General features: G+C 50.5%; 3 protein-coding genes and 1 non-coding gene across 4 annotated transcripts; all 4 read left to right on the top strand.

Annotated features, from left to right (window-relative positions):
- Positions 1-31,899: 31,899 nt before the first annotated feature.
- Positions 31,900-42,394, top strand: Cbx6 (chromobox 6). The gene is made up of 5 exons (XM_012949288.2): positions 31,900-32,053; positions 32,302-32,345; positions 32,501-32,566; positions 32,720-32,786; positions 37,026-42,394. Exons 1-5 carry the CDS (start codon positions 31,985-31,987, stop codon positions 38,034-38,036), a joined length of 1,257 nt encoding a protein of 418 aa, XP_012804742.1. The 5' UTR covers positions 31,900-31,984; the 3' UTR covers positions 38,037-42,394.
- Positions 42,395-68,582: 26,188 nt separating this feature from the next.
- Nptxr (neuronal pentraxin receptor) lies at positions 68,583-92,883 on the top strand (the record flags this gene model as incomplete). Its single annotated transcript, XM_012948731.2, has 5 exons — positions 68,583-69,248; positions 82,567-82,786; positions 85,139-85,386; positions 88,577-88,756; positions 89,178-92,883. Coding segments are annotated over 5 exons (1,539 nt in total), but the record flags the coding sequence as incomplete, so codon positions are not given.
- LOC123461783 lies at positions 75,009-75,115 on the top strand. The gene has a single exon (XR_006637848.1). It is a non-coding gene; the product is annotated as a U6 spliceosomal RNA (small nuclear RNA).
- An 11,980-nt stretch (positions 92,884-104,863) lies between the features above and the next one.
- Positions 104,864-116,791, top strand: Dnal4 (dynein axonemal light chain 4). The gene is made up of 4 exons (XM_004650318.2): positions 104,864-104,969; positions 112,867-113,074; positions 114,426-114,509; positions 115,710-116,791. Exons 2-4 carry the CDS (start codon positions 113,006-113,008, stop codon positions 115,872-115,874), a joined length of 318 nt encoding a protein of 105 aa, XP_004650375.1. The 5' UTR covers positions 104,864-104,969; positions 112,867-113,005; the 3' UTR covers positions 115,875-116,791.
- Positions 116,792-132,272: the final 15,481 nt, after the last annotated feature.

Below are 132,272 nucleotides of genomic sequence, written 5' to 3'. Positions count from 1 at the left end.
AGCCTAAGGACCCATGTTTGACTCTCCAGATCCCACATAAGCCAAATGCACAAAGGTGAGGCAAGCTCAAGGCCGCACATGCCTGCTAGGTGGCATAAGTGTCTGGAGTTTGATTTCAGTGGTTGAGGTCTTGACATGTCAATTCTCTCTCTCTCACACTCTCTCTCTAAAATAAAATAAAATAAAAACTTTAAAAAGAAATAAAGCAATGGGGCTGGAGAGATGACTCAGTGGCTAAAGGTGCTTGCTTGTTAAAGGTGCATGCTGACCGGGTGTGGGAAGCCATGCTGGCTTCGTCAGGCTTTGCCATGTCAGCTTGTTTACTGCTTTTGTATCCTAATTGTCTGCGCATGAGCACATGATGTTATTCTTATGTGGTTGCTCACCCATCCCGATTGGGTGATACAAAATCATCTGATGAGACTTAAGCCAATCAGACGACGCTATACAATCACATGACCATAAGTATATAAGCTTGGCGCTCCGTAGGGTCGGGGTCCTTCTCTCTTTCAGCTTGGAGCTCCCAATAAAGTGTGCTTGAGAAGAATCCTGTTGTTGTCGTTCTTCCTGCTGGCGGGAGGGGCGCAACAACCGGGGTTCAATTTCCAAGTACCCATCTATAGCCAGATGCACAAAGTGGTGCATCCATCTGAGTTCGTAGTGGCACAAAGCCCTGGTGTGTTTCTCAGATGCACCAGGGGCCCCACGTGTCTGGAGTTCATTTGCAGTGGCTGGAGGCCCTGGCGTGCCCATTCTCTTTCTCTCTTTCTCCCTCTTTCTCTCTCAAATAAATAAAATAATTTTTTTAAAGTGTTACGGAACAGGTTGGTGTTGTGAAAGAACTAACAAGTGTGTGTGGGGGGGGAGATACCCCGCAGGTAAGCAGATCTGACTTTTAGAAGCTGCCGCTAAAATACTACACCAGAGACTGATGTCCAATGAAGGAGCGGAGAGGGACAAACAAAAATCACAAGGCAAGGCCCGCGTGGTGGCACACCCCTTTAATCCTAGCACTTGGTAGGCAGAGGTAGGAGGACTGCTGTGAGTTCAAGGCCATCCTGAGACTACATAGTGAATTCCAGGTCAGCCTGGGCTAGACTGAAACCCTACTTCAAAAAAAAAAAAAAATCACAAAGGAAGAAGATTCTAATAAAACAAAAAACACGTGGGCTGAGAGATATCTCAGTCCTTTCTTGTAAAGCTTGACAGCCTAGGTTTCAATTCCCCAGCACCTCACACAAAGCCAGATGCAAAGTGGTTTCTGAGCCTGGAGTTCCTTTGCAGAGGCTAGAGGCCCTGCTGTGCCCATTCTCACTCTATCTCACTAAACTTTTTTTTTTTAGTAAAATGCACTTGACTTTTGTCGTGTTTGAGTGTATGTAGTCCAAATTTACTTTGAACTTGCGATCCTCCGGCCTCAGTCTCCGGACCTCCTAAGTGCTGCTATTACAGGCATGCGCGACCATGTCCAGAAGCGCGCGCGCGTACACACACACACACAGACACATACACACAGACAGACAGACAGACACACACACACACACACACACACACACACTCGCTAGGGTTCTCACTTGCAAGGCCAGTCCGCTTCCTCTCTGGCTGGAACCGTCCAAGTCTCAGTCCCTGGCCACGTGTGTGTGTGTGTGTGTGTGTGGGGGGGGGGTTCTGCGCTGAATTGTCGTGCGGCGCAGGGCATGAATGCCACAGCCTCTCCCTTGCTGAGCAGCTCGGAGACGGGACCCACCAGCGCCTGCCTTCGCGCTTCCAGGCTTCATCTGTTTTTCCCCTGGCTGGCTCTCCCCGCCAAGCCTCTTTCCGTCTTCCCGGGATTCCCGGACGGTCTTACCGCGAGCTGCCGCCAGACGGCAGCACCGAGCCACCACCGCCGCCGCCGCCGCTCGGACCGCCGCCTGCAGGTGGCGCCCGCGGGCGCGGCTCTCCCCGCCCTGCCCGCAGCCGGCCCGAGCCAGCGGCGCGCGCGGGCGCCACTCCGCGGCCGGGTGCTGGCGCCGCGGCCTCGCTTGCGCACGGCTGCGCTTGGGCACCGCAGATCCCTGGGCAGTCCGCATTTTATCACTTGGGCCTTGGGCCCAGCGCTACCTCTAGTTTTAAAAGACTGCTTCTGAGCGTAGTCTTGCCTGCTGAAAATAGAAATAACCGAGAATATTCCCAGTTTCCGGTGTTATTGGCAAGGAGAAACCGGAAGGCTGGCAAGGAAATAAAGGAAGACCCAGCGCTGCAGCGGCTCGGAAAGGGCCGGGGCGGGGGCTCGGGGCGGGGGGGGGGGTCGCGGAGCAGCGAGAGGGGCTGTCGGTATCCGGATGCAGGCTTTGGGGGAAGCTGTCTGATAAATCTGGATTTGTCGTCCACTTGTCAGGGCCAGAAAGGGTTAGGATATGCTGCATGAGCAAAACACCCCGAAAACTCAGGGGTTTGAATAAGTCAGCGATGCTCCTTAACTGCTTGCTCATGGAAAACATCCATGGGGGCGAGGAGAGGAGTTTCGAACAGGACACAGCAAGTCACACTGTCACAACGAACTCCAAAGATGTAGGGAAATGAAACTCCTCCCTGTGTCCAAAGACAGGAATCTGGGGTGTGGGCGCCATCTTTCCACCCCCTCAGTGGTCTTCCGGCCACACACTTCATTGAGGGTTTTTGTTGTTTTGAATAAATTTTTAAACTATTTTATTTATTTGAAAGAGAGAAGTGGGTGGGAGGAATGGGCACACAAAGGCCTGGCAGCCGCTGCAAACGAGCTCCAGACGCATGCACCACCTTGCAGCTGGCTTATGTGGGTACTGGGGAATCGAACCTGGGTCCTTAGGCTTCGCAGGTAAGCTCCTTAACCACTAAGCTATCTCTCCAGCCCTTCATTGAGTTTTGTGTGAACATCTAAACCAATAAATAGAACAAGATAAAGGGAAGAAATGGATGCTGGGAAGAAGCTATATGCGTCGTTGTTTCTAGGGTACTTTTCTATTCGGCCCTAATTTAAGGGGCACATACTGGTAGAAGTTAGCCTCTGGGTCCCGGCTGAGGCACCAACGACGCAATTGCCAAGTGTCCTCCTCACCTGTCCCCTCCCACCCTGGTACCACTGCCACCTCCTGCTCCAGGAAAAACGAGGTGCTTCACAGAGTTGAGAACCAAGGGGTCACCTCTGAAGACCAAGTATTCGTGGCTAGAAAACCTGGTAAGAGTTTTCCAGCCTGCAGAAGAGGTGACAGAAAAAAAAATTGTATATACTCTATCTATCTATCTATCTATCTATCTATCTATCTATCTATCTAACTATCTGCGCGCGCACACACGCACACACTAAAGAGGACTGCTTTGCAATAGTGTCTTCTAGACACGAAGTTTGTTGTATTCATGGCCTCACAGCGGCTGATGCTATCTACAGAACACCTGCTGAACGGGATGACATCAAACCAGAAGACAGACTAGTTGGAAAGAAGGGAGTCAGTGGATGGGGGATTGGGGAGGAAGAAATGAAGAGTAGTGGGAGAGAATTATGACCATGGTATAGAAAGGGAGGGTGGTAGGAGGGAATTATGATCATGGTATATTGTGTATACATACAAAGATGGTCAATAAAGAGTTAAAAAAAATTTTTTTTTTCCGAGTTTAACCAGCTGAGCCGAGCCCATTGTGCCCCAAGGCTGGAACAAGCTTCATTCTCGGTGTAGGTGAGATAGAAAACCATCAGCAAAGAGGAGCTTCTCTTTTCAGATGGCAATGACCACCGGACCCAAACCTCTGAGAAGTGCTGAGAAGTGACAGTGGAGTGCTCAGCCCTGAGACATCTCTGTCACATCCTCCAAGGCTCAAGGCGGTAGAAAGAATGTGAGAGCCAAAGGAAGGGGAAGAGTGCTTACAATACTGTCTCCCAGACACAAAGTGGCCACGATCTTCATGACTACACAGTGGCTGACTACCACACCAGACCTGCATAACAGGAGGGAAAAATGATGGCATCACAATAGAGGTGAGACTAGTGAGGAAAAGGGATTCAGTGGAGGAGGTAAGAGGGAAGGGGGAAAGGGAGGATTGTGGGAGGGGATTATGTTCATGGAATAATGTGTATATATATATATATATATATATATATATATATATATATGTATGTATGGAATAATGTATATGTATTCATGGAATAGTGTATATGTATAATTTATGTGTATGGAAGTTGTCAATAAAAAGTTTTGTTGTTGTTGTTGTTGTTTTTTATTTTTTTGGTTTTTTTGAGGTAGGGTCTCACTCTAGCCCAGGCTGACCTGGAATTCACTATGTAGTCTCAGGGTGGCCTCGAACTCACGGTGATCCTCCTACCTCTGCCTCCCAAGTGCTGGGATTAAAGGCATGCGCCACCACGCCCAGCTTGTTGTTGTTTTTTTAAATGCTGGACATGGTGATGCATGCCTTTAATCCTAACCATTGCGAGGCTGAGGTAAGAAAATTGCCATGGGCTATCATCAAGGCCAGCTTGAGCTACAGAGTTCCAGATTAGCCTAGGTTAGAGTGATACCCTGACTTCAAAAGAAACAACGGCAACAAAAATAAGTCGGAAAAAAAAAAAAAAAGTTTCCAGGGCTGGAAAGATTTTTAGTGGTTAAGACACTCGCCTGCAAAGCCTAAGGATCCAGGTTCAACTCCCCAGGACTCATGTAAGCCAGATGCACAAGGTGGCGGCGCATGTGTCTGGAGCTCGTTTGCAGTGGCTGGAGGCCCTGATGCGCCCATTCTCTCTCTATCTGTCTCTCTCTCTCTCAAAGTAAACTAATAATAATAAAAAGTTTCCAAGGACTGCCGGCTTTTGCTATCTGCTTCTACCTCTGCCCTCATCCAGGCACACAAACACACCTAAACATACTTTAGAATTTCAGAAATAAAAATAAAGCCTTAGGAGCTCAGAAGAGATTTATTGCCTAGAAACGAGCAAAAAATCTAATTGACCCAGGATTTCTCCCTTGCATGTTATCACTTGTGCTTTATTATCGAATGGGCATGGTTCCTATTATGTTACATTATAGCTCGAATTTACACAAATGATAATATTGTCAAAGAGATTCTTTGAGATATAATTATGAAAATGGCAGAACAAGCCCTCGGACGAGCACTGTGGACATAATGAGGAAATTGTCCTAAGACTAACAAATCCTTGATAATGATTTTACACATGCAGCCTTGAGACAACATGGTAAGTTTGATGAGGGTTACTTGAAAATTTCCTTTCCTGGACCAGCAATCCATTGACTCCTACTTAGAATTAAAACTGAGGGGGGGGGGGGCTGGAGGGGTGACTTAGCAGCTAAGGTGCTGGCCTGAAAAGCCCAAGAATCCAGGTTCAACTCCCCAGTACCCATTTAAAGCCAGATGAACAAAGTGGTGCATGCGTCTGGAGTTCATTTGCAGGGGCTAGAGGCCCTGGCGTGCCCATTCTCTCTTTCTCTCTCTCATAAATAAATAAATATTTTTAAAATCCTGAAAAAAAGAAAAGAAAAAATGGGATGGGGCTGGGAATATGGCTCAGCAGTTAAGGGTGCTTGCTTACAAAGCCGGTTGGCCCACGTTCAATTCCCAAGCCACTTACATAAGCTGGAAAATGCCAAAAGTGGTGGCCCTCACCTGATACTTGTGTGCAGCAGCAAGAGGCCCCGGCATGCCCGCCCCCCCTCCACAAGTGCAAATAAGTAAATATCAAAGAAAAGAAAGTCCTGAAGAATGGAAGTCTGAAGCCACAGATGTATTTCCTATTGTGTGTATGGGCATGCATGTGCAACAGGGTGACCGTGGAGGCCGGAGGACAACTTTTGGGGTGTCATCCCTCATCATCCAGTGCAGTGCCTCTGGTTGCTCATTGCTCTATGTGCCGGGCTGCTGGCCACAAGACTCTAGGAAACTCTCTTTTTTTTTTTTTCTCTTAAATATTTTTATTTTTATCTATTTGAGAAGACAGAGAAAGAGCGTGAGAAGGGGTGCTCAAGGGACTCCAGCCACTGCAAACAGACTCCAGACGCATGCTCCATTTGGTGATTCTGGCCTTATGTGGGAAATGGGGAGTCGAACTCGGGTCGTTAGGCTCTGCAGGCACGTGCCTTCACCACTGAGCCATCTCTTCAGCCCCCGGGAAACTCTTTTTTTTTTTTTTTTTGAGGTAGGGTCTCACTCTGGCTCAGGCTGACCTGGAATTCACTATGTAGTCTCAGGATGGCCTTGAACTCTTGGCGATCCTCCTACCTCTGCCTCCCGAGTGCTGGGATTAAAGGCGTGCGCCACCACGCCCGGCTTCGGGAAACTCTTGTGTCTGCCTCCTATCTCACCTTGGGTGATGATGAGATGGGAACTCACCTTTGGTGTGCTGGGTTTATAGAAGCCCACTATGCCTGCAGCTTTCTCTTTGCTTTCATACTTGTGTCCCTTTTGTTTATACACTATTTTATTGCTCTAGCGAGACTTCAAGGACCATGGTGGATAGGGGTGGGGAGAGAGTGGCCACCTTTGTCTTTCTCCCGATCGTCATGGGAATGCTTTGAATTTTTCTCCATTTAGCATGGCATGGGCCGGCCATACACAGCTCTTATTAAGCTGAGATTTCTTCCTTCCCTATTTTCTCCGAGACTTTTTTTCTTTTTTTAGGAACAACCTTGCCTTATCAAAACTATATTGAGGGCTAGAGAGATGGCTTAGCGGTTAAGCGCTTGCATGCGAAGCCTAAGGACCCCAGTTCAAGGCTTGATTCCCCAGGACCCACGTTAGCCAGATGCACAAGGGAGCGCACGTGTCTGGAGTTCGTTTGCTGAGGCCTTGGCGCCCCATTCTATTTCTCTCTATCTGCCTCTTTCTCTGTCAAATAAATAAATAAAAATTTAAAAAAATATACAAGATTGAGGGCTGAAGAGTTAAGCAATTACCTGTGATGCCTAAGGACCCTGGTTCGAGGCTTGATTCTCCAGGACCTACTGTAAGCCAGATGCACAAGGTGGCACATGCGTCTGGAATTCGTTTGCAGTGGCTGGAGGCCCTGACGCACCCATTCTCTCTCTCTTTCTCTTCCTCCTTCTCTGAAATAAACAAACAAACAAACAAACAAACAAACAAATAAATAAATAAATAAAAAAGTCAGCCACCTTGTTACCTAGATGCTTGCAAACCAGCTGCAAGGAGGATGACAAGACTCTCCGGGGAAGAGAAGAAAGGCCATGGACATGCCTCCTTTCCAGAGAGCGCGGGGCGAGGGGGGGGGGGCACACCGCGGGATGCCAGGGCACAGGGTGGGAAAGCAATTAGTGCGTCCGCGCGCGCGCGCCACCGCCACTCATGCGCAAAGCGCGAAGTGGCCCTTGGCACCCGTGGGGTTTCAAACATGAAGGGAAAATGCTGCCTGGCTCACCGCCTTGTTTTTCCTGCCAAGCTATGATAAGAGGCTTTTCACTTATAGATTATTTACTGTGTGAGTCACAGGCTAGAAATGGGGCTTTGGCACTGGAGCCAGAGTTGAAATGGGCAGAGCCAGGACTCTGCGCTGCAAACAAAAGCTCCCTTCCTCCTGCGGCTGCGCGCACAGAAAGGAGTTAATGGTCAACAACATGCAGCTGGACCTTGATTCAGGGTTAAAGGAAGTGGTCAGTTCTTGAAAAAAGAAACGAGCGTCGGCTAATCCCGGCTGGGTCCCGCGTCTCTCGTTTCCGCGATCTATGAGAAAACACGCAGGGAGCGTGTGTTCGGGGCCGACCGGAACCCGAGGGTGAGCGGATTAAATGGTGAACGGAGCTAATGAGGGCATCTGTGACGTCAGGGCGCTGGCTCCTGCCAGCCGCAGGTGTGTCCTGGCTCTGGGCGCTTTGTGTTGGCTTCTTTGCAGACCAGCCTCTTTTGTGATAGGAAACCAGTTACACCAACAAGCCTCACAGGGCGCCCCCACCCCCTCGCTGCCCCACCTCCAGACCAAGGAGAGTTAACTGGGTCCCAGAATTCCTAGGAAAAAAAAAAATTCCAAGCTTCATAGTGATTGGACCAACATAGGGCATGTGTCCACTTGGTGAGCCAATCATAGTGTGCCTGAGAGTGGCACCCACAAATTGCTCCACTACTGAGGGACAGAAAGAAGGAGGCAGAGAGGGAGGAAAAAAAGAAAGAGAGAGAGAGAGAGAGAGAGAGAGAGAGAGAGAGAGAGAGAGAGAGAGAGAGGAAGATCTCACTGGTCTGAAATGATTACTAATGTTTAAAATGATTTCATTCTCTAGCCCCAAACTGGCCTCGAACTCATGATCCCGCTGCCTCAGCATCCTGAATGCTGGGATTACAGACACGTACCACCATATCTAACTCTTGTTTCATCATTTGTTTGTTTATTTATTTAGAAGCAGAATCTCATTCTAGCCTAGGCTGACCTGGAACTCCACAACTCTAGGCTGGCCTTGAACTCACAGAGACCCTACCTCAGCTTCATGAATGCTGGGACTAAAGGCATGGGCCATCATGCCAGGCTATCTTTTATTTTTTAAATTGTGTACGTGAGGGGACATGTGTGGGTGAGTGTGGGCACACGTGTCCCGTGGCGTGCACGTGGAGGTCAGAGGACATCTTCCGGGTCAGTCCTGGCCTGCCACGGTTCTTGCTGTACCGTCCCCTCCCTGAGCTCCCTGGAAATTCTCCTTTCCCTGCCTGTCACCTTGCCGTCAGCGATACTAGCATGCTGCAATTACAGAAGCCCACCATGGCTTCGGTTGTTTTTTGTTTGTTTTTGTTTTGTTTTTTCTTTTAATGGCTTCTGGGTTTTTTTTGTTTGTTTGTTTGTTTGTTTTTACCAGGGGCCTAGGGAATTGACCTTGGATCCTCAGGCTTGAGCAGCGAGTACTTTATCCACTGAGCCATCTCCTCAGCCCCTGCTCCATCTTTTAATTCAAAATCATTACTGGGGTTCTACTTTGTTTGTATTTATTTAAGACAGGGCCTTATGCAGTCCGGGCTAGCCTCAAACTTGATATGTAGCTAAAGATGACCTTGAACTCCTATTTCTCCTGCCTTAGAAATCACTTCAAAATGGGCTGGAGAGATGGCTGAGTGGTTAAGGCACTTGCCTGCAAAGCCTAAGGACTCAGCTTCAATTCCCCAGGACCCATGTAAGCCAGATGCACAAAGTGGCGCACGCGTCTGGAGTTCATTTCCTGGCACGGCCATTCTTTCTCTCTTTATCTGCCTCTTTCTCTCTCTCTCTCTCTGTCAAATAAATAGATAAATAAATTTTTTAAAAGACTCTGTGCAGCGTGCATCAGGGGCCAACTAGTGTGGATAGGCATGACTGACACCCTGGCTCGGTAAATACTTTTGTGCCTGTACAAATCCACTGGAAGGCGTTCTCTGTGCGTATGCTGGCCGCACCTCTAGGTCCTGACTAGAGGCTGGGTGCGTGCCAAGCTGATTCATCTAAGGACTGAAGGAAACTGCCTGCCTGTGGCCTCCTAGCACTGCACCTGAGCCGCTTCTTGTCTCCTTGCCAGAGCTGTTACATCTTTATCGGCTTCCTTAATGACTTCTGTTGTTGGAAGTCATTCATTGCCTTTGCCGTCTGAAACTTGACGGGTGAACAAGGCATCGAGACAGGGAAGGATTCTGGGGCCTGGCTAAAGCCTAAGCCCACCTTCTTTCCCCTCCCCCAGACCTTGACTTAAGCTCTGGGCTCAACACCGTGATCGGCAATAATGACTGCCTGAGTAATCCTCTTCCTGACCTTTTGAGGTGACCTCCACACATTACTGGAGATGCTTAGGAGGGCTGCAAATCCCTTTTGTGGCACAGGGAGCAGGTGTTTAGGGAGGTGTTGAGGAACACATGGCCTTTGGGATCAGGGAGACCTGGATCTGGGAGGCTGATTTTTTTTTTTTTTTTTTTTTTTATTTATTGCTGTTGTGGGGTTTTTGTTTCTTTGTTAGTTTATTTATTTATTTATTTTTTTGGTCTCCTTCTAGCCCAGGCTGACCTAGAATCCACTATGTAGTCTTAGGCTGGCCTTGAGCTCACAGTGATCTTCCTACCTCAACCTCTAGAGTGCTGCGATTAAAGGCATGTGCTATCATGCCCAGCAGAGAGAGAGAGAGAGAAGGAGAGAATGGGCATGCCAGGACCTCTAGCCACTGCAAACGAACTCCAGATGCATGCTCCACTTTGTGCATCTGGCTTACGTGGATCCTGGGGAAGTGAACTCCCAGTCGTTAGGCTTTATGGACAAGCATTTTAACTGCTGAGAAATCTCTCCAGACTTCTTTGTTAATTTTGAGATATCCTAGAAGGCCTAGAACTCAATATGTAGCAGTGGCTGACCTTGAATTCCTGACTGCCTTGCCTCTACCTCCCAAGGGCTGAGATTACAGTCATGAGCTACCATGCCTAGTTCAAGCTTGATTTTTGTTTAATTTATTTATTTGTTTGACAGAGAAAGGGAGGGAGAGAGAGAAAGAGAATGGGTGTGCCAGGGCCTCCAGCCACTGCAGACACTCCAGATGTGTGTGCCCCCTTGTGCATCTGGCTAACGTGGGTCCTAGGAAATCGAACCTGGGTCCTTAGGCTTTGTAGGCAAGTGGGTTAACTGCTAAGCCATCCCTCCAGCCCAAGCTTGATTTTTCAAAAATTTTGATTTGATTTGATTTGTTTGAGAGAGAGAGAGAGAGAGAGAGAGAGAGAGAGAGAATATGGGTGTGCCAGGGCCTGCAGCCATGGCAAACGAACTCAAGACGCATGCACCACCTTGTGCATCTGGCCCACGTGGATATTGGGGAATTGAACCTGGGTCCTTAGGCTTTGCAGGCAAGTGACTTAACTCTAATTCATCTCTCCAGCCCAAGCTTGATTCTTTTTTTTAAAAAAATTATTTATTTATTTATTTGAGAGCGACAGACGCAGAGAGAAAGACAGATAGAGGGAGAGAGAGAGAATGGGAGCGCCAGGGCTTCCAGCCTCTGCAAACGAACTCCAGACTCGTGCGCCCCCTTGTGCATCTGGCTAACGTGGGACCTGGGGAACCGAGCCTCGAACAGGGGTCCTTAGGCTTCACAGGCAAGAGCTTAACCGCTAAGCCATCTGTCCAGCCCCCAACCTTGATTCTTTATTGGAAAATTTGTGATACATCTCCCGTGAGGATTAAATCGAAGAACCTGGAAGCAAATTCCTGACAATAGACTTCCCACGTGGGCCCTTCTGCCCTTTGCAGAGGCAGGGGTGGAAGGGAAGCTTTCCGGGAGGCCTTGGTGCAGGCACCTCCTCCCTCACCCAGCACCCATCCATTCGGCCAACACGCGTGGTGCCAGAGGACTCCCACGTGGACCCCGGCGAGCAGGCATTCGTGGTCCTGGGTCTCCGACCTGTCCACGCATCTGGGAACTTAGCCAGAGGGAAGTGGTATGGCAGGCCCAAGTGCTGCCCAACACTTCAGGTCTTGGCAACTGTAAAACTTTGTAAGTGGAGACCACAACAAAATAGTCCTATTTTCTTCTCCCTGGAAATGTCTGGGCAGCAGGATTCTCCAAAAGATATAGTTTGGTTCCCCTCTTTTCTCTACTTCCCACATCCTTTAAAAAAATTTATTGGGCTGGAGAGATGGCTTAGTGGTTAAGGCACTTGCCTGTGAAGCCTAAGGACCCAGGTTCGATTCCCCAGTACCCACATAAACCAGATACACATGGTGGCACATGCATCTGGAGTTAGTTTGCAATGGCTAGAGGCCCTGGTGTGACCATTCTCTCTCTCTCCCTCTCTCTGTCTGCCTCTCTCTCACTCAAATAAATAATATTTTTAAAAAATTATTAAATTATTAATATATTTATTTGAGAGATAGATATAGAAATGATAGATAGATAGATAGATAGATAGAGAAGGGGTATGCTAGGGTCTTCAGCCACTGCAAATGAACTACAGACACATGCACCACCTTTACATCTGGCTTATGTGGGTACTGGAGAATTGAACCTGGGTCCTTTAGCTTTGCTAGTAAGTGCCTTGACCATTAAGCCATCTTTTCTGCCCCACACATCTTTGCTCACTTGACTTCTAATTCCTGCAGGAGGCTGGATGACAGTTCCTCCTTCCTCAGTGGAAGGTTGAATGGTGAAGCCCGAAGACCACGTGTGTTCAGGACCATGAGCAGAACCAGCGAGACCCACCTGGCTGGCCCTCCAAACAGTGGATTCTCCAGCCCAGGGTCTTTCAGCCCCTGCCCAAGAGTCAGTCGGAGGCAGAGGCCCCAATCTCTCACAGGCTTGACTGCTGCCAGAGTGACTGGATTTCCCCAGACCTCATGTTGTGAACTGCTCAGCCTCCTCCACCCTTTGCCCTGGGATGCAAAGTGGGATGTGAGAACCTAAAATATCCAGAAACGTGTTCCATTTTAACCTCCAAGCAAAGAACAGAGAGATCTGACTGCTGCCTTCTGGGTGAGCAAATCCATAAGGATTGAGACATGATGACTTGCCTTTGAGGGACATCTTTATCTTTCTTGGCAATTCCACACATGTGAACAATGCATTTTGGTCACATCACACCCACTGCCTTCTCTTATCCCTTCCCCCTCCTACTGAACCACATCTTCCCAAATACTCCCTTTCTATGTTCATGACTGTTTAAAAACCCACTACATTTTGTTAGGGTTTCTTGCGTAAGCATTTAAAAATACTTTATATTTATTTATTCATTTATTTGACAGAGAAAAAAGAGAGAGAAAGAGAGAGAATGGGTGTGCCAGGGCCTCCAGCCATTACAAACGGACTCCAGACGTGTGTGCCCCCTTGTGCATCTGTCTAATGTGGTCCTGGGCAATCAAACTTGGGTCCTTTGGCTTTGCAGGCAAAACCTTAACCATTGAGCAACCCTTCCAGCCCTTGCATAAGCATTTACAACTGGAAAGGGGGTTGGAGAGATGGCTCAGTGGCTATAACTCAGTGGCTGCCATGCAAGCTTGAGACTACATAGTGAATTCCAGATCAGCCTGAGCTAGAGAGAGACCTTACCTCAAAAAAATCTTAGGAGGCAGGAGAGATGGCCTAGTGGTCAAGGCACTTGCCAGCAAAGCCAAAGGACCCAGGTTCAATTCCCCAGGACCCACGTAAGCCAGATGCACAAGGTGGCACATGCATCTGGAGTTTGTTGCAATGGCTAAAAGTTCTGGCATACCCATTCTCTCTCTCTCTCTGTATCTGTCTCTTTCTCTCTCCCTAATAAATAAAACAAAACAAAACAAAATGAAAGATATATTTGTATCAGTGGATTGGGTTTAAAAAAAATTAGGGGGCTGGAGAGATGGCTTGGTGGTTAAGTGCTTGCCTGTGAAGCCTAAGGACCCCGGTTCGAGGCTCGATTCCCTAGGACCCACGTTAGCCAGATGTACAAGGTGGCACATGCATCTGGAGTTCACTTGCAATGGCTGGAAGCCCTGGCGTGCCCATTCTCTCCCTCCCTTTCTCCCTCTCTCTCTCTCTCTCTGTCACTCTCAAATAAATAAATAAAAATGAACAAAAAAATTTTTAAAAACCCAAAAATAAAAAGATGTCCATATTATTAAAAAAAATTAGGGCTGGAAAGATGGCTTAGCAGTGAAGGTACTTGCCTGTGAAGCTCAAGAACCCAGGTTTGATTCCCCAGGACCCATGTAAGCCAGACGCACTAGGTGGCACATGTGTTTGGAGTTCATTTGCAATGGCTAGAGGCCCTGATGCACCCATTCCCTCTATCTGCTTCTCTCTCTCTCAAATAAATAAATAAATAAAATATTTTAAAAAGAGGTGGTGGAATGCCCAAGAGACAACACCCAAGGTTGTCCTCTGACCTCCACATGCACATGTGTGCACACCCACACACATTCATGTACCCGCACACATACAAACGTGTGTGCACACCACACACACACACACACACACACACACACACATACACACATACACACGGCACAAAAGAGCTGGAAAGGATGGATCTGTTGCACACTAGGCCATTTACATTTTGGTGAGATATTGACCAGTGATACTTTCTCCCCGTCCCCAGGACATGTGAGTCCAGGAATTCAGGCCTGAAGGGTGAGGCTCCTTGAACTATGGCACCGACCTCCTCCTTGCAAGGTGTTAATCCATGGTCTCAGATACTGGCGCTGCCTGTGAGCACAAAATGTCAATGTGCTGTGTGACTGAGTTTATTAAAAATATTCCAAGCCGATAAATCCACAGGACTGAAAATAGATCTTCAGTTGCAGCAGCCAGTTTTTATTTGTTTGTTTGTTGTTGTTTTTGAGGTAGGGTCTCGCTCTAGCCTAGGCTGACCTGGAATTCACTGTGTAGTCTCAGGCTGGCTCCCACCTCTGCCTCCCGAGTGCTTAGATTAAAGGCGTGCTCCAACATGCCCATTGCTTTTTTTTTCTTTCACTTTTTTTTCAAGGTAGGGCTCTGCCAGTTTTTATTTGTCTTTTTACAACATCAGAACTTGGCTCTGTTTAGTCATTTATTTTATGCTTAGTTTCCATTTATTTCTGCTCTTATCTTCACTTCCTTTTTCCTGGGTTCTTAGAGTTTACTCAGCTGCTCTCTGGCTGACTTCTTGTGTCATTCTTACTGACTTGGGTCCTTTTTTTTTTTTTTTTTCACTAAGCCTCTCATACATTCTGACAGGAGATTTTCACCACTGTTTACTTCTATCCTAGCATGCCTTCTCTCTTTCATCTTGTGTGTGTCCTTGCGTGTGTCCTTGCCTGTGCACACAAATGTAGAGATCAGATGACACATTTGGGTGTCATCCTCCACCTCGTCCGTGTTCACCAGGCTGGCTGCCCTGAACGCTTCCCCTTCTTCGGTCTCCACCTGCTTTTGTGATAGGCCTGATGTGATTAGAAACATGCTACTGAACACCTGGCTGGGGATTTGAACTCTAAAAGCAGCTCCTTTGTGTGCTGAGCCATCTCCCAGGCCAGGGGATTGGAACTCTGGTCCTCACACTTGTGTGGCCATCGCTGATCCATTGAGCCATTTCAACACCCACCCTCCATGCTCTCTCTCTCTCTCTCTCTCTCTTTTTTTCAAGGTAGGGTCTCACTCTAGTCCAGGCTGACCTGGAATTCACTATGTAGTCTCAGGGTGGCCTTGAACTCGGTGATCTTCCTACAAGTGCTGGTATTAAAAGCATGCGGCACCATACCCGGCAGTAACACTTTTTAGTGCACAAGAATCAAAAGTACAGCCATTTTGCAATGTAGGAAAATTTAATACATACTATATAAACAACATTATTTACATCAGAAATCACTAGGACAGTGGTATGTTTCACAAATATAAATTAATTACTGTTTAGTCAACAGGTTTCAAAAGTCCACAATTTTATAATAAAGGAAACCCATCTATCCCTAAACGAGTGAGCACAGATGGACTAAAGCAGCCTGGACCCTTGGCATGGATCTTTGCACCCACTTCAGCTAGCCTCAAGTGATGCTCTCTCTTTTTAACTTATAAGTTACTTAAGGAGCTTTTGTTTATTTAATCATTATTTTATTTATTTATCTCTATCCATACTTTTTTGTTTTTGAATTGGTTATTGAAGTACATGTAGTCAGAATTTTTATTTTTATTTTTATTTATTTTTGGTTTTTCAAGGTAGGGTCTCACTTTAGCTCCAGGCTAACCTGGAATTCTCTATGGAGTCTCAGGGTGGCCTTGAACTCACGGTGATCCTTCTACCTCTGCCTCCCAAGCGCTGGGATTAAAGGCGTGCACCACCATGCCTGGCTTAGAATTTTTATTTTTATTTATTTATTTATTTTTGGTTTTGCATGGTTGAGTTTCACTCTAGCCCAGGCTGACCTGAATTCACTATGTAGTCTCAGGGTGGCCTCGAACTAATGGCAATCCTCCTACCTCTGCCTCTCGAGTGCTGGGATTAAAGGTGTGAGGTGTGCACCACCACGCCTGGCTTCTTCTTCTTTTTTTTTGGTCTTTTTTTGAGGCAAGATCTCACTCTAGCCCAGGCTGACCTGGAGTTTACTCTGTAGCCCTGGCTGGTCTCAAACTCATGGTGATCTTCTTGCCTCAGCCTCCAGAGTTCTGGGATTAAAAGTATGCACCAACAGGGTTTAGAAAGTGGATTTTGTTATTCACTCTAGCCTTTTGTTTGTTTTGCTTTTTTTGTATTTTTCTTTCTGTGACATGCATGTAGAGGTCAGAGGACTACTTCGTTGTTGGTCCTCACCTTCCCCATTATTTGAGGCAGGGTCCCTTGTTGTTGGCCTCTGCATGCAGCCTGCCTAGCCTGTGAGCTTCCAGGGATTCCCCCGGCTCTGCTCCCGTCTCCATAGACATGAGATCACAGGTAAATGAGCTTCCACCTCTGTTCTTTGTAGCCCTGGGGATCTAAACTAAAGTTGTTACACTCATGCAGGGAGCACTATGACCCAAAGACATCTTCCCAGCCCTGATTTAGTTTTTTTCTTTTTCTTAAAGTGACTTTAAAAAATGTTTTTAGGGCTGGAGAGATGGCTTAGCGGTTAAGCGCTTGCCTGTGAAGCCTAAGGACCCCGTCGGTTCCAGGCTCGATTCCCCAGGACCCACGTTAGCCAGATGCACAAGGGGGCGCACGCGTCTGGAGTACGTTTGCAGTGGCTGGAGGCCCTGGTGCACCCATTCTCTCTACATATCTGCCTCTTTCTCTCTCTGTCGCTTTCAAATAAATAAATAAAAATAAACAAAAAATTTTTAAAAATGTTTTTATTGCTGGGCAAGGTGGCGCATGTCTTTAATAATCCCAGCACTCAGATGGCACAGGTAAGAGGATTGCCATGAGTTTGAGGCCAGCCTGAGACTACATAGTGAATTCCAGGTCAGCCTGCACTAGAACGAAACCCTACATTCAAAAACAAATGAAAAATGTTTTTATTTATTTATCTGAGAAATAGAGAGTGTATGTATGGGTAAACCAGGGTCTCTTGCCTCTGCAAATGAACTCTAGACACATGTGCCACTTTGTGCATCTGATTCTACATGGGTACTGGGGAATCAAACCTGGACTATAAGGTCTTACAAACAAGTCCCTTTAACCTCTCTGAGCCATCTCTCCAGCCCATTTTTTAAGTGATTTTTAAAAATGTTTTTGGGCTGGAGAGATGGCTTAGTGGTTAAGGCACTTGCCTGTGAAGCCTAGGAATTCAGGTTTGATTCCCCAGTACCCGCATAAGCCACATGCATAAGATGGTGCAAACATTTACACACACAAACACCCACACAATAAAATAAGAACTGAAGCTGTGTGTGGTAGCGCATGCCTTTAATTCCAGCACTTGGGGAGCAGAGGTAGGAGGATCTCCATGAGTTCGAGGCCAGCCTGAGAATACAGAATAAATTCCAGGTCAGCTTGGAGCCTGGGCTAGAGTGAGGCCCTACCTCAAAAAACAAGAAAACAAAAAAAGAAACAAAGAGGGATGAAGAGATGGCTCAGTGGTAAAAGCACTTGCTTATTCTCCAGGATCTATATGAGCCAAATATACAAGGTGGCACATGCATCTGGAGTTTGTTTGTAGTGGCTAGAGGCCCTGGCTCTCCTATTCTCTCTCTCTCTCTCTCCTCTCTGTCTCTATCTATCTCCCTGCCTCTTTCTCAAATACATAAAAATCTTTTTTTTTAAAGAATGTGATGCATACTAGTACTTGGGGAAAATGTTCTAGTAATTTCCAGTAAGTGGGCAGGTGGCATGACCGAGTGGTCTAAGGCACCGGATTTAGAAATTCCCAGTAATTGAAGCTTAGAATTCCACCGTTCTCATTTTCTTGAACCTCACTGTCTGTGAGCTGCTTGCTTCACTTGCATTTTGGAGCAAGGTATGTCTGGAACAGGAAAGATGGGGACAAAAGGACCAGCTGTGTTCAGGGCAGAAGGTAGAACATTCTATGGGACCGTCGCTTCATCCCTGATTCGTGTTGGGACCCAGGCTGTGGGAATGAAGAGGGTTGCCAATGGAAGTAGACTGGATCTTGTATCCTGACCTAGAGCAGCCAGATGTAAGGGACACCGGGAGAAAGTTATTTGTGCCCCTTGGCTGGCCCATGACCATCTCAGTGCCATCTCCCCCGCCCCTCTGCCCTGATAGCCAGTGTTCCACTCACTCCTTCCGAGGAAGCCGGCCTGGCTGGCATCGCCGCCTATTCCAGCGCTGATAACTTCCTACGATAACAGCTGTGAATCCCCAGCACCCAGAGTGGCTCCCAAATGGCAGCACTGAAAACCTCTGTTTTGAGGGGGGCCTACTGCAGAAGGCGGCTCATGTCATCTGCTCGGGAAGCCGAAGTGGGAGGATCACAGCTTCAAGGGCTGTCTAGGTGACAGAGTGACTTCAAGGCCAGCCTGGGAACTCTGTGAGACACTGTATCAAAATTAAAAAATTAAAAAAGGGGGGGGGATATAGCGCAGTGGCAGGGCGCTTTCCTAGCATGCACGAGGCTCTGAGTGCAACCCGCAGTACCCACAAAGCAAAACCAGGTTTTGGGTGACGTAGGTGACTCGTTGCAGTTCCCTGCGACCCTGTATGGTCCCAAAACACCCAAGGCGAGCCGATCAACACCCTCGTAGGGCTCAGGGTCCGTTTCTGGATCCTAGGGGCTGCACCTGGCCTTCCCAGCCTTGCTGGATAAGACTATCCAGCCATCATACCGTCTTTATCCAGGATGAGCCTTTGTGGGTTGTTCGCAAAATCCTGGGCCCAGGTCCCTCTACCTCCTTCGCCTCCTTTGGGAAGAACAGAAGCCTGGGAATAGAATTGCAGATAGCGTGCGTTGCGCAGGCTGAGCCCAGACCGGTTCCTCCTGTGCTGTGCTGAGCATGGAACCCAGGGCCTCGCCCAAACCAGGCAAGTGCTCTTTATCTGAGTACAGAGATTCCTATGGCCAAACTCTCTACAACGTTCACCCACATCGGGCAATTCCAGGGCTTGGAAATTCCCTAGCTGAGGAGCGTCAAGGGCTCTGCTCTAGCCCGGTTAGCTGCTGGGGGAGGGGAGGAGGGCGGATGACTGCATTTCAGCCTGCTATCTGGGGGAGCTGGAGTGCTCCTGGGCTCGCAAAGAATCTATGGCTAGATGGCATCTGGTGGCAGTTTGCCTCGCCATCCCTAGTGCTTGCAGTGTTTTCGTCAACTCTGCCCAGTAAATGCCCTCTACAAGGACCAAGCGAGTGTACGCAGTCACAGACAAGCGCATGAAGACGTGCCCTCGGGGATTTTCCTCTGAGCCTATGGGTGATTTCAAAAGCAGAAGTAAACCCTTTAGGATTGCATAGATGAGTTAGGGTAATCCATTCAGTGGGCTCCTCTGTGGCTGCTAAAGGGATGGCAGAGATCTGTATCTATTGCCATGGAGATAGATGATAGATAGATAGATAGATAGATAGATGATAAATGCATAGATAGATTAGAAACGAATGATGACAGGAGAAAGATAAAGTAGAAATAGATAGGCTGGAGAGATGGCTTAGTGGTTAAGTGCTTGCCTGTGAAACCTAAGGTCCCTGGTTCGATGCTCCATTACCCAAGACCCACATTAGTCAGATGCACAAGGGGGCGCATGTGTCGGGAGTTCGTTTGCAGTGGCTGGAGGCCCTGGCGCGCCCATTCTCTCTATCTGCTTCTTTCTGTCTGTAGCTCTCAAATAAATAAATACAAATAAAAAATATTTTAAAAAAAGAAATAGATAAAGCTAGAAAGATGATAAATAGGGGTGGAGAGGTGGCTTAGTGGTTAAGGCACTTGCCTGCGATGCCAAAGGTCCCAGGTTCTATTCCACAGTACCTATGTAAGCCAGATGCACAGGTGGTGCATGTGTCTGGAGTTTGTTTGCAGTGGTTAGGAGGCCCTGGTGCACACATTCTCTCTCTCTGCCTCTCTCTCTGCCTCTCTCAAATAAATAAATAAACTAAAAAAGAGAAAAGAGAGACGGTAAGTAGATGGATGATAATGGATAGGGGCTGGGGCAGTGGCTCAGGGGGTAAAGCACAGTCCTGAGGACCTGAGTTTGGATCCTCAGCACCCAGGTAAATGCTTGGCATGATGGTGCATGCCTATTAGCCAGGGCTGTGGAGGCAGAGACTGGGAATCTCCAGGGCTTGCTAAGCTATCTCTCCAGCCCTTGAAAAATTTTAAAAGAAGTTATTTATTTGTGTGTGTGTGTGTGTGTGTGTGTGTGTGTGTGTGTTTGTGGATGTGCCACTGTCTCTTGCTGCTGCAAATGAACACCCATCCAGCTTTCTGCGGGTGACTGGGAAATTGAACCCAGGCTGGCAGGCTTTGCAAAGCAAGCACCTTTAAACGCTGAGCCATCTCCCCAGCCCTTGGACTTGGGATTTAGTCCTTTACATTGTACTGAACAGCTAATCAGACTTCAAGTTCATCACATGAGTCAGCCAGATGCGTTAGGTTTATAAGAACTACTTGAGCAGGTGAGAAGGCTTGTTAGCCAATTACCCCCAGGGAGTTAAGCAAAGCTATGGGCTGGATCTTGCCAGATGAAATGCTTAAAGGAGTTTAAGTTTGCAAATGAGACCGAATTAATCAAAGCCTCTTTAAAAGTAATTACTAAAAATAAGTGATTGCTGAAAATTTCTAGACTTACAATTAAAATAATAAGTTTGATATGCTGAAATTAAACACTAAAGAATAAACTAAATTTCCCCTCCTGTGTTTAACTTTAATAAATTGAGTCTTAATTTTTAAAACCTAAGCAAACCACTGAATAATTCTTTTCTGCACACAAAAACCACTTTCGAGGGCTTCAGAAAACTTCATAATAATGTGTCTATGTGCTTATGGGGTTGAAGTTATTTGAGAAAGCCTTGTCATTTTTATTTCTCCTCATGTGCGGATAGCAGTAGACAGAAGCCTAGCAGTCCCCTTAAATTCACTGGAGAAGTGGCCTATACACAGATCATAAGCTACAGCTCATACTGGACGCAGAGGACAGTGACCCCAGCCCATGTAGAGCGGAAGTCGTGGCTCAGTCTTGCCTGAAGATGCACCAACCGGGGCTGTGGCTGCGGTGGACCAGGCTCCTCTGCAACGCTGAGCCCGGGAACACCACAATCCTGCTCCCTTGGGCAAAGTCTTAAGGGCCGCTTGTCCCAGTGAAGATCAGCCCTGGATACACAGGAACACTTCTGGCATGGAGAAGCTGCCTCCTTAAGGAGTCCCCAGTTGAAGAATCCTGTGACAGGGCTGAAGACATGGCTTAGTGATGACGGCACTTGCCTACAAAGCCAAAAGACCCAGGTTCCATTCCCCAGGACCCACGTAAGCCAGACACACAAGGTTGCGCATGCTGCTGGGGATCATTTGCAACAGCTGGAGGCCCTGGTGCACCTATTCTCTCTCTCACACACACACACAAATAATAAATAAATAAATAAATAAATAAATAAATAAATAGGGGCTGAAGAGATGCCTTAGTGGTTAAGGCATTTGCCTGCAAAGCCAAAGGACCTCAGTTCAATTCCCCAGGACCCACAGAAACCAGCTGTACAAGGGGTCGCACACATCTGGAGTTTGTTTGCAACAGCCAGATGCCCTGGTGTGCCCATTCTTTCTCCCTTAAATAAATACATTTTAAAATAAAAAAATATACATATATATTAAGATAAATAAATATAAGAATCCTGTGGCCGATCAGTTATGACACTAGAAATGTGGCATTGCAGGGGCCGCGCCATTGCTGTTGCTTCTAAACTGACCACATGACTGGGCGGGCCCGGTGTCTGGCCCTCTGTTTCTGATTTTGGTGCTCACCAGAGCAGGGCACACCCCTCCGGAGTCCCCTCTTGAAACACTCAGCTGTGCGCCCAAGCTTAGGGTCTGGCCTTCCCTGGGCTTCTCTGCAGGCGGTGTACTCAGTAGGTACACCTCAAGATTCTCTTTTCGCACGGCCTCAGAAGCTAGGTGTGCGGCAGGGTGATTGTTTAGTGTGCACAGGGCCCTGGGTTCAGTCCCCAGCCCTACACAAACCAGGCGTGGTGGTACATGCCTGTAATCCCAGTACTCAAGTGGCAGAGGCTGGAAGGTCGGAAGCTCAAGGTCATCCTTGGCTATACAGCAAGTCCCAGGCCAACTTGGGCTACATAAGACCCTGTCTCAAAAAAAAAGAAGGAAGAGGGCTGGAGAGATGGCTTAGCCATTAAGCGCCTGCCTGTGAAGCCTAAGGACCCTGGTTTGAGGCTCAATTCCCCAGGACCCATGTAAGTCAGATGTGCAAGGTGGCGCATGCATCTGGAGTTCATTTGCAGTGACTGGAGGCCCTGGAGCGCCCATTCTCTCCTCTCTCTCTCTCTCTCTCTCTCTCTCTGCCTCTTTCTCTCTCTGTCACTCTCAAATACATTTAAAAAAAACATAAAAAAATTATTTAAAAAGGAGGAAGAGGAGAGTGGGGAAGAGGAACAAGGGCTCTCTCAGATGGTATTTATTTTTCTTTTTATTTATTATTTGTGAGGAAAGAGTGTGCAGATACGCCAGCACCACTCTGTGCATCAGGATGTACATGGGTACTGCAGAATCAAACCCAGACCTCCAGGTCTTGCAAGCAAATACCCTTTTTTTTTTTTTTTTTTTTTTGAGGCAAGGTCTTACTCTAGCTCAGACTGACCTGGAATTCACTGTATATTCTCAGGAAGGCCTCCAACTCGCGGTGATCCTCCTACTTCTGTTTCCCGAGTGTTGGGACTAAAGGCATGCGCCACCACATCCGGCTGTGCAAGCAAATACCTTTAACCGCTGAAACTCCTTAACTGCTAAGCCATCTCTTCAGCCTCCCAGCTGGTGTTTCTTTCTTTATTTTATTTTATTTATTTGAGACAGAGAGAGAAAATGGGCATGCCAGGGTCTTCAGCCGCTGTAAATGATCTCCATAGGCATGTGCCACCTTGTACATCTGGCTTACGTGCGCCCTGGGGAATGGAACTGGGGTCCTTTGGCTTTACAGACAAATGCCTTAACTGCTAAGCCATCTCTCCTGACGACCCCTATTCTGGCCCCAGCTGGTATTTCTTATGAGTACGCCTTGATGGGATCATTCCAATGGGGCCCCTACAGACCCCAGGAAAGAACCAAAGAGGTAGAGGAACGTTCCCATGACCCACGGTGGCAGGTTTTTCTCCTCTTCTGGCCCGGGGGCATGGTCCCAGCTGGGTGCAGAAGCACCAGGATGCTGGGTAGAGATGAGGCCAGCGCCATGGGGCAGCAGCCAGCTTCCCAGACTGTGCTGGTCCCCCAAACCAGGGTGGGGCCCCCACTGCTTAGCAGACCTGCAGGCAGAGGCCAAGGGTGCACCATCCTCGCAGCGGCCTCTTGGAACGCTGCCTAGCCTTTCCTCGAGGTGAAAGAGAATCTGGACAAACCAGCATTTCCCCCAAACCACTGAAAGAAAAGTTCCCCAGTGAAACCAGGAGAGCAAGAGGAGGGCAAGTTCATGCAGAGCTGCAGATGCAAGCGCAGAGGAGAACATCATGCTTCTTCTCATCTGTTTCCCATTCTCTGGAGAGAGGGCCAGTGCATGGGGGCGAGGGGCCCAGGAACCAGGGCCCGCCCTGGAGTTCATCTGTCATGGCCTCGGTGGTATGCTCCCAATGATGTTTTTTATTTTTAATTATTTTTATTTTTATTTTTTGGACTTTTTCTTTTTTTATTAATTTTTAATTTTTATTAACATTTTCCATGATTATAAAAAAAAATCCCATGGTAATTCCTTCCCTCCCCACCGGATACTTTCCCCTTTGAAAATTTTTTTAAATTTTTTTGTTTATTTTTATTTATTTGAGAGCAACAGACAGAGAGAGTAAGAGGCAGATAGAGAGACAGAGAGAGACTGGGCGCGCCAGGGCCTCCAGCCACTGCAAACGAACTCCAGACGCGTGTGCCCCCTTGTGCATCTGGCTAACGTGGGACCTGGAGAACCGAGCCTCGAACCGGGGTCCTTAGGCTTCACAGGCAAGCGCTTAACCGCTAAGCCATCTCTCCAGCCCCCAGTGATGTTTTTTGAGAGTCCCCACCTGTGCCCTGCTGGGAGCCACCAGCTTCCAGAGAGAGACTCCCATGGAAGAGAAAAAAATCTTTAACCCAACGTAAATGCTTGGGATGTTTTAGCATGGAAATTTCACATCGGCCCTAATGGCAGGCCGAGGAAAACAGATTCCTCCCTCCTGGCTTGCCTCCCAGCTTGGAGTCTCTAGCAGCTGTTCCCACTGTCACACGTCCCCTGCCTGCTGTCTCCCAGAATACATGCGAGGCCAGGCGACAGCAGATGTGACAAGCTCCCCCAGCCACAGAGAACGTCAGCAGCAACTCCGGACTGTGCTCTGCACGGAGCTTCGAGCTCGCTGCGGCAGGGCCCTCTTTCCTGCGGTTCTCCTCCAGAGCCTCCACATTGCCTGCGTGCAAAGCCCAGGCTCTCCCCCGCAGCCCGCAAGGCTCTGCACACAGGACCCCTGCCTCCCCCACTCCCCTCGCTCTCCCTGCCACGCGCTGCAGCCTCGCTGGCTGCCTTGGAGCCAGAAACTGCCAAGCGGGCCAAGTGTGTGTGCCCCTGCCTCAGGGCTTTCGCTCTTGCTCTCCCTCTGTTTGGAAAGTTCTCATCCAGGCCTCTGCAGCTGCCTCCTCTTCCTCTCCAGTCTCAGCTGAGATGTGGCTCCTCCAGAGGCCCACCTGACCGCCCTGCGTGAGTGTGCCTGGCATACACTCCGGCTCCCTTCACAACACGTGACCAGCCTGCACCTTTCTCCACCCTTGCCTTTCTCCTACTTCATGAGACTCTAAGCTGCTCAATGGCTGGGACTGCCTGTCTTGTGCCAACCATGTCCCCAGGACCTATGATTGTGCCAAGTACGTAGCTTGAGCCTCCCCCCCCCCCTTCCGCGGTTCACAAATACAAGTGGCCTGGCTACCCAGTGTCAGGCTCTGTCCAGGGAACTGGGGGCCTGACCAGACACAACTACCAGTACCCAAATGGGGCAGAGACGGCTCCCAGCTCCATCTGGGAGGACTAGGTATGGCTTCCTATGTAGGGCGCCCCCAGAACCAGGGGCTGGGAGATGCCCCACACTGGTAGTCAGGGAAGCCTTGGGGATCCCACCCAGGCCAAGAGCCATGGGGAGGAAGCAGGCAACTGCTGAGCAGTAAATGAAAAGGCCCCAGGCACAAGCCGCAGGTGGCCCAGTGAGAGGCAAGGAATGGAAGACGCAGAGCGAGGAGCCCTCTGGCTTGCTCAAGAGCCACGAACTACTGGGAGAGTTTTTGCCAGAGTTGATATTTTGGCTCCATCAATCTTGAAGAGTCTTAAACTAAGGAATGACTTGGTTCAAACTGAATTTCCAAAGGATCCCTCTGCCAAAATTGGTGTTTCCCATGTCCCTTGCCCAATTATGACCATATTCAGGCATATTTCCAAACAGCTTCACTGCTCTCTTTCTAAAAATAGCTGGTCCCCCCCCCCCATTGCGCATCATTTCACAGCATGGTATTGCACTGGGCAGGACATGTTTCAACTCTTTTCGTTTTCTTTTTTCAAAGCAGTGTCTCGCTGTAGCCCAGGCTGACCTGGAATTCACTGTGTAGTCTCAGGCTGGCCTCAAACTCACAGCAATCCTCCTACCTCTGCCTCCTGAGTGCTGGGATTAAAGGCGTGTGCTACCACACCTGACACATTTCAACTCTTCATAACTCTCCTCCATTATCAGAATGTTCTATCTTTAGTTCTTTAAAATATAGTTATATTTAACTTATTCGAGAGAGAGAAAGAAACAGATATATATAGAGAAAATTGGCATGCCAGGGCCTCAGCCACTGCAAAGGAACTCCAAATGCATGCCTCACCTTGTGCATCTGGCTTATGTGGGTACTGGGCAATCAAACCTGGGTCCTTAGGCTTTGCAGGCAAGCGCATTAACCGTTAAGCCATCTCTCCAGCCCCAGCTTTTTTTTTTTTTTTTTTTTTTTTTTTGTCCATGGTTGTGTAGATAAAGTTATATTCTAGGGCAGGGCATATCACATGGGGAGGCAATGAAGGGCCCCCAAAAGACATAGAACTCAGTGGCTGAACACAACACCCATTTATTACTTCAATATCTGCAGGTCAACAAAACGGAGCCTCTTCCAGTCTGCCAAGCTCCCGTCAAGGTGCACCAGGGCTGCGCTCTCGTCTGAAAGCTCGGGGTCCTACTCCACGTCCTGGAGCTGCCAGCGCACGTCAGGCCCCTGCGATTGTACGTGAGGTCTTCAGCCTCTACACGCCACACCCTGCTCCTGCTTCTGGCGCTTTCTGCGGGTGGCGGCTTGCTTCTTCAAGGCCAACAGGAGAGCAATTCTGCTGCTCCGTATCTCTCCTCATGGGAAAGGCTCTTTCCTGGTGTTCTTCTGCCAGCTGGACCATGGTAAACTCACTTCTGAGCAAGTTAAAGTCAGTCCATCACACCTGCAAAATCTCTCTACTCTTCCCATCTAAGCCAATCGTGGAAGTTCAGTTCTAGCAAATGTTCCATAATTCCCCTAGGTGTGCACTGGGCAAAGCTAGGCCAGGGACCTTGGGAACCTTGAATTCTGCTGACCATACCTGGTGACTTTTTTTTTTTTTCTAGGTAGGGTCTCATTCTAGCACTCTAGTACCAGGCTAGGTTCAAACTCACAGTGACCTTTGCCTCCTGAGTGCTGGAATTAAAGGTGTGTAACACCATGCCCAGAAAGACTTGCTTTAAAAAAATATATTGTGTGGCTGGCTGGAGAGATGGCTTAGAGGTTAAGGCACTTGGCTACAAAGCCAAAGGACCCAGGTTCACTTCCCCAAAACCCACGTAAGCCAGATATACAAGATGGCACATGCATCTGGAGCTTGCTTGCAGTGGCTGGACGCCCTAGCATACCCATTCTCTCTATATATCTGCCCCCCCCCTCTCTCTGAAATAAATAAAAATATTTTTTAAAATTGTGTACATATGTGTGGCTGTGTATGATGTGTGTGTGTGTGTGTGTATAAGGGCACATGTACCATGTTGCACACTTAGAAGACTGAGGGCAACTGTATGGCGTTTGTCCTTTCTTTCTACCTTTTGCTTAAGATGAGGCCTCCCTTGTTTCTGCAAGTTTGTGTATGCCAGTCTAGCTGGTCCATGAGCTTCTAGATTATCTTGGCTCTATAGTTCAGATTTTTATTGTTTTTATTTATTTGTTTATTTAAGAGAGAGAGAGAGAGAGAGAGAGAGAGAGAGAGCGAGCATGGGCACACCAGGGTCTCTAGCCAATGTAAACAAACTCCGGATGCATGCACCACTATGTGCATCTGGCTTACGTGGGTATTGGGGAACCAAACCTGGGTCCTTAGGCTTCAAAGACAAGTGACATAAGTGCTAAGCCATCTCTCCAGCCCCAGATTTTTAAAAATTTACTTATTTTTATTTATTTACACACACACACGTGTGTGTGTGTGTGTATGGGCCAGGGTCTCTTGCCAGTGCAAATATACACCAGATGCTTGCTTTAATTCTTGCATCTAGCTTTATATGAGTGCTAAAGAAATCAACCCCGGGGTCTGGAAGGTTTGCTTAGTGGTTAGGGTGTTTGCCTGCAAAGCCAAAGGACCCAGGTTCAATTCCCCAGGACCCACATTAGCCAGATGTACAAGGGCTGCATGCATCTGGAGTTTGTTTGTAGTGGCTGGAGACCCTGGAGTGGCCATTCTCTCTCTCTTTCTCTATCTCTCTCTCCTTCTTTCTCTGTCAAATAAATAAATAAGTAAATAAGAAAGAAATGAATCCCAGTCTGGCAGGCATTGCAAGCAAGCACCTTTAACCATCTCCCCAGCTTTTTCTGCTGGCTGTGTAGACGCTTTGGGATAACAGATGTATGCACCCCTTTCTTTGTACCTGGTTCTAGGCAGTTGTCAGGGGTTTTATGCTGCAGGTAAATGGGATGCTGCCCTTTACCTAGCAGCTCACAGGGGTGAGAGATCCATTTTCTCTGTGGCCATGAACCATACATCAGAACAGCCTGTGAGACATGGCAGGGACTTTCCCCATACAACAGAGATGGTTTTCTTCAGGGAGATGGGCGTCTGTTACCGCCCTGGCAGGAACAAAGATATCCGAAGAGACACTTGTGCCCTCCCTTTGGCTATAAGACTATTGAAACAATAGTCCCTCATGAAGTTGGAATTTCCCCAGGAATCTTAGGCTAGGACGAGAATAGCCTGAAACCTGGTACCAGTCAGAATGGAAGCTTGTCTCCCAGGAAGAGATTTCACACAGTTCTGACAATCTGTCAGGCTACCTTCCGAGGAGACTGGAGCTGAGACAATGATGAGTCAGTGATGGCAGGACCACACCTTGGCTGCTCGGTCATGCACACCTAAACTTCATGCTGCAACCTAAGGTGGACTGGGGAGAGTGTCCACTGGACATCTTTTTCTCCTCTCCCCAATGTGGCTGCATCGCACAAATCTTTCTCATTACTTTTTTTCTTTAATTGGTCTATAGATATTGGGTGGCTGAGGCCCACTTCTTGGGGCTGTCAGAGCCAAGACTCTGACCCTAAGAACTTTGGTAACACTTCTCTCAAGATTTCTGAGTAAACTGAGCCACTTAGCAATTCTCAGAATACTCATTGTTCAAAAAGTGTTATGAGCCACTAAAATAAAAAAGTTGAAAAACTAAGACTCAGAGAGGGCGAATTGGGTTTTCACAGCATCACACCACTGCACAAAGAAGAGACCTGAGCCTGTGTCCACAGTCCCACGCCTCCTTTCCTTCGCCCTCCTGGGCTGAAGAGTCTCTGATGGCTGTACTGTATGGGACTTGAGGTCCTCCCCACATAAGCAAATCGAGGCCCATCCTCCCATGCTGTTTTTAGCTGTGTCCCCCAATCCAAGCCAGAGCAGACTGCATCAGTCCCCAAGTTCATTCTCTGTGACCCCTTTGCCTGGAATGTTTTCCTGTCTGTCAGTAGCATGTAAAATCTAATCCCAAGTCAAGTGTCCTCACTTGTTTTTGGTGTGTGTGTGGTATGTGTGTTGTATGCACACATGTGCAGATGCATGCACCCTCTGAGCACACATGCACAGGCCAAAGGAAGGCTATTCTATTACTCTTCCACCTTATTATTTTTTTTGAGGTAAGTCCAACAGACTGGCCTTTTAATTAATTAATTTATTTATTTAATTCGAGAGAGCAAGAATGAGAGAGTTCCTCTGCAATTGAACTCTAAATCTGTGCACCCCCTTGTGTGCATGGTACAACCTTACGAGCTTGTGACACTTTGTGCGTCTGGCTTACATGGGACCTGAAGAGATGAACATGAGTCCTTAGGCTTCACAGGCAAGCACCTTAATGGCTAAGCCATCTCCTCCAGTCCCTTTTCATTTTTTTTGAGACAGAATCCCTCAGTGAACTTGAAGCTTGTGCCATTTTCTGTTAGACCGGCTGAGCAGGCACCCCCAGTGATCCTTGTCTCTCCCCATCACCCAGGACTGCGGTTACAAGTGTATGCTTTTTCGAGGGTGCTGGGGATTGAACTCAGGTCCTCATGCTTACACAGCAAGGGCTGTTACTAGTGAGCCATCTCCCCTGCCCCAAAGGTCCCCATTTCTGAAAATCCCTTCCATTTTCTCCTCTTCCTGGGCTGTCCATACAGACCTTTTGTGGTGGGTTTCATGGCGACACCATGTTCAACGCCCCCCCCCGAACCTGTGAATATGGCACTTTCCATGCCGCCTCTCTAGCCTATGGAAGAAGGGAGTTTGAGAACATGATCAGATTAAGGCTGTTGCAACTGAGAGATTAACCCAGTTATTTCAGCGGACCCAGCGCAGGCCTTATGACCAGGCAGGAGTTCATCAGCAGGAGGCGGGGTGGTGCTGGGAGTGGAGAGTCAAGTGACAAAGCCACACTCCCGAGAAGTGACAGCAGCTTCTATAGACGGGACAAGGCCAGGAGCCAGTTCTCTGCTCAAACTCCCTCCGCCTGGACTTCAGCTCAGTGACTTGGGACTTTTTTTTTTTTTTTTTGAGGTAGGGTCTTGCTCTAGCCCAACTGACCTGGCTTTCTTCTTCCTTAAATCCACCTTGGGCTTACCAGCCTGCCAGCTATAGCTGTTTCTCAATAACGTAAAGATTTTGGTTAGTGGTTTCTGCAATTCCTGCTATAGGGGTACAGGGAGGAAACTCTGGGATTTTGTTGTGGTTTATAAGAAACTGTAAGAATTAGTGCTACAGCAGAGAAGCGCAAAAACACTCTTTTCTAATAAGCAAGTGTTGTGCCTTACAAATCCCTGTGCCTCAAGCTGGGTGTGGTGGCTCCAGCACTCTGGAGGCCTAGCTTTGAGGATAGCTATGAGTTAGAGGCCAGCCTCTGCCACAGGGTGAATTCCAGGTCAGAATGGGCTCAAACAACAAACAACAAAAACAAAATAAACAAAACAACAAAACACCTCTGCCCCATCCCAGCTCCTCACCCCAACAAGTGCAGAGTGCAAAATCTGTTTAATGTCCAATCAATATCATTAAGGGAGAAAAGCCATTCCAGAACAGTGTAAATAGTGACTCTATTTTGTTAAACATTAAATACATATAATGTATGTATACCTGCTGTGTGTGTGTGTGTGTGTGTGTGTGTGTGTGTGTGTGTGTATTCACACAGGCATGTGTTCAGGCATTGACTAGGGCTAGAAGATCGTGATGATGTTAATGGTTTTATGGAGATTACTAATACTTGACTTTTCCCCCTTATCTGTAGGTTTTGATTTATCTATATGTTATATTGCAACATATATTTACATATACATAGCAAAGAACAAGACCATTGGCGTAATGGAAATTGAGCTTAAGCAGTTTCAAAACAAAAGGAATGGAAGATTTCGCATGGAGGGGCTACGTTGTGTCCCAGGGGACTGCTCCAGAACCCATAGCCCCTCCCCAGATGGGAAGTGGGGTCTGATCTCCCCACGAGCAATGGCGGAGCCATCAGCGGAACTACGCACCGCAGGCCAGTGACGTGGCCAGAGGCCTGGGAATCAGAAAACATAGATTTGACCAAGAGGGCGGATTCTGCCGAGTGACCCAAAGATGACCCTCTTGGACCAAGTCTGAGGTGCAGTGCTGCTCTGGTCACGGCCTTCGGGTCTTCCCGGTTCTGACCCCACGGCCCTTGCGCGGTCTCCATCGGGTCCCCTCGGGGCGCGCAGGTGCTGCCCACGACCGCGGTCGGAAACCCGAAGCCTCTGATCACCTCGGACCCCACCCGCCTTTCCTGCTGTGGCATTTTTGTTTTAACTCATCTGAACCGGTTACAAAACCACACTCCCACGAATACATAAATAATGGATGGCGGTGATGTTTTAGAGAAATCCCCGCAAGGCCTGGCAAAACAACAGCGAATGCATTTCTGCTCTATCACATTTAACTGTTTGCAAACTTGTACAGAAGGTTGCACGGCGCCTGCACACTCCGGGGCTCCTCGCCACCTCCCTCGTCCACGGCCCTGGCAAGACTCTGCATCTGGGGTTACAACACGGGGGGGGGGGGCGGGGGGAGAAGGTGACGGCGATCGGTGGGGGCGTCGGGAAGTTGAAGGGAGGCTCTATACGAATGCAACTGTCCCCTGGCGGAGGCCTCGGCATCAGCCAAGCACCCACCGGTCTCCCGCCCAAGACTGACGCCGCCTGGGGAGAGAGGTCCCTTTAAGAGCCAGCGCGCGCCCCCGCCCCGGCGAGCGCACACTTTCCCTAGCAACCGCCCCCGGGGGAGGAGTGGGGGGGGGGGGGAAGGAAGGAGGGGGAGGTCCTAGCAACGGCGCGCTGGCCCGGGAGGGTCACGTGACGGCCCGCAGCTGGAGCGCGAGCGCGAGAGCCCCGCCGCGCGCCCGCCCGCGGGGGCCTGAGCGCTGCGGCGCGTGCGCGAGCGGTGCAGCACCGGCCGCGGGAGCAGGGAGTATTATGGGCTGTGGGTGCCGCTGAGCAAGATGGAGCTGTCTGCAGTGGGCGAGCGGGTCTTCGCGGCCGAATCCATCATCAAACGGCGGATCCGCAAGGTGAGCCCTTTGCCCCCCGGGAAGGTCGCTGCTCCCCGGTGGTCGGGTCGGAGCCCGAGGACCCTGGGGGCGAAGCGGTCCCGTTAACCCGTCTCACCCTCGGCCACCCCCGCGCCGCCGCCGCCGCCGCCGCCGCCGCCGCCCGCCTCTTCCTCGCTCGCGTCCCCGCATCCTCCCCACCCCCATTCCTGGCCCCATCCCCATCCCCCCCCCTTTTTTTTTTCTTCTTTTCCTTTCTGTTTCTTCAGGGACGCATCGAGTACCTTGTGAAATGGAAGGGGTGGGCGATCAAGTGAGTGTCGCAGGGACCAGGGCGTGGGGAACAGGGGGAGGCAGCGGGCAGCCGGGCTTTGGGTTTGGGCTTGGGGGTGGTGGTGGTGGTGGTGCGTGTTGGCTCCCTCGCCGTGGGGTGTTCATTTTTGATGTGATGCATGCGTGACTCGGCAGGTACAGCACTTGGGAGCCCGAGGAGAACATCCTGGACTCGCGGCTCATCGCAGCCTTCGAGCAGAAGTGAGTTAGGGGTGGAGGGCGGGGGGGGGGGGTGCGGAAAGCAGGCATGGCGCGGCGGGGCGCCCCGCGGGGAAGCGGGAGAGGCGGGGAGGACCCAGGAGTGGGGCCCCGGGAAAGGGGCTCTCTTTAACCTTTGGCATTCCTTGGCCGCAGGGAAAGAGAACGTGAGCTGTACGGGCCTAAGAAGAGGGGACCCAAACCCAAAACTTTTCTCCTGAAGGTAACCTGGCCCAGCCCCAGCAACCCCCTCTCTCGGGCCCCCAGCCAGGGCGCAGCACGGGGCCTGCAAGGGAGGGACAGATCCCCAGGCTGGCGGGCTTTTCCAGAGGGGCCCCAGCTGGGCAGGGGATGGTTGTGAGCCCTTGACAAGCCCTGGCAGCAGGCCGCAGCCAGCTTCAGCAAGTGGGGCCTGGGATAGGTTAATCTTCCAAGATGAAACCAGGAACTTGGGGCGGGGGCAGCGCAGTTACCGGCGTCCTGGAAGGGGGTGAGTGAGGCAGGTGGGGGATACCCACTGGACGGGGTGGCTGAGAGGCTCTTCCTGTTAGTGAATCCCCCCCCCATCTTCTCCAGCATTGACTTCTCGCCTATATTGAGGCTTGGAGCCTTGGGGCTAGTGAGTGTGGGCCCACCTCCTGACAAGCTACCTGCCTCCCTGCCCCCCCCCCCGTTGCCCACCTCACTTAAGATACATTCTGTAACCCACCCCTCTTCACTTGAGGGCCCAATTTCAATTTGACCTTACATCACTTCAGTTTGAGTTTAGTCCCTTAAGCTGACCATCGACCTCAGTTTACCCCCAATACTGATATTTCTGGGGGTTCTATCGAGGAGAGGGTGGGGCATGGTAACGATCAGGCCTGTTTTCATTGGAAGGGAGGGAAAACTTCCAAAGGAAGCCATCTTGAGCAGTTGGGTTATTTATTTAATTTGGTGAGGAAGAGCAGAGTCTGGAAAGAGGAAAGCAAGACCGCCCGTGTAGTCCACCTGACGCAGGTGCGACTCACTGGACCACCTTAGTCTCCCTAAGGGGCTAAGGATGTCTCAGGGCTCTGTCCCCCTCAAAAGCCAGTGATTTTGTGGCCATTGGCATCAGAAAAAGAGATTAGATTGCTTGCTGCAGAACCTCAGAATCTCCGGTTGGTCTAAAAGGCTCCAAGCTCAGTGGGGGCGGGGTGGACCTGTCCCACTGGCTTGCGCTCTCACCCAGTCAGAGGGCCGAACATGGAGGTTTGCTTTGGACTTAAAGCAGAAGTGGGGGGAATTTGGCTTCTAGAATTCCTTATTTCTGTGACAACCTCTCCCTCCCAGCTCTCAATCTTCTTAAGGGATCCACCAGCAACCTTAACCCCGATGCTTACTGCTTACGTATAGGGAGGGGTGGGCAGAGCAGCTGGAAGGCTGGTGGGCTGTGACAGCCTTTCTGCGCAGCTGGAGCGCCCTCTCGCGGCAATGGGACTAGTAGCCATGAGCATTGATTCACAAAATGCCCTTTTCTTAAAAAACTTCTAGATCCTGAGCCCTCTGCAGACTTTTCTCTTTTTTAAAAAATTTATTTCAATTTTTATCTATGTGAGAGAGAAAGAGGCAGACAGAGAGAGAATGGGCACACCAGGGCCTCCAGCTGCTGCAAACGAACTCTAGATGCATGTGCCACCTTGTGCGTCTGGCTTACGTGGGTCCTGGGGAATTGAGCCTGGGTCCTTTTGCTTTGCAGGCAAGCACCTTAACTGTTAAGCCGTATCTCCGGCCGAGACTTCACTTTTAATTTTATCCACAATCCCATGAAGTAGGGAATATCCAAATCTCACAAATTAAGAGGGAATCGCCTTACTTGAGGTCCTGTCTCAGAACCTATCTTTCTGGCTTCATTCCTTTACTTTTTCTCCATTTCCTCCTTGTGGGGGGGGGCACATGTCAGGAGGCTAAGAAGGAGTTGGGCACACGAAAACATGAACAGGGAATAAGGAGGCTGAAGAGTTGGTGGGGAAAGGGATGGAGTTATAGGCAATAGCACCTTACTCCGGAATGTGTGGCACAGTGTGGCAGTGGCAAGGCTGTTTGGAGGGGCAGTGGAGGTGGCCCGGGCTGGACCCATTGCTCCGTGGTTCCCTGAGAGGCAGCAGGGCAAAGCCAGAAAATCGCACTGGGCACTTTCTGCTGGGCACTGCTCCAAACAGAATGGGAGCTGGGAGGTACGGAGCCCACTGTGCCCATTTCACACCTAGAAAAAGAGCCCAGAGAGGCCCATGGTGACACAGAGCCAACCTCACAGTCGTACATGCCACCTGGAGTACACACCAAACCCTTGAGTCCCATGTCACCCTGCCAGGGTGCAAATAAGTGTGTTTCAGCTAATTGTTAATTTACCAGGAAGTCCCAGGTCCTACCTTGAAAGAACGCTGAACTTGGGCAGAATTATATGCCTTACAACAGTGATATTTAGAAAGCATCAAGTAAGAGACTGTCTTATAGACTCCGTGTAAGCATGCTTTAGCAGCAGCTAAACCCACGGGTAGATGTAGCTTGCAGTACTGGCTGCCTCCAGTCCTGTGAACAGCAAATGCCCTTCAAGTCTAATCGCAGGAGCGCCTTCGGGTAGGCCCCATTCGACCCAGAGACTGTCATCCTGTTTCTGCCATTTGGACAATGCTCTGTCCAGGGACCATCTGTGACCACTGGACTTCTGTAGCAAGCAAGCACCTAGCTCAGTCAGGGAGCTGTGGCAAGATGCAGAGGGAGCAACCCACTGACTCTTTCTGAAGAGTGGTGATCCCCTAAGCTTCCCTCCATGAAGATGTACTTGCAGGCAGGCCCAACTTGCTGACCCAAAGAAAGCTGGGCATTTCGTTGCGTCAGTAGAGAAGGGGTGTGAGGGACTGTCCCTGAGGAGCTCAGCTGTCTGGAGAGCCCTGGGAGCTGACAGTGCTGGCCTGTGTGCTGCCACCTAGCGGCCAGTTGGATTGTTGACAAGCAGCCCCAGCCTGGTGCAAAGCAGGCCCCATTGCTAAAAAAGACTTCAGTCAGTGCTCAGTAAGTCAGATGACACCTGAGGGGTGTGTGGCATTGTCTCTCCTGTCAGAGGGTATACAGACACTTCCTGGATTTGTTAGACACCCAGTGTGGGGGGGCAAGAGGTGGAGAGTCCTGAAACCAAAGGTACCACCAGGGCCCCTAACATACCAGACGGTGGGAGTGGGTCCCTTCACTCTGCCCCAGTCTGTCAAGTTGATGGAAGCAGTCACCACTGAGCGAGCTCCTTGCCCCACTTGAGCCAGGGTATCTGTTAACCTCAGGACCCTGTTTTTCCATTCTATCACCAGTGCTAATTATTTTCCCCCAGCACTCTGCCTCTGCACCCTTCCATAGTACTGAAGCATGCCCTGTGGGGGTCTCTCTGCCCTCAGCCCTTGACCCAGGCCACTCTGGCCACTCCACATTTGGGGTCTGGGCTCCTCTCAGAGAAAGCAGCACTCTTACAGAGGGCCTGTGGCTCACAGTGTAGACATGAGCATCTGGGCTTGACTCCTGCGTATCTTTTTGGTGAAGGAAGGTCATAGACACAGCGTATAGTGCCTGGGAGTCCCTGCCTGTTCTCTATTCTGAGTCCTCTGGCAAAGGCTGGGCTGGAACCTGAGCTGTCTTCAGGTCTCCATCAGACCCTCATCTCTCATGAGGTGACACCTGAGCTGTGCAGAACTGTGGGGCTTTCAAGAGATCTCACCTGTCCCTCTTCCATTGCCCTATCCGCAAACCATCACTGCAGAGAAAGCACATGGGCTGGTAGATTCCCTGCTGGAGCCCTGTTCCCTCCAAAGTCCTGTCAGCTAGGTTGCATGCCCTGACTTCAAGGTGCAGGTTTTAGAGTCTTTGGGCAGGGATTTATCCTGAGCCAGGATGAAGGCAGACAGGTGATGCCGACCCGAGGTGCTAGAGGTGGAGAGGAGGGGCTCAGGGGACAAGGAACTTTCTAGTGGCAATTGTCACCTGGGGAGGCTGGTTCGATGGAGCTGGAGATCTGTCAAATCAGAGGCAAGAGATTGTGGGGTACTGCAAGTTGGCAGATGGGGGGTTGGTTTGAGAGCAACAAGAACACAGCCCTCCATTCTGTTACCAAGAATTGGTCCACAGAAGAGTCCTGGGCTTGGCTGTAAGCCTTCATAGAAGAGGTACTGGGCACAGCTCAGCAAGGGCTGCTTACCAGGTATCCACTAACACTGAACCAGGAAGGGCCTTCAGGGAGCTGTGTTTCCCCTGACAAGGTAATAAAAAAGACCACGCCACAATAATTGGGCCTGGCTCCAACCTTAGGCAAGTTCCATCAAGGTTGCATCGCCTCCCTGGGCCCATTTCTTTCGCTACATGGGGGATGAGAGGCAGAATTTTGGGCGGGCTGGCTCCAGGGTGCCCAGGGGTAGCGGGAAGCCCTGAGGTCCCACCCACGCCCCTTTGCCTGCAGGCCCGGGCCCAGGCGGAGGCCCTCCGCATCAGCGATGTGCATTTCTCTGTCAAGCCGAGCGCCAGCGCCTCCTCGCCCAAGCTGCACTCCAGCGCCGCGGTGCACCGGCTCAAGAAAGACATCCGCCGCTGCCACCGCATGTCTCGCCGTCCCCTGCCCCGACCCGACCCTCAGGGGGGCAGCCCAGGACTGCGCCCGCCCATCTCCCCCTTCTCGGAGACGGTGCGCATCATCAACCGCAAGGTGAAGCCCCGAGAGCCCAAGCGGAACCGCATCATCCTGAACCTGAAGGTGATCGACAAGGGCCCCGGCGGAGGCGGCGCAGCGCAGGGCGCCGGGGCGCTCGCCCGCCCCAAAGTCCCCTCGCGCAACCGCGTCATCGGCAAGAGCAAGAAGTTCAGCGAGAGCATCCTGCGCACCCAGATCCGACACATGAAGTTCGGCGCCTTTGCGCTCTACAAGCCCCCGCCTGCCCCGCTGTCGTCCCCGCCCACCGCCAAGGCCGACGTGGCCGCCCCGGGCCCCGGGCTGCTCCGGGCTGCAGCCGCCGCGCCCTACGACGCGCGCAGCTCCAGCTCCTCCGGCTGCCCGTCGCCCACGCCCCAGTCCTCCGACCCGGACGACGCCGCGCCGCCCAAGATACTCCCCGAGAGCGCGAGCCCGTCGGCCTCCTCCGACTGGCGCGAGCCCGAGGTGCTCGATCTGTCCCTCCCGCCCGAGGCCGCGACCACTGGCAAGCGGTCGCCCTCCGATGTCACTGCTGCTGCGGGCCAGGCACCGCCCCCCGGGGCCGGGGCCGTGGAGACCACCGGTGCCTCCTCGTCTGAGCCCGAGGCTGGGGACTGGCGCCCTGAAATGTCACCCTGCTCCAATGTGGTCGTCACCGATGTCACCAGCAACCTCCTGACCGTCACCATCAAGGAATTCTGCAACCCTGAGGATTTCGAGAAGGTGGCCACGGGGGTGGCAGGTGTTGCCGGGGGTGGCGGCGGCAGTGGGGCGAGCAAGTGAGGGGCTTCCCCACCCCCCACGGAGGGGGGCTGTGGGAGGGCCCTCCTGCCTGAGGTCACACTCGTGCTCCCACTCAGCCCTGCCCTCAGACCCGTCTGCCTGTGCTTTGCTTGGCCCAAATGGCTCCGTGTTGACCCAGGGATGGGACCGGGCAGCCCTGGATTCGGTTAGGCTCGGGGTGGGGCACAGGAACCAAGAAATGCTTCCTGTTGTCCTGTGCCGCTGTCCCTGCCTGTGCGGAGGGCCGGGCGCGCCTGCCCTGTTCCCATCCCTCCCTGTTTCCCCAGCTTGCTTCTCGCTCACTTGTGCAGCATCTGATCTCGGTGCTATGTCAGCAGCTGTGGGGCCCCCGGAGACCCCCCCCCACCTAGGGTGGGCACAGTCCCAGATGCCACCTGGGGTACAGGGAAGGATGAGGCCAAGACGGGCCCCTCCCTCCACACCAGCGAGGGCGGCAGCTGCTGGACCAGAGGTCGGCAACCCTGCCTGCCTATTTGGGGACTAGGCCCAAGCAGATCCCCTGCGTCCTCTCCTCCCATCCTGTCTCTTTCCAAATCCCCGTTTGAAGGTGGAGAAGCTGGCAGACTTGGCACCCTGCCGCAGCCTCCGGCCATCCAGGAGCCCCTTCAGGTCTCTACCAAAGGTGCTACAGGAGCCTGCTGTGCAAACTTCTGGCTGTGCATGTGTGTCTGCTCCCTTGGGGTGCTTGTACACGGTTCCATGTGTATGCGGGGCGCAAGGTCCTGCAATACACATGGCCGCTCCTCAGAACAGGGTCACTGAAGGCCTGGCCTCCCCTCGCCTTAGCTGGGCCTCCTGTCAGATCCGTGCAGCTTGCTGTGGAGCCGCAGACCCTCGCGGAGTGATCAGCCTTCACTGCAGGTGTGGCATGGTGCGGAGGGTGGTAGAGAGGGGCGGCCCAGCGCCAGCCTCCCCTTCCTCCCAGGTGTTTGGGGAGGAAGGAGAAGGTCTGGAGACCTGCCAGCAGTCTCCAGTTCCTCCTACCCCCGCCCCCTCCTTGCTTCTGACCACTGAGGCTTCCTTACAGCCTAGTCTATTTTAAGCAGCTGGAGGCTTTGGTGCCCTGGGCAGCTTCTGTTGCCCTCTGCTGCCAGGGAGCCAGAGCATCTATGCCAGTGGCAGAGACCAAAGCCCAGTTACAGGCCAGGCACTGGGAGAGTAGGCAGGCCAAAGGGAAGAGACCACAGAGGGACCTGTGTTCAAGAGAGGGAGGGTGTTGGTCCCAGGAGAGGACTGGGGTGGGGGGATCCTCTGGCCTGTCCTCAGCTACTGCCTGGGATGCACTTGGACCTTCAGGTGGCATGTTCCCGCACGGGCCTGGGTCAGCTTCCACTGCGTGTGGCTCTTGGTACCTCGTTCAAAAACATGGCAAAAGGCAGGTGGAGGCGGAACCGGAATCCAGCAGATCAGAGAACCAGCACCTTGCTCCTTTGGGAAGGGTGCTCGTTCTCAGATCTCCCTGCAGCAGCTGGAGTATGGCCCCAGCCCTCCTTGCCCCAGGGTACAGAACAGGGGCCCTCACAGGGTTTGGGGGACCACAGTCCTGGTCCCACTCCACCCTTTGTGTTGGCTCTGAGACCGTCCAAGTGCCAATTGGCTTTTCCCCCAAATAAGGGCTGGTATTTCTCCTCTGTCTCCAGAGGTGATTTCCCCCTACCCCCTTCCCAGGTGAGCCACTACCTGGGCGCCAGTTACAGGTGTTTTCAGAGACCATAGAAATGTGTTTTCCTGAGAGTCCGTGTCATTTGTGACTTTTTTTGTAAAGAAGTTGTGTTTTCAGAGGTGATTTTATGACAGGAAAGTGAAAGAATTAGTTTTGCAAAAAAAAAAAAAAATTTTTTTTTGAAAAAAGCAAAAAAAAAAAAAAAAAACCAACCAAAAACAGAAAAAAAATATTGTGGGGTTGCTAGGGGTGGGGTGGGGAGAAAGATATTTAAAGAGAACATAGTACCGCAGCGATTGCACAGGCGAGGTGGCGATGTTAGGATGGGGTGGAGGCCTGGGCCAGCTGGTAGGTGCCCTGGGCTTAAGGTCACTGGCCACCCTCCTTCCTTAGCCTCAGGCAGGGTGTGTCCTCCCTGCTGACTTGGGCCCAACCTTCCACTACATTCCTTGCTCAAAGGGAAGGACAATATCCAGTCCGAAGGGAGCTAGCCAGAAGCGCAGAGGGGCAGGGACTTGGGGGTGGTGAGGTTCCTTGGGGACCAAGGCTCACTGTTGATTTCTTACAGAAAAGATCGCGGGTAGGTAATTTGACTTCTTGCTCATGGGTATTTCTCTGCCAGCTTGTTGGGCTCTTTGATGTCCACTACCACCTTCCTATGGGGGACAACTTTTCCAGTTACCCCTGAGCCCTTGGTCACTGCCGAGTTTACCTGGCTGGGAAAGGGATGCAGTCTTCTGCAAGAAACTGCAGGCCATGGGAGACTCTTGGGGGGGGGCTGGGGGCTGGGGGCCTTCCCACTGGGGTTTGCTCTCTAGCTTGTGCACGTAGCCTCGAGGCAGTTGGCTCCCAGGGAGGCGTGGGATTGCTCAGGAGCGGAACCCTTCCCTCTCCCCCGTGACTTTGACTCGTCGTGAGACCCACGACCCCTGACCTTCACACACCCCCCAGTGGATCAGCCTCCTGCGGCCCCTCCTCCACCCTTGCTGCTTTTCATTTTTGCCTAATTACCAAGCTGAAGTTGCAATCTGGTTTGCTTTATTTTTGTATGTGAAATGACCCCCCAGGGCATAGTCCTCCCAAGTTGGATATTGATTGGGTTGGCATTGGCCATGTCCCTTACACGTACCCCTTCCACCCACATCAGGGAACAGACGAGGCCTGGCGTCTTTTGTTTGTGATGGAAAATTGGGACCCGCCCCCGTCTCATTGCCACCTCCGACCTCAGTCTGCCTCTCTGTGGAAAGGCCATGTGGGATAGGCAGGCCTTGGCCGAAGCATTCTGGGGCCTTCAGTCACCCACAATCTCGGCAAGGTCAACACAAGCCGCCGCCTTCCTTGGGTCTGGGAAGAGGCGATGGGCAACTCCCTGGTGTCAGTGGGAGGAGGCGTGGAGTGGGAGGCATCTCCTCATTTCAGAGGAGGTAAAGCTGCTTCTCTGGGGTTATGGGGCAGGAGGACAGCCCGAGCTGCCCTGGCCTCTAGTGGGAGAAAGGAGGGGACTCTGGGACCGTCAGAAGTCCTGGGAGCTCATCCATGACTGGGCAGCCCTGGGTGACTGCCTGGCCAGTAGACCTGCCCAAGGCTGAGAGTCAACCCCAGGGGACACTGGGTCAGTGGACTTAAGCCAGCCTTTTTCCTGGCCGTTGGAGACCCAAGAGGATACCCCCTTCCCCCACTTTTCTGGTGTGTTTTTTTGTTGTTGTTGCACTTGCTGGATGGTGGGACCCTTCTAAGTCAGCTCCACACTCGGGCTCCCATGCACTAGCTCTAGGCAGCCTGTCTGGGGCTTGTTTGATTCAAGGAATCACTTTTTAAAAGGAAAAAGGAAGTTTAAGGGTTTTAGTTTCTTCTATGTCTGCATCTCTTCTCGGATTCAGAAAGAGGGGTCAGGGAGCCCTTCTTGCTGACAGCCACCAGGAGGCGGAAGTAGAAAACTGGTTAGATGGGGACTAAGGGCTCCCCCCAGTCTACACGGCTCTCCACACTCCAAGGAGTCAGGACTCCAGCCCAGCGGTGACCGCCAGCTGTGTGCAGAGCATCAGCCAGGCATCGGGGCCCGAGGGGCTAAAGCGTCCGCGTAGGAGGAGCGGAGTGTTGGGCGCTTCTGCGCCGAGGAGCGATGCAGACTTCTTTTTGTTGGTTTTAATTTAAGAAACACAAAGGCCTAAAGAAATATGTATCTTATAATTTTTTTTAATTTTTGAAAATCTCATTTAATGAATTGTGCACGAATGGATTCTATATATATAAAATATACGTATATAGCTCTATATTTGGGGAGGGGCACTGTCTCTTTTTTCACTGGCGTTTTTAAAATGAAGTGTTCTGTTGCCTTTGTCAGTGGTTCAAGCATCCAGTTCCCAGCTGGCTAAACTTTGCCTCCAGTGGTTAAAGGGGAGCACGGTAGAGCTGGCAGGAGGCGGACGAAGGGGTGCAGTCCTCAGTCCCCCCTGCCCCTCTAGGGGAGGAATTTGAGGTGGAAGACAGCTTACTTTGGATGTGGGCTCTGTTCTGCTGTTCCAGGTTTGGTGGGTTCTGGGCCAGGGGAGGGCGGGCTCGTGCTGATTACTCTGTCTTGTACGTTTTGTTCTGCTGCTCTTCAATATTGTATCGATGCCAGGAAAGGGGAGTGAAAGCTCTTTCACCCCCAAATAAATTGTCACATTCCGAAGCTGAGTCCCAGCCCCTGGGGTGGGATGTGTGTGCCTCATTTCTTTCATCTCCCACTGTAGTTTTCGTCTGTGATGGATGCACGTGTATGCACATGCGTGTGTGCGGGTCTCCTCTTGGCCTTTGGACTTATCTCCTTGGGGCGGAGGGACCTCACTGCTTTGCAGTTAGACTGGCTGAGCAGGAGCCTCCGCGATCCTCTGTCTTAGCAGTAAGTAGGGTTGGTTAAAAGAGTTTTTTATTTTTATTTTTTATTTATTTGAGAGAGAAAAAATGGGCGCACCAGGGCCTCCAAACACTGCAGACGAACTCCAGGCACATGCGCCATCTTATGCTGGCTTCTGTGGGTCCTGGAAGAGTCGAACCCAGATCCTTTGGCTTTGCGGACAAATGCCTTAACTACTAAGCCATCTCTCCAGCGCCACATCTGGCTTTTCACGTGGGCGCTGGGGATTTAACTCAGGTCCTGAGCTTGCACAGCAAGAGCTCTTACCCACTGAGTCATCTCACCAGCTTCCGGTTTGTTTGTTTTCTCGACGTAGGGTCTCGCTGTAGCCCAGGCTGACCTGGAATTCACTGTGTAGTCTCAGGGTGGCCTCGAACTCACAGCGATCCTCCTACCTCTGCCTCCCGAGTGCTGGGATTAAAGGCGTGCGCCACCACGCCTGGCAACTACTTGATTATTTTGAAAAGGGACTTTGCTGTGCCTTCAGTCTTCATGAGGTTTGTTGGAGCGGAGGGTGGTCAGAGGAGCTCCTCCCAGGCCACGTGTGGAGCTGATGAGCCTTCCCTGGTCCAGTTGCTGGCTTGTGAGAGGACACACATCAAAAGGCCTGGTCGTCCGCTGAGACTAGGCTCAAGACCACCTCTGCCACAGCAGTGGGGTGAAAAGGAAGGCAGCGGGGAAGGTTGGCCCACAGACACCGAGCATCTGTGAGGGAAGCTGTGTACCCTGGAGAGTCTTAGGGCACTCCAGGGTAGACTTAAAATGACCCTTGTGAGGATGATGAGGGCTGGACACCCTCTAAGGCAGTGGGATGACAGGAAGTGACCAGAGTCAGCGATGAGTGGACTATTTGGCATTTGGTGATTGTAGTACCTTTAGAGCTTTCTAGAAAGTCTTTGAAAACAGCTGGGTGCTTTAGGTATAGGCAAGGAGTGGAAGTTGGCACTACCCCTAGGAATCTGACAAGGAGGGAGGTGGCTGGGGCAGCAGGCATAGCCATCTTGGGCTACCTGGGCAGTGAATGGAGCCCATGGCCCAGGAATTTTTTTTTTTTTTTTTTTTTGAGGTAGGGTCTCACTGTAGCCTAGGCTGACCTGGGATTCACTATGTAGTCTCAGGGTGGCCTTGAACTCTCGGCGATCCTCCTACCTCTGCCTCCCGAGTGCTGGGATGAAAGGCCCAGCCCAGGATGTATTTGTAACAGATAGATTTAAGGTTCAGAGTCGGTTCCTGCCCACCCAGATACTACTGGAGAGAGCTGCTGAATCTGTGATGAACCAGTCGCTGGCTATCCTGGAAGGATGGCTAGAGACTTAGTGCTTAGTTCTAGAAGCCACCAGGAAATGCAAGGGGCCAGTGTCAGCCCCTGGCCTCACACCCCTCCCTCCTGCCTTTTATCACAGTGAACAACAGATGGGTAAAGTGGACAATTAACCACATCAGGCAGGCGAGGAAGCGGGGGAGGGGCGGCAAAACCTGCAGAGAGCAGAACCCAGGGCTGGGGCATAGAGTCGTTCTTCAGCAAAGTCCCAGACTCGGGACATCTGGGCCATAGTGTCATGCTGTTACAGACACTGGACAAGATGTGAAAGACAGCCTCTTAAGCACCTGAGTTTCCAAGAGAGTTAAAAAGAAAGCAAAAATGGGGTCTGGAGAGATGGCTTAGCGGTTAAGGGGCTTGCCTGGGAAGCCTAAGGACCCAGGTTCTATTCCCCAGTACCCATGTAAACCAGATGCATATGATGGCACATGTGTCTGGAGTTTGCTGTGGCTAGAGGCCCTTGTATGCCCATCCCCTCCCTCTCTGTCTGCCTCGTTCTCTTTCCTAAATGAATAAATAAATAAAATATTTTTTAAAAAAAAGAAAGCAAAAATGTAGTGCTGGAGAGATGGCTCAGCAGTTAAGGTGCTTGCACCTGCAAAGCCTAAGGACCTGGGTTTGATTCTCCAGTATTCATGTAAAGCCGATGCATGTGTCTGGAGTTTGTTTGCAATGGCTAGAGGCCCTGGTATGCCCATTCTCTCTACTTTGATCTGCCTCTTTCTCTCCCCCTCTTTCCCCTTCTGTCTGTAAATAAAAATAGTCCATAGGAACCAAAAACAGAGAAATCAAACATGAGAGGAACAGGCAGATGCTATCTTTTGGGCACCCTGAAGGGTCACTCAGGGGTGTGGGAACAGAGTAAAGCAGGGGTTTTGCTGATCTTGCTAATTAAAGAGCTTGAATTGTGTCTTTAAGGAGGGATGGGACCCTGGCAAGCAGAAATTGTGTGCCCAGGTGCCTGGATAGAGCTGGACTGGAGTTAGGGAAATCACCCTTTTAGAAGGGGCAACCAGTGTCAGGGGAGTTGTCTGTCTCATTTCTGGCTCTGTTGGGCACATAAATAAGACTTCTCTCCTGAGATAAACTCTAGACCTTTCCTGGTACAATTCTGAAGTGTGAATTTGTATTTCTCACATGGTCCCAGAACTCTCAAATTGAGAGATTGATATTAAAAAAAAAAAAAAAAAACACCTAGGGCAGATAACGCCACAAAGCATATGGGAATTGCCAACAAGAGCCTCCCTGGAGGGGATACCCACCACACAGGCCACGTGGGATTCTCATGGATAAAGCCCCAGGAAACGTGCTTACAACCCTAATTACAACATACACAACGAACAGAATTCCAAAACAAACAGCAAAACAACAAACAGTGGAGAGGATTCTGTACCCTGCAGTTTTTGTGTGGTGTGTTTGGGCACAGGAGAGAGAACTCGGAGCCTCACACATGCCAAGGAGACACTCTCTCTGCCGCTGAACTACATCAGAAGCCCCTTTAAAAACTGTATGTGTGTGTACATGTATGTGTGCATGTTTGGGGATAAACTTGAGTAGAGGACAGAGGACACCATCAGGTGCCATCCTCAAGAATACTACCCAGAAGCCGGGCATGGTGGCGCACGCCTTTAATCCCAGCACTCGGGAGGCAGAGGTAGGTGGATTGCTGTGAGTTCGAGGCCACCCTGAGACTCCATAGTGAATTCCAGGTCAGCCTAGGCCAGAGTGAGACCCTTCCTTGAAAAAGAAATAAAAAAAAAAAAAAAGAAGAAGAAGAAGAAAGAAAGAAAGAAAAGAAAAAGAAAGAATGCTATCCAGGGCTGGAGAGATGGTGTGTTGCAGTCCGGTTCACATTGCTGGTAGAAATCACCCAACCAAGAGCAGCTTCTGGGAAAAAGAGATTTATTTAGGCATATAGGCTCAAGGGGAAGCTCCACAATGGCAGGGGAAAACGATGGCATGAGCAGAGGGTGGACATCACACCCTGGCCAACATAAGGTGACCACAGCAACAGGAGGGTGTGCCAAACACTGGCATGGGGAAACTGGCTATAAAGCCCATAAGCCCGCCCCCAACAATACACTCCCTCCAGGAGGCATTAATTCCCAAATCTCCATCAGCTGGGAACCTAGCACTCAGAACACCTAAGTTTATGGGGGACACCTGAATCAAATCACCACAGATGGCTTAATGGTTAAGGTGCTTGCCTGCAAAGCCTAAAACCCAGGTTTGATTCTCCAGCACCCATGTAAGCCAGATGCACAAGGTGGTACATGTGTTCAGAATTTGTTTGCAGTGGCTGGAGGCCCTGGCATGCCCATTCTCTATCTGCCTCTTCCTGTCTCTCAAACAAACAAACAAACAAATAAATAAATAAATTATATTTTTTAGAAGAATGATATGGGCTGGAGAGATGACTTAGTGGTTGAGGCACTTGCCTGCAAAGCCAAAGGATCTTGGTTTGGTTCCCCAGGACCCACGTAAGCCGGATGCACAAGAGGGCACATACGTCTGGAGTTTATTTGCAGTGGCTACAGGTTCTGGTTAACCTATTCTCTCTCTCTCAAATAAACAAATAAAAATGAAAATCTTAAAAGAATGTTATGGGGGCTGGACAGCTGGATTAGTAGTTAAGGCATTTGCCTGCAAAGCCAAAGGATCCCGAACCGGGGTTTGATTCTCCAGGACCCACGTAAGCCAGATGCACAAGGGAGTGCATGCGTCTGGAGTTTGTTGGTAGTGGCTGGAGGCCCTGACGTGCCTATTCTCTTTCTCTCTCTCTCTCTCTCTCTCTCTCTCTCTCTCTCTGCCTCTTTCTCTGTATCAAATAAGTAAATAAAATATATTTTTACAAAGAATGTTATGCATTATTTTGAGGATGGTCTATCATCCTGGAGACCACCCGTTGGGCTACTTTAGCTTGCAAACAAGCCCCAGGGACATGCTTGTCTCCTACTCCCCCGTTACTGGGATTACAGGCACATGCCAACATGCCCAAGCATTTTCACTTGGGTTCTAGGGATCAAAGTTAGGTCCTCATGTTTGCATAGACCTCTCCCCAGTTCCCTCCCATCCAGCTCTCTTTTTTTTAATTTTAACACAGGGTATCACTAAGTTACCCAGACTGGCCTAGGCCTTGAACTCACTCTATAGCCCAGGCAGACCTTTAATGTTTAAAAATATTTTTAATTTTTTTATTTATTAGACAGAGAAAAAAAAATGGGCACTCCAGGGTCTCTAGCCACTGCAAAAGGGAGGGATGGGAGCAGAGCAAGGAAAGATCTTACCAAAGGAAAATCAAAACCCCGCAGGATGAACCTTAAATCCAGCAGCTCCAAGTCTGGCATCTCAGGCTTGTGATGGAGTCATCTGAGCTCCAAAAGGCTTGGGTAGCGCTGATGCTCTCCAGCAATATAGCCTCTCTCTTGGGCCAGCTCCACTCCCTGCTCACAGCTTCCTCGGCAGATATCCCGTGGTCCTGACGACTCTAACATCCTGGGGTCTCCACTGCAACCTTGGCCTCACATTCACAACTTCCCACAATGGCCTCTGAGGGGCTCCCCGCAGGGACCCTGACCCTGCCACGTGCCGCGTAACCTCAGCAGATCTCTAGAAGCTGAACACTCCACGACTTCCATAATCTTTTATCTTTCATGACTGCAAAACCAGTTCACGTAGATGGTGCTGCCAAGTTCTGCTGCCAGCTTGAGAGATAGCCTGGCTTCCCTGGACCACAGTTGTATTGGCCTCCATGTTCCTTCCAGAATGACCCTGCAGAGACACATTCCTTGGTGTGTGACTTTAAGCATGGAACCCCTTCAGTGGCATTCTCAATTTAGGTTCTCTCCTTTAGAGTATATTTGGATTTTCACTAGATAAGATCTTGACAGGTGGAGTCTGGCCCTTAGGGCACCTTTCCTATCATTCCCAGTGCCTAGTTGGGTGCTAATCCCTTTAACATTTATAGCTGCATTCAAATATGCTTCGTCTGCACACTTAAATTCAATCATGCTGCTTTCTTTGCCTAGCTGTGCACTTTTCATCTTTTTTCTCCCTTGTCTCTCTCTCATTCTAGACCTGGGTAACGGCAGTAAGAAGTAACCATGGCACAGCCTCAATGCTGTCCTGTCTGGAGCTTTCTGTTGTCAAAATGAATTTGTACATTATATTTGAACTTGGTTTCACTGAAGTTCTCAGGACATGGATAGAACACACCCAGATTCTTTGCCAGAATAGCCTATGAATGACATCTAACTTAGTTCCTAACATGTCCTCATTCCCCTCTGAAATCTCATCAGCTGGGCCTTCACTGTCTACGTTTCTGTCAGCATTCTGGGTTTTTTGTTTGTTTATTTGTTTTGTTTTTTTCTTTAATTTTTTTTTATTGACAGCTTCAATAACTGTAGATAATAAGCCATGATAATTCCCTCCCCACCCTCACTTTCCACAAATCCACCCTCCATCATATCCCCTCTCCCTTTCAATTAATCTCTTTTATTTTTATGTCATCACTTTTTCCTACTATAATGAAGATATGTTTTTGTTGTTTTCAAAGTAGGCTCTCACTCTAGCCTAGGATGACCTGGAACTCACTCTGTAGTCCCAGGCTGGCCTCAAACTCACAGTGATCCTCCTACCTCTGCCTCCCAAGTACTGGGATTAAAGATGCATGTTACCATGCCCAGCTAAATTGTGTGTTTTTTTTTTTAAATTTAAGACATTAGGGCTGATGCACAAGAATTAAGTCCAAATGGATTAAAGACCTTAACATCAGACCGGAAACTCTGAAAGTGCTAGAGGAAAAAGTAGGGGAAACCCTTCAACATATTGGTCTTGGCAAAGACTTTCTGAATACAACCCCAATTGCTCAGGCAATAAAACCACAGATTAACCACTGGGACCTAATGAAATTACAAAGATTTTGCACCGCAAAGGACACAGTGAAAAAAGCAAAGAGGCAACCTACAGAATGGGAAAAAATCTTCGCCAGCTACATATCTGATAAAGGATTAATATCTAGGATATACAAAGAACTCAAAAAGTTAAATAATAAGGAATCAAACAAGCCAATCAAAAAATGGGCTATGGAGCTAAATAGAGAGTTCTCAAAGGAAGAAATACGAATGGCATATAAGCATCTAAAAAAATGTTCTACGTCACTAGTCATCAGGGAAATGCAGATTAAAACTACATTGAGATTCCATCTCACTCCTGTCAGATTGGCCACCATCATGAAAACAAATGATCATAAATGTTGGCGGCGATGTGGAAAAAAAGGACCCCTTCTGCACTGCTGGTGGGAATGCAATCTGGTCCAGCCATTGTGGAAAACAGTGTGGAGGTTCCTAAAACAGCTAGATCTACCATATGACCCAGCTATAGCACTCATAGGCATATATCCAAAAGACTCATCACATTTCCTTAGAAGTACGTGCTCAACCATGTTTATTGCTGCTCAATTTATAATAGCTGGGAAATGGAACCAGCCTAGATGTCCCTCAACAGATGAGTGGATAATGAAGATGTGGCACATTTATACAATGGAGTTCTACTCAGCGGTAAAGAAAAATGAAGTTATGAAATTTGCAGAGAAATGGATGGACCTGGAAAGTATTATACTAAGTGAGGTAACCCAGACCCAGAAAGCCAAGCGCCACATGTTCTCTCTCATATGTGGATCCTAGCTACAGATGACTGGGCTTCTGCGTGAGAATGAAAATACTTAGTAGCAGAGGCCAGTAAGTTAAAAAGGAGACATAAAGGGTAGAGAAAGGAAGAGGGGAGGCTACTTAATAGGTTGATATTGTATATATGTAATTACAATGATTGTAATGGGGAGGTAATATGATGGAGAATGGAATTTCAAATGGGAAAGTGTGGGGGTGGGGAGGGAGGGAATTACCATGGGATATATTTTATAATCATGGAAAATGTTAATAAAAATTAAAAAAAAAAAAAGAAATTAGGGCTGGAGAGATGGCTTAGCGGTTAAGTGCTTGCCTGTGAAGCCTAAGACCCCAGTTCAAGACTCAATTCCCCAGGACCCATGTTAGCCAGATGCATGCATCTGGAGTTCATTTGTAGTGGCTGGAGGCCCTGGTGTGCCCATTCTCTCTCTCTCTCCCTCTCTCTCTGCCTCTTTCTCTGTCTGTCCCTCTCAAATAAATAAATAATAAATACAAAAAAATTTTAAAAAGAAATTATTTGAGAGAGAGAGAGAGAGAGAGGGAGTGAATGGGCACACCAGGGCCTCAGCCACTGCAATTGAACTCCAGACGCTTAAGCCACCTAGTGGGCATGTGCGACCTTGCACTTGCCTCACCTCTGTGCATCTGGCTTATGTAGAATCTGGGGAGTCAAACTTGGGTCCTTAGGCTTCATAGGCAAGCACCTTAACCATTAAGCCATCTCTCCAGTTCCCGATTGCTTTTTGTTTGTTTGTTTGTTTTTCTTTTTGGAGGTAGGATCTCACTCTAGTCCAGGCTGAACTGGAATTTGCCATGTAGTCTCAGGGTGGCCTCAAGCTCACAGTGATCTTCCTACCTCTGCTGAGTGCTGGGATTAAAGGCATGTGCCACCATACCTGGCTGCATTCTGTTTTGTTTTTTTTTTTTTAATATGTATTTATTTATTTGTGAGAGAAAAAAGGGGAGAGAGAAAGGGGGAGAGAGAGGGAGGGAGAGAAAATGGGTGCACCAGGGTTACTAGCCACTGCAATGAACTCCAGAGGCATGTGCCACCTTGTGCAACTGGCTTACACGGGTACTGGGGAATTGAACCTGGGTCCTTAGGCTTCAAAGATGAATGCCTTAACTGATAAGCCATCTCTCCAGCCCTGCATTCTGGTTTCTTACACTCCCACAAGAATGACCCATTAAGCTCTGTTCACAGCATCCTTGGGTTTTTCTAGCCTAAAGTTTCAAACTCTTCTACAATCCTCTCACAAATGAATTCCAAAGGCCTATTTACCACACAGGTTTATCACATCATTGGCTCCACTTCTTGGTAGCAACTGACTGTATTAGTTACCTTTTTTATTTATTTATTTATTTATTTTTTGCTGTGATATACACCCCAACAAAAGTAACTTAAGAGAGGAAGTGTTTATTTTGGCTTAAAGAATGAGAAGAGGGCTGAAGGGATGACTTAGCAGTTAAAGCCCTAGCCTGCAAAGCCAAAGGACCCAGGTTCAGTTCCCCAGGACCCACGTAAGCCAGATGCACAAGGTGGCACATGCTTCTGGAGTTCATCTGCAGCGGCTGAAGGCCCTGGTGCACCCATTCTCTCTAATCACCTTTTTCTCTTTAATAAATAAACAAATAATTTTTTTAAAAAGAATGAGAAGATATGCTGGGTATGGTGGCACATGCCTTTAATCCCAGCACTTGGGAGGCAGAGGTAGGAGGACTGCCGTGAGTTTGAGGCCACCCTGAGACTACATAGTGAATTCCAGGTCAGCCTGAGTTAGAGCGAGACCCTACCTTGAAAACAACAGCAAGAATGAGGGTCCGGTCCACCATGATGACAAAGGCCATGGCAGCAGGAGCGTGATGCAGCTGGTCACATTGCACAGTCAGGAAGCGCAGAGGGGTGACTGAAGGGTGGTGCCCAGCTAGCTGTCTCCTTTTTCTCCACTGGGCACCCCAGCTCATGGAATGACGCTGCCCACGTTAAGGGTGGATCTTCCCTTTAAAAACCCTTCCCTTCTACTAACCTAATCTAGAAGCTTCCTCACAGACATGCCCAAAAATCTGTCTCAGAGGTGATTGGCAAATTGAGAATCAAGATGAGCCATCACGCTGCTGAGGAGAGCTGCCGGCCCCAATGAAGTTTCCTAGGACTGTGAGTGCCTAGCTGGAGGGGCGGAATTGGAATGCCAGAGACTTGTTGCTGGTTAGAATTATTGGACTTGAAGATTTGTCACTGGCTAGAGTTGTTGGTCTTGAAGTTACAGAATTTGATGTTTGCCCTTGTTGTTTTAAATCTTGTATTGGTTGAATATTTCTTTGCTATACCCAATGCCATGTTTTGCAGTGTGAATGTTTATTCTGTGCCATTATGGGGTTTGGGGGGGATTTTTTTTTTTTTTTTTTTTGGTATTATGGTTCAGTTAAAAGATGTTGGAGGCTGAAGAGATGGCTTAGTGATTAAGCACTTGCCTGTGAAGCCTAAGGACCCCAGTTCAAGGCTTGATTCTCCAGGACCCACATAAGCCAGCTGCACAGGGGGGTGCACGCATCTGGAGTTCGTTTGCAGTGGCTGGAGGCCCTGGCGTGCCTATTCTCTCTCTCTCTCTCTCTGTCTGCCTCTTTCTCTGTTGCTCTTCAATTTAAAAAAAAAAGATTTTGTACTATGGGGATGTATGAACATCATTGGAATTGATAAAAATTATGGGAACTTTTAAAATTGGACTGAATACATTGTATTTTACATCATGTATCAATATCAGTTTATAGGGGCCAGGGGCGGAATGTGGTGGTTTGATTCAGGTGTTCCCCATAAACTTAAGTGTTTTGGAGGTTAGGTTCCCCAGCTGATGACAATTGGAAATTAATGCCTCCTGGTGGAGTGTATTGTAGGGGCGGGCTTATGGGAGTTATAGCCAGTTTCCCCTTGCCACTGTTTGGCATACTCTCCTGTTGCTATGGTCCATCTTATGTTGGCCAGGGGGTGATGTCCACCCTCTGCTCATGTCATTGTTTTCCCTGCCATCGTGGAGCTTCCCCCCTCAAGCCTATAAGCCAAAATAAACCTCTTTTTCCCATAAAAAAAAAAAAGATGAGCCATCACGAAAAGAAAACTAAATTGGTGAAACAAGCAAGGGTGCTGTTTTCCTGATGAACTGGATACCAGCACAAAGGGGAAGGAGACCAACACAGAGAAAAATCAACTCCTACCAAATCAGAGAGCCAGAGCCTCAGAGGCCCCCAACACCTCATCACTGAAGCAGACCAAAAATGAACCCAACATGGCTCAGGGAAATTTTGTGGAAGAGGGGGCGGAAAGAATGTCAGAGCCACATGTTGGGTCATGATATGCAGAGACTTTATTTATTTATTTATTTGAGAGCGACAGACACAGAGAGAAAGACAGATAGAGGGAGAGAGAGAATGGGCACGCCAGGGCTTCCAGCCTCTGCAAACGAACTCCAGACGCGTGCGCCCCCTTGTGCATCTGGCTAACGTGGGACCTGGGGAACCGAGCCTCGAACCGGGGTCTTTAGGCTTCACAGGCAAGCGCTTAACCACTAAGCCATCTCTCCAGCCCTGCAGAGACATTTATCATACCAAGAACTGTGGGCTAACTCCACAATGCACGACCCATTTACATCAACAAGGAGGGTTCATTGGGAGGGGGTAGATCATGGATGAGCCTAAACAATGGTACCAAACTGCCTGTATTTGCTGAAAAGAAAACAAATAAATTAAATTAAAAAAAAAAAAGATGAGCCATCACATATGAGACACTTATGGTAGCCAAAATGATAGGAACGGTAGGACAGGGGCTGTGGGGTACAGACAGCAGGACAAGAAGTCAGCATTTGGTGGGTGCAGAGCTTCTGTTTCCTAAGATGAAGAGTTCTGGAGATGGGTGGTGATGGTGGCATCACGTGCCTAGAATCCCACTGCACTCAGCACGTGGATTCAAAAGGATCCGAAGTTTGAGGCTAGCCTGACTTACTAAAATGCTGGTCTCAAAAAACAAAAAAAAACCCAAACCAAAAAGCAAACAAAACAAAAATTACAAAGTCACATAGTCCTGTAGATTTTAAAATAGTTGAGATGGCCAATTTCATCCTGGGCGTTATGATACAATAAGACATTAGGGGACAAATCAATGGGAAGAAGGTAGTTCAAAAGCATGAATTTCTATATTCTGATGGTTACAAGCGCTCCATTCTTCTGCCTCTTGCTGTGTCCTCAAACTTCTGACGTGTGTGAGATCTGAGGACAGACGTGACAATGCTTAATAGAAGACAGCCGCTCAGAAAGTTCACAGCCAATTTCAGTTGGAAATGGTGGGGACCAGTTCTCCTCTGATCCCCCTTGGCAGGATGGGATCTTCATTAGAGCAAATTGGGACCAAAGTCTTTTCTGCCATTTCCAAAGCTGAGTGAGCTCAGAGAATGACAAAGGTCTGTGTCTTCATTTAAATGACAGACATGACGGCAGCCAGCCTTTCTGAGTAAGAGAGTCTGGGGAACGTCCATGCAGAGCGGTACAGGGCTGACGGAATTGGAACGGCAGAGTGGCAGGGGCTCTGGGTTCTGTGAGGTAATGAAGGCCCCTGCCAATTTCTCCCGTGGTTCTTGCTTCACAGTTTGAAATGCCACCATGAGTAACAGGCCTTCCTGGTGGATTCAGAGGTCCTGGGCGTTGTCTGTCACAGCTCAGAGGCTCCCAGTTGGGAGCAAGAAACCAGCATGTGCTTTGGAAAAGGCAAACATGGGCTCTGTCCCCTGGGGCCTCACGAGCATGATCCTTACCTTCCTGGCTCTCTGGCCATCCCTCAACACTCAGGCTTCCTCTTGGGGCAATGGTACCCTAGTAGCTGACTCGCTGCTCTGTCACTTGAGTCCTTTCTGGAGCTCATCCCTGTCTGCCTTTAAAACTCATGTGCCATATAAACCCTTGTCCAGAACTCAAGTGATCTAACAGGATCCCACTGGGTCACTTCTCTCCAGACCTCAGTGCTCCTCAGCCAAAAAGGAGAAAAGGACACCCTGCCTAGCTGGGGTATCAGGAAGATAGAAAGAGCTGGAGGATAAGAAAACACACTTCCCAGATTCATGTGCAGATGTGACTGCTCCTGACTTTCTTCTGGCTTGTGTTCTAGCTGCTTGGGCACAAAATTTATACATATATGTGTGTGTGTGTGTGTGTGTAATATTAATAATTATAATAAATGATAATAAATACATAAAATTAATATAGAATAATATATAATGTAATAATTATTAATTATATATAGTATTTAAATATTTATTTGCAAGCAGAGTTATACACAGAGAGAGAAACAAAGAGAGAGAGCATGGGCCTGCCAGGGCCCTCTAGCCACTGCAAACGAACTCCAGATGCATGCACCTTTGTGCATCTGGCTTTACGAGAGTACTATGGAATCAAACCTGGGTCATTAGGCTTTGCAGGCAAGTGCCTTAACCACTGAGCAATCTTGCTCTCCCTTCTCACTCTAAGAGCACCAGGATTCCAGACCTCAGTACTGCCTGTGTGGGTTTTGGGCATCCAAACTGAGTTCATCAGGCGTGCACAGCAAGTACTTTTACCCACTAAGCCATCTGTCGAGCCCCTTGTTCACCAATTCTTTATTTTAATATTTTATTTATTTATGTGAAAGGGAGAGAGAGAGAGAGAAAAAGACAACAGAGAGACCAGGCTTTCCTGCCACTGCTAAAAAATTCCAGACACATATGCCACTTAGTGCATCTGGCTTTACATGGTACTAGGGAACTGAACCTAGGCCATCAGGCTTTGTAAGCAAGTGCCTTTAACTTTTGAACCACTTCTCCAGCCCTTTTGCACCAATTTTTAATGAGCACTCTTGTATTAAATAGCTTGAAGAGGGCTGGAGAGATGGCTTAGTGGTTAAGCACTTGCCTGTGAAGCCTAAGGACCCCAGTTTGAGGCTCGGTTCCCCAGGACCCACGTTAGCCAGATGCACAAGGGGGTGCACGTGTCTGTAGTTCGTTTGCAGTGGCTGGAGGCTTTGGCGCGCCCATTCTTTTTTTCTCTATCTGCCCCTTTCTGTCTCTGTCTGTCACTCTCAAATAAATAAATAAAAATGCACCAAAAAATAAAAATAAATAAATAGCTTGAACATTGGAAAACAGTGGCTGGATTCTCAGTTATGCCTGCTGTGTGACCTTGGGCTGGCCATGCAGACTAGATGTCCATATCTTCATCTGGAAATGGGGAGGGGCTTCCTCCGACACGCTAAGGATAGTGAGCATGTGCAGAATGGGCTTTACAGGGCTGAAGAGCTGGTTCAGTGGTTAAAAGTGCTTGCTTGCAAAGCTTGACTGCCTGGGTTCAATTCCCCAGTACACACATAAAGCCAGATGCACAAAGTAGAGTATGTGTCTGGAGTTTGCTTGCAGTGGCAGGAGGCCCTGGCACACCCATACTCACTCTCTCTGTGTCTACCTCTTTCTCTCTGTCTTCATCTCTCACTCAAATAAATAAATAAAAAACCTGGGCATGGTGGTGCACGCCTTTAATCCCAGCACTCAGGAGCCAGAGGTAGGAGGATCACCGTGAGTTCAAGGCCAACCTGAGATTACATAGTGAATTCCAGGTCAGCCTGGGCTAATGTGAGACCCTACCTCAAAAACCCAAAATAAATAAATAAAATATTTTTAAAAAGAATGGGCTTTACAAGGATTAACTCTATAAATCCTACCACCTAGGGAACACAGCCCCTTCAGTACCTAGAGGAGGAGACAGACTTGGCAAGATGGAGCCCCTGCAGATTCCTGAGAGGTAGCACTGGGACTTGGCCCCACAGACTACAACACTAAACACACACAGCAGGTGGTTCAGGTCACAGTCATTGGAGCCAGATGGCAGACCCTAGTGCTGCGGGAAACCATTCCCCTGGGGAGACCTGGACACACGTTTTCACCCCAAGTAGGGCTCAGATGACAGACCAAAGTACCATTATACCAATACCAATTTGGTGAACCAATGAGTTTATTGGGGGGTCACTTACAGAGCACATAGGAACATGGGGCCCCCAAAGTGGCCACTTTGATGGGGATTCCTGTGTTCAAATTACTCCTTGGGAGCTCCTCCCTCAGCCTCGGGGTGAGGGCTTCCTTACAGAGCATCGGACCCCAGGGCAGCCGCACCATGGGTAAATCTCACTCCACCCTGAATGACAGCTTCCCGGTAGCCGCTTTTAGAAGCTCCTTGTACGTGTCCAAGAGTATGAGACCCCAGAGCAACCCTCCAGTGGGGCTCCCTGCATTGGGGTTTCCCCTGCAGATGCTCCTCCCTCAGCCTGGGGGTGAGGGCTTCCTTCCAGAGCGTGGAGACTCCAGAGACATCAACCCAATGGAGCACATCGTTTGTTGATCTTTTTCTCTCCATCTCCCCTCTGAGGTCACGAGATCGTGTGCATTATTGTATACAGCTGGCCCAGAGGGTGCCTAGATCTCAGGTGGGGGGTCTGCTGGCCGTCCCCACATCTTCCCTTGTGAGGTGACTCAGCCACTTTTGATAAAGCTGGCAACAGCTGTTTACACCTTTCAATAAGGACCTACACCAAGGCACATCATTCACTCGCTCTGTGCTTTGGTCTCCCCATCTACAGAACAGGAAGGGGGAGTAGGCGCCCCCTCCTTCACCTCATGGGTTTCAGGGAGCCAGCCTCTCATTGCACATTAGTGGCTCTTTCAGGGATCCCCACGGAGCAGCCAGAGAAGCTGGAGAGGTTGAGTCACCTGCCCCTGGTGACACCATTACTAAGTGTTACAGCTGGAATGGTGGCCCAAATGCCTCATTCAAAGTCCTCACTTTAGAGCACCCTGCTCTGTCTCAATGTGACCCCACAAACTTCACATTCAAAGCCCACCTCCTGACCGCACGCTGTCCCCCCGCCCCAGGCTGCCTGAGTCAACCCTTTTCCTAGGGAGTCTAAACCCTGAGCCCGTCTGTGACTCATTCTTTTCTGGTTGGCCACCAGTGTCGGTGACTAACTGACCCCCTGCATGGAAATGTCCCCCTGAGCCATCACTTCCTCGTCCACGTGCTGGCCCCCTCCAGTGGACAACATGTGCCACCTCAAAGCGTGGACTCACACAGGGACGGCGCCAAATGTTCTCCTGGCCCCTCAACCTGCAGGACCACAGGGCTAAGCAGCCAAGTGTGAGGTGCAAGGCTGCAGAGAGAGGTCTGCCTGGGGACAGCTGGCGACATGGCTCTTCCAACCCCCGCACTGGCCCTGGGGTCAAGACACCTCACGACAAGTGAGAACCACTTGGCATATGGCATGTGTCCATAAGGACTTTGGAGGTGAGACAGTGAGGGACAAAACCGAGGGGCTGGCGAGAGTGGGCTGTCCCATGAAGTGCAGACCGGACCCTTTGGGCTCAGCCTACACTCCCAGTCTTTGGAGTCAGGACGGAACATGCTTCCTGTGGCCCCAGAGCAGACCTTGGGGACCATGGTTGGTTAAAAGCTATTTTGAAATTTAATCCACCCTGGCTGATTCAGGTTGAGGGGACATTGAAGGGACACATGGTTCTATTGGAGTAGCTAAAGTTACCCAACTTGAACCTCCACTTTGGCCCCCAGAAGACAGGTGATGAAGAGGTGTCTGGGGAAGACAGCCAAAGAAGACTTTGCTCAGTAGGAACTGTTCCTGAAGACCCTACAAAAGTAAGTGTCCTCATAAGAAGGAGCCAGGGAGCTGGTCGACATGGTGAACCCCTTTAGTCCCAGCACTCGGCAAGCTGAAGTAGGAAGGCCGCTGCGAGTTCGAGGCCAGCCTGAGACTGCATAGTGAGTTCCAGGTCGGCCTAGGCTAGAGCGAGACCCTACCTCAAAAAACCAGCATTTGGCGCACTCTCCTTGTTGCTGTTGTCCATCTGATGTTGCCCAAGAGGTGATGTCCACCCTCTGCTCATGCCATCTTTTCCCCCTGCCATCGTGGAGCTTCCCCCTAAAGGCTGTAAGCCAAAATAAACTTTTTTTCCCCCACAACCTGCTCTTGGTCGGGTGTTTTCTGGCAGCAATGAAAAGCTGACTGCAACAGGGCCCTTGAGCCACATCCTGCAATCCCACCCCACACTCTGAACTCGGGTCTGTTAGATGGGGCTTCCCTATGTCGGGCTTTTGTCTGGAGAGACACTGTATCATGGTAGTGTGAACTTTAGCATCTCATGTTTGGAGTTCCAGCTCCTCGACTTAGGCACTGAGCGGCTGGAATGATTGGCTTAACCTCTGTGGGCTTCAGCGCCGTTCCCCGAAGCATAGGAACGAGGAGAACGACACAGCTTCTTCGGAGCTTCCTGAGGCTTCAGGGAGAGCCTTTACATGTAACCTGCTCCCCGTGACCTGGAACGTCAGGGCCATGCCGGTGGGAGCTGTCCTCACTGTCACATGCCTCCTCCTTGCTGTCCATCCTACCAATGCCCCTTTTCTCCACGCTTCCTGCTTTTCCTGGAAGAAAAGTGTCACGTGGGTAGTTTCTGGTGGCTGCAGCTGTGGTCCACAGCAGGCCAACTTCAGAGAGGAAAGACCTGACTATGGAACCACCAAAGGTAGGCTTGAGGGCTGGCAAGCCGGCTTGGAGGCAGGAGCCAGAGAGGCCTGGCTCAAAGGGCTCCCCCAAACTTCTTGCCCAGGTGATAGAGTCTCTCCAATGTTCACTGCTACTTCTAGGCTCACCCCAGGTATAGCCAGATGGCATTCAGAGTCACTGCCAGGCACACACAGATGGCCATCCAGGCAGGGTCCCAGGACCCTACCTAGCCACAAGCAGCTCAGGGCACTATAGACCCACATTACAGACAAGAAAGGAAGGTCTTCTGTCTAAGAACAGCATTTGAAGAACCCCAGAAGACCCCTAACGGGCCTGGAGACACATCCACCAGCCCCTAGATCCCTTTGTGCTTGAAGCACAAGCACCTGGCCATATGTGGGGTCCACTGACCTGCACATCCAGAAACGAGGTGCCAGGCCTCAGAAAAACATGCAAGCTGCAGATGAGTGTAAGAGAACTTGGCAGAGGGCACTGGGTGGGTGGGGGAGGGCCTTCGTGGCTGATGGGCCTCCAAGGATTTTGTAGATAATAGGAGCACTTCCCAGAACATCTATGACTATTGCCGTGTGGGGGGATGAGGCTACCTCTGCGCAGGTGGTGTGGACTGACTCAAGGGAGAAGAACAGGTAGACTTTGACACACAGGTGGTAGGTGCTCAAAGTGGTGCATGAGGCTGGGCGTGGTGGCACGTGCCTTTAATCCCAGCACTCAGGAGGTCTAGGTAGGAGGATCTCTGTGAGTTCGAGGCCAGCCTGAGACTCCATAGTGAATTCCAGGTCAGCCTGAGCTAGAGTGAGACCTTACCTTGAAAACCAAAAAAAAAAAAAAAAGGTGGTGCACGCGTCTGGACTTCGTTTGCACGGGCTAGCTGCAAATGCAAGGGGCCCCTGGGACAAACTCTGAGCCTGAGAGCTTCAGCTTCATGAGGTGTGCACCAGAGACCCTGTAGCACCCAACTCCTGTGCAGCCAGAGGTAAGACCCCGCAGTGAAAGACTCGGGAGGAGAAAGCCTGGCCCCTGGTGGCTGCAGCAGCCCTTGGGACAGGGATGTCCCCAGGCTGGCCTGCGCTGAAGGCTGCCTTGCTGGCCTCACTCCCGTTGGCCTTCCTTCACCAGGCCTGGACTCATACACTCTCCAGCCAATACCCCCCTCAGCAGGACACACGCTCCCTCCTGAGCCTACAGGAGCAGATGTCCACTTCCTGCCCTAGCCTGTGGCTGGGTTGGCTCCCTTGCCGCTACCAGGAGGCAGAGTCAGGGGAGAAATATCTGGTTTTCCACAGGGAGGCACGTTCTTGCGCCCCTGGCTTCTGCCCTCCGGGCCACTAACCAGGCTCCTGATCCAGTGTCCACTGCAAATACGCAAATATGTCTGGAGCCCAACAGGGCCCTGCTGCTTCCCTTCTGGAGGGCTGGAGTTTATTGAGCAGCGTCTGTGAGTTCCCGACTTGGTCAGAAAGCATTTGGGAGGTAAAGGTAGGAAGATCACTGTGAGTTCGAGGCCAGCTTGAGACTACATAATAAATTCCAGTTCAACCTGAACAACAGCTAGACCCTACCTCAAAAAAAAAAAAAAAAAAAAAAAAAAGAAGACGATGAAGAAGAAGAAGAAAGGAAGAGTAGGATAAACCAGATAGGTGGAATACACCTGCAATTACAGCACTTGGAAGATGGACGCAGGAGTTCAAGGCCAGTCTCAACTACAGAGTAAGTTCAAGGCCAGCTTGGGCTACATGCAACTCTGTCAAAAAAGCAGGGTGGGGGGTGGTTCAGCAGCTAAGACCTACAAAGCCTTATGACCAGAGTTCAATTCCCCAGTACCCATGTGAATTAAGATGCACAAAGTGGTACATGAATCTTGAGTTTGTCTGAAGGGGCCAGAGGCCCTAGCATGCCCATTCTCTGTCTGTCTCTGTGTCTGTATTAATAAATAAATTTAAATTATTTATTTTTTTATTTTAGAGAGCACAAGAGACAGACAGAGAGAGAGAGAGAGAGGAGAGACAGAGAATTGGTGTTCCAGGGCCTCAGCCACTGTAATCAAACTCCAGATGCTTTCACCACCTAGTGGGCATGTGCGACCTTGCGCTTGCCTCACCTTTGTGTGTCTGGCTAACATGGGATCTAGAGAGTAGAACATGGGTCCTTAGGCTTCACAGGCAAGCACCTTAACCACTAAGCCATCTCTCTAGCCCAATAAATAAATTTTAAAAATAATTACTTATAGTAACACAATTCTCTTATATTTATTTAAGAAAAAAAACAAACAAACCAGGCACAACAGGGCCTCTAGCCAGTGCAAATGAACTCTAGACGCATGTGCCACCATGTGCATCTGGCTTATGTGGGTTCTGGGGAATGGAACCTGGGTCCTTAGGCTTCACAGGCAAGTGCCTTACCCACCCCTCCCTCCCCATGTGTAATAAATAAATAAAAATTTAAGAAAAAAGAAAAAGGCAGGGCTGGATGACTACAGAGGAAGGCACAGTAGCCACCTAGGGAATTAAAGGCAGAGGAGAGAAGGAAGAAAATCATCTCCTGGCTGAGCACCTTGGACAGGCTTAGGAATACATGAGGAAGCAGGCAGCATGTGTTGGCACTGTGATGCATATGTACTGAAAATACAAAGCTGCGTGGTAAGAAATGGCACCTGCACTTGACCTCTGGCGGAGATGCCACAGGATGTCTCCCCTGGCCTTACTTATATCTCGTCACTTGCTGCGGAGTTGGGCATCAGTGACTCCAGTTTCCAGATGAGATGAGGCAGCTCCCACCCGAGTTCTGAGCTTGGGCACAGACTTGGACCTTCCAGCTGGAGAGGCCCGCTGCCCCACCTCCTGGGAGGAAGAGGTCATTTTGCTCACGGCCCCCTCCCCGGCCCCACCCCAACCCAGGGAAACATGGCTCCAGTCACTGGAAGCATGAGTGTGCGTTTCCTCCCAGGACAAACCCGGGAGATGAGGCTGTGGCTGGTCCCAGCCTGCAAGCGGAAGGGAGCTGGTGGCGACAAAAAGGTGGGCAGCCCAGGGCCGGGGGAGGAGAGGCACACGGCCGGGACAGGATAGTAGCATGACAAGGCTTTGGGGATCACCAGGGTAGCCCACGGTCACAGGGCTCAGAGGTTTCCCCGTCTGCAGGACACGCAGTCTAAACTGGGAAAGAACCCAGACCATCTGCCACAAGTTGGTCATCCTGAAACCCCACCTTCAAATCTGGTTCTGCCTTGTGCCAGTGGCTCAGACTGCCAGCTCCCTAACTGGCACCAACCTCCCATCTTTCAGAAGAGACTTGATTGTATTTCCTGCAGAAATTCCACCGTCTTCCTCCCCTGCTTTAAATTAATCTCAGTTCAACAACCAGAGTGAAAGAGTGCCCTCCCCTCCCCCACCAGCAGGGGGAGGCAGATGGTGGATGCCTCATGTCCCCAGTCGCTGCAGACCTCCCCAGTCGTAAGTGTCCCCTTCACAGACAGGCACCATGGAATGCTGGGGGAGCCGCACCCTGACCTGTGGATATGATGTGCAAGGGATGGGCTCTGGCAGCCATGGAGGGCCAATTTCATTCTCCCTTCAGGGATGAACCTTCTGCTCAGCTCTACCGGTGCTACTGGCAGCCGCTCTCTAGCTTCATGATCCACCCTGGCTGGGGTTGATGCCATGAGCTTCCGGGTAGCTCCCAGCCAAGGATGGACCTGGCTCAGCAGCTCCCTACTGGCTTGGCCTAGATTTTGCCAGATCAGCATTGAAGTCTAAGGGTTCCCTGCCCAGTTCTGCCTTCTTCCCCCTAACTCTCACAGCCGGTGTGTCTCTGGTAATGAGAGGCAGAACCAGGAGAATACAGAGGCTTGTGGGGTAGCTAGACTGACCTGCCCAGCGACAAAACAAGAGAGGACCACTCTCAAAAGAAAATGGAAGGAGGGCTGGAAAGGTAGCTCAGTGGTTAAAGGTACTTGCTTGCAAAACCTGACAACCCAGGTTCAATTCCCCAGCACCCATATAAAGCCAGCCAAAGTGGCACATGCATCTAGAGTTTGTCTGCAGTAGCAGGAGTCTCTGGCATAGCCATTCTCTGTGTGTGTGTGTCTCTCTCTCTCACTGCTTGCAAATAAATAAAAATGTTATATATAAAAAAGGAGACAGATATGGGGTTGCACCAGGGTTAGACACCATTCCAGGACACCTGCCTGGGGGGGGGGGAACAAACCCTGTCTTCCAGGGCCCAGGACAAATTGCAGAGGAAGCAGTGACATGAATACTGCTCTTACTGCTAGCCTGACAACCAGCTCCAGGGAGATGGCGACAGACATGGTGATCAATCAAAACCCATCAAAGCAGAAATCCAGAGCCTAGACAGAACCCAACACAAAATCAGGCTGCCAACAGGCCTGGCATGGCTCAGGGAGCACTATGTAAGGCCACAGAGTGGGTAGGAATACCCTGAGGCATGATCCCCCCACTATCCCACATGGACTGAATGAGGCCTTCATGACCCTACAGTGAATACCATAACCCCACTGAGGAGGGCCCCAGAGAAACAGGAATAGGAACAAGGGGATAAAATAGTATAACCTTTTATTATATATTATATATTATATATATTATATATTATACATATATTATATATATATAATACATATATTATATATGTCAAGAAATAGAAGAAGAAAGAAGAAATGAACTGACATCTCAAGGTTGTCCTCTAAGCTCCACCCATGTCCTAGACACACAGGCATACAGACACACTTACACACAGAGACAAAAACAAAATTTAAAGGCCAGGCATGGTGGTGCATATCTTTAATTCCAGCACTTGGGAGGCAGAGGTAGGAAGAGCGTCTTGAATTCAAGGCCACCTGAGACTACATAGTGAATTCCAGGCCAGCCTGAGCCTATGCACCATTTGATGTTGCTGGGGGCATCTGGGGATGGGGGACAAGGCTGGAAGAGCAAGCCATGGTCAGATACCCACATCTTTTAAAATATTTAAATATTTTATTCATTCATTTATTTATTTGAGGAGAGAGAAAGAGGCAGATAGAGAGAGAATGGGCATACCAGGACCTCCAGCCACTGCAAATGAACTCCAGACATATGCTACCTTGTGCATCTGGTTTTATGTGGGCACTGGAGAATCGAACCTGGGTCCTTAGGTCTTGCAGGTAAGTGCCTTAACTGCTACACTATCTTTCCAGACCTAAATATCTTATTTATTTGCAAGCAAACAGAGAGAGAGAAAGAAAGAAAGAAAGAGAGAATGGGTACACCAGGGCCTGTAGCCACTGCAAACGAACTCCAGATGCATGTACCACTTTGTGCATCCAGCTTTACATGGGTGCTGGGAAATTGAACCTGGGTTGTTAGGCTTTGCAGGCAAGTGCCTTAACCAATGAGCCATCTCTCCAGCCCCAATATTATTTAAATTATTTATTTATTTATTTATTTACAAGGAGAGAGAAATATGGGCACACACCAGAATAAACTCCAGACATATGCGCCATTATGCATGTGGCTTTACGTGGGTATGTGGGAATTGAACTTGGGCTAAAAGGCTTTGCAAGCAAGTGCCTTTAACCACTGAGCCAGTTCTCCAGGTCCTCAACATTTTTTGAGGCTCTCTATATGTACTGAGGCTGGCCTTGAACTCCTGATCCTCCTGCCTCTACCTCCCAAATTCTGGGATTACAGGCATGCACCATGTTTGACAGATTGCCAACACTCTTGCAAGTCAGAGGAGCTAGAATAAAAGACCCGACATGTACTGATGCTTTGCACACATTCTCATTATCCCCTGCTTTATATGAACCCTAATACTGAACCACAGAGGTATCAAAAACTGTGAAAAGGGACTGGGGAGACTGATTGCCCAATGGGTAAAAACATTTGCTGTGCAAGCATGAAGACTTGAGTTGGATCTCAGAACCCATGTAAAAGGATGGGCGTGGGCTTAGTGGTTAGGGCACTTGCCTGCAAAGCCAAGGGACACATGTTCAATTCCCCAAGACCCACATAAGTCAGATGCACAAGGTGGCACATGTGTCTAGAGTTTGTTTGCAGTGGCTGGAGACCCTGGCACGTCTATTCTCATTCTCTCTCACACTCTGCCTCTCTCAAATAAATAAATGAAAATAAAAAAAATTAGGGTTGGAGAGATGGCTTAGCGGTTAAGGCACCTGACTGCGAAGCCTAAGGACCCAGGTTCAATTCTCCAGGTCCCATGTAAGCCAGCTGCACAAGATGGCACATGTGTCTGGAGTTCATTTGCAGTGGTTAGAGGCCCTGATACACCCACTCTCTCTCTCAAGTCAAAATAAAAAAATAAATACTTTTTTAAAAAATTAAAAAGATAGGTGTGGCCATGTATGCCTGTAACCCAAGAACTGATGGGAAGGGATGTAGAAAGAGAATCACTTAGGGGGCTGAAGAGATGGCTTAGCAGTACAGCACTTGCCTGTGACGCCTAAGGACCCCGGTTCAAGGCTCGATTCCCCAGTACCCATGTAAGCCAGATGCACAAGGTGGTGTATGCATCTGGAGCTCGTTTGCAATGGCTGGAGGCTCTAGTGCCCCCATTCTCTCTCTCTCTCTGCCTCTTTCTCTCTGTCAGTCTGTTGTTCTCAGATAAATAAAAAATAAAAATAAAAACAATAATTTTAAAAGAGAGAGAGAATCATTTGGGCACACTGGTCAGCCAGTCTGACTGCAGTTTCAGTGAGAGGTTCTATCTGAGAAAATAATGCAGAAGCAAGACAGAGGAGAATACTTGCTCTCCTCTGGCCTCTGCATGCCTGTATCTGCACATACATGTACATACATCACACACACTACAGTTCTACACACACAAAAAAAAAAGAGAAAGAGAAAATAAAATATAAAGAGGAGAAATGTTTTGAGATTCTACTTGCAAACTGGCAAGTTAACCTACAACAGTGGTTGAATGTAAAATGTCCCCTAAAGCTTCAAGTGTTCCTGATGAAGCCTCCTATTTAGTTCCAAGCTGGTGGAGCCTCTGCGGGAGGCGTGTCACTGGGGGTGGGCCTTGAGGTTTATGAGTCCAGACCACTGGGTGTTCAGAGCTAGCTCACTCAGACTTCCTCCTTCCGGCTGCTGTGACAAGAGGCGATGCTCCGGCTGCCTGCTCTTCCCTGCTTTCTCCACCAAGCTCCCCATGGAAACCATAAGCCCCGACAAACTCTTTCTTCCCACAGGCTGCTTCCGGTTGGGTGTTTTACCCCAGCAACAAGAGAGGAGCTGCTACGCCTACCAGGACTTCAGGATACTTCCAGAAGACTAAAGACCCCCGGATCAGAGAGAAAGACTTTATGACCCACAGCACCAATGGATGTTGGCAATAGCTCCCCACAATTTAGGATGCAGTGTGGGAGACCTAGGTGGACAGCACACACACAGTAGGCATGCCGGTCAGCCGCTGAGTCCTGAGCTAAGGCGTCCAGCCTTTCCTGATGGGCTGCAGGCTGACCCCACTTCAGCCCGAGACATGAACTTTTTCTTCTGATCACCAAACAGATCCGCTCTCTGCTTTCTAAGGCTGTCTATCATACAGACATCCCTGGTTGAAAAGACAGTGCTGGATGAGGGGCGGGGTGCCATGGACAGGTGTATTAGGTTGGGGTGACATGTTCATATCACAGCTTAAAAGACACGCCATAAACAAAAGAAGAGTTTAAATCAGATTCAAGTTCTGCCCCCTGGACTCATTTACAGCTTTCACTGAACAATGAATGGAAAGGTGGCACTTTTTGATGCCCAGGACATGATGGCTCTCTGTCGCTCTTGACAATGGCTTCCTCATGTCCTTCCCTGGATCTCTGTTACCTGCATCTCTGTTTTCACAGATGCATTAGATGCAGCTGCAGAACTGATGCCTCACACGGTCCCAAGGCTTCAGCTGGGGCACTGTCTGCCTTTTATCCAGGGAGCAGCTCTCCGTTGGTGAACACTTCCCCTGAGCGGAGCTTCCTCCCTGGGTTAGGTTTTCAGGTCACTGCTTCAGCGAGTACTAATTCCAGTCCAGAGCACACCTAGCTCTGGGGGTTCACTGTAAAGCTTCGCTGGGCTCCTGTTACAACACAGACCTGGATGGAAATGAGAGGTGGGGTGAGCGAGCGGATGTGATCCCCGTGGGCGTGGAGCACGTTACTAGTGGACCACTGAACAGGTTACCAGAAGCCACACAGGGACCCTCAAGGCCCTGCCTGACCTGAGGCTAGTGCCTCAGGAAGGTTCTGGTCCCTTCCTGCACACACTATGTGGAGACCACTCAAATCTACAGGGGCAGTTGGGGTAGCCTGCAGACTTGGCATGGACCTTCCCTTCAGGTCAAGGCTTGGACTTACCAGGCGGAATTCCCTGGCCACAGGCTACAGCAGAAACCTGCACAGCCTCCCAGCCCCAGAATCCGCACTTGCCAGGGAAGGCCTGTGGAAAGGTAGGCTGTGGCTGGACTGGAAAGGGTGGTAGGATTTTTAAAATTTTTTTAAATTACTGTTGATTTTCAACAGAATATATAGAGAAACTTTTGACAGGATAACACACACACACACACACACACACACACACACACACACACACACACAGAGAGAGGGGGGGGGGGAGGGAGGGAGAGAGCCCACCTGTGTCTCCTCTAGACCGTAGAGGATTTACAGGAGGATTTCTGCTATCCCCTAAGATCACAGGGGCAGAAGGGAAGCGATTCCACTTCTTTAGGCGGTTTGAGGTAGCAGATGACACACAGGTGGTCCTAGCATAAACAAGTTAGGTCAAATCCCTTCCCCACCCTCATCTCTCTTTTCCCTCCCCAGCTCCATCACCAGTAGTCTGGCCCAGTCCGAGGTGCCAGGGCTCAAATGCCACTGGACCTCAGTTTCCCCCTTTGGATTGTAACCGTGTTCACGCTGATGCTTACTCGCACGGTCAACGCAGAACCCCTAGCAGAGGGTAAATTCTCCGCAAAGCAGCTGTTGGCATCCGGGGACTGGGAAGGGAGGTTGGGGAGGTCGCCCGGGAACCCCGCCACGCAGTGACCATCGGAGCAGCAACTCTCCGGGCGCACTAAACTCTCGGCGAGATAAAGTCCTGGGCGTGGCCTGAGCTCCCTGCCGCATCCCCGCATCCAGCGCGGGCACCGGGGCGCCCGGCACAGAACGGGTGCGGGGCTGGGCGAGGGCCGGCCGGGGCGGGGGGAGGAGGGAGCGAGTGGGGCGGGGCCGCCGCGCCCGCCGCCTTCTCCTCCTCCCGCCGCCGGGGCTCAGAGCGGCGGCAGCAGCGGCCGCGGCGACAGCTCGGGTTCCGGCTCCAGCTCCGCGCACCGGGCGCACCCCGCGCCCCGACCCCGCCGCCGCGCCTTCCGGGGGGCCTCGGGCACCCCTTCGCCCGCCTCACGCTGAAGTTCCTGGCCGTGCTGCTGGCCGCGGGCATGCTGGCGTTCCTCGGTGCCGTCATCTGCATCATCGCCAGCGTGCCCCTGGCGGCCAGCCCGGCGCGGGCGCTGCCCGGCGGCGGTACCGACAACGTCTCGACCGCCTCGGGAGCCTCGGGCGCCGCCGCCGCATCCCCGGGCCCGCAGCGCAGCCTGAGCGCTCTGCACGGGGCGGGCGGTTCGGCCGGGCCCTCCGCGGCACCCGGGGTACCGGCGGCCAGCGCGTACCCGCTGCCTCCCGGGCCGCTCTTCAGCCGCTTCCTGTGCACGCCGCTGGCCGCCGCCTGCCCGTCGGGGGCCGAAGCCGGGGACGCGGCGGGCGAGCGCGCCGAGCTGCTGCTGCTGCAGAGCACCGCCGAGCAGCTGCGCCAGACGGCGCTGCAGCAGGAGGCGCGCATCCGCGCCGACCAGGACACCATCCGCGAGCTCACCGGCAAGCTGGGCCGCTGCGAGAGCGGCCTGCCTCGGGGCCTCCAGGACGCCGGGCCCCGGCGCGACACCATGGCCGACGGCGCCTGGGACTCGCCGACGCTCATCCTGGAGCTGGAGGACGCGGTGCGAGCCCTCCGGGACCGCATCGACCGCATCGAGGTGAGCGCCGTCGGGGCCGCCGCGGGGGGTGGGATGGGAGGGGCCACCGAGAGAGGACGCCCCCCCCCACACACACTGCCCCCTACCCCACCCCCGATCCCGAACGCACGCGGGCCGGTACCGGGCGGGGAACTGAGGCACCCGGGGAGGCTCGTGCCCCACCCCTTCCTCGCCGCCGCAGCCCCGGGTGCCCGGGCTGTGTGTGAATGAGCAGCTCGTAGTGGAAATTGACTGGAATGCAGGCGCGTATGGAAATGCGTGGCACGTACCGGGCTCTCCTTAAATGTCCATCGCGTTTCCTTCTTCCGGAACCCACCGAAGCCCCTGCCCCACACTCGCTCTCGGTGGTCCGGAGGCAGGGCGCGTTGACTGAGGGATTCGGGGCTCCTAGGGGGGGGGGCGGTTGTTGGATATAGAGTGCCCCATTAAGATAAACCTGGGTACCCTTCTCACCATCGCTCCCACCCTCCACCGGGACCCGACCGCGGGCGCTCAGATGCCACGCCCAGCCTCACGTACCTGCAGCCCGGAGCGCTTGGGTTAGCCACGGGTACCGAGTGGGACTCTACTCTCGGTCCCGCTTCCTCCGGGCTCGCCTTTCCCAGGCTATCCCCTGGAGCGAGGCCAGGAAGAGCCCGGCTCTTGCTTCTGTGTGATACTGAGCCACTCATTTCACTTTCGGAGTCCTGTGGCCACCTTCCTGCCTGAAACAACAAAATTGGGATCCCGGGAAATTACAGGTTAGACAATCAGACTGGGTGGGACCGTTAGGAGACAGACCCTGGCCATGGACTTGGTTTCAGATCACAAGGAAGTGGATGGGTTAGATCTGTGGAAGGAGCTGGAAAGATGGGCGAAAAGTGCCATGCCCCCTGAAATCTCCCTTCGACTTTGTCCAGGCAAGGCCATGAGAGAGCCCAAAGGAAATAAATGCAGGGAGGGCCCCCATAGCTCCTTGAATTTCAATCCGCGGGCATGCAGCCCAGGAGAGGCCCGTGTGGAAGGTTGCAGGCCCCGTGGCAGCGGCCCTTCACACACAGGATGTCAGAGCTGCATGCACCCCCACACACACCCACCGTGGCAGTTCACCCTTCCAGCCCAGAGCCGGGTCCCCTAGAGCTCAGAGCCAGGAAATGAGCACGGGAAAGCGCAGAGTCTGCAGGAAAGCAGAGCCTCAGTTTCCTGCACAGTGGGCATCGTAACAGCGCACGTCCCACAAGGCACCCGAGGGTTGGATGGAGGGAGTCGGCTGTGTCCAGGGCCCAGGACAGAGTCATCCGTGCTCCATCCATGTCAGTGGTCACTATTTTTATCCTTGGTGCTATGACGTTTCTAATTTTAAACATGCAACTAAATATACAAGGGGAAACAAATTCTCCCTTTAGGAAATGGGTTTTATTAATGTAAAAATAGTTTAGTTTTCAACCTGCCTTAGCCCTGCCCCCGCTCCAGATGGCACAGGTGGCTCTTTCCATGTCTGGGGTTGGCAGAGCTTTGCTGGTCCTGGCCTTGTTCCCCAGTGCACATGGCTCTTGGCCCGATGGGTTTTCCCTCGGGTGGGCCTGAGAGCCTAGGGGATCCTGACAGCTGGGAGCAGGGTGACTTCCCAGAGTGGGGGAGCCCTGGAGCCCAAAACTCACCTTCTCAAAGTGTTTTCTGAGCATAGTGGTCTTGGAAAAAGAAAAGCAGGGAGCTGCCTAGCCACCAGGTTGGGCTTCTGAGGCTGGCAGCTGCCAGAGCCGGGATCCTATACACCTGTGGAAGGGGCTGGGGTCTCATTGCAGCTCTCAGCTGGAGCCCACTTAGGCCACTTCCGGTTTCCTCCCTTCTCTTCAGGTCTGTTATTGGCAAAAGCTCCCACATGTTCAGGGTCTACCACCTCTGCCACCATTGCCACCTTGTTCGTGTTTCCATACATAACAAACCGCAGGGGGCTTTCCTGTCCTTGTCTTGCCGACCCTCTCAGATATCTGACTGGCCCTCTCCTTCCCTGCCACGGATTTTCCCTTCCTGGACTTCTAGACTCCCTTGCCGCCTGCTGGACCAAGGCATCTTTATTTGGAGGTTCCACCTCCCCCAAGGCGTTTTTTGTTTGTTTGTTTTGTTTTGTTTTGCTTTTGGTTTTTGAGGTAGGGTCTCACTCTAGTCCAGGCTGACCTGGAATAATTCACTATGGAGTCTCAGGGTGGCCTTGAACTCATGATGATCCTCCTACCTCTGCCTCCCAAGTGCTGGGATTAAAAGTGTGTGCACCACACCCGGCTTCCTCCAGGTTTTTTTCTTTCTTTCTGTCTTTCTTTTTTTTGGGGTTTTTTTTTTTTTCTTTTTTTGGTTTTTCAAGGTAGGGTCTCACTGTAGCCCAGACTGGACCTGGACTTTACTGTGTAGTCTCAGGCTGGCCTTGAACTCACAAGGATCCCCCACCTCTGGCCCCTCCCGAGGGCTGGGATTTTTTTTTAATTTAAGTTAAATTTTTAAATTTAAGTTAAAGGTGTGCACCACGGCACCAGGCTCCTCCGGGTTTTTGTCTTTCCTGACTCTCTACTCTGGTCCCCTGGGCGAGCCTAGCTGCACCCAGTGGCTTTCACCACCCACTCCCTGTGGCGGCCTCAGACCCATCTTTGTGCATATTCCTTGCTGTCTTCGTGCTCTCACTCCTCCAGACACACTCCAGAAGCCCACCCAAGGCTCCCCGAGGGGGCCACACTCCTCAGACAACACTCTGGCTGCTGTCTTGAATCTTGCCTGACACCCCAGCCTCATCTCTTGGGTTTCTCCTGCTTCTGTGTGGATCTCCAACGACAGTCTGTCCCTGCTGACCATGTAAGAGCCTGCTCTGCTGCCCCTTCTCCCAGATGCCTTCCTGTCACACTGTCCCTCCCTGCCCCGGCTCCTACAATCCTCACGATTGCTGCCCATGACCACCCACACATCTCTGAGTCACCCCACCCCTTCCAGCCAGACATAACTCCAAAAGATGGCGGAGGTCGTCAGGCTGGCCTCTTCCCCCTGGTGCCCACCTCAGGTGGGAGTCATGCTTGAGGGCTTCAGAGAAATTGTCAGTCTTTGTTTTGTTTTTATTTATTTTCATTGCTCACTGATAAAAGTCGCAATGTTTTTGGGGAAAACATTACACTTAATCCCACTATTTTGTCCCCTTTGCAGTCCCCTCTGCGTCCTGATTCATCATCAGGCATTGTTTGAGAGTATGTTGGAATTGCCATTTTAATGACTTCTTGTATCCTGGCTCTGTGGTCCATCAGCTGCCCGGTGACTGGGGATGGACACAGGTCCTTTCTGATTATTTTCTTCTAGATGCTCACAGCAGGATCAATTTCATGCAGTTATTTGTTTTCTTCTTGAGTTTGTTGAATGATGCCTTGAGCTGAATACTCAAGAGTGCTGTTACTGGGTCAGGATATATTGACTTCTTCTGGCTGCGGCCAAGAACCACTTTCCAAGGGAGCTGGGCCACTTAGTGGCATCAGGCCATGGCGTGTGTTCTAGAGTTCCATTTTTATGCTAATTTATGTATGCAGTGAAATTTTCTTTCCTTTTCTTTTCTTTCTTTCTTTCTTTCTTTCTTTCTTTTTCTTTCTTTTCTTTTTTTTTTTTTTTTTGGATGTAGAGTCTCACTCTAGCCCAGGCTGACCTGGAATTCACTATGTAGTCTCAAGGTGACCTTGAACTCATAATGATCTTCCTACATCTGCCTCCCGAGTGCTGGAATCAAAGGTGTGCGCCACCACACCCAGCTAGACAAAATTTCTTTGATATGAACTGTCCTTAACCCAACCTGGAAAGCTGATCATCCCTCCCCCGCCCCAAACCTGGAGTGGAGCCGTGATAAAGAATATCCTAGTGTTGATCCCAGTGGTTGCTGGATTCAGGAGGTCACTGTTTCTGCTATCATGGCAATGGTAGCATATATTACCATTTACCATGCACCAGGCGCTGTGATATCTCACTTAAACCTGCTTAGTCTCCACCAGGAGGTACTACGCTAGACCCCTTTTACGTGGAGATAAGGTTCAGAGTGGTTAAGAAAATGACCCCAGATCGCCCAGCAGTGGAGTCTGGGTTTGACTTATCAGTGTCTGGCTCCAGGACTCTTGTTCCTGACTTGTTTTCAGGGTCATCCCCTACCTTTAAGATAGTGAGAAAGGGCTGGAGAGATGGCTTAGCAGTTAAGGCACTTGTCAGCCAAGCCAGAGGACCCAGGTTCAATTCCCCAGTCCTCACATAAGCCAGATACACAGGTGGCTCATGCGTCTGGAGTTCAATTCTTCAGGTCCCACATAAGCCAGATGCACAAGGTGGTACATGCATCTGGAGTTTGTTTGTAGTAGCTAGAAGTCCTGGCACATCCATTCTCTCACATTCTCTCTTTCTTTCTCTCTCTCTCTCCCTCGACTGTAATAAATAAATAAAAATAAAATCTTGAAAAAAAAATAAGGAAACTTGTCTTCAAAAACAAAAAAGATAGTGAGAGAACCAGGCATAGTGGTGCACGCCTTTACTCCCAGCATTAGGAAGGCAGAGGTAGGAGGATCGCTGTGAGTTCAAGGCCAGCCTGAAATCATATAGCAAATTCCAGGTTGGGCTAGAGTGAGACCCTACCTTAAATAAAAAGAAAAGAGGGCTGGAGAGATGGCTTAGCAGTTAAGTGCTTGCCTGTGAAGCCTGAGGACCCTGGTTCGAGGCTTGATTCCCCAGGACCCACGTTAGCCAGATGCACAAGGGGGCGCACGCGTCTGGAGTTCGTTTGCAGTGGCTGGAGGTCCTGGCGCGCCCATTCTCTCTGTCTCCCTCTTTCTCTCTTTGTCTGTCGCTCTCAAATAAATAAATAAAAATAATTAAAAAGAAAAGAAAAAAAGACCAGGAAGTGTTCATTGCTGGCCACTGCCTCAGACACTGGGGTCTTTGAGCCCCCAGAGCGACAGTGGTGTGAGCCAGGTCTCAGATGCTTGTTCTGATGGTGCCCAGGGGCTGCCGTGGACCTTTGCTGCCACGCTGATGGCAGTAAGCCCTTGGTGGGTATACTGTTACACACCAGCTTTCCAAATCTCCGGCCTGTGAAATAGGCTGTGTGCATTTCTGTCTCACACAGGGGAACCTGGAGGCTCAGTACAGAGAGACAGCACCAGACAAACCCTGTCCCTTGTCCCTCAGTGCTCCCCTCTATCAAACCCTGTGGCAAGGAGCTCAGTGAGTAGAGCACCGGTCTACCATGTACAAGGCCCTGGGTTCCATCCCAGCACTGAGTAAAACTGGGCATGGTAGTGGACGCCTGAAAGCTCAGGGTTGGGAGACAGAGGCATCGAATTCCAGGTCAACCTGGGCTACAAAAGACCTTGTCTCAAAAATGAGACAAAAGCAAATACCCTGTAGCTGGCCAGGTGTTTCCTAGACAACAGCCTCGGAAGCTGGAAGGCTGGGAGCATCACACTCACGCCTTGCTTGTGACACTCTCTGACCAGGCCTCAATTAAAAAAAAAAAAAAAAGGCTGGAGAGATGGCTTAGCAGTTAAGCACTTGCCTGTGAAGCCTAAAGACCCCAGTTCAAGGCTCGATTCCCCAGGACCCACATTAGCCAGATGCACAAGGGGGCACACACATCTGGAGTTCGTTTGCATTGGCTGGAAGCCCTGGCACGCCCATTTCTCTCTGTCTCTCTTTCTCTCTCTCTCTCTCCCTCTTTGTCTGTCACTCTCAAATAAATAATAAAAACAAAAAAATTTTTTAAAAAACACCACTTTTGTGCTCACTTTGGCAGCACATATACTAAAATTGGAACGATACAGAGAAGATTAGCATGGCCCCTGCGCAAGGATGACACGCAAATTCGTGAAGCGTTCCATATTTTTTCAATCCTTCAAAAAATAAAAAATGTTTAAAAAAAACACCACTTTTATTTATTTTTATTGGAGAGAGAGAGAGAGGCAGCTAGAAAGAATGGGCACACCAGGGCCTCCAGCCACTGCAAATGAACTCCAGATGCACGTGCCACCTTGTCCATCTGGCTTATGTGGGTCCTAGGGATGCAAACCTGGGTTCTTATTCTTCGCAGGCAAGCAAGTTAACCACTATGCCATCTCTCCAGCCCTATTTTTTTTTTAATCTGTAATGTGATTCGGCCGGATGGATAAGACCACACTGCTCCCACTCGTGACAAGCCTTCCTTGTAACAAGAGCCTGGATTTTAAAACTTGGCTGTGCCACCCCTGTGCTGCGTGACCTCAGAGTCCCCATATGTCATCCTGTGTCTTTGTGTGTGTGGCAGAGCTTTATTGGATAAAAAAGAAAGAAGCACCAGGTCAGCATATCCTGTGTCCTTTTAGTCTTCCTCTCTCTATGAGGGAAGATCTTTCCCAGCTGTACCCAGCGGGCAGGAGCCACTTGGCGGAGGTGCGCCCTTTCTTGAGCAATGTTTTATTTCTTGAAGCCTGCCTCATGTCCTCGGCTCACTTCCCAGGAGACCTGTGTGGCTTCACTCAGGAGAGTGCACCCAGAGCAAGAATCCGACATGGCTCGCTCCCCAGGGCTCCCTGTGACCCCCAAAGTCAGTGCTTTCTGGAGGTCGCCCCTGTTCTGTCCTTGGTTGCCGATTGTCAGTTTTGAACTTTGGGCAGCTGTCCTTCTTTGCCACTGTGCCATGGGGTCAGGTGGCTGCGCCAGTGGCTTGTCATCTGTCACTGCACAGACACACATCCGTCTGCTAACCCGTTCTCCTGTGGACAGACTTTTCATGTCCTGTCTGATCTCGGGAGCGAGGCCGCTGTGCACAGCCCTGTGATATCTTTGAGAGCTGTCAGCCCTCATTTCTGCTGGCTCTGTCCCCAGCAGTGGGATGCCTGGGTGGCAGGAGGGGCATATATTTAGCATCAGTAGGTATTGTCACCCATTTTCCCAAAGTGGCTGTAAGAGTTTCCACACCCACCTGCACGCAGACCTCGCCCACCCAGACCTGGCCATTTGCAAGCAGTTCCCTGTGCTGGTGGGTGGCAAGGACTCAGGGTTAAACTTTGCATTGTTCTGCCCATGCATGATGCCAAGCACAGTTTTCTTAACCTACTGCCCCTTGGGAAGTCCTTGCCTGTAGGAGGTGGAACAAGAGAAAAGGTCAGACTGCTCCCCAAGGGAACCCCAGGACAGTCTTGGTTTCATCATCCCCGTGGAACTCTGCGGGGACACAGATTGAATTGCTCCCCATAACCCTCCTTTTCCAGGTGGAAATGGAAGCTCAGAGAACCTGAGGACTTGCCTAAGGCCACGCAGCATGGCAGGGGCTGAGCCAGGACTGCCACCAGGATTTCTGAGTGAAGTGGGCTGAGAGAGTCGTGTCTTTGTCAGGGATTTTTCCCAGCTGAGGACACCAAGTGACACTCTCAAAGCCATCAGAAACATGCCCCGGATGGCTCAGGAGGCCATCTTTTCTTTTTTCTTTTTCTTTTCTTTTTTCTTTTTCTTTTTTGAGACAGGTTCTCATATGTTCCAGGCTGGCCTTGAACTCTGTGTAGCTGAGGACAACCTTGAGCTCCTGATCTTCCTGCCTCCCCCTTCCAAATGCTGGGATTACAGGTGTGCGCCACCATGGTTATGTAGCACGAGGGATAAAGTCCAGGCAAGCCCCTCTACCTACTGTGCTACAGCCCCAGCCTGTCAGATGGCATCTTTAAAAAAAATTTATTTTTGTTTATTTTTATTTATTTATTTGAGAGCAACAGACAGAGAGAGAAAGAGGCAGAGAGAGAGAGAGAGAGAGAGAGAGAGAGAGAGAGAGAGAAGGGGCGCGCCAGGGCCTCCAGCCACTGCAACTCCAGACGTGTGTGTCCCCTTGTGCATCTGGCTAACGAGGGTCCTGGGGAATCGAGCCTTGAACCGGGGTCCCTAGGCTTCACAGGCAAGTGCTTAACCGCTAAGCCATCTCTCCAGCCCATCAGATGACATCTTTTGAGCCAGCAGTCCAGCCGCAGCACGCACACTCCTGCCTTTCAGGAATACTAAAGATAATAGAGGTAGTAAAGGCCACTTACCGGCTCCTGCTGATACATCAGACTTACATCTGTACTTTGCTATCATTACTTACGCCCCAAACATAGATGTATTCTGCCCCACGTTTCACAGGTGAGGGCTCTGAGGGTCTGAGTGGCTAAGCACCTCATCCCAGGCCACAGACCCAGGGAGAAATATGCTGAGAGTTGATGTCTGTAACTGGGACACGTTGGTGACTGAGTGAGTGAGGGCTGTGGCCCTCCAGCGAAGCCTTTGCGCCCTCTTCTCTCCCTGCAGAGCATCTTAGCTCCGGCACCAGGAAGCTGCCATCTGGAGGGGAAGCAGGCACCCAATAAAGATGGGGTGGGGTGGGAAGAGTGTTCCTGGCAGAAGGAACAGCATGTGTTGAGGCCTCTGGGTAAGATGGGGCGTCGGGACAGCGGGGGACTAGCAGTGAAAGGGGCCTGTAGACTGCAGTGGTTAAGGGTGGTCTTATAGCAAGGGCTGAGGGACAGGAACTTTGTTGCCTGGGAAGGGCTTGAAGGATTTTAAGCAGAACGGCGTGGCTGGGCTGGAGGCTGAGGTGAGCCCCGGGCTGCTGTGCGGAGAAGCTGGATTCGAGTCTAGGACACAGCAGCCTGCCCCGGGGCAAGCAGAGAGACTGGGGAAGGCTGCAGAAGATGCAGGCTTCGATGTGACCGTTAGCTGGGCTTTCGGATTTTTTTTTTCTTCTGTCTTTGAGTTATTGTGAAGTATTTCAGACAAGCAAACAAGCGAAAAGGTATGTGGATGCTGGCCCCCAGCGAGGGCCCAGGACCAGATGCTCCCAACCAGTGGAGGCCCAGGCAGAACCTCCTGGTGGGGGCGCTTGATCCTGAACCCTTGGCATCAGCCCGGTCTTCCTTCTACCACCGCTTTCCTCCCTTACCTTCTCACCTGAGAGTGCTCACGGCCTTAGCACGTCACATAAACAGTAGCTGACAGGCCTGTTTCCTGCCGTTCTCTCAATACGGTGTTTTGACACAAAGTGCTGGGGCCGCAGATGGAGAGGTGCACCCCTTCAAGACACATTGAGCGATGGGCAGTGGTTGCAACAGGGGTGGACAGTACTCTACAGTGCCCTGGAGCCCTCCCCTGTGGATTTTCCTGAAGGCTTTGCCCCCCCCCCACAACACACTCCCAGTGGAGAAACTGAGGCATGGCTGCCTTCCATAACAAGTCAGTCCACTGGTGGAGCCAGAAAGTAGCTGGCAGGACTCCCAGGGCACGGGAGCTGGTTGAGTGGCACGGGCTTGTGGCTCATACCGTCGTCCCTGGTCTGGGCTGGAGAGGCTCCGTCCTGCCCCTTGTTCCTCTCGGGAAGGGAGCAGCATGCTCTCGGGTGGGCACCCAGTGGTTGAGTCTCCCCCACGCACTTTCCATCTCAGCCACCCTGTTCTTCCAGGACCACCCCCCCCAGGGAGTCCCATCCGTGAGGCGGTCCCACACCCCAGTGTCACACAGACCCCAGACCTTCCTGACCTTCTCGTGGCCACTGGACCCATCCCTGCCATCCTTCCAGACAGACAGAGCAAGTAGCACCTATCAACGCGACAGATCAGGGCTGGACCGAGGTGTCAGGCAGGCAGGCAGCCTGTCCTCTCGGAGCCTGTGCCCTGGTAGCCCCTCTGCTGCCTCAGGCGGTGAGAACAGCCGGGAAGTGTTTGTCAGGGGGAAGGGGGTTTCAGGGCTCCAGCTCCTGCTGTCAGCATTCCCAGTGTCCCCCACCCTCTCCCATCAGCTCACTGGCTGCTGACCCAAACCTAGAACCCTGGACTCTGGCTCCAGGCCCACCTCCTTACAATAAACTCCACCTCAGACTCCCAGTGGGACCAGCTGAGGATCCAGCCTGCACTTTCCTGCTCCACTGGGTGCTGGGTGCGGGGGAGAGGCAGCATATCATCATCCCTCCCTCCCCCGCTCTCCCCCACCATCTCGGGCCGGGGCCTACTTGGCACTGGGCCCGGAGCCCACACCACACAGCAGATGGGAAGCAGGTGGGGGCGTCATGTTCCTCTGATTCAGATGCTGGTGAGGAGCGGGCTGCCGTGAGCCCCCCCACCCCTGGTCCTTCTGCCACTGTGGAGGAGCTCTGACAGAGGACAGCTTGTGTGCCTGCCCCGGCCACCCATGCGTCCCCGTGAAGGAAACAGTGAAACCCTGCGATGTACACAGTCCTGCCGTCCTGGTCGTTCCAGCAGGAAAAGAAAGGAAGCAAGGAGTGGGGGACAGTGGCTCTGGGGTGTCAGAGAACTCAGAAGGGTTTCTGCCTCAGTTTCCCCAGCTGTGAAAGGGCGATCCTAAGAGCCTCAACGTTAGCAAGGAGGCTGTGGGGATTCATAAGGAACTACTTACTGTAAGTGCTGAGGAAGAGCCTGGCGCACCATCTCCCTCTGTGTATGACCCTTGTGCCAAGGTCATGGGATTAGGGAGGAGGGAAGACGGTCCCTGAGGGCCAGGGAGATCCCACTGCTGCCTTTTCGGAGGAGGACACTCTGTCAGCTAGCTGTCACAGTCTACAGTTTCCTGGATGTCCAACCAGCTCAGCTGCTGGGAGGACGGATGAGACTGACCCTGACCTCGCTTGGCATTCATGGTCATGGGGTGGCATGGGGACAGTCACTTCCCTGCAGAATTGGTCGCTTCATGGTCCTCCAGGCCTCCATTCTGTCCCCCGATCCTTCTTTCCTGGATGAGAGGCCGGCCTGAGCCCCCGGTGAATGGAGGCTCAGTGGTGAGTCTGCTGAGCCACAGTGCTTTAGGCTTTGGGAAGGAAGGGACACCCTTGCATCGTGTAGAACAGGACTTGGAGGTGGTCTGAATGGACACGGAGCCACTCTGCTGCTCATCTGCTCACCGCCTATCCCCACATCCCTCCCCAGCTTCTACCATAGCCTGGGACCTGGCGTCATGTGGCAGGGAACACGCTGCAGCCTCGTACATGGGGTGCGCGAGATAGGGGTGGTTGGGGATCCTCCTGCCACTGCCCAGCCGCTTCCACACCACTGACCCATTTCTCATGTGAAATGAGGAAATCCATCCTTAGCCCCTCCCCATGGCCACCAGGCAGATAAAGTGGAGGTGAATCTGAGCTGATCCCAGACTCCCCAGTACTTGGGGACAACCTTATGACTCCCAAGGGAGCCACTCAGGGGACTGGAACCGACAGGGAGCTGGGAGAGGTTCCCATCAGCTGTGAGAGGCGCATGTGGTTAAAAGGAGAGTGGATGGGAGAGCCAATGGAGCCCTTGATGCTTCCAGAGATCCTTGTGAATCTGCCCAGCTCCTCTATCCATGAGATGGGGCAGACCCATGAGTATGCGGTGGGGGGGGGGGGACGGCATGGCATATGTCCTACTGGCTTCTTTCTGCCTGGGCCTGAAAGCCCTGTCTTGGCCAGGTTCAGGCCACCCCCCACTCCCCTCTGGGTGCTGCAAGACCCCAGCTTATGTATAGAACCGTGGTACCAGGTGGTCACCCCACTGTCCTGCCCCCAGAGAGCAGTGAGAGAACTAAGTGCCAGCCCTGCACCGCTGTGACCTGAGGCCTTGTACCCATGCCCTGAGGTACCTTGACACATAGGGACATACTTGTCCTTTTCTCACAGGGCTAGCAAACATGCTCAGGAAGATTAAGACACATGCTCGATGACACCCAGAAGATGACCAGCAAGGCCAGGGCTGGGCCACTGAGACCTGCCCAGAGGGTCTGTCCCCTCTTCCCAAGTGACACAGCTGTTCCCTGAGTCTCAAGGCGCTCAAAGAATGTTAAATTCTTGTTTTGCCTTCCCCTGTGTCTTCAGCCCTGGGGACAGTGCCTAGCACACAGTAGGTGCTCATGGAGCATAGTAGGTACTTACATCATATAGTAGGTGATCATTCATATTTCCCAGTAAATGAATTGGGAGGATTCTCTAAGCTCCTGTCGTGGGGTATAGGCAGGAGGAGCCCAAGAGTCACTGCAGAGTGCCCTGAGGACCATGGATATGTCCAGGCCATTGAGGGAACTGTGGAGGAGGAGGAAGCCAGAGCATGGTGAATATCGAGTTTGGCTCCTTGGGATTCATTGACTGAGTTCTCACCTGCTGAGGTCCCTGCATCAGTCACTAGAGTCTCCCCTACAGTCTGAACTTGTGGTCTCACCTGCCCACTGGGATCTTTTGTGTGCACAAGTGCTGTGTGTGTGTGTGTGTGTGTGTGTGTGTGTGTGTGTGTGTGTGTGTGTGTTCATGTGTGTGTGTACAGTGCATACAAAGGTGCCCCCATGCCTGTGGAGGCCAGAGGACAGCCCTGGGAGGCTTCCTCAGAAACCCCATCCACATCTTTTGGAGACAGGGTCTCTCATTGGCTTGGAGCTCGCCAATTGGGATCCACCATGTCTCTCCATTCCTAGTTCCGGAAAGGTGCCCATTGCCATTCCCAGCATGTTTGCATGGATTCCGGGGATCAAACTGAGGTCCTTGTGGGTCAAAGCAAGTGCTTCACCGGCTGAGCTGTGTCCCCAGTCCCTGTTAGGATCTTCGGACAAGGAGGGACTCTGAAGAGTTCCTCATTCTGAACTGGGTGAGGTGTCACATCCTGCACTGGAACCCCCATCCTACCTCAGTTGTTGCAATGAACAGGTTCTATTAGTTGGCATTGGCCACTTAATCCTGCCCAGAAACCTTCCAAGATGGTGCAGCTGTCTCAGGAAATGAGAGGTTCGTTCCTAGGTTCAGAAAAGTTTAGGGATTTTTTTCCCATGTTACACAGCAGTTTGGTTCTCAAGCTGAATTTGATCCCTTGGCTCTCTGACTCCAGAGGCTGGGATCTCAAGCTGTGTGCTATCCTGGACAGGCCACGACACCCCATCGCTGTCCCATCCCAGAAGCCTGGCAGTAGCAATTGTAGGGAACAAACACGTCCTGGAAGGCCACAAATACATTTTAGCTGGCCCGAGTCTGTGCTTCGCACACAGTGGCGAGCAGAGCTGGCCTCATCCTCAACTATGCCCCAGCTCATGAAAGGGGCCTTGGAGGGTCGCAGAAGCTCCCAGCACTTCCTGAGTGCCACTACCCCATCCTTCCCCACTGAAAGGCAGCGCTTGGTGGCTCCTAGCTCCCTCACGTGCCCGGCTATCCCTCGCTGTACTGAAGCACTGCTTGGGTGTGATGTTGCCTGCCATTGTTTCAGCATCCCAGCCTTGCATGCAAGAAGCTGGCTCGTCTAAAGTCACCCAGTAGGGACACATGCTGTCTTGACCCCATTGTGTGACCTTACTTGGCCCTCTTTCTCTCCTGGAGTAGCAGGAGCTTCCAGGCCGCGTGAACCTCTCAGCGGCGCCGGCACCAGCCGTACCCACCACCCTGCACTCCAAGATGGACGAGCTGGAGGGCCAGCTGCTGGCCAAAGTGCTGGCCCTGGAGAAGGAGCGCGCAGCCCTCAGTCGTGGGAGCCACCAGCAGCGGCAGGAGGTGGAGAAGGAGCTCAACGCCCTGCACGGCCGAGTGGCTGAGCTGGAACATGGTGGGTCCCGGGACAAGACAGAATAGCCAGACCCTGGTCCCTGGTGACATCCTCCAGAGGCTTGGGACACAGGAGGGGGAGACTGGCCAGAGGCTTTACTATGGCTGGGGGAGTTGCCATTTCTGGCACTGCTGTGGCCCAGAAGCCAGCTAAGTACTGACATGGCAGCCGAGAGTTAATCTTAACTAACTACACAGGGATTTCAACAGGTGAGGAATGTGAGGCCAAAAGAGGTCAAGTGACTCAAGATCACGCAGTCAGGGCTAGAGGGATGGCTCAGCGGTTAAGGTGTTTGCCCTGCAAAGGGAAAGGACCCAGGTTCGATCCCCTAGGACCTACGTTAGCCAGATGCACAAGGGGGTGCATGTGTCTGGGGTTTGTTTGCAGTGGCTGGAGGCCCTAGTGCACCCATTCTCTCTCTCTCTTTTTTCTCTCTCCCCACCTCTTTCTCTGTCAAATAAATAAATAAATAATAAAATATTTAAAAAAAAAAAAAGATTACACAGTCAGCAGGTGAAGGATCTAGACCTCTAGCCAGGTCCTGACTCCGTGGTAATGCTTCTGGCCACCCACAGTTAGCACTTTCAGGGAATCCATCAGTCTTCTGACTGCGAGGCAGGGGAGATGGGAACCTAACAGACATTGTGCAGGTGTGTCAGGTGTCCGGTTCCACACCCGTCACTGACTTTTTCAGTGACCTTGGAAGGTCACTTCCTTTCCCCACACCTCACTTATCATTGTGTAAGAAGTGGGGGCTTAGGCCTTATGAGCTCCAGTGGGTCTCTTGCCTGTGAGACCCTGTGAGGACAAGTTGGAGAGACAGGGAAAGCTGGGATTGGCTCAGATGCAGGCCAGGATTTCAGTTCACACGAGAGAAACCCAGGCAGCTTCCTGGAGGAGGAAGCCTCAATATAGCTGTCAAAAGCAGATAGAAAAGCTTTGTTGGAGCTGGAGAGGTGGCTTAGTGGTTAAGGCATTTTCCTGCAAAGCCAAAGGACCCAGGTTCAACTCCCCAGGACCCACATAAGCCAGATGCACAAGGGGCACATGTATCTGGAGTTCATTTGCAGTGGCTGGAGGCCCTGATGTGCCCATTTTCTATCTGCCTCTTTCTCTCCTCTCTCTCACTCTCTTCCCCCATCAAAAATATAAATATATATATATATATATTTTTTAAAATAAAAGGAAAGAGAAGAGAAGAAAAGCCTTGTTGGAGCAGAGGGGCCATAGCTAAGCTCTGCTTCGGGGGAATGGTGGGACCGGGGGCCTCTGGGGCAGCACAGCGACAGCAGAGATGGACTCCATCCCCACTCCGTGTAGCCCCTTGGGGATGCTCCAGGATGAGGGGAGGTGCCCTATCAGTGGACTGAGGGCCAGGGGAGAGAGGTTACCCACAGACCATCTGTGGGCCCTACACAGCCTACCCCTTTCTTGGGGCTCCACCCCCTTTCCACAAACTGAGCTGGTCACCAAGTCCTTCATCTCTTATCATGGGATGTCACCTTAGCCCAAGCCTTGCCAGAATGGAAACTCTGGTTCACCTAGCCAGCTGGGGAGGGGACAGGTATGTGCCAGTGCCCAGGACTCATGCTTCAGACATGTATGTTGGGTGGGGACTCCTCGGCCCATCCCCTGCACAGAGTCCTCTGTGCAAAGCTCTGAGTTGGATGACACCCCAGAGACCAGAGTCTCTGATTCTGTTCAAATCCTGGTCCTGCCAGGCCTGGTGGCGCATGCCTTTTAATCCTAGCAGAGATAGGTGGAGTGCTGTGAGTTCGAGGCCACCCTGAAACTACGTAGTCAATTCCAGGTCAGCCTGGGCTAGAGAGTGAGATCCTACCTTGAAAAACCAAAATAAGTAAATAAACACATCCCAGCCCTGTCACTGACTAGCTGTATGGCTTTGAGAAGATACCTTAACCTCTCTGTGTCAAGGAATCCTCAACTATAAAATGCGGATGACAGCAGTGCCTGCCTGAGGAGAACGGTGGTATGTATGAGAAGCACTTAGAACCCAGCCTGTCACGCAGAAGGCACCATGGAATGCAAAGAACCCAGATAAACATAATTACAGCTGCCACTTGCCGAGCACTTACTATGGGCTACTCAACCCTCACGCACCATCGAATGGGGAGAATACCACTGGCCCATGTTACTGAAGAAATGAGACCCAGGGAGGCTCATATAACCAGGAGGTGGTGACAGCAGGATTTAAACTCAGGACATCTGAGATCTAGAGCCCAGAGGCAGAGTAGATGAGTGAGCAATATCACAGGACCCCCCCCCAGGAGTCCAGGGGCCGCCAGCCCTCATCCAGAGTGCCCACTGACCCCCATCATGTCCCTCCCGCAGGGTCCTCGGCCTACAGTCCCCCTGATGCCTTCAAAATCAGCATTCCAATCCGCAACAACTACATGTACGCCCGCGTGCGCAAGGCGCTGCCCGAACTCTACGCCTTCACCGCCTGCGTGTGGCTGCGCTCCAGGTCCGGAGGCACCGGCCAGGGCACCCCCTTCTCCTACTCTGTGCCAGGGCAAGCCAATGAGATTGTGCTGCTGGAGGCAGGGTCTGAACCCATGGAGCTGTTGATCAATGACAAGGTGGGTGGGGCAGAGGGATGGGAAGTGGGTGGGATCTGCTTCCCACAGCCCCTGCACACCCTCAGTGCTGAGCTCCCACTCGGCATATTCGGTCCTCATTATCTGCCTAGTGTGTGTCAGGCTGGGTTCTGGGAATACAAAGGTGGTCCAGGTGCGGGGCCAGCTGGGAGAGGGGTGTGTGCCCAGTGAGAGGATGAGACAGTTGTCCCTGGGAGGCTTAGAGTGTGACTCCTGGGTGACCTGGCAGTAGACTAGGCTGTGAGGGCTGTCTGCCTTCTCCTGGACAAAGACAGAATAAGGTAGGTGTCAGGGCCTCCCTAGGGAGGACGCCCCAAGAGCCAGCCCCTGTGCCCTGCCTCCTATGGGAAGAAGACCCCTGCTCAGGGTGGGCTGTGTTTCGAGGGATCATTTGGGTGCTAGAAATACATTGTGCCCCCTGGGTGACCTCATCATTTAACTGTCCGTGCCTCAATTTCCTCATCTGTTAAGCAGGAGTCTTAACAGTCCCACCTCTTAGGGTTGTAGGGAGAAACAGACGGTGTGAGTAGGTGAGGGTTTGAACCAAGAAAGCCTGACGGGACACAGACTGCATCAGCATGAGCTGTTGTCGGTCACACAGGGAACTGTGTGAAGAAACAGCAGCCACCCCCTGCTGCCTTGGCCTTTCCACCAGCACTAGGTCCCATTTCACAGATGGAGAAGTGAGGCTCAGAGAGGGGAGGGGAGCTGTTTGCCACATAGCTGGTCAAAGGGGAAAGGTTGGGTTTGGGGTCTTGGGCTCCCCGGTATACTGCTTTGCTGCTGGGTTATCTACCCACCCCGTGGCCCTCTGAGTTTCTGTGCAGGCTTCCAGTAGTGCCTGGTAGGGAATGGTGACTGAACAGGGAAGAAAACATCCTTCACCCCGTTTCTCCCCTCAAATCTGTGCCCCTTGCCTGCTACCCTGCTTTAGCCTTGTAGGCAAGGTGCCCTTCTGAGATCCTCCTCCCCACAGAATGCAGACACCATGTATCACACCCACCTGAGGCCAGCCCACAGCCACACCGAGCTGGGAGTGGCCCTGCAGGAGGGTCTGCACCCAGAGGGAGAGAGGAGGAAGAGGAAAGGGCGCCTCAGGGGCCTTGCATTGTCTTGAGCTCCTATAAGCTTCAAGTCCATGGGCAGGGGACGGGGAGCTGTTCCCCTCACCATCACTGGTGTCGCCAGCCTCTTGGAGGGCAGCACTAGAATTTCAGCACCCTGGACAGCAGCAAGCCTCATTCCTGCCTGGACCTCAGAGTCCGTGCTCTGTTCAGCGAGCCCTTGGTTTGCAGTTACCAGGGTGAATTTCACGGCCTTCCAGAGGGCTTTTGTCCCGATTCCCCCTTCCTCTGGAATTCTCCTAAAGCCTTATGCTATTTTGTCAGTTACTTTTTTATGAGAGAGAGAGAGAGAACAAAAGAGAGAATTGGTGCACCAGGGCCTCGAGCCACTGCAGTTGAACCCCAGACACATGTGCCACCCTGTGCACATGCCAGTCACGTTGCATCTGCAGTCAAGAAGCAGAAAGAGGAATCCTGGTGCTCGGTTGGCTCCTCCTTTTTTCCTTAGCATATATTAATTTTACATAGCAATAGGATTTTTTTTTTTTTTTTTACTTTTTTGAGGCAAGCCAACAGACTGGCCTTTTGTGTGTGAGAGAGAGAGAATGAGCACTCCAGGGCCTCCAGCCACTGCAGTCAAACCCCTTGTGTGCATGAGCAACCTTGTGTGCTTGCATCACTTTGTGCGTCTGGCTTACATGGGACCTGGAGAGTCGAACATGAATCCTTAGGCTTCGCAGGCAAGCGCCTTAACTGCTAAGATATCTCTCCAGCCCAATAATAGGATTTTGATCATGTTCATCCCCACTACCCTCTCTTATCCCCTTCTTGCCCCTTCCACTGAGCCCTTTCTTCTTCCCAGATAGTCTCCCTTTTTTTTTTTCCTTCCTTTTTTTGCATGAGCCAAGGAGTGTAATTAAGGTTACCTACAGGAGCATGGGCATGGTCATTACAGCAACTTACCAGTGAGTATACCACTGAAGAAACCCCTCCCCCTATGGATGGAGCCTCATGAGCTCCTCTCACATCATCCATGCTTCTCACCCAGCCCCCCGCCCCCAAAGTAAGGTCTCACTCTAGCCCAGGCTGAACTGGAATTCACTATGTAGTCTCAGGGTGGCCTCGAACTCACTGCGGTCCTCCTACCTCTGCCTTTCAAGTGCTGGGATTAAAGGTGTGCACCACCATCCCCAGCTGCTTTTCCCCTTTTTATTCAATTTTATTCAATTTTGGAGCCCAGCACATGGGATGATGTCACATATATTCAGGGTGATTCTTCCCTCTTCCATTAAATTTTTCTGGAAACATCTTCACAGACACACCCAGAGATGTGTCTTCTAGGTGAATCCAAATCCAGTCAAACTGAAACATCCCACGCTGTCCCTGAAGGGCACAGCTCAGACCCATCTCTGATAGCTGGAGCAGGGCCTGCATTGTGCCAGGCCCCAGAGAATGCTGCCCAGAGTCCTGAGCTCGGAGCACTGGTGAGAGGAAGGAACCCTTGGAGAGCTCCAAAGCCACAGATAGCAAGGTGTCTTCTCCTCACAGGCAATGCCAGTCCATCCGCAGAGACTGACCGAGTACCGTGAGGAGAGTCCCAGGCTGAGTCTCGGCTCGTGATTGATTAGCCATGTCTGCCATGGGTGGAGAAAGAGTCAGTGGTTGGGTATTAGCAGTCCCTTGTCTGACCTCTTTACAGATGAGGAAACCAAGGCCATGGGAGAAAAGTAAAGCCTCCTCTAGCTCACACAGAGGGCTGGTGGCTGAGCCAGAGTTAGATACTGGCTCTCAGCCTCTGAAGTTCATTTCTCCCTGCTCGTACTTCTTGGGCCCCTCTGTGTGCTGGCACCATGCAAGGTATGCCAGGGAAATAGGTCTGTGACCACTGCTCCCACCCCATTTGACCCTGAAGTCTTGAAAACCAAAGTGGATGTTCCCTGTGATCTGCGAGAAAATGCTTAGTTGGGTCACAAGGGAAGAGGATAAAGAGGGGACAAGGCCAGGCCTTGGGTTCCATCCCAGGAGGAAAGATGTGGGACTCCCCATCCCACTGCTCCAGCCTTGGGCCTCGAGGCACCTCGGACCTGGCATTGGGCCTCTCTGCCTAGGTGGCCCAGCTGCCCCTGAGCCTGAAGGACAGCAACTGGCACCATATCTGCATCGCCTGGACCACAAGGGATGGCCTATGGTCTGCCTACCAGGATGGAGTGCTCCAGGGCTCCGGTGAGAACCTGGCAGCCTGGCACCCCATCAAGCCTCACGGCATCCTTATCCTAGGCCAGGAGCAGGTAAGGCTCATATCAGAGCTGAACTGGAGACCCGAGTGGTTTCCCGCAAACCTGGGACCCCCAAGAACGAGCCAGGGGCCCCTGGGGAGAGGAAACGTGAGCACAGTTGTGTGCATCCAGCCTGATGCCGCCATTCTGCAGATGTGCAGCTATGAGCCAGTGGAGGGGCTGCAACCTGGGGGCGGGGCTCAAACCATGAGGTGGGGCTAGAACCTTGAGCTGGGGCTAGATCTTAGGATGAGGCAAGAACCTTGGAACAGTGCTAGTACTTTGAGGTAAGACTAAACCTTGAGGGTAGGGCTAGAACCTTGGGCAAGGCTAGACAGGCTTTGGCAGGGACAGGGCCTGGCTAGGGTAGGGTGTTCCCGTCCTTTCTGCTTCCTCATTCCATGTCTTTCCCTCTGCTGCTCTCTTGGCCCAGGACACCCTCGGGGGCCGATTTGATGCCACCCAAGCTTTTGTCGGTGATATTGCTCAGTTTAACCTGTGGGATCATGCCCTGACACCTGCCCAGGTCCTGGGCATTGCCAATTGTACCGGACCGCTGCTGGGCAATGTCCTCCCCTGGGAAGATAAGCTGGTGGAGGCCTTCGGTGGTGCCACAAAGGCTTCTTTCGATGTCTGCAAGGGGAAGGCCAAGGCATGAGGGGCCACCTGATCCAGGGCCTCTCTCTCGCCTGCCACTTTGATAACCTCAAGGGGGACACTTGACCTGTCTACACACTGGCCTTCCCTCCTCCCCCACTCCTGGGTCTGTCTCCCACTTCCCCTCACCTGCACCCACGCCTCCAGAATGTTCTGCCCTTCGATGGGTGTTCCCTAAGCCACCTGAATGGGGACCAGCATCTCAAGTCAACCGGTCGAGCCTGAGGGAGTTCTAAGCTCTGCCCACCTCCTGCATTGCACTGGAATGGTCTCTCACCCCACCCACCCTGTTCCCCTAGTCACATCTGATGCCACCAATCCCAACAGCATTCCTGGGGCTTGTGTATGGAGGTAGCCTTTGCCCTCATCCTCCATCCCCCACATTGCAGGCCCCACCCTTCTCCTTCAGCTGCAGACAGAAGCTCAGACTGCCCCTCCCCCATTCTCCCACTAGTTGCCCACAACAGCAGGATCAAGATGGAACCACCTCCCCTCCTCCCCGTTCTTCTTCCCCTCACCTCTTTCTTTGTGTCAGTGGTTTGTTGAGTCTATGGCCTGCAGCCTCCCCGTCAGTTTCTAGGACATTCCTTTCTCAGTTCCCACCTGGAGGACTGGGGACCAATCAATACCCCAGAGTTGCTAAAGGGCTGTAGTTATCCCCTCTACCCACTCTCTGTCTGGGCTCAAGACACGACCTGGGACAGTGTAGCCTGAGTCAGGAGCAGCTAACGCAGAGACATGTGGACCCAGGACAACTGGCCACTGGTAGAGCCGTGTTACCAACCCCTGGAGCGTGGCTCTGGGGAGGAAGGAAGAAGCCGAGCGGGAAGGCAGAGTCCGTGGTTCCTGGCCGACCCTGCAGCTACCCCGCTGAGTGGCCTTCTGTAAGTGGCTGCCCTCTCTGGCTGGGGGCTCCTCCTCTGGAGCCAAGTCCTAGTTTGCAGGGTTGCTTCTGAGAGTACTGCAGATGGGAAGTGAGGTGAGCTGCAATACTGATGGGTGGGGCGGGCAAAGCCTGGAGGCCTGGAACCAGATAGCAGGTGGCATCAGGCAAGGGAGGGGTTGGGGTCAGCAGCTGGTGCCAAGTGTCAGAGTCGAGGGCAAAGGGCGAGGCAGACCAGACTCTCAGATGATAAGAGGCATCAGCTCCCGTTCTGCCTCAGCTCGGCACCCTTGCCTATCTGAGAGCATCTCAAACAGCCAGTGGCTTCCTGGTCTCGGCCCTTACAGGATCCCCCAAGAGAGCAGAAAAAGCTAAGCAAAGTTATCGGGTCTAACTTGTTGCTTGTGAGAGATGGGGAGGAGCGGAGAGAAGGCAGAGTAACACACGTGGGCTCTCCCAGCACAGAGAGGCAGAGCCAGGGGTACAGCCCAGAGCTCTGACTCCCTCACCAGGCCACTTCCTTGCATGCCATCCTGTCTGCTCTTGGGCAGGGGTCACTTGCAAGAGTACAGTACCTTCCAATAGGACACCTTTAAGTAACACCCAAACACCTTGGCGCACCCCCAGGAGTGAAGGAAGGCACCCAACAGATGGAAAAGTTGAGGACACTGGTGTCCCTTCCCTGGCCAGTCCCTTTTCAAGCATCTGCGCGGTGGTAGCTAATTGACTCAAATGGGCACTGGTGCCTCTTGGCCCCCCCTGCCTCTGCTCCCCACAGCCACTCGGCCTGAAATGACACAGGAGCCACGGGCTCTGGGGCCAGCGCTAGGGAAGTGTGTCCAAGGCTTGTGGCCTCCAGCCTCCAGATCCCTGTTTCCATTTTGAGAGCCAATAGATGGTCTGGCGCCTCTGTCCCAGTCCCCTAAAGAGAGTCACAGAGACATCTGCCCAACCTGCTGAGATCCAGGTTGCTCAGTAACAGCCAATGACATCAGCCCAGTGCTGGGTCAAGTGTCTGTTATGAGGATGCGGTGATGTTGGTTGCTGGGTGACAGCTGTATTCAGAGCTTGGACTAGGGAATGCTGAGCCTCATCAGGTCCTTGCTCATTTGAGAAGAAATAGCTTTAGTGGAGGCCTTGGGAGGACAGGGTCTTAGGAGGGAGGTGACAAAATCTGCCCAGCCACCTGAGCCCCCCCGCCCCAGACACATCATCCCAAATCCTTTATGCTATCACCATGGTGAGGAGATGTCTGATGTCTGAGCCTCGGTCTCATGCCACGTCACCTGGGTCAGCCCTCCCCTCCCCTCCCCTGCCATGGAACATATTCGAAACACTGGGGTGTGGTTCTGAGTGTGGCTCACTGGAGAAGGGCCCAGCTGTCCACTTCAAAAGTCCCCTCACCTCATTTATTGTTCTATGAACACTCACCGAGTGCCGGGAAGCTGGCTTCGAGCACGTCCAGGAAGCAGCTTGGGAGGAACATAATGCTGGGTGGTGGCCTTGAGATACCCTGTCTCTGACAAGGATGGAGTCATGTTCTTTAGTCCCCTTCAGCCATTAGCTGCATGAAGCACTTTGTGGGCGCACCTCGTTTATCTGCATAGTATAGTTCTGAGTCAGGACTGTCATTAGCCCAGGACGTAAGAGAGAAAAGGGGCTCAGAGAAGTGAGGCAACCCACCGCTACCCTAGCCAGCCAGGGACAAAGTGCAGTTTCCATCCACAGGCCACCCTCACCCTAAGGGAAAAGACCCCTGACTCTGTCATTGGATTGAGCCATGCCGGGCCTGTCCCAAGGGCTGTGCCAGCCCCAGAGCGAAAGAGGAACAGAGGCACAGGATGGGGGCTGCAGGAGGGTCTCCCACCTGAGCCCCAGCATCTACCTTCTCTAGTTTCCAGGAGAGCTGAGGAGAATCCAGGAGCCCCCACCCCCACCCCCAAACAGGCTAGGTGAGAATAACTCTTCCTCCGGCCCCTGCTCTGGGCAAGCCCTATGCTAGGTGCTTCACAGCTGTCGTCTGCCAGATTCCCTGCCTTTGTGGCATGTGGAGACCCCTCCCGTGTCCCAATGGAACCCCCTCCCACCATGGTCATGCACAAGCGGGGACAGACCTGGGCCCTGGCTTTGCAGCTGAGGAAGCTGCAGCCCAGCCAGACAGGTCAAGTGACCCTTGAGGTCCCTCCCTCCCGCAACATGTCCTTCCTACATGACCCAGCACCCTTGGCTGGAGAAGGGGCCCCTCCTGGAGATGAGACTGCTCAACTCACCCCTTGACTCCAGCTGCCTGTCACCCCAGACCTCACCTCCCACTCCGGCCCCTGTCCCTTCTGGGGATGAGGAAGGGGTCTTTTATGGCCCGAGCTGAGCAGTCAGCGAGCATGTGAAGTTGTCAGACACTGTGAAATTAGTGCTCCCTTACTGACCACCCCTCCTTTTCCTTTCCTCCCCCCACCCCAACTTTTGTACATAAAGTGACATTCGCTGCAATGTGTGTGTATGTGTGAGCGTGCGTGGCCTGTGTCATGGGTTTTGTTATCTTTTTTTTTTTTTTCTTTTTGTACATTTGAATGTTCAGAATAAACACGTGGTTTACTCAGAGGCTCGTCTTTACTTTGGGTGTGGGGCAGCAAGACCACTGTGGTCTCCCTCTGCCCCAAACGGGCAGCACCTACCCCTGAACTGCCCAAGACTTCACACACCTACACATACCTCCCGCCTGGCCTAACCAGTTCTGCCAGGCCAGGCTCAAACAGTTTCCTAGGATTTGCCAGGAAGACTGTGAGGAAGTGAGTCCCATATGGAAAGTGTCCCAGTTCTCCTAACTGGGCTTTGGCCTCATTCCTAACACCCTTTCCCCACCTGTGTCCCAGTTCTAGAATCCATGTCCCTGGCTGTTCTCTAGGACTCAATCTGCCTGAGTCACCTGCCTGGACCCCCGGGGTGCTTCACCCCTGCAGGAAGGGGAAAGGATCCTGTGGTACATGAGCCCTTCTGCCCACCCCCAACCCCCCACAGGGCCTGCCTGGGCTCCTCCACCCCTGGCCTCTTGTCTGCACTCAGACCAATGCCAGAGTCTGTGGTTCCGTGACTCCCCTCCCTGAAGGGTCTGCGTCTTGTCCCTAGGCCTTCCTGTCCACACCATCTTTGGGGCACTTTGCCAGCACGGTCACTGTTCTCAGCTGGACTTTGGCTTCAAGTGACTCCATGAAAAAGTCAAGGCTGAGCCAGGCATGGTGGTACACGCCTTCAATCTCAGCACTAGGAAGGCTGAGTTAGGAGGATCAAAGTCAGCCTGGAACCACAGAGTGAATTTCAGTTCAGCCTGGGCTAGAGTGAGACCTTACTTTGGGGAGGAAAAAGAAAGTCAAGGCTAAGAGACAAGGATCATGGGGCTGTGTTAACAGGTCAGGGCTTCCCAAACTCTCAAGAGTGATTTCGCCCCTGCAAGAGAAGTGCATCAAATAGGAAATCCACGTTGAAGTCTGCTAGTCAGGGTTGCCTAGAGGAACAGACCCGATAGAATGAATTGTATTAAAAGGGAATTTATTGGATTAGTTTGTGACAGTCCAACAACAACAGATTATAGGCCTGAGAGTCAAGGGACCTGGTAGCTGCTCAGTCCGCGAGGCTGGATGCCTCAGCTGTCCCCATCTGCACTGAAGGCCTGGAGGTGTCCTGGAGAGGCGCCGCTCTTCAGTCACTGGAATACAGGACTTCATTCCACACCGGCCAACAGCAAGCAGCTAGCAGGGGAGGAGAATACCTTTCTTCCCAGAGCTGCTTTTGATAACGCCTCCCCTGCAAGAGGGGCCACCCGCTCTGGGGGAAGGGCTTACCCTCGGGGAAGGATTCCTCCTTTAGTTAGTCCTTCCTGGAAGCAACCTCAGACACCCACTTATGAGGAATGCCTGTGGACTCCTAAACAGATCAAATGGACACAAACTTAACCATCACAGCTAGAGCACCTGAAAATTCATGTGCTTTTTATACCAGAATGAATCCAGATTTGTTTTAAAAGTAAAATTAAATAAATAAATAAGAGTCTTTAAATAACTTCCCATAGAGCTGCAGGCAGATACACCTGGAAAACTGAACTGCTGCCCAACATACCTTGTTTATCTTTTAATCACACTGTTCTCCTTGCACACACCCTCTCTCCCTCTGTCCTACTGAGCTGGCAATGCCCCCCTACCACCCTGGGAAATCCCACTTCCACCTGCTCCGTGCCCACACCTGCACAGGTGAATACCCGTCTGGGCAAACCTGGGACTCCCAACAGATGGTGCCTCCTGTGAATTCATAACCAGAGAGGTCTAAGGTGTGGTTCCTCCCCAAAATGGCTATGTCCTCTCCTCCCGGTCCTACTGCCCTCTACCGAGCCCTGCATGTCCAAGGGTGACTTGCCCTCCCAGCCCTTTGAGGGGACAGGAAACTGGTCAGCCAGTTTTCCCTGCTCACTCTCCCCAGGCCTGCACTGGCCTCCTGTGCTAGGCTTCCTCGGGCCACTCTGAATGACTGTGCTGTGTCCTCACAGAGGCACCGTGTCCTGGATCTGCTCGGAAACACGTGTGTGCCACCTCATCCAGTTCATGCCTGCGCTGAGGATGGAACCCAGGGCTTCATACTTGCTAGACACTCTAATCCAGCTACATCCCTTAAAACCCGTTTTCTACCCAACATCTAGACTGACCACTTTGTAATTAAATACTATTGTCCCTCTGGCCCAAAAGTCTCTAGAGCTCCCTAATATATGTAGCATGAAGGCCAAACCTCATCCTGACTTCCCAGCCCTCTGTGATGCGGGCTCTGCCACCTCTTGCACGGATTCTTTCCCCCTCGCTCATCTCGCTGCAGCGTGCCACACTCAGGGGTGTGGGCATGCTTTTCCCACGACCTGGACTCCTTCCCCTCACTCCCAGGGCCCTGCTGCTGCTTGTCGCTTGGGTCTAGCTTGTCGCACAGCCATCACGGACATGCTGTTAACCACCTGGACAAATACTTCAGCAACGGGTCTGTCTCCACAGTTCAGATTTTGTTTCTCAAACATGTGTTTTGATGTCTCTGTAGGGACAGAGTGAATCCCAAATCACAGGCTACTTAGTAAAGGATGTGTATGTCCTGTGGTTAGATGTTAAATGTCTCCCAAAGACCCATGTATTAAAGGCCCCATAGCTTAGCAATATTGGGCAGGCGGGGGGGGTGGGGGGACTTATGAGGGGTCCTTAGGTCCTTGGTGGCATGTCTTTAAAGGAGACTGTCTTCCTCCTGTTTTGTGGTTTTGTGCCATCACACACTCCTTCCATGATGTGCTGCCTCAGGCTCAAAACAGTATTTGCTGAGTGAGCAAGAAGCTGAGTTCTATCCCCAGAACCCATGCCAACAACAACAAAACTTTAGGCAAGATGGAACACACTTGTAATCGAGTGCTGTGGAGGAGTCAAAGGCAGGCAGATCCCTGGCTGGTCAGCCAGTTTGACCTACTTGGTGAGAGATCTTGTCTCAAGAAAAGGTGGTCAGAGGGCTGGAGTTAAGGTGCTTGCCTGCAAAGCTAAAAGGCCCAGGTTCGATTCTCCAGGACCTACGGAAGCCGGGTGCACAAGGTGCCGCATGCATCGTCTGGAGTTTGCTTGCAGTGGCTGGAGACCCCGGTGCACCCATTCTCTCCATCTGCCTCTTTCTCACTCAAAAATAAATAAATAAGTAAATAATTTGAAAAATAATTTATGCAGGCATGCACACCTTTAATTTCAGCACTTAGGAGACAGAGGTAGGAGGATCACCATGAGTTCGAGGCCAGCCTGAGACTACAGAGTGAATTCCAGGTCATCTTGGGCTAGAGAGCAAGACCCTACCTCGAAAACCCAAAACTAAAAAAATAAAAATAAATAAAAATGGGAGTTCAGGTTGAGGCATTCTGACAAATGATCTAGGCTTTCAGGGAGTCCCAGAAGGTACTCTAGAAGGATGCATGGGACATATTCCAGTCTCCCCATAAATAAAGACTAGCTCCCAATACTCCCATTCATTGACTCAATTAAAGTGCTGGCCCTTCACCAACAGCTTGCTAAAAGCAAACGCTGATCTGTTTCAAAGGAGAAAAACACCATTGTCCAAACTTTTACACTATATTTTGTTGTATATGGTTTGGCATTCCAAACAGAATTATTATATCTCGAAACAAAACTAAATGGTTGGGAATCCAGGGAGAGGGAAATGTCTCAAAACCAAATTGTTATATAGAAAGGCTGAAATACAGCTGGACGTGGTGGCACACACCTTTAATCCCAGCACTCAGGAGGCAGAGTTAGGAGGATCACAATGAGTTTGAGGCCACACTGAAACTACATAATGAATTCCAGGTCAGCCTGGACTAGAGTGAGATCCTACCTCAAAAAAAAAAAAAAAAAAAGAGAGAGAGAGAGAGAGAGAAAGAGAAAAAAGAAAAAGAAAGGCTGAAATCAAGAGCAAAGGTCTAAAGAAAAAAGAGTGAAGATCTGTAATCCCAGCCTAGGTTACATAGTAGGATGCTATTTTTTTTTAAATTTTTTGTTTATTTTATTTATTTATTTATTTGAGAGCAACAGACAGAGAGAGAGAGAAAGAGGTAGAGAGAGAAAGAATGGGCGCGCCAGGGCTTCCAGCCACTGCAAACGAACTCCAGACATATGTGCCCCCTTGTGCATCTGGCTAACATGGGTCCTGGAGAATTGAGCCTCGAACCGGGGTCCTTAGGCTTCACAGGCAAGCGCTTAACCACTAAGCCATCTCTCCAGCCCCAGGATGCTATTTTTAAAAGGGGAGCTAAGGGGAGGGCTGGAGCAATGTCTCAATGGTTAGCGTTCTTGCCTGCAAAGCCTAACTACTTGGTTTCAATTCCAGTACTCCCATAAAGCCAGACGCACAAAATGGGGCATGCATTTGGAGTTTTTTGCAGCAGCTGGAAGCCCTGGCACACCCATTCTCTCTCTCTCTCCCTCCCTCTCTCTGCTTGAAAATAAATACTTTTTTAAAAGGAGGGTTGAGCCCAGCATGGTAGTTCATGCCTTTAATCCCAGCATTTGTGAGGCAGAGGTAAAGAGGATCACCATGAGTTCAAGGCCACCCTGAAACTATATAGTGAATTCCAGGTCAGCCTGGGCTAGTGTGAGACCCTCACGCAAAAAAAAAAAAGAAACTAATTAATTAATTAAAAAGCAGGGAGGTGGCTGGGGAGATGGCTCAGTGGTTAAAGGCTCTTGTTTGAAAGTCTGCTGGCCAGGTTCCAACACCCGTGTAGTGACTCATGTAAAACTGCATGTGTCTGGGGCTCGTTTTCAGTGACAAGAGACCCCTGCATGCACACGCAATCGGGGGCACACACGCGTGCAAATAAAATTCAAGGCAAGCATGCTGACGCACACCTTTAATCCAAGCACTAGGGAGGCTAAGTTACAAGGATCACTGTGAGACCCTGCCTCAAACAAACAAGCAAGCAAAATTTAGAAAATGGAATTAAAAGGCTGGGGAGGACGAGGGAGATGGCGCCGTGGCTAGGACACTGACCTGCAGTGTGAACACCTGTCTCCAGCTCCCCAGCCGTCACCAAAAAGCAACAAAAGCCAGAGGCTGTTGCAGGCTTATGTGCTTCTATAATTGCAGCATACCTGTGGCAACATGGGAGAGACAAGAGACTGTCCCCACGGCTTGCAGGCTGGCTGACTCGGTGAGCAGAGTGGTGGTGAGCAACAGTGATGACAAGAGAGGCTCCAGTGAGGTGGAAGATGGTGACTGTACCCAAAAGTCCTCTGACCTCCACATGCATGCCTTGCCACATAGATGTCCACATCCCTACATATGGACACACACACACATCATAACACATCACACACACACACCCCCAAAAAAGCTACAAAATAGGTGAGGGAAACATATTCCATACAAATACTAATGCAAATAAAACTGGCACAGCTGTGTCTACTCAGCTCAAAGTGGAATCATTGCCAGAGATAAAAGGGACATTTCATGATGATAGACTCAAGGAAGACCTAACAATTATAAATTTGTGTGCATACATTAACACAGCCTCGTGATATTGAAAGTGTACATCAGAATCAAATGGAAAAATTGATAATCACATTTGTACAGAAATAGATTAACAATCCTTTCTCCATAACTTAATAGATATACACATAGAAATATGCAGAAAATTTGAATAAAATGATTAACAAATTTGACTTACCAGAGCAACTATAAAATAGACATTCTTGGGCTGGAGAGATGGCTTAGCAGTTAAGTGCTTGCCTGTGAAACCTAAGGACCCTGGTTCAAGGCTCGATTCCCCAGGACCCACATTAGCCAGAGGCGCAAGAGGGCGCATACATCTGGAGTTCGTTTGCAGTGGCTGGAAGCCCTGGTGCAGCTATTCTCTCTCTCTCTGTCTGCCATTTTCTCTGTCTATCACTCTCAAATAAATCAATAAAAATGAACAAAAAAATTTTAAATAGGCATTCTTTAAAATTTTTTTTTTAATTTATTTGTAAGGAGAGAGAGAGAAATGAGAGAATGGGCATGCCAGGGGCTCTTGCTACTGCAAACTAACTCCCAATATATGCACCACTTTATGTATCTGGCTTTACAAGGGTACTGGGGAATTGAACCTGAATCATCAGGCTTGCCAAGTAAGCACCTTAACCACTAAGCCATCTCTCTATCCCCAAATAGACATTCTTTAGAGCTGCACATGAAATTTTTTAAAAAGAAATGATTCTATTTTTTTTCTTAAAAAGGAATAGCTCTTTTTAAAAAATATTTATTTCCACAGGAGAGAGAGAGAGAATAGACATGCCAGGGACTCTAGCCAATACAAATGAACTCCAGATGCATGGACCACCATGTGCATCTGGCTTTATGTGGGTACTGGGTAATCAAATCTGGTCCTTAGGCTTTGCAGGCAAGCACCTTAACCACTGAGCAATTTCTCCAGCACAGTAAAAAAAAAATAATAAATGTTTATTTTTATTTATTTATTTGAGAGTGACAGAGAGAAAGAGGCAGAGAGAGAGAGAGAGAGAGAGAGAGAGACTGAGAATGGGTGCACCAGAGCCTCCAGCCACTGCAAAGGAACTCCAGACGTGTGTGCCCCCTTGTGCATCTGGCTAATGTGGGTCCTGGGGAATAGAGCCTCGAACCGGAGTCCTTAGGCTTCACAGGCAAGTGCTTAACCGCTAAGCCATCTCTCCAACCCAAGTAATTCCTTCTTTAAAAAAATATTTATTTATTTATTTATTTGCAAGGAGAGAGAGGGAGAAGATAGGCGCACTCGCTCCTCAATCGGCCGCTGCAAACTCCAGATGCATGCATCACCCTGTACAGCCAGCTTTATGTGGGTACTGGAGAACCAAATCTGGGTCATTAGGCCTTATAGGCAAGTGCCTTAACCACTGTGCCATCTCCCCAGCCCAGAAGTAATTCTTGAATGGAAAACAAGTTGAAATGAATTAAATTGAAAACAATTTGAATTAAATGACAATGAAAGTAGGGAGTGGATGGCAGGTTTAGGAGAAGCAACGTGCTGCAGTTGGGAACCCCAGCAGGAAGTAGCTGCTGAAATCCAGAGGTGGGAAAAGGCTGGAGGCGACTCTCTGCTGTCTGGTGGAAGCAAATGGGTACAGAGGGGAATGTGGGAAGAGCAGCAAACAGCCAACTCCAGACACACGGAATTTAAAGGGCTTGCCGGCCGTTCTGGTGGAGACAGCCAGGGTTCTGCTGGGCCTTTGAGTTTTGGGCTCCAAAGAGAGACCTAATTTGGAGAAATACAGAAGTCTTCAGAATCTAGAAAAGTATTGACAGAGGAAACCATGGGTGTGGAAGAGATCCCCTAGGGACAGTCTTCTTACAGTCTTTCTCAACAAGACAAGCATGGGAGACTATTCAGAATGAAGGCTGGGGGTGGGGGGAGTGCATCTCCTCTCCCACCTACAATACCAGGAAGTAATAATATGGATGCCACCTTGCCAGGACTAGAATTTGTGTCTGATCCGATCTCATCCAATATGGCTGCAAGCCTGCGCCGGACGTTGGAGTCAGCCTCTTGGTCCACCAACCAATCAGGCCTCTCCCTTACACAGCAGAGCTGATGATGAAGCTTGTCCCAGTTGACTATCTGACTCCTATAGACCCACCTGAAACATGCTTGTAAGTCTCTAGGTTTTTCAGATTGGTCCTTTAAGCTCTTGGCTCCCCTGACCTTCTGGTCTGGTCCCCTTTACCTTTTTTTTTTTTTTTTTTTTTTTTAACCTTAGCTCTTTTTATCTCTCTCACTTTCGGTCTCTCACTCCCTATGTGAGGGGATCTTCTTGGTCTTTCAGCCAGGGAGGGGGAGAATTTTCTTTCTTTTTTTGGGTTTGGGCTTTCATGCTTGCCTTGTCTCTTAATCCCAATTCTCCCTAAAATAGATATTCTAATTCATTATTTACCTTTCTCTGAGTCCGTGTTTTAAATTCTTTGATAATGTGAACAACGACCCAAAGTCAGGTTTCATGGACCTAGATGCATCTTTATGAAGATCTAATCCGCTTGGGCCTTTAACCCTACACCATCAGTATGATCAGGAGCATGTTCAATGGAATCTGCTTTGATGAGAACTTGAGTTAAACTAGTAAGAAATCTGAGACAACTGGTGTATTTTTCATGTCACTCTAACAAGCAATTTTGGGGAGGAAGGATTTATTCTGGTTCGTGATCCAGAGGGACAGCCCATCATGGTGGGGAAGGTCTGAGGCCAGAGCCGACGCCAGTGGCAGAAGCTTGTGGTATGGCTTCTTCTCATCTTGGTGGATGAGGACTTGAAGCAGCGCTGGGTCATAACCTTCTAGACTTCTCCTGGGGCCTATTCCTTCCAGGTAGGCCCTAGGTCCCAAACATCCTCAAGAAACAGTTCCCAAAATAGCATCACCAGCTTGAGACCACATGTCCAAAACATGAGCCTGCAGTGGAGGAGGACATTTCACATCCAAGAGGTAACAGATGGTGAGAAAATAAAACAGTCAAGGTAAGGCATCAATAGTGATAAACAGTGGTGGACACTGAGAGCTTTAATATTGGCCAGCCAGTCCAAATGTGCCAACTGGTGCGATTAGTGGCAAGTCTGTTATGGAGGAAACCAAGTTCTCTCTATTGGACTGGAGGTCCACTCCGCGGGAGAGAATACATGCCTGATACTAAAAACCCAGTCAAAAGCCCATGGCCTGGGATATTATGAGCCCTCGGGGAGTAATGCCTGCTGGTCTCTGAATGCTTATACTATGCTCACCCAACCGCCTGGTAAGCACTCCTCTTAATGTTCATACCCACATATTAATGCCACTCTCACTTTTAGCTAGAGAAGCTTCTCTTTTCAGATGGTGATGACCTTGGGATGGCTCAGAAAGCACCATGGTGCTGAGAAGTGACAGAGGAGTGTTCAGCACTGAAACATCTCTATCACACCTTTCAAGGATCAGGGTCCTTTGTGGAAGAGGTGGCAGAAAGAACGTAAGAGCCAAAGGAAGGGTAGGACTCCTTACAACGTGCTCCTCCAGACACAAAATGGCCTGGATATCCATGACCTCACAGTGCCTGACACTACTTACACAAGGCCATCATAATAGAGGAAAAGGTGATGAGATCAAAATAAAAGAGAGACTGATTAAGATGGGGGGGGGATATGATGGAGAATGGAGTTTCAAAGGGGAAAGTGGGGGGAGGAAGGGAGGGAATTATCATGGTTTATTGTTTATGATTATGGAAGCTGTCAATAAAAAAGTTTAAAATAGGGTCTGGAGAGATGGCTTAGAGATTAAGGTGTTTGCCTACAAAGCCAAAGGATCCCAGTTTGACTTTCCAGGACCCATATAAGTCAGATGCACAAGGGGGCACATGCATCTGGAGTTTGTTTGCAGTGTCTGGAGGCCCTGGAGCGTCCATTCTTTCTTTCTATCTATCTATCTATCTCCCTCTGCCTCTTTCTCTCTCAAATAAATAAATAAATAATATATTTTTTTAAAAAGTTAAAAATAAAAATAGTCGAGTTAGGCACAGAGAGCCCCAAATGAAACTAAAAGGAAGAGAGGTCTGTGGGGTGCAGGAGAATGAAGTGTCCGGTTATTAGGATGTGCACATCTCAGTGTGCACTGGAAAGCCTGTGAGAAGTCCTCACTCCTGCCTCACCACTGTGGCAGAGGCCCTGGAATCTGCATTATAAAAAGACCCACAGGTGTCACCTCTCCTACAGAGAGTGTATGAAGGTGGACACGACCAGCCTGTCAGCAGAGGAGATGAGTTCCTGCAAAATAAAGACTGAGATGGTCTGTAAAATTCCACTTCTCAGAGACTGGGAAGATGGCTCAGTGGTTAAAGAGCTTGCTTGCAAGGCTTATCAGCCTAGAGTTCAATTCCCAAGCCTCCCGTGTAAGCCAGATGCAAAAAGAGGTGAAGTGTCTGGTGTTCATTTGCAGTGGCACACACACACACCTCCTCCCCACACCACATATACACATACACCCCCCACACCCCCACACAAATAAATAAATATATGCATATATGTATGTATGTATAGATAGATAGATATTAATTCTGCTTCTCAGAAGGTCACTGGTAACTATGAGAGAGAAATTTCTGTGGTGTTGTGGGAGTGGAAACCAGATTGCAGTGGGCTGAACAGTGAATGGGAGGTGAGAAAGAGAAGATGGCAAATATGGACCCCATTTGGGAGAAGTTTGGATGAGGCAGAAGCGAGAGCGTCATCTGCCTCAAAGGCCACCTTCTATCTCCTAGAGAAAGTTGACAAGAGGATTAAGGAAATCTGGAGGCTGCGTGGGACATTCCACAGGCCCTATGAACATTCTAGGGACGCCATCAGGGAAGCGGCAGAAGCCTGGCATGTTTGATGCTGCCAAGTCTCAAACCAAACCCAGTCTACTGTGTCCATCATCAGTGATCTTTCCGTGACCCAAACCTGACCTTGTTAGTGACCCACCAGAAATTCCAGCAATTACTCTTACTCCATTCTCACCTCATGCGCAAGGGGCATGTAAGTCCCTGAACTGGCATGCAAAACTGTCTACCTACAGGCCTCTTTACTTTCTTCTGCATGTATAGCATATCTACCCTGCACCCAGGCCTACTGGAGCCTCCTGCCTTGGCCCAGACAACTGTGCTGTCCTAATCTCATCAGTATGTTGGCCATATTATTAGGCTCAGCCCACTCGGCTGCCACACTCTTGAGAACTTACACTTTGTCCAGCCTCTGCTATAGAACTAATAGAATGATTCTGGCTTTTTTTTTTTAATTTAAAAAATTATTTTTAGAGAGAGAATTGGTCTTCCAGGGCCTCAGCTACTGAAATCAAACTCCAGATGCTTGTGCCACCTAGTGGGCATGGGTGGCATTGCGCTGGCCTCATCTTTATGCATCTGGCTAACTTGGGATCTGGAGAGTGGAACATGGATCCTTAGGCTTCACAGGCAACTGCCTCAACTGCTAAGCCATCTCTCCAGCCTGATTCTGGCTTGTTTGTTTGAGGTCGGGTTATAGTCTTGCCCAGGCTGACCTGGAACTCACTTTGTAGTTCCAGGATTAAAGGGTGATTCTGGTTCTATTTTGTTCACAAGATTTCCCCTTAGCTCTATTGTCCCCCCTGGGAATCACTAGTACCTGGCTAGGACTGGGCTCCCTGTCAAGGCCAAACACTAAGGTAGTGGGGTTCCCAAATATTTAAATAAAGACCCACTGAGTCTTTGATCACTTGCCTTTCTTCCTCTTCCCTTGTTTTCCTTCTTCCAGCTGTGCTAACACTCGGGTTATTGTCCTTGCCAGAAGAACCAGTGGCTGGCTCTGGGAGACCCGCAGTGTTTTTGTTAGACGGGACAGGTGTCTCGTAGCTAAGGCAAGGTGGGTCTGCAGTGCAGTGCAGCAGAAACAGCGCCTGGGCTCCTTCTCCTTGACCTTGATTCATTCTCTCTCTGTCTCTCCCTTTTTTTTTGTCGAGGTCGGATCTTTTTATTTTTTTATTTTTTTGACCTGGAATTCACTATGTAGTCTCAGGCTGCCCTCCAACTCATAGCGATCCTCCGGCCGCTACGCCCTGCTTTTACTCTCTTCTGTAACTTAGTCACTTCAGCTCTCCCTGCACATCCCTCCGTTCGGACCCATTACGGATGCTCCTACCTAAAAACAGCACCTTGGCAAGAAGCAAGTGAGATTTTCGCTGTCGAGTACTACATTAAATCCTGGTTGCTGTTAGGCCCTTGACAGCCTAGTAAAGTGGCAGTTCAGCGTCGCACGACACCCTCGAACTGCCTCTGCTATTTCCAGTGACGAAAACCCCCAAGGTAACAGCGCTTCCCGAAGCTAGCGCCTCTTAAAGGGCAACTTCGCTCTCCCTGCCTTCCTCCGGCACACTTTTAGACGACTATAAGGGAAGCCACGCCTCCCGCGCCTTCAAGCCACGCCCACTTCCATGCGAGCGCCCGCCTCGTAGGCCCCGCCCCCTTCTGTCTTTGATTGACACTCATCTCCACCAATAATAAGTACAATTCCTGTTCACCTCCGGCGAAGGGGCGGGACTTCCTTGCTGGTTGCTAAGACACTCTTGTTTTGCTCCTTGACAACCCTGGCTGGGGTGCTCTGGCTGCGGCCCTGGCTCCGGCCCCCGCGGGGGACAGGTGAGGTCCCGGGGCGCGGCGGGCAGCCAGGCGGGGAGGGCTGGCCTGGAGGGAGGGCGGGCGGGCGGGAGGCAGCGCGGGGCGGACGAGGCCTCGCCCACCGCCGAGGCCCCACCTCGGTCTCCTGCCTGCTGTCCCCCGGCCCCCAGGACCTCTCGCAATCCTACTCGGGGGTACTCGGTGGTGACCGACTGGCCACTGCGACTCTGCAGGCCGCTGTCCCCGGCACCCACTCTCGGCCCGGTCTAGCTTCATGACCCCGCATCCTCCCGGAGCCCGCTGCCCCTCGATTCCCCCCACCTTTCGCGTAGTAACCCGGCGGGTGGGCCGGTGGTCTCCATCACTGGCCCGAGATCGCTCGGTTTGAAAATTTCGGCTACGTCCTGGGAGTCCTGGCTGGCTATTTCCTGTTTGGGGGCGGTGGGGAGGGGCGCCTCAGTCTCCCCATCTATAAAGAAGTTGGGATGAAGATCTCTGAGGCTTTTTGGACTCAGACGTCCTAGGATGTTATTCTTTGACCCAGCTCTGGACTTCTGGGAGGATGTGCTTCCTTTCTTCCCTCCCTTCTTCCTCTCTCCTGCCCCTTTGTGTAATCCAAAGAACTTGGCAAACCTAGCTTGGATCTCCACTTTTAAAGACCCTGGCAAGTTACTTGACTTCCCAGGGCATCAGTCAGGTGCACTTATAAAACCAGTATTCCACAGCACATCTCCTTTGGGAATTGAAGCACAAAGAGTCTGTGTGCCGTCTAGATTTAGTACTTACTAGTTTTCTTTCTTTGCCTCTTACTTGCCCTGGGGGCCTCTTAGCACCGTTGTCATCCCTCCAGCTGAGCCTTAGATCCACTCTCCAAACTGATCGTTTGCCAGTGCTGGGTGTGGTTAGGGATACATAGCATAGGGTGAAGAGACAGGGAGGGATTGATTGGTGATGGTGATAATCTGACTCAGTGGCTTCCCTTCTGCCCCTGATCATCCAAGATTCACTCATTTCCTATTCCCAACTAGAGTTGCACCTTCAGCCAGTAATTTAAGGAGTGCTGGAATCAAACTGGCCTGCTTTTCTACATACCATGTTCTAACTGGTTTCCCCATTCTCTGACCTATTCAACTTATCACGTTGTCTTGGTTCTGCCTCCGTGAGGCTCTCATATCCTCTCCATTCCCCAGGCTAACACCCTGGTTCAAGTCTTTAATGCTTATCATACAGTATGATGTTGTAGCTGCCTAATTGCTGTCCCTGTAAACCAAACTGACCAGAGTAGAGAATGCTGCCATCAAAAAAGTTGCAGGACGGGATGTAGAGATGGCTTAGCCATTAAGGCGCTTGCCTGCAACACCAAAGGACCCAGGTTCCATTCCCCAGTACCCACATAAAGCCAGATGCATAAGATGGCAAATGCATCTGGGGTTCATTTGCAGTGGATGGAGGTCCTGGCATGCTCATTCTCTCTGTATCTGCCTCTCTCTCTCAAATAAATAAATAAGATTTTTTTAAAACTTAAACTGAAGCCAGGCGTGGTGGCATATGCCTTTAATCCCAGCACTCAGGAGGCAAAGGTAAGAGGATTGCTGTGAGTTTGAGGCCACCCTGAGACTACATAGTGAATTCCAGGTCAGCCTGGGCCAGAGTGAGACCCTACCTCGAAAAACCAAAAAAAAAAAAAAAAAAAAAAAAAAAAAGAGGCTGCAACATACCTGTGATCCTAGTACTTGGGAAGTAGAGACAGGAGGATCGGGAGTTCAAGGTCATCCTCATCTACATTGTGCATTTGAGGCCAGCCTGGGCTACATGAGAACCTATCTTGAAAAAGAAAGGGGGACTGGAGAGATAGTTCAGAGGATAAGGCACTTGCTTGCAAAGCTTGATGGCCCAAGTTCAGCTTCCCAGGACCCATATAAAGCCAGATGCACAAAGTGGTGCACACGTCTGGAGTTCTTTTGCAGTGGCCGGAGGCCCTGACACGCCCATACTCATTCTATCTCCCTCTGTAGTAAATAAATAAAAAATATTTTTTTAATTAAGGAAATAAGGAAAAGAAGATCTACGTTTCTTATGCCTAGGTTTTAGAATGCTTCAGCGCTTCCACAACTCAACCCCAGCCTTTTTTCCTCAGCCTCATTTCTCTTTTCTCAGCCATGTTCTGTCTTCCAGCCCAGGAAGTCTTGAACTTTCTGCCTTGCAGCCATTACATTTGTTTCTCTCTACCTTACGGTCGCAGCTGCTCACCCGGCAGTATTCTCACTCACCTTGCTAGACCTGATTCCAGTGCAGCCCCAACACCAAGCTTCTCTTGCTGCCCTCTTCCAGTCCCCAGAGTTCTTATCTTCCCTTTGTTTCTGCAAGTCTTTCTGCCATAAGTCATATTTCCTATGTATGTGTGTTAGTGTCCACATTAGACTGGAAGCTCCTTGAGGGCAGAACTGCTGCTTGCTTCTAGTGGAATCATTGAAAGAATAGTCTTTGTATTCCTGGGGTGGATGCCTAGTACCTCTACTGGATGGAAAATCACTCCTTTGCTTAGACCACATCCTCATCAGTAACTCGGGGAGAGCAGTGCTGGTGTGACAGTTACTGGGGCGAGTAAATTCCCCAGAGCCTGTGTGTAGAACGCCCCTCCTAAGATCAGTGTTCAGTAAATATTATCAGATGGCTCCTCTCCCAGGAGGCAAATGAACTATAATTTAATTACATTTTGGATATCTTTTGGACTTGTGCCATGTGCCAGGCACTGGACTTCATGTTCTGGAACAGTAGATGAGACTAGATAAAGTCCCTCAGCCCCAGGGGACTGTCTGGACTCACGACACCGTGAATTTGTGATCACTTGTGAGCTGTCACTGGCAGTTAGCCATTGTGAATGGGTTTTCAGGAAATAAATCAGTGCTAAGTGCGATTTACATCAGTGCAGTGTCATTCTCAGCCCCTTACATTCAGCTCTGTTGTGTTGAGTGGGAGAGGAGTGGGGTGGGAGGCTGTGGAACCCCCAGTCTGTGTAAGCAGCTGCTCCTGTGCCCAACTGATGGATGCCATGGTTGACTCTTTGCTATACTTGTTTCTTGGCAAAAATGTTTGAATTTTGAGCCGGGCATGGTGGCACACACCTTTAATCTCAGCACTTGGGAGTCAGAGGTAGGAGGATCGCCGTGAGTTCGAGGTCACCCTGAGACTACATAGTGAATTCCAGGTCAGCCTGAGCCAGAGTGAGACCCTACCTCAAAAAACAAAACAAAAAAAGTTTGATTTCATCCAAATTTGGGTATGTCCATGAGGGTGTACCACATGAATCCCTGTTATTTAGCACGTGGTGTTGGACAAAAAAGAAAAAGTGTTCAGAATCGTCTATCTCAGCTAGCCAGCAGATGCCTCCTCTTAACCTCCACCTCTTCCCATCCTTCCTCTTCTCTTCCTCCTCCCTCCCCATGATCAGAGGCACAAAAAGTTTTCACTGGGCATCAGAAAACAGAAAGAGACCATGTTAAGCAAAACAAAACAAAACTGCTGTTGTGTGTATGAAACTCAACTCTTCTTGAGAGGTTGGCCTTTATTTGCCATTATTCCCATGTTAGGCTTAGTTTTTTTCTCATTTACAGTGTGTAATGTGTTTCTGATTTTTTGTTGGTTTGTTTTTTGAGATGGGGTCTCATGCTAGCCCAGGCTGTCCTAGAATTCACCATATAGTTTTAGGCTGGCCTCAAACTCACAGCGAACCTCCTGGGATTAAAGGCATGCACTATCACACCCAGCCTTTTGTTTTGCTTTTACAGACAGTTTCACTCTGTAGCTTAGATTAACCTCAGACTCATGGCAGTCCTCCTGCCTCAGTCTCCTGAATGATGGGATTGTAGGCATGAGCCATGACACCTGGCTAGATAATGTATTTTTAACTCTTACAGTGGAATTGGAGAATGGAAGCCTGGCAGCCCTGCATTTACCCCCACCCTCTCTGCCCGATGTGGTAAAGCCAGGCCTGGGGGACAGGGTCATCCTCTGACCTCACTACTGAAGTGCTTCAGACTTTTCTCCTCACTGTGCCAGCTTTGTTCTCATTTGTTTCCTAGAAGGTGGAGGGTAGACATGTCAGCAAAAGGCAGCATTTGCCAAGGTTCACAGTGCAGGTCTCTGACATGGCTGGAAGGTGGGGGCGGGGGGACAGGCCTGAACAGATGGCGATATTGATGAAAAAGATAACTTCCAAGGGGGAAAGCATAGAAGGTAAAGTCAGGAGAATCGATCTGGCCTCTGATCCTGGCCCTGCCAGTGCTGGCTGTACCCTCTCAGGGCAGCTGCCGTGCCTCTCTGAACCCTAGGTGCCTTAATCTCTCCCTCCCCGAGCATCCCTCCGAGAGCTGGAAACCAGTCTCTTCACTCGGAAGCACTATGTGGGTGAGGTGAAAATGCATGTGAAGGTGCAGCGTAAGCACACCACTGCCACCACCACCCTGGCCCAGCCTGGGCTTGGCCACACGTTCTTGTGACTCTACAGTCTAACAGAGGTTCGTCTGTAGTGGGAACTCAGGAAGTTAGGCTGAAAACTTGGGTGTGTGATTGGCTCCTCTGTGACAAGAGATACTGAGTTCTTCTTCCTGTTATACCAGGGAAGGAGCTGATCCTTAAAATCAAGAGCCAGAGGGTGAACTCACATTGTAAATAAAACAGAGATGTGAATTCAGACCTTGGAACCACCATGACATGTTCCAAGTGAGTCTCGCAACCCCTCAGATGTGTACTGGGTTATAGAGAATGGCAAGCCTTGGTTTAAGCATCAGCTATGTTCCAGACATTGAAAGTCAGGTACATACATGAGAATCTGGCAAGATACTTTTGGCATTACTTCCCAGAGTCCATGCATTTTCCCCAAACCTCCCACATACCCTGACCCACATAAGGATTCTCCCCCAAAGCTTCAGAAGCAAAATAACAGATGATGACTAAGTTTAGTGCCACAGTGAGCAGAGACCTGCCAGCCAGGGGCAATGAATTTGACAAGGCAGTGGGGCAGAGCCCTGTGCCTGCCTCTTGGGTAAGGCTGAGGTTCTACAGAACACCCAGAGGGGCCTGGGCGGGGCTGCAGGAAGGAAGCAAGGCTGCCCTGACGTTGATCCTGGCCATGGCACACTTACATTATTAAAAAGCAATTTCTGCTCTGACGCAGCCTCCCCTAGGCATGCTCATTCACATGGGAGATTGATAAGCTTATTAAAACCCCAGTTCTGCTATTTTTGGTAGCATCCCTTCAGCAGGGTGTTCTAATCGTGGCCGAATGGCTGTAGCTGTACTGTGATGATACAGGTCATAACAGTCTGTCCTCCCTTTCTGTATGTGGAAGCACATCATCTGTAACCATTCCTTTTCATTCTTTTGGTCAGCCTTGGCCTTTTTGGAGTGTCATGATTAGGAATAGCTATTAGTAATTACGGATCATAGTCCATCATAAACTCAGCTGAATGATGGTGGCTAGTCCTGGCCAATAGAATGGCAGTCCTGGAGAGCCAGATGCTGGTAATAGTGCAGACAACTGACCTTTCAAAACACTCATGTGCAGACACATGGGAGCTTGCATCCGCTTTCTGAGAATGAGGAGAGGCGTGTAGTGGCTTGTGTCTTAGAGGAAAACCAGGCCTAGGTTCAGTTACTGACAGAACCCAGTTCTGTTAACAGAATTGATGTCCAGACCTTAATGTTCTGACCCAGGGTTCTTTGTACTGCGCTGCCCTTGAAACTGTCCTGGGGGCTTTTCCTCTGCTTATGAAGAATAGACTGGTGGTGCCAAAAGTCCACAGGTTCTGTGAGGCTACCGGCCCAACCCCCTTGAGGACTGTGTGTGTGACTTCCCGCCCTATCCCCTACCTGCCAGCCCTTCTCAGCTCCAAGGATGAATTAATGGAACCAGTTAGGTGGAAATGCTAAAGCATCTGCTTCCACATTTTAAGTTGCTTCCACTGGGATTCTCAGAGGTTAACCAGTTAGAAAGCTCTAGCACCCCTCGGTCATCAGGGCAGCTGGCACCTGCTAGGAGAAGGCAATGAAGTGGCCGTGACAAAGACGAGGTGCCCAGGGTGGAGCTGGAGACTGGCCTTGACACTGGTGAGCACACGGGTGATTCAGTGGATTTTGTGGAATAAGAACCCCGAGCAGAAAGCACAGTGAGGTTGTGCTTGGTAAATCGCCAGCTTCTCTGCAGAGACAAATAAAACCTGCTAATATCTGAGTCGTACAAATGCCCGGAATTATGAGATAAGCGGAACCATCTGTCCCCTGGGAAATCAGAAAATACCAGTGTTGTGGAATGGTGGCATCTATGCCAGGCTTTCAGCCTCGCTTCAGGGAGTCCACCAAATGGGGTGGTAGTGAGGGCCTCAGAAGCACTGGAGTAGGGTGGATTGAGAGGATAGCACAGCAGGAAAAGACTGAAGAAGCTCCGTGCTCAGCCTGAGCAGGGTCACGGTCACAGAACCATAGACACTGGAAGAGGAGGTAGAGCACTGACGTTGCCAGTAGGTCATCTGTCACTAGTGATCAGGGCCGTGAGTGTGCGTGAGGGCGAGGAAGCGGTGAGCATAGAGCCTGGGTGTCACTCCAGAGCAGCGGCGGGAGTCAAACCCCAGCTCTGCCGCTCCCTAGCTGAGCGGCCTCGGGCGCGGTGCCAGCCCTTCTGTCTCCACTCACGGGCCCCGACTTCCCAAGTCACTGGAACAGCAAGCTACGAGAAGACACCTGAGGTGCTTAGACCAGAGTTCTGTCTGGCACGTAGCAGACCCAGTGCCTGTCAGCCGGTCACGGTGGCCTGTACCTGTAGTCCCAGCTCCGCAGGAGGCCGAGACTGGAGGATCACTGAGTTTTTTTCAGAATTTTAGACCATCTTAAATAATATGGCAATGTCCAGTCTCAGCATCTAGTTATATACACACACATACCCATTATTACTGTGCCGGGCATCTTGGAGTTCAGTGGCTATGCAGGGAAATTAAATTATTCGGGGATGTAAGAAATGCTGGTGTAACATATTTTGGCTGCAGTTGTCTATTACAAATTGCTAGAAAGGTTTGCTATTGTAGTGACTTATATTCACATGTGTTGATACTTGTGAGGTAAATTTGAATTAATTCTAGGATACACTAAACTCCAGAAGGAAGGAGAAGCATCCTGACTTCTGCAAGGTTTGCCATCATTTAGGGTACAGCCCTTCTCTTTAGGAAAAGCCCCATCTGTTACTGGATACCTAGATCTGATGGAGGTTACAAAACTGCAGCCTCTCATTGAGTCTCTGGGAGCCAGAGGAGGGGAACAACTGTTTATTTATGGAGCACTTCCTGGCCTGGCACTGTTTCTTCGCATGCCTGGCCTCATTGAGTTCTCTGAGGTGGGTGTGACTGGGCCATTACTGGATGAGAACTCTGTCGCCACAAGCCTCCCAACTCCTGTGCCAGACACACAGGGCCTGGTAGGCCCAGAGAGAGTAGATAGGGACTGTCAGGGCACCTGGTGTGCCAAGGAGAGCGCTGAGCAGCAGCATTCTCCATCCCTGGCAGATGAGGGTCCTGCCGAGAGGATCTCTTGCTTAGCCCTAAGCCCAGATGGTTAGTGGTCACTTGAGCATTTCACTTCCTCACTACTAGCCATTCTGCTGTGGCACACATAGAAATGCACTTATTAATGCTAGCTCTAGGCTCCCTCCTGGGCCTGGCCCATAGTCAGTGTCTGTCTTGACAATGACAGTGTGTTCTTGCAGCCTCTCGTGTTGACTCACCCTCCGTCTGCAGACTTGCTGGCCATTTGGGAAAGAAGGCAGAGGCGTTGAGATGGGGAGGTGTCAAATTGTTACTGAGACATTTCTAATTTGTGATGTGTGGTTTTCAAGCCAACTCTCCTCTCTTGCTTTTCCTGTTTTCTACAGCACTCCTTAGGGAAAGACATTTTCTGCTCCCACCAAGTTGGCAGGGCCTGCTTCCTGAGCCTCCTGGGTGTCGTAGCTGCCAGGCCCCGCACCTCCTGAAAGCCTCACTCTCTCCTCCAGAGGGCACGCTGGGAGGATCATGGGAGAGACCGAAGGGAAGAAAGATGAGGCTGATTATAAGCGCCTGCAGACCTTCCCCCTGGTCAGGGTAAGCCTGGGGAGGGAGGCAGACAGGCAGACCCTAGGGATCCCCAGCCGGCAGAGGTGGGTAGAGCTCATCTTCTATGGGGCAGTGTGGCTGCACAGGCTCATACCTGAATATCTAGGACTCACAGTGATTCATTCTTTCATCCATCCATTCATTTGCCAAGTAAATGTTTAGGTCACCTGCTATGTTCCAGGCACATTTGAGACACTGTGGAGATGGTGGCAAATAAGACAGATGACAGTCTGGCCCATATGACTTTTTAAAGGACACAGTGGCGGGCAAGACGTGCTGTAAAGAAAAATGGAGCAGGTGCAAGGCCAAGGGAGTAGAGGCCAGCTTCTGAAAGAAGTCGTGCAGATCAGAGACTCACTTCGGGGCCTGGCTTCTGAGTAGGGTGGCAGTGATAATGGGGCCAGACAACACAGGCCTTGCTGATGGCCACATGCAGAACATGGCAAGGGCTGTGGCTTCTGTCCTGAAGTCAGATAAGCTGTAGAGGCTGGAAGCAGAGGGGTGGCATCTTCCTCATGTTTTTAGAAGATGCTCTCACGAAGACGCTTTGCAGAGGCCAAGTGAAATGAGCTGTAGCTGGGCCAGGCCTGTAGTGGAGATGCAGGACAGCCCAGGAGCCACACAGGTGGAGGCGTGGGGTTTACTGAGGGTGGAGTCTGGATAGAAGGGAAAATGGTCAAGGATAGGCCCTAGAGTTTACTTCTTCCTGAAGAGTGGGAAGAGAAAAGGTATTAATTACCAAGAAAGAAGGTGTAAACAGAGTAGGTTTGAGGGTGAGAAAAGTTATTTTCCAGATATTTGAGTGAGATTGTCATGTGGTCGTAGGGTGTGAGGGTCCAGAGTCCAAGAAGTCATAGCTGGGGACTGAAATGTGGAAATGCCCCATGTTGAAGATACAGCAGTGTGAAAGGATCCCAGAGGTGACGTGACTGGAGGACGGAGAGGGTGAAGCGAGGCCCTGTCTCTATACTGGGAGAAGGGACCCAGCATATTGGCTGAGAAAGAGCAGTCAAGGGGTAGGAAGAAACAGGACCCTCGGGAGTGACCAGATTGTCCCTCTGGCTCTGAGGGAGATCCCACAATAAATTATTTGTAGTAGCCTTTCCTGAGTGGGGCCACTCTTCCTTCTACATGTCCCTTGCAGAAGGGCCTAAGCCTGAGAGCTCCGTGGCTCACTGCCAGCCCACACCTGCTTTGCCCCAGTAGCAGGCCCCAGTCCAAGGCTGTGCCAGGAAGGCCGCTTAGTGTCCATGCCTTAAGCTTAGGACTGAGAGGCTGGCCGGGAAGGCCAGGTCATGGGCTAAGCCTCTCTCTGTTTGTCACCCTGCCCTGTCTCTAGCACTCGGACATGCCAGAGGAGATGCGAGTGGAAACCATGGAGCTATGTGTCACAGCCTGTGAGAAATTCTCCAACAACAATGAGGTATTGCCATCAGTTCAGGCGGCCCCTCGTGCCTCTGGTGTCCTTGAGTGTGATAGCATGGCTCCAGACCTCTGTAGCCAGCTCCAAAGTCCTGCGGGGATGAAGTCAGAGCCTTGCTTAGAAGTGGGCACTCTCCCAGGAAGCCAGTAAAAGACGGAACAGTGTTAACCAGACCACAGAGGGGCTCTGCTACCCTAGCCTCTGGTCCCCTCAGATGGGCTCTTGACTAGGACACCTTCCCAGACTCCATCCCAGCTGTGCACAGAAGCCTTCCAGGCATTCATTCATGTACTCATCCATCCATTCAGAAAGGGTGTAACCTGAGCTCAGTACTAGGCATGGCTACATGCTAGGGATGTGGCCTTGGACATCAGTCCAACAGTGCCATTTGTTGAAACCGTGGTGGGAGACAGAGACCATGGCATGGTAGCCAGTGGGGCAGACTCTGGCCACATTCCACCTGCAGCCCTTCCTGGCTGTGTGCTCCTAGCGCAGATGTTTCCCAACTCTCAGCCCACAGTCCAGTCTGAGCTGTGGGTGTTGCTGGCCTTCCTGGGCCAGTGTCGAGAGTGTACCCACAGAGACTAGGGAGATGGCTTGTTTGGGGCAGCTGCTGGCACGTGGCGGAGCTGCTGGTGCATGTCGGGGGCTTGCTATGCTGGGGGCTTAGACCCTCCAAGACCTCTTTTTTGTGCTGAGGGAAGCTTCTAGAGAGAGACAGCACAAGAAGGTGGGCTGTCGCTATAAATGATACAAGCAGTGGGTCCTCTCCCTGGAGCCCACCAAGCCCATTAGGGAAAAGCCTATTACAAGGCACCCTGGCACTGTGTTGCTTCTCTTGGTCCTGACAAGTCTTGTGCCCATTCTTCTGGTTCACAACCAAGAAGGTTGGTGCTGGTCTCTAGATCCCAGTGCTACAGAAAGCCAGGCCTCAGCCCCAGGCTTCCCTAGCCTTCACTTTGTTCCTGCATTAACCAGTCTCTTCCCGATTGGAGATAATATCCAGGTAGCTAGCAGTCTCCTATGACAGTTCTGCAGGAGGAAGCCTGCATGGAAATCTCTCTGGAGATCCCACAAGCAGTGTGATGGCAGGTTAGGACAGTAGCCTTAATCTTTCCCAGAGCCAGTGCCAGGCTTCTGCCCAGTGAGGGAGCTTGTTCCTCCCTCTCCTGCCCCTGACAAGCACTGATTCCCTTCCAGAGTGCTGCCAAAATGATCAAAGAGACGATGGACAAGAAGTTCGGCTCCTCCTGGCACGTGGTGATTGGGGAAGGCTTTGGCTTCGAGATCACCCACGAGGTGAAAAACCTCCTCTACCTTTACTTTGGTGGGACACTTGCGGTGTGCGTCTGGAAGTGCTCCTGACACTGTCACCAGCAGGTCCTCTCCTGCCTCTCCTCTGGGACGGAGAGAAGCCCTAGGCAGGGACCGGCTCTTCCAAGCCCAGTGTGGAGTCTTCTTTTGTCTTTGTGTACCAGTTTCCTGAGCCATGCCCAGTGTGTGAATTTGGTGACATCACTCCCAGGCTCTTCGTCATCTCCCTGAGTCCCAAGCTGTGGACAGGTGTCTGTGGGTGAGGGGTGGGACCTGTGACAGGTGATGGAGTTAGGAGATGAGACTTTTCTCACAGGGTTATGTCAGTCCCACCTTGTATCCCAGGAGCCCCACCGCCCTTCTGTCCCACTGCTGCTGGGAAGCGTCGACTGTCCTTGTTATTTGTGGTCATATGGAAGCAGCCCCCAGAAGGAGCCTCTCCTTTCATGAGACGCAGGCCTCCAGGTAGGGGCATTCCCCCATCCCCTTTCCCAGCCTGACCCTCGGCTGACCAGGCCACCACATCTCATTGGACCAGAAGCTACAGCTCCTGCTTTGGCTTGAGGATCACGAAGCCTTCCTGTCTCCTCCTCCATCTCAGCCCGTGTCATATGAACTTTTCACTCCGCCTCCACCAGACTAGCCACAGTTGAGAGCCAGGGCTGTGGTGTGCAAACTGCCCCCTCACCCCCAGAGAGCGGGTTCTTGAGGTGTTGCTGAGCCCTGGTGAGACACCCACCCGGGTCAGGAGCACTCTTGCCGCGAGGCCCCTTCAGCAGGGAAACCTGGCCTGCCAGGGACTTCATCAGGGACCGCATGCTAATTTGTACTTATTATCTCGCTGGCTTTTCTATATTCTTTTTGAGTGTGGGGAGAAGGGTTTTAGTAGAAGGGTGAATCCTATTTTACACAGTGGTCTTATTTATATAAATGTCTTGGTTTTTACAATTAAAATGACCAAAAACTGACCTCAGTCTATTGCTTCTTGAAGTGTCCTGGATTTTAGGGCCTATCCTTCCCTGCTGAGACTGCATGACCAGATCTTGTATGAAGATCTGGCATCAGCTCTGTGGGACAGTGGCATGTCCCAGTGCCTCTGAGGGGCTGGCTGCTTGGAACATAGGCTCCCTGGCCCTGGGGAGATGGACATACCTTCACCATCTAGAGGGGAGGCAGGAAAATAATCTCGGAGTGGGTCCTGGTCCCTGGGGCCCTGGGTAGAGGGCACCTCGGTGACTCCAGACGTATCATGACTGAAGCCCTAGGACATACCTAGGGTTGTCAGAGGAGGGTGAACCCTTTCCATGGATTGGAAGGGGTGGGGTGGAATGGGGTGGCGTGGGAGGAAGAGAGGGGGTGCCAGCTGGAATAGCTTCATCTGAGGAACCGCCTGCCTGGCATCTGTTCTTCCCTTAATCTGCCACACGTGGGTGCCAGCAAGTGCAGCTGGTACACCCAAGGTAGAGAGGTGACAGCCAGGATTATGGGTGCCAAGGTCCCCAGCTCTGGTGTGTACCAGGACTGCCCTTTTGACCTGCTCTAAACCTCTTCATTTGTAGAGTGAGTATGAAAGTTGCCTGCGTCCCAAGGGTGCCAGTGATGTTTGTTGTGCCATTTCTGTGACCTTCTCCTGTCACTGCAGATGGGGTTCTCACGGCCAGCTGCCAGGGCTCAGAGACTCAGCCGTGTGGGGCTGGCGCTCTGCCCTGCTCACACTGTGTCACTGCGCCTCTGGCCACAAGCACGTTTCCCACCCTAGTCAGTGCTGTCCCTCTTGCTCCCAGGAGTGTGGTTGGTGGTCACTGTCAGGCCAGGTCAGGTGACTGGAGGCCATAGTAAGCATGCTGCCTGGAGAGGCATGTGTAGTGGATGTACATGTGTGTGAAGATGCACACGCAGAAGCCAGATGAGCCACTGTTCCCATGAGGTAGGGTCTCTCTGAACCAGGAGCTGCCATTTTCATGTCCCCATTCCCCACAGGACCAGGGTTATAGGCATGTGTGGCCATGCGCAGGTGCTGAGGAATCAAACTCAGGCTGAATTTAGGCCCTCTCGGGCCCTCATGCTTATGCAGCAAGCAGTCTTACCTGCTGGGCCATCTCCTCAGCCCCAAGCTTTATACAATATGTCTATAAACATTTTGTAATTATGTTTTAAGATTAAAAGCTGAGAAGCTATGCTCAGTTTTAGTTTGAGATTAAAGATACTGTTTTTGCTATTTCCCTGAAATTCATTCAGATTCCTATTTAACTGCATCTCTAAGGTCAAATTTTTTTGTGCCGTCAAATCAAATACTACATACACAGGAAATGTGTATTCAGTAGCATGATAATTTCTCTGACTCAGTCAACATGCAATGCACATGACTCCCAAAACTACAATTTGGGTCAAGTGTTTATGAACTGAAAAACACGGTTCCAAGTTTCAAAACTTGCTCTTAAAATTAACACACTGGCCAAGCATGCTAGTGCATGCCTTTAATCCCAGCACTTGGGAGGCAGAGATAGAAGGATCACTGTGAGTTTGAAGCCTGTCTGAGACTGCATAGTGAATCCCAGGTCATCCTGGACTAGAGACCTTACCTCAAAAATAAAAAATTTAGGGGTGGAAGCCAGGCATGGTGGCTCATGCCTTTAATCCTAGCACTTGGGAGGCAGAGGTAGGTGGCTCGCCGTGAGTTCAAGGCCACCCTGAGACTACATAGTAAATTCCAGGTCAGCCTGGACTAGAGTGAGACCCTACCTCGAAAAACCAAAAAAAAAAAAAAAAAAAAAAAAAAATAGGGCTGGAGAGATGGCTTAGTGGTTAAGCACTTGCCTGTGAATCCTGAAGACCCTATTCGAGGCTCAATTCCCCAGGACCCATGTTAGCCAGATGCACAAGGGGGCACACGCATCTGGAGTTCGTTTGCAATGGCTGGAGGCCCTGGCACGCTCATTCTCTCCCTCTCTCTCTCTCTCTCTCTCTCCCTCCCTCCCTCCCTCCCTCTCTCTCTCTCTTTCTCTCTCTGTCGCTCTCAAATAAATAAATAAAAATGATTTAAATATTTTAAAAAAGAAATTAGGATGGTCTAAAGTATACAACCTAATGCTTCACCTTAAAGACTTGGAAAAAGAAGAATAAGGGGCACTGAAATCAGTAGATGGGAAGAAATAATAAAGATTAGGGCAGAAATTAATGAAGTAGAAAACAAACAAACAAAAAATCAATGAAACCAAGACTTGGTTCTTTGAAAGGATAAACAAGATTGATAAACCCTTAGGAAATCTGACCAAAAGAAAGAAGAGACAAATTAACAAAATTAGAGATGAAAAAGGCAACATCACAACAGATACCAGAGAAATTTTTAAAAATCATAGGGACTATAAAAACATATATTCCACTAACTATGAAAATCTGAAAGAAATGGATGATTTCCTTGATTTATATGATTTACCTAAATTAAATTAATCACTTAATTAGACCTATAACAAGTATGGAGAGGCAAGCAGTTATCAAAAATCTCCCAACTAAAAAAAGTCCAGACCCAGATAGATTCACTTGTGAATTTTACCAGACCTTCAGGGAAGAACTAACACCATTGCTTCTTAAGCTTTTCCATAAAATAGAAAAAGAAGGAATCCTACCAAACTCCTTTTATGAAGCCAACATAACCCTGATACCAAAACCAGATAAAGATAGAACAACAACAACAAAAAAAAACTACAGACCAATCTCCCTCATGAACATAGATGCAAAAATTCTCAACAAAATGTTGGCAAACAGAATACAAGAATATATCAGAAAGATCATTCACCATGACCAAGTAGGCTTTATCCCAGAGGTACAGGGATGGTTCAACATACACAAGTCAATAAAGGTAATACATTATATAAATGGACTGAAGGACAAAAATCACACGATCAACTCATTAGATACAGAGAAAGCACTGACAATCCAACATCCCTTCATGATAAAAGTCCTACAGAGACTGGGAATAGAAGGAACATGTCTCAATATAATAAAGGCTATTTATGACAAGCCTACAGCCAACATATTACTAAATAGGGAAAAACTTGAAGCTTTTCCACTAAAATCAGGAACAAGACAAGGGTGTCCACTGTCCCCACTTCTATTTAATATAGTACTGGAAGTCTTAGCCATAGCAATAAGGCAAGAGACACTCATAAAAAGGATACAAATTGGAAAGGAAGAGATCAAGTTATCATTATTTGCAGATGACATGATTCTATACATAAAGGACCCTAAAGACTCTACTAGCAAACTGTTAGAGCTGATAAAAAACCTCCAGCCATGTAGCAGGATACAAAATAAATACACAGAAATCAGTAGCCTTCATATATGCTAACAACAAACACACAGAGGATGAAATCAGAGAATTACTCCCATTCACAATTGCATCAAAAATAAATAAATAAATAAAGTACCTTAGAATAAACCTAACCAAGGAACTGTAGGATCTCTACAATGAAAACTTTAAAACACTCAAGCGAGAAATTGCAGAGGACACTAGGAAAACATCCCTTGTTCCTGGATCAGAAGAATCAATTTTGTGAAAATGACTATCTTACCAAAAGCAATCTACACATTTAATGCAATCTCCATCAAAATTCCAATGGCATTCTTCACGGAAATAGGAAAAACAATCCAAAAGTTCGTTTGGAATCACAAAAAATCTCGAATATCTAAAACAATACTGAGCAACAAAAATAGGCTGGTGGTATCACCATACCTGATTTTAACCTATACTACAGAGCCATAATAACAAAAACAGCATGGTACTGGCACAAAAGCAGACATGTCGATCAACGGAACAGAATAGAGGACCAGATGTAAGTCCAGGTAGGTATACCCACCTGAAATTTGATTAAAATGCCAAAAATACTCATTGGAGAAAAGACAGCCTCTTCAGCAAATGGTGCTGGGAAAACTGGATATGTAGCTGTAGAAGGATGAAAATAGATTCTTCTCTCTCTCCATGCACAAGAATTAAGTCCAAATGGATTAAAGACCTTAACATGGGACCAGAAACTCTAAAACTGCTAGAGGAAAAACTAGGGGAAATCCTTCAACATATTGGTCTTGGCAAAGACTTTCTGAATATAACTCCAATTGCTCAGGCAATAAAACCACAGATTAACCACTGGGACCTCATGAAATTACAAAGATTTTGTATGGCAAAGGACACTGTGAATAAAGCAAAGAGGCAACCTACAGAATGGGAAAATATCTTTGCCAGCTATATATCTGATAGAGGATTAATATCTAGGATATACAAAGAACTCAAAAAAAAATAAGAAATCAAACAAACCAATTAAAAATGGGCTGTGGAACTAGAGAGTTCTCAAAAGAAGAAATATGGATGGCATATAAGCATCTAAAAAGTGTTCTACATTCCTAGTCATCAGGGAAATACAGATTAAAACTACATTGAGATTCCATCTCACTCCTGTCAGATTGGCTACCATCATGAAAACTAATGATCATAAATGCTGGCGAGGATGTGGAAAAAGAGGAACCCTTCCACGCTGTTGGTGGGAATGCAATCTGGTCCAGCCATTGTAGAAAGCAGTGTGGAGGTTCCTAAGACAGCTAAACATAGATCTACCATATGACCCAGCTATACCACTCCTAGGCATATGTCCTAAGGACTCATCTCATTACCTTAGAGATACTTGCTCAACCACGTTTATTGCCACTCAATTCACAATAACTGAGAAATGGAACCAGCCTAGATGTCCCTCAACTGATGAGTGGATAATGAAGATGTGGCACATTTATACAATGGAGTTCTACTCAGCAGTAAAGAGAAATGAAGTTATGAAATTTGCAAGAAAATGGATGGATTTGGAAAGGATTATACTTAGTGAGGTAACCCAGGCCCAGAAAGCCAAGTGTCGCATGTTCTCTCTCATATGTGGATCCTAGCTACAGAGAGAGAGAGATGAGAGAGAGACAATTGGCATGCCAGGACCTCCAGCCACTGCAATTGAACTCCAGATGTGTGTGCCACCTTGTGTGCATGCATGACCTTATACTTGTGTCAACTTGTGCGTCTGGCTTACGTGGGACCTAGAGAGTCAAACATGGGTCCTAAGCTTCACAGGCAAGCACCTTAACCACTAAGCCATCTCGTTAATCCATGACACGACATTTTAAGAAAGAACCAATTTTATTTAAAGATTGGCAAATACTAAATCTTTATTTATTTATAAATATTTTTTATTTATTGGAGATAAATATCAGATAAATTATCAGAATGGGCATACCAGGGCCTCATGCCACTGCAAATGAACTCCAGACACATGCCACTTTTTAAAAAAAATTTTTTTTGTTGCTTCTAGAATTTCTTTTATTTCACAGGTTTTGAGATTACAACATAATAATATATTTAACAGAGTTCATCAATTTTCAACATGCCACTTTTTAAAACTATTTATTTGAAGCCGGGTGTGATGGCGCACACATTGAATCCCAACACTCGCTTGGCAGAGGTAGGACTGCCGTGAGTTCAAGGCCACCCTAAGACTACATAGTGAATTCCAGGTCAGCCTGAGCTAGAGTGAGACCCTACCTCCGAGAAAAAAAAAAAAAAGAGGTGAAATTATTTATTTGAGAGAGAGAGAGAAGGAGGCAGTTATAGAGAGAATGGGTATGCTAGCCTCCAGCCGCTGCAGATGAATTCCAGACGCATGCACTACTTTATGCATCTGGCTTACATAGGCACTGGGGGATTGAACCTGGGTCCTTAGGCTTCACAAGCAAGTGCCTTAAGCACTAGAACATATCTCCAGTGCAATTTTTTTTTTTTTTTTTTTTTTTTTTTTTTTTTTTTTGGTTTTCTAAGGTAGGGTCTCACTGTAGTCTAGGCTCACCTGTAATTCACTATGTAGTCCCAAGGTGGCCTGCCTGAAACTCAACGGTGATCCTCCTGCCTCTATCTCCTGAGTGCTAGGATTAAAGGCGTGTGCCATCACACCCAGCCCAAGATGTATTTCTTAAAAGGCTTTTTCCAGCCAAGTGAGCAGGACCTCCTCTAAGAGATATGTGCTGTACATCTCCTTCAAGATATGTGCCCATGAAGGCGGATGTGGTTCCCTGATAAGGGGCTCCCCACTCCAGGCATTGACAGTGCCCACCCATCACCTGGCCGCATCCACCTGAGAGGAGGCATTGGCCACAGACCTGCGCCACATCTCTCCTCTGCCATCTGTGGTGCAGGAGCAATGGGTTGCCCCACAGGCACCTTCCTAGCCCTTCTGGAATCTGACAGATTCAGCCTTGTCAATCCCAGCTGGAGGCTTAAGAGCCCATCCTGTGCCTGTGAAAGCAGTGACTGCGATGTGACCATGAACCTGTGATGCCCCAGGGAGAGTAGGGAACAGAGAGACCCAGCCTGAGGAGGTGATAGGGCTCCATGGCAACCGGGGAGGGGGATGAAGGCTGCTTTTGAAGTTCTCTGTGGGGTCTGTAGAGAATCCTCTGGTGAATATTTAATGCTGCCTTGGAGAGGAGCAGAGAAACTTCAGGATCTCATTTAATCAGGTCCTGCTTCTGGGATACTGACCTCAGGGCAGGCAGGAGGTATCTTCTTGGGTGGCAGGGTCCTGACTGAAGCCAGAGTGGCTCAACCCCAAAAGACTAACCTCACTGCACAGCAAGGCTTAGTTCCTGAAGAGCAGGACAATGCGGGATTGTGGTGGCTCGGGCCTTCCAGATCCCCTCCCTTGGGGGTAGTTGGTTTAGCCACAAGCCACCTCCTTGTTCTATTTTCCTTTTGTTCTCATCTTGTATTTAAAGTAACCACCTCCCACTGCCAGCTGCTGCCTTAGATCCTTAAAAAGGAGGCGGAGATGGCGAGAGGGGAGCCGCCTGCCTGTGAGGCAGAAGGGTTGAATTATTACTAATAATGTTCCCAGGCTCCTGGGTGCCCGGATGTGCCAGCCGCTGCCCTGGCTGTTTGTTCTCCACCCTGGAGCAGGTTTGGTCCTGTGTCTGCTCTGTGAGTTTGCTGCCCGTGTCCCTCTTCCAGGTGAGGCATCAGTCCCGTGATTAAGTGGCAGAGCAGGATCCACATGGGCCCAACTGGAAACCCCTCTGTGGGATAAGGGGCTTCAGTCTGCTCATGTCTGTGTTCTCACCTACCAAATGGGGTTCGTAGTCCTGCTCTGCCCTCTGGGGCTCAGGCAGAAGAGAGTGTGAATGTATAAGGGCATCCAAGTTGCCAGGTCTGATGGGGAATCTGGGTCAAGGCCAACGTGGAGCTACCGCACTGCAGGCTTCTCTCCTGGCACAAGACGTGGGGGTCTGGAAGGCTGGGTTGCCAGGGGCAGATAGACATTGCCTTCAGGCCCCTTAAGTCCTACAAAGCCAAAGTAGGAGAAGCAGGATGACCCCCCCCACACACACCCCCCCAGTGACAGAGGCTTCACACAGCTGGAACCAGACCTTGATCTTTCATCCTGAGCTAGGGAAGAGCCCTGACAGCAAGTGTGGGGGCTTTCCTGTTGACTGGCAGCATTCCTACTCTGTGGACTTCCCGCCTCAAAACAGCCTAGTGAAGCAGGCCAGGGAGGTCCCATGACACCCTCACTACCAACATGGGAGAAATGGCTTTGCAGACACCTTGTGATGCATCAGAGTGGAGCTAGCCTGGGCTGAGGTCCTCCACTGCACAGCAGTTACCTCAGGGACGCAGCAAAAGTGATGCCAGCCCCTCCAGACTCCTTCCCCACTGCAGTCCTGGACGTCTGTCCACGCTCTCGCTCTGGGTCCCCATATTGTGCCTTGTCTTCTAAAGAGCACCTGTTGCACTTTAGTTACTCCATGGCCAGCACTGTATATCCCCCAGTAGCTGGTACAGGGCCTCATGTGCATCATGCATTGTGAAAGCCAGGCATGGTGGCTCACTGTAATCTCAGCACTTGGGAAGCTGAGGCAGAAGGATGGCCAGAAGTTTCAAGCCAGCATGAACTACATAGTGAGTTCCAGGATAGACTGGGGCCTAGGTTACAGTGTGAGGCCCTGTCTCAAAAATAAATCAATAAGCTGGGCGTGGTGGCACACGCCTTTAATCCCAGCACTTGGGAGACAGAGGTAGCAGGATCACCGTGAGTTTGAGGCCAGCCTGAAACTACATAGTGAATTCCAGGTCGGCCTGGGCTAGAGTGAGACCCTACCTCAAAAAAACAAAAATAAATAAAGTACTGTGACTATGAAAGGATGGGTGGTCGAATGCACGGGCAGTGGATGGATTGACCGGTGGAGACATAGGTGGTAGAGGGACAGGGGTAGGACAGATGGCCAGACAGGTGGAGGGATGGGTGGAGGGTAGCTGGCTGGCTATATAGACCGAGGGACAGGTGGTAGAGGGATGCGTGGAGAGACAGATGGCTGAGTAGACGTAGGGATAGGTGGAGGGAGGGGTGGAGGGTGGGAAACGTGGGAAGCTCAGAGCAGCGGGACACGTGAGGCAGGGGCAGTAGTGATGAATGAGTCAACTTTGTCTTTTACTTCTGATGCCCTCTGACAAGTTTCCAGGCCTGTCACAAAAGGCTTCAGGCTTCTTTGGGATTCCCAGAGTCACTCCCCCTTCATCTGGTTCCTAAGCAAAGATGAATCACCAGAAGCAACAAGCAGATCCCAGGGAAAAGACATTGCTCATCCACAACACAGTGTCATGAGAGATTTTACAATTAGACCTGAATCTTAACACGGCCTTGCCAGCTGTGTCTCTGGAGCCCCATTCTCCTACATGGAAAGTGGGGAGAGGTCCTTGCCTCCCTGCCATGGGGAGGAGAAAGGGCACGGAGGGGCTCATATGGCAGGGCCAAGGGTATCCCAGGGGGTGTGAGCTGCAGACAAGAAGCCAACCTGGCCCCTAGGCTGTGGGTTACCACGAGGAGGCTCCCAGCTTCCCCACGCACGGGGCCTGGCCCGCCGTCCCAGAGCAATTTCTGCTCTCTCTCAGCATGTATTTCACACGCAGGCTAAGTGGGCAGCTATGGTGGTCTGGGAGACACCTAGCCTAAAGGGGACTCCTATCCGGGAGCTGGCAGAGCCATGGAAGCTGGGAGGAAGCTCAAGGGCATATTCCCAGCCAGAGCTCTCTGAAAAAGCTTCTGGAACCTTCTCTGACCGGGTACTGGAGACAAAAACCCCTCACTTTGAGGGCTTGGGGGTCTAGTGCACCACTAGTGGGATAAGACAGGCCTTTTGCGTTCTCCTGTCTGGTTTAGCAGCGGTACGAGCCGGTGATACAGCTGGGACTCACTAAACAGTTATCAAGTGAACGTCTCTGTCATCCATTAGCTCATCAAGTTTTCCCGCCCATTTATGTGTATGTGTGTGTGTGGCAGGTTCTGCTATGGCTAGGGAAACGGAACAGTGCAATGTCACCAAGACTCTTATGCATGTGCATATGCATAGGAGCCCACAGGGACATGTGCAGAGTGCCATCACAGGGATGTGACTATGACCAGAAGAGCGGGGTCTGGAAGGGATTTCAGCAAACTGTGGAGACCACAGCAGGAGACCAGAGGAACTCTGGGTAGGAAGTGGCCATAGGCAAAGATATGCTGGGTGAGTTTCACATATTATAGACAAAAGCAGGGAGCCTGGGTGAGCGGGGAACAGGGAGGCAGCGCTTGTGCATTGAGGCCACAGACCACAGCCTCTTCCCCCAGCTCAGGGTCTGAGAAGAGAAGCAAGAGAGAAGCCACTAAGTAACTTGCTCTGCTAGCCAAGGAGCTAGTCAGGCTCCAAGCCATGCTATAGGCACAGGAGAGCACCCATCTCCTCTCCAGGCTCCCCCTCACCTGGCTTTCTTACCCAGCAGTAGTCAGAGTGTCCAGGCTGCTGACCTGGGTGTGATCCCAAGGTTCCCCACTGCCCTGGATAATAGCAGCTCTTCATGCTGGCTTACAAGGTCCAGTGTAGCTCATCCTCCCACCCCTCAGCAAGGCCAAAGTGCCTGGGTACTAACCCTGACTCTAGGGCCTGGAGTCTCAGGATTTGCGAGTTGTGAGCCAAGTTGGCAGAACTATCAACCCAGTGCCCTCGGGCTGGAGAGATGGCTTAGCAGTTAAGGCACTTGCTTCCAAAGCCTAAGGACCCAGGTTTGATTCCCCCGTACCTTTGTAAAGCCAGATGCACAAGGTGGCGCATGCATCTGGAGTTCCTTTGCAGTGGCTAGAGGCCCTGGTGCGCCCGTTCTCTCTCCCTCTCTAGCACTCAAATAAATAAAAAAAAAAATTAACTATATTTATTCATTTATTTGAGAGCGAGAAAGAGGCAGAGAGAGAGAGAATGGGTATGACAGGGCCTCCAACCCCTGCAAACGAACTCCAGATGCATGTGCCCCATTATGCAAATGGCTTATGTGGATTCTGGAGAGTTGAACTGGAATCCTTTGGCTTTGCAGGCAAACGCCTTAACTGCTAAGCTATCTCTCCAGCCCCAATAAACAAAATATTAAAAAGCAAAACAAAACAAAAAACCTGGATTACCCAACCCACCTTGAATTCCCCTAGATGTGCTTAAAAGGAGCCTGCGTGTTCCTCTTAGTCACCATTTTGTATGAATGGTTGACCCCTGCATGCTGGCTGATTCTGGAGAATAAACACTCCTTGTTTTTACATTTAAAAACAAAACAAACAAAAAAAAAAACACACTGCTCTCTGACACCTGCCCCACCTGACTCCACTTTTACTTCACTGGGATGAGCTGGAAACTACTGGGCCGGTCCTGATGGAAGAAAAGTTTGTGGCCTTAGGTAAGAATAGATCTGCCAACCTTCCACCCTGCCCCACATTGTTCTCTTCTGATCCCTGACCTCTGGATGGTATGGTAAATCCTCCAGCCATGCCTCAACTCATCCAGTTCTTTCTGTAAGAGGAGTTCCTTATGTCTCAGAGTTTAGACTAGGCTCAGCTCTCTGCAGCTGGCGGTGTGGGGCGACCTCTTGTGGCCATATGTGAGCATAACATGGCTACTTGCGCGTGCCTTTGGAGCCAAGGCCTTCGGGAGTCACCTTGGAGGGCTATGGTGTGCCAGGTGCTGGGAGGGCCTGCTCTGTAGGCCACAGGCCACCTCTCCAGGCTCATGAGATCCAAGGGACAAAAGGTGGGATAGCCGGGCATGGTGGTGCGTGCCTTTAACCCCAGCACTCAGGAGGCAGAAGTCGGAGGATTGCTGTGAGTTTGAGACCACCCTGAGACTTCACAGTGAATTTTCAGATTAGCCTGGACTAGACTGAGACCCTATCTTGAAAAAGAAAAAAAAAAAAAAGTGTGATGGCTTTGTGTCAGCCATATCTGAGTTTCTGACTTCTGTTCTTTTTTGCTTTGTTTTGTTTTTTTTGTTTTTTGAGGTAGGATCTCACTCTAGCCCAGGCTGACCTGGAATTCACGTAGTCTCAGGGTGGCCTCGAACTCACAGCCTCCAGAGTGCTGGAATTAAAGGCATGCGCCACCACACCTGGCCTTCTTGTCTTCATTCACAGCATTTATTGAACATTACTTCATGCTCCACCAGCATAGGTACCAAGGCCAAATTAGTCCAACAGGCAGGTCTCGTGCTTTCTGAGCTGCAGGCCAGCCAGGCCTCAGTGCCTCCACGTCACGCTTGGAGCCCACAGTGCCAGCTCAGCACCTGCTCTGGAACACACCTGGCACTCAGTGACTCCTTTTTGTCTACTCTGACCTCCACGCTGTACTTCCAGGGGGTCGTTGCGAGGAGCCTCCTTGCAGGCAGGGGGGCCCCGGAAGCTCATTTCAACGATGCGGTAGTGGAGTCTGGACAGGTTTTCTTTGATGAAACAAGGGCTCTTTGGGGGCTGGGGAGATGGCTCAGCCGTCAAAGGTGCTTGCTTGCAAAGCCTGCCAGCTGGGATTCAGTTCCCCAACTACACACATAAAGGCAGACCTTCAAAGTGGTGCATGCATCTGGTGTTTGTTTGCACTGTTTTGAGACCCTGGAACACTCATACACACACCCACACACACATACACTCATACACACACCCACACACACATACATGGCGGGGGGGGCTTTCTCAGCCTCTTTGGGTTCCTCACTTGGGTGTGCCCACAGTGGTGCCATCCTGGACTGCCTGAGGTAGACGCTGTTCCCCATCCAACCCACAGGCCCCACAGACCAGACAGTCTGGACTAGTTTTAGCCACCCTGGGCCCAGGAGGAAATACAAGCAGGGTCAGCCTCCTCGCCCCCTAACTTCCAAACCCCCTAAAAAGCCAGAGACATCTGGGTGCTTCTTCAAACTGTAGCAGGAGTATCACCTCCAGAGCAGAGCCCCAAACCCACAATCTCCCTGGGAATGTCCCCCTCTCTCCCTCCCAGGAACGTTCCTCCTCCACAACCACTCATCTGTGAATTCACCTGATAAGGCAAGAGAAGGAAATGAAAGTGGACGGGTTCAGTGTCCTGCCCAGGGCCACACAACAACCAGGGCAGTAGACCGCACTCAAGCACAGACTTCAGAGCCCACTCTTCTGGAGACATCTTACAGTTGTTCCTCTGATCATCTCACATCCATTAGAATGGCCACCGTGAGCCTGGCGTTTGGACAGGAGAGAGGAGGGTGCATACAAGGTTAAGCCTCTGTGTGCTTTTCCTTTTTCTGCCCTCCTAGAAGTCCCTCCAGGCATACCAGGCTTTAACACCTGAGTAAAAGGAAGACCAGTGGGGAGGCTATGGACTGGTCACGTGGCTCTGTTCCCCAGGGCAGGATTGGCTCCTGGGATTATGAGGAGATATTGAGACGACCTCTTCCACAATGGCAGTAGCTGTCTCCTGGTTGGCCTAGGGAACCCCTGCCCTCCCCACCAGGGCATCTGGGTGGAGGGCAGCAAGAAATGGGGCCATTCTTCTCTGTGAACAAATGTTCCAGAGAGAGGTGGCAGCAAGAGCTAGGGCCCAAGGAGGGCTAAAGGGAAGATGAGATCCTTCTGCCATCTGGAAGGCCTGGTATGATCTAGAAGTCTCCCTCACTGTACAGGTACCCAGCCGGTAGTTGAGTTAATCAGGGCCACACCTCTTTTTTGGAAGAAACCTGAGACCCACAGAGGAGTGGTGGCAGTGCCAACATCCTTCTCTGAGTTAAGGGCACCGATGGGGCAGGAACCAAGTCTGCTGGCACCCCTCGGCCTTTCCACAGCACCCCAGCTTGTCAAGCAAGCATCGTCCTCCTTCCCTCGGTCCAGCCTACTCTGCCCATTTCCCCGTTCCTAGGCTGGGGGTGGGGTGGTGCTGTACCCAACCTTTCCCAGCTGCCTTCTTGTGTGGGACATCAACCCACACCACTGCGCTGAGCCATGGGGATGCCTACCTACTCAGCAACATTGATGTGAGCAGCCTAGACTGAGGTGTCAGGTGTCTGGCTGGGGGGACCACAGGTGGCTGGCCAGGCCAGTTGTCATTATTAGCAATGGAGTCCTTGTTTACAAGTGGACTTGCCCAGGGGACCACATGTGTCCAACAGACTGAGCAGAGCAGCTCTGGTTAGAGCAGGCGGGAGTCAAATTGCTAGGTGGACCTCCTTGTCCCGAGCAGGGGCCACTGGGGCTCAAGGCTGGGCAGCTGGAAAAGCCTAGGCCTGAGGTGTTAGATGGGGTGGGCTCCTGACTCTTAGCTCTGCTGCCTCTCTATCCCAGAGTGAGCCCCTAGGTCTCCCCCGTGGCCCCCAGTGGCCATCCACACAGGTACAGAGGGCCTTCCCCAATTTGAACATTGCCAAAATGGTAATGGCTTCAAGGGTTATGTGGACAATCTCTAAGGGGTCTAGGGGCATGTTGCAGTCCGGTTCACATTGCTGGTAGAAATCACCCAACAAGAGCAGCTTCTGGGAAAAGGAGATTTATTTTGGCTTACAGGCTCGAGGGGAAGCTTCACGATGGCAGGGGAAAACGATGGCACGAGCAGAGTGTGGACGACACCCCCTGACCAACAGAAGGTGGACCACAGCAACAGGAGGGTGTGCCAAACACTGGCATGGGGAAACTGGCTTTAATACCCATAAACTGGCCCCCAACAATACACTCCCTCCAGGAGGCATTAATTCCCAAATCTCCATCAGCTGGGAACCTAGCATTCAGAACACCTAAGTTTATGGGGGACACCTGAATCAAACCACCACAGGGAGTATCCAATCCCTCCTGCACTGGGCCCTTGCTGGATCCTTCCTCTCCTCCTTGCCTGCTTCTCACCCCAGAGACGTGGATATCCCCCACAATGAGACATTCATAAAGGGTGTCCATGACACCTTCCTGCTCCACTGGACAGAAGCCAGGAAGAGGCCAGGGCCAACAGAGCTCTGTGGGTGTGCATGTGAACATCCGTGAGCATCTGTGTGCCTTGTGTGTGGTCCCTCCCGCCCTCCCCCTCTCCCTTTGTAGGGCACTGGCACAGTGGGCTCAGCTGACTCTGCTAGACCCTGCGAGACCCTCATCCCTCCCTCCCACCCGCCCCCTCCAAGGCCGCCTCCCCTGTGACAGGCTTGTTTTCTGTCAAGCCAGTTTGGCTGACATTGCTGATCAGGTGTCACATTGGACCGCCTGAAGCAGCTGAGCTGTCAGAAGACCCCAGGGCTTAGGATTGGTTCAAAATGGCTCTGTCCCAGCTTGCAAGCAAGCACCTTTAACTACTACGTCACCTCCCCAGCCCCTGTTTGTTTCTTTGTTTTGGTTTTTGTTTGTTTTTAATATTTATTTAATTTATGAGAGAGACAGAAAGAGGCGAATAGAGAGAGAGAGACAGAGACAGAGAATGGGCATGTCAGAACCTCCAGCCACTGCAAACAAACTCCAGATGCATGTGCCACCTTGTGCATCTGGCTTATGTGGGTCCTGGGGAATTGAACCTGAGTCCTTAGGCTTTGCATGCAAGCGCCTTAACTGCTAAGCCATCTCTCCAGCCCTGTTCTTCGTTTTAAATTTGTGTCTGCGTATATGTGGGCACTGGTGTGCCGCAGTACATATGTGAAGGACAAAGGTCAGTAATCTATTACTACCTACCTTCTTCTTTTTAATTTTACTAATGAGCAAGAGACAGAGGAGAGAGAGGGAGAGAGGGAGACAGAGAATTGGCACGCCAGGACCTCCAGCCACTGCAATCGAACTCCAGACGCGAGCGCCCCCTTGTGCACATGCGTGACATTGCATGTTTGCATCCCCTGGTGTGTCTCGTTTACGTGGGATCTGGAGAGTAGAGCATGGGTCCTTAGGCTTGGCAGGCAAGTGCCTTAATCTCTAATCCATCTCTCCACAGCCTCTACCTTCTTTTTTTTTAATTTTTTTTTTTGTGGGAAGTTGAGGTAGGGTCTTGCTCTAGCCCAGGCTGACCTAGAATTCATTATGTAGTCTCAGGGTAGCCTCAAACTCACAGCTCCTCCTACCTCTGCCTCCTGAGTGCTGGGATTAAATGTGTGTTTATC

This window comes from Jaculus jaculus, chromosome 6, assembly GCF_020740685.1.
Source record: "Jaculus jaculus isolate mJacJac1 chromosome 6, mJacJac1.mat.Y.cur, whole genome shotgun sequence".
Taxonomy (NCBI): domain Eukaryota; kingdom Metazoa; phylum Chordata; class Mammalia; order Rodentia; family Dipodidae; genus Jaculus; species Jaculus jaculus.
The sequence above is the reverse complement of the archived record's forward strand: the minus strand, read 5'-3'. Positions and strand labels throughout refer to the sequence as shown.

Coding starts and splice junctions, on each gene's coding strand:
- Cbx6 (XM_012949288.2), top strand. CDS start 31,985: ATGGAGCTGTCTGCAGTGGGCGAGCGGGTCTTCGCGGCCGAATCCATC. Junction 32,567..32,719: donor ATCGCAGCCTTCGAGCAGAA/GTGAGTTAGGGG, acceptor CCTTGGCCGCAG/GGAAAGAGAACGTGAGCTGT. Junction 32,787..37,025: donor CCAAAACTTTTCTCCTGAAG/GTAACCTGGCCC, acceptor CTTTGCCTGCAG/GCCCGGGCCCAGGCGGAGGC.
- Dnal4 (XM_004650318.2), top strand. CDS start 113,006: ATGGGAGAGACCGAAGGGAAGAAAGATGAGGCTGATTATAAGCGCCTG. Junction 113,075..114,425: donor AGACCTTCCCCCTGGTCAGG/GTAAGCCTGGGG, acceptor CCCTGTCTCTAG/CACTCGGACATGCCAGAGGA. Junction 114,510..115,709: donor AATTCTCCAACAACAATGAG/GTATTGCCATCA, acceptor ATTCCCTTCCAG/AGTGCTGCCAAAATGATCAA.